The following is a 144179-nucleotide window of genomic DNA, read 5'->3' on the forward strand; positions in this document are numbered from 1 at the left end:
AAATTGGCGTGGGGTTCCCCGTAAATTTAGTCTCTAGCGGAGGTTAAGCAGACGGCTGGGGCAGATGTTTGAAGCCTGGGAAGGGGGTAATACCCACGGAGCTTCCCAGGCTACTAATATCAGCCCCCAGCTGAATACCTAGCCTTTACTAGCTATTAAAATGGGGGACCCCCCAAAAAAATGATGTGGGGTCCCCCCTATTTTAATAGCTAGCAAAGGCTAGGCAGACAGCTGGGGGCTGATATTAATAGCCCAGGAAGGGTGCCATGAATATTGGCCACCTCCCAGGGTAGAAACACCAGCCGCCAGCCTCCCCAGAAATGGCTCTTCCCACTGCCCTGTAGCGGTGGCAGTGGGGTAATAGGGCTGGGGTTGATGTCATCTTATAATACCAGCTGACATCAAGCCCAGGTTAGTAATGAAGAGGCATCTATAAGACATGCATGAGGTGAGCTGAGTTCATTGGACATGAACTCCGCTCATCTGGATGCCGTCACAGCCAGACACTGATCAGCGCAAGCATGCCTGCGCTTCTCAGTGTCTGGGGCATGGCAAGCTGGATGGCAGCGTTCTACTGCGATCCAGCCTGTCATGTCAATGTAGCAGAGCTGGAGCCGTCCTGGGAACCATGGAAAGGTAAGGATGATGTTGGTTTATTATTTTATTTTTAATGCAGGAGATCGTTGGCTTCAGCTGGAATGGGCGTGATGGTAAGTATGGTTTAATTTAGAACAATAAAGAATTGTGTGTTTATTTCAATTAAAGGACTTTATTCTGGGTGTTGTGTTTTTTTTTTAACTTTGACTATGGGGTTAGTAATGGGGGGTGTCTTATAGACGCCTCTCCATTACTAACCTGGGCTTGATGTCAGCTGGCATTATAAGCTGACATCAACCCCAGCCCTATTACCCCACTGCCACCGCACCAGGGCAGTGGGAAGAGCGAGGCTAAGTGCCAGAATTGGTGAATCCTATGGACGCGCCATTTCTGGGGCGGCTGATGGCTGGTGTTTCTAGCCTGGGAGGGGACCAATATTCATGGCACCCTTCCTGGGCTATTAATATCAGCCCCCAGATATGCATTTTAATTAATGTATCTTGGAATAATAATAAGTTCCACAATTGGATGTGTTAAAATAAATGTTCCTGTGCTGAGAAAATCTGTGTCTGACAGTCCAGGAACATGTTCTGATTGTACCACATGTGCTAGCCAGGGAAGGAAGCAAAAAAGAGTATACAGACAGGACAGCATGGGATCACAGCTGATTCTTTCTGAGGTAAAACATTTCCCTGCCTGTTTCACCCCTTCATGCTGCGGCCCTTTTCCATTTTTGCACTTTCATTTTTTACTCTTCTTCCCAGAGCCATAACTTTTTTTTATTTTTCAGTCAATATGGCAGTGTGTGGGCTTGATTTTTGCAGGACGAGTTGTACTTTTGAACGACACAATTGGTTTTACCATATCACGTACTGGAAAACAGGAAAGCAATTCCAAGTGCGGTAAAATTGCAAAAAAAGTGCAATTCTACAGTTTTTTATGATTCTTCAGGTCATTAAGAGTTCGTAGATACCAAACATACCAAATATATATAGGTTCTTTTTTATTTAAGTGGGGAAAAAAAAATCCAAAGTCTGTTAAAAAAAAAGTTGCCATTTTCCGAGACCCATAGCGTCTCCATTTTTCATGATCTGGGGCTGAGTGAGGGCTTATTTTTTGCGTGTCAAGCTGATGTTTTTATTGATACATTTTTTGCAATGTTGTGGCGACCAAAAAAAAAGTAATTCTGGCGTTCCGATTTTTTTACTCGTTACGCCGTTTACTGATCGGGTTAATTCTTTTTATTTATTGATAGATCGGACGATTCTGAACGTGGAGATACCAAATATGTGTATATTAGATTTTTTTTATTGTTTTATTTTGAATGAGGCAAAAGGGGGGTGATTTGAACTTTTATATTTTTTTAAAAACTTTTTTTTTCACTTTTCACATGCTTCAATAGTCTCCATGGGAGACTAGAAGCTGCGATCTTCCGATCACTTGTGCTACACACAGCAGAGCTTCAGCTCTGCTGTGTGTAGCAGAAATCCTCACTGGCTATGAGTGCCAACAGTTCGGCGACGCTCCAGTAGCACCCCGAGGGCTCGGCTGCTACAGGGGTATTGCACCTCAAACCAGAGGTGTGATATTCCACTCCCGGGTAAGGATGGAGTGTGGACCAGGACTCATTTAGCTGCATGCACCACACACACCCCATTTCCGAGGGACAGGTCAACGGTGCTCCCACGAGACAGGAGTGCAGGCACGACAGCATCTGTCCCTGTCTGGAGTGGGGAGGGGAAAGTACACCCAGTGGTGTAGGAGCAGATAGGGGTGGGTCTCTGGGCATAGGTAGGAGCCCATTAGTTGCTAGTCACCTGGGCTCACACATAAGGGAGGTATATAAGGTGGGCACCATCTTAGATCAGTGTGCAGTCTGAGGAGAAGTGACGGGGAGCAGAGCTGCTGCATGGGCTCTGCTCCACGGGCAGGCCTTGTCAGGAGGCCAGAACCTGAGAGAGAGAGAGAGAGAGAAGAAAGAACAGAAAGGAAAGTAAGAAAGGAACTGGAACAGAGGAGAAAGGAAGCAAGGAACACAGAGAAAGGCCCAGAGACGCGAGTAAAGAAGGAACCCCATATGCCCAGGAGATACAGGGTGAAGGGTTGGCAGAGCAGGGTACCGGAACCCAAATTGGTGGAGGCAACAGATTTCTCAGCCAAAGACCGGAGGTCGTCACCACATCTTGGTGCGACCCCCCACTACATCCACCAGGAAAGCATGCCGCATAGGGTCAGGGAAACCGGAGATAGGTTTCGCCAACAGAAGGCCCGAGGGAGCTGGACAAAGGTGGGTCACTGGTGGGGACGGCCAGAGAAAGGAAAGGAAGGGAGCCCTGTGCCACGCTCTGGAATTGCCTGGGAGTTGGTCGAGTCCCTTACCTGGTGGACGCAGCACAGCTTGGGCAGTCATCGTCTGCAGGATTGACCGAATAACAACTGTGAGTAAAGCATTGGAAACTGCAATTACAAGTCTCTGTGTTTCATCGCCACACCAGCACCATTAGGACTGGGACGCTCACACCATTACTCCCATCATCCACACTAGCTGCCCTGAGGCAATACTCCTCCCGTGGGGAGTTATCTCATACTCAGCTGCGCAAACAACATCAGCCTCAGCGGTCTGCAGCACAGCGGCGGTCCCCACTGACCACAATCCACGGGTGGCGTAGTCGGACATTTGTTATTACCTAAGACTGCCACTGGTTTGACCACCCTGGGCACGGACCGGGTCACCGCCACGGAAGACTACAACCCCCAGCGATCCGGTTCCGGGTATCCCCTGCACAACACAGGCCCAGGGGGCGCGTCACTCCTAGCATCCCGGCAATGAGAAATGCAGGGGTCATGCCAACCCATCGGGGAAACCGCGATCATGTGACGCGGGCGCCGATGGGCGGGATCAGTGATGCGCTTCTGGCACGGCCATGTTAAATGCTGCTGTCGGAGATTGACAGCGGCATTTAACATGTTAACAGCTGCGGGTGGATCGCGATTCCACCCGCGGCTGTTAGGGGCACATGACAGCTGATCAGGCTCAATGCTGGAGCCCGCATCAAAGGGTGAGACACCCATGTGCCGTACATATACGGTGCATATCGTGAAGGGGTTAAAACAGTGTTTTACCTTAGGAGAATCAGCTGTGATCCCCCGCTGCAATGTCTGTATAATCTTTTGCTTGCTCCCCTGCCCAGGAGCTGTGGTATGATCAGACCATGCCTCTGTACAGTCAGACACAGCCATTACACAGTACACAGCAGGGGACGTTTATAAGATTATCTCAGCACAGGTACATTTTTTGTAACACATCTAATTTTGTATCTGTATAGAGAGCAGCCACTGTAACCGTGCCCCTGGCAATGACTGACAGCTGGATCAACATTAGAGCTAACTGTCAGTCAGTTGCAGGGGCACGGTTACAGCCGCCACTCTCTATACACAATGAAAACTGTGCCGGCGCCACCCCATGAATGAAACCCGAACTCCACATCTGCAGGTTTATAGGGTTTTTCGCATGAAAGGTTCCTTTTAAGTTTTGACAATGTAATTGATAATGGACTTTTCTATAGAGATTAGTTATTAGTATCCACCTCAATATTATCACAGGCTGGAAAAGGAACAGATATATAGATAACACAGGATAACACCATTCACAGCAGGCAATTTTACAGCTCATCTCCTCCTCATCCCAGCACAGTGACCTCTGCACAGGTCACAGAGGATGCCCACAACACTCTCCCATAAAAGTCAGCTAACATCTCCAGTCTACAATTTCCTATGGTCCATTTGGCTACTGTAAAACATATCTCTCAATGCTGTTAATTGCAGCTCAGGCAGAACTGATGTCCTCATAATCATGTATAGAAAAATAGAATACAAAAATCTACAATCCAATTAGAAAAAAAAACACAAATATTTATACACATCTGGTTTTAATTAGTAAAAATATACACATTTGTATTAAAAACCATGACTTTAAAGTCTTTTTTTCAAGTTTTTTTATGCCTTTTTTTATTTTGTAACAATGAAAACGTCTGTGTGTAGACTGTGCAATAATTCAGGGGACTTTAAAGTAACACTTGGCCTAGTGGATTTGTCCTATAGAAATTTCAGTAAAAATACCAACAACATCATGCCAAAAAAGGTGCAAAATGCTGCATGTCAATCCAACCTAAAAAAAAGAAAAAATATGTTAAAGACTGGTCAAATTTTCAGTGTTTTTTGTATTGTTATCATTTTTTGATTTATTTTAACAATCTGCAGATTACAATACAGAAGGTCAAACCTTCATTATATAAGCATGAAAACTATCCTAAAAATAAACTATCAATATAGTCTAATCAGATTACAGCTTTCTTTTATTTAAAGCATGTTTGAAGATGAGGGTAATTGTCTTCTTGGTTAAAATATTTTATAGATGAGACCCAATGTGTTAATTTTTCCCCAATTATCATACTTACCATATTTTTCACCTATAAGATTTACATCCATATAGGGCAAACCCCATATTTACCCAAGAAAAAATAAGGAAAAAATATTTTGTGCTCATTAAAAATTCTCGAGTGGTCTAAGGAAGTGGAAGAGTTAATGCCACTAAGCATACTATACTATACTGAAGGAGGCCAGCTATATTACATACAACTCCAGCCGATGACCGAAAAGGCCTTTTATGCTTTCTACCTAATAAACTGCTTTTGCGCAGTTCAAGCTGCAACTGATGAAATGATTTGTACATTTAAAGGGAACCTGTCACCAGATTTTCCCAATATAAAGTACGGCCAGCACCTGTCAGGCCTCTTTTACAGCATTCTAGTAAGCTGTATTTATGTTCCCAATCACCTCTGCTAGGCACAAAGTGGATGTCTCTGGTCTTGATCTGGTGCCTCTTCTTTTACGATCGCCGTCCTCCTTCCCTGTTTAGTGTGGATGACACCCCAGGTTTCCCCCAATTGTGCTCCTGTGCAGGCGCACTTCTCTTTGCCGTGCTGAAGGCAGAGCAAAGAACTGTAGTGCGCATGCACAGGTTTTAACTCCGGGTCATCGGCGCACTTTGGCATTTCCCGGAGCATGCATACAACACTGCTTTGCCCTTGGTAGGGCAGAGAAGTTTGCCTGCGCAGAAGCATGATTGGGAGACACTGTGTGGATGACGGAGGATGCGTAATCCACACGAAACAGGGAAGGAGGATCACGATTGTAGGAAGAGAAGAGGCGCCAGATCAAGAGATGCCCATCAAACCGGACCACGCTGTCTTTTTGTGCTTTGCAGAGGGGATTGGAGACAAACATACAGCATACTAGAATGCTGTAAGAGAGGCCTGAAAGATGCTGGCCGTACTTTATATTGGGAAAACCTGGTGATATGTTTCTTTTAAATAGGGTCATCCTGACTGCACCTGTTCATATACTCTAGTATGGCAAATGGAAGTCATAGAAGGGAGTCCTCTGCTTAGTAAGCCCATTATGTAAGTCACTGCCAGTTTATGGAGAAATTGGCATACTATGGCTAAATCACCACCTATCCCTTGTGAAGCTGTCTGTGGCTATATTGTAAATTTTATGCACCACTTCAAAATACTTGATAAATAGGATGAGCCATTAGCACAAAAACATGTAGTGATTAGCACTGTTGCTTTGCAGCGCTGGGGTCCTGGATTCAAATTCCACTAGGGACAACATCTGCAAGGAGTTTGTATGTTCTCCCTCTGTTTGCGTGGGTTTCCTCCGGAGACTCCGGTTTCCTCCCACACTCCAAAGACTGATAGGGAATCTAGATTGTGAGCCCCAATGGGGACAGTGAGGTGATGGTAATCTCTGTAAAGTGCTGCGGAATATGATGGCACTATATAACCAAAGCATAATAAATAATGCATCATGGCTAGTCTGTTACTGAAATTAAAAGCAAATCACAGCAAAAGTACATAAATCCAGAAAAACATCACAGAAACAAAATAAATGGCTGTTTTTGGATTTAGGTCCTTTTGCTATGATTTGTTTTTAATTTTAGTGTAGAAACTCGCAAGACAATGAGGACACTTGATTTGGGTTGTGAGCTTACAGGGGTTGTCTGGTCCAAAATGATAACTCTGCAGTCACTCTGTGTGACTGCAGATTTATGAATCCCCCAAGCACACGCACTGTGAGGATTCGCGGGTTTATAAGCCGGGACTGGCGGGTATGTATGTGTTATGCATACTCCCAGCCAGAGCCCTACTAGTGGGTGCAGCCTCGCTCCATACACTTGTGTTGAGGAGGCTGCACCTCGTCTAGTGATGCAGACGTCCAGTGGGCGCAGTCTCGCTCAATACAAGTGTATGGAGCGAGGCTGCGCCCACTAGTCGTGCTCACACAGTGCGTGCGCCGAAGGGTTTCATAAGTCTGCAGTCACAGAGAGTGACTTATCATTTTGGACAGGACAACCCCTCTAAGTATTTTGGCCAAAATATCAGTTTGACCTCATGCTTTTTTTTTCATCTTTGGAGGTTTCAGCCAGACCTTGTAGTATGTGTGTGGGGAATTGGGTTGTCTGTCCTTGTGGGGTGATTGTACATAGTGCACGGCAACGCACCTGATCTAATAGTATGGACGTGACCGATAGGCTGTAAGATGGCATGGTGCACTACATGTATCTATGTGACTAGCGCCCTTTACAAGACTTGTACATGTGTAATACCAAGCAACTGCCTCCCTTTCCCCATTGTGTGAGCAGTTGATCATCAGTATTTTGCACTTATGCTACCTCCACCATTATCATGTTGCTCTATTGCATCCTGTAGTGCATTAGGATTGTGACCAGTTATAAGTAAATATGGCTGTTTTTGTGTGATATTTTTCTAATCTAGTAATACAACCTACAGAGGGATTTATCAGTATACAGTATATTTTAGACCCCCTCCCTGTCCTTCCTACAGTCAGCATACAACAAGCCAATAGGCATGCACCTGGGGTTCTCAAAGTTGCAGGAGGAGGTTCACATCCATAGCAGACCTATAGGCCAATGTTAGACTCCCGACTGCCTTGTCAATCCAATGGCACTGAACAATTAGTTCATATGGGTTCAAATGGGCTTAAATAGGGTAGCCCTACTGTAAACCACTTAGGTGCAACAGCTGCTTTTGACCACAGCATCTTAGAGGTTCAAGTGCTTAGATTTCTTCAATCCTGGAAGTTAAAGTAATAGCTTGACTGTTACTGAATATTTCAATAATAGGGCAAGGTTCACCTTTATAGACTGCATTCCGCTGGACGTATACACCTGAGTTGCTGAAAACTGTATTTAGACGTATATCAAGGTGTACCCATTTTCTGGCAAAATGTTCTTTTGACTACTTTTTGTTAGGTTTACATCATATTGTTTTGGATGTACATAAAAAAATGTGGATGACCATGTTTTTGGATGCATATTTTTTTTCTCTATTATTCTTAAAGGGTGACATATATTGGACAATTGTCTTAAAAGTTCTTTAATGGGCTGCATGGGCTATTCCCTTGTTAATCTATCATCCATTAAGCAGGTAAAAGGTCTGGAGCTGATTCCAGGTGGGGCATTTGCATTTGGAAGTTGTTGCTGTGAACCCACAATATGTGGTCAAAAGAGTTCTCAATGGAAGTGAAACAGACCATCATTAGGCTGAAAAAAAAGGAAATCTATCAGATAGATAGCATAAATGTTAGCAGTCAAAAAGACTTGTATGTCCACGGAAGACAACAGCGGTGGATGATCACAGAATCCTTTCCATGGTGAAGAAAAACCCCTTCACAACATCCACCCAAGTGAAGAACACTCTCCAGGAAGTAGGTGTTTCAGTATCTACTGTAAGTCTACCATAAAAAGAAGACTTCATGAGAGTAAATACAGAGGGTTCACCACAAGGTGCAAACAATTAATCAGCCTTAAACTTAGAAAGGTCAGGATAGACTTTGCCAAAAAAACATTTAAAGAAGGCAGCCTAGTTCTGGAAAAGTATTCTTTGGACAGATGAAACTAAAATCAACCTGTACCAGAATGATGGGAAGAAAAAAGTATTGAGGAGGCTTGGAACTGCTCATAATTCAAAGCACACCACATCCTCTGTACAACATGGTGGAGGCAGTGTGATGGCATGGGCATGCATGGCTTCCAATTGGCAGTGGGTGGCTAGTGTTTAGTGATGATGTGACTGAAGCAATTCTGAAGTGTACAGGGCGATACTTTCTGCTCCGATACCACCAAATGCAGCAAAGTTGATTGGACAGCGATTCACAGTAAAGATGGACAATGACCCAAATCATGCTGAAAAAGCAAGCCAGGAACTTTTTAAGGCAAATAAGTGGACTTTTTACAATGGCCAAGTCAATCACCAGATCTCAACCCCACCATGCATGCATTTCACATGCTTAAGACAGAAGATAAGGCACAAACAAGCAACAACTGAAGTCAGCTGCAGCAAAGCAGCACAAAGGAGGAAACCCAGCACTTGGTGACGTCCATGGCTTCCAGAATTCAGGCAGTCATTGCCTGCAAAGGATTCTATGTAAGTATTACATATGAACATTTTATTTATGGTACAGTTAATTTGTCCAAAGACTTTTGAGGCCCTGAAATGGGGTGGCTTTGTAAATAAATGGTTGCAGTTCCTAAATGTCTCACAGGATATTTTTGTTCAACCCCTTTAATTAACATGAAAGGCTACACTTCAATTGAGCCTCAGTTGTTTCATTTTAAATCCAAAATAGTGGCGTGCAGAGCCCAAATCACAAATATTCTGTCACTGTCTCTAAATTTTTCTGGACTTAACTGTGCATTCATTTTTAAGAAACTGATATTTTTTTCTTCCAATGATCCTGGTCTGATTAGTAGAAACTAACCTTCTTCATTAAATGGAAAAGGAGTCTCCTCCAATCTTTCAAGATTTTTTATGTCTCCCTGTCGAAACACTGTGGCATAAGAAGTTCTTATTTTTGCTGACCTTTTCCTGCAGGAGAATATATATTTCTGTATCAGTCACTTCCTTCTATACTGTAAGTTTTAATGCAGTCTTGTCTATTTTGTATCTTACTCACCTTTTTAGTCAATGGACGTTTTTCCTCTATCACTAGATACAGTTCTTGAATCAACTGCTGTATTAGTCTCTCAACTGTAGATTGGGAAAAATTGTCATCTTTAGTCCTTGAAGGCCCTTGAGGAGTTATGATCTTTGATTGTACAACTTCTATCACAGGTTCATCAACAGTCCAGTCCGACAAGAGAACCTGAAATGTTTGTAAAAGCTGAAGTGATCATACATATACTATACTGTTACTGTTGGGGCCATTTTTCCCATACTTGTAAAGTAATTTTCTCTTTTACACTCAAACAGTGATATCTTTGTTGACTTAGGACTCTGTTTTTTTTTTGTTTTTTTTTGAGCTCCCTAAAATAGTAGAAAGCATATAACAATTAAATATCTTCAAACAGGACCTGATTTACCAAAGTCTATGATCTATTTGTATGAAAAACTAACTTTAATGTGTCATGAGTCAATTACAAGTATTGAAAGTGTGGCACAACATTAAGCCCATTGCCATTGAAATGGAAGGCTGTTTGCTTAGACTGTGTATTCTGTCAAACAATACAATGAAATCATTTGGCAGTTTCCTTATTTCATGTTGACTATAGTGATGGTTGAGGAGGGGACTCCAGAAGAGCAGCAATACATCACTGTGAATAATGTTAGAAAGGGGGTTAAGTGCAATTAAATAATTTATCCACTAGACTAGTCTTTTTCTAATGTTAAAAATGTGCAAATAGTGGTCTTAAAATAAAAAAATATATTCAATGACATTTCTCCACACCACTGCTCCCGTCTTCTATTGGACTCCTCGTTCCTTCTTCCCGTGCGGAATGTCAAGTAACCATTGATGCAGTTATGTACCATCAGAGACCCGGAAAAGAGAGATACACTGTCTCACTGACTGGCTGCAACATTTACGCAACGTCTCTTGTTGGAAGAGGAAGGAAGGAGAATGACAGTAGTGCGGAAGATGGAGGTCTAACATGTGAATATCTTTCTTTGTTTTGTTTTTCACTTCAGACCACAATCAACCCAAAGATGTATTCTTAACTGTAAATTGACTTTGGATAAAATATTGAAAAAAGAAATAAGATGGTCCAGAGAGTTAGTAAAAGGGAAGTTTAGAGGATGGAGGGATTTTGTTTAAGGAACAAAAAGGCTCTATTTAGCAGAAAAATAAGGGGATGGATTTTTGGCTCTAAAGTAAAAGGGACACATAACCGGTAGTCAAGGGAGGGAGAATCAGCTGTAGTTTTTGTTTTACCTGGAACCCTTGCAGCCAAAATATGGGCCCATAAGCCAAAGCAACACCAGCACCAGGATTAGTGAAAGATCATCACAAAGAGACCACTGGCTAACTAGTTGAAAAGTTCAATTGTGTTGGTTATACGGCACTCCCGTTTTTTCACAGGTGCCTGAGTAGGGTTCTACTTGGAATATAGATTAAGGGTAAAGAACTCTGTATTATAATCAGGGCTGTGGAATCTGAGTCGTGGAGTCCGTGTCCATTTTGGAGTCGGAGTCGGTATAAAATGAACCAACTCCGAAAATATATAATAAATTGGATTCTGTAATTCAAAGCAGTATGAGCTGTAAATGTTTTCATAAGAATTTGTGAAAGTTATGAAATGTCCTATAAATGTCTGTTGTATTCCTGATCTAAGGATTTAGGCTTTTAGTTCAGATAAATCTGTGCTGCACTTTATGTACATGCTCAGTAGTGAGGCAGTGCTGTGGAGTTGGAGTCGGAGTTGGTAGTCAGGGAAATTGAGGAGTCGGAGTCGGTGGTTTTGCTTACTGACTCCGCAGCCCTGATTATAATATGGAAAGTATATGCAAGCTTTTATTCTTATGCAATCCAAAATTAGATATATGCTTGACGTTTTAGTCCACAATCCTAAACCTTCGTCTGACCAAACGGACTGCTGTTGGAGAGAAAAAAAGATATAGTTTAAAGTAGTACTATGATATAAGATCTCGCTAGTACCATCGGTTTGGTCAGACAATGATTGTAGTTGAAAGGTTTAAGCATTAGGAGATGGTGATATATAGGTTTGATTGCTGTCAATGACTAATTTCCACATGTCTTAAAGAGTCAGGGGAAGGGAAGTATAAAACTATACTAGATGGGTTAAGGGGTTCCTAGAAAACAATACTCCTGGCAATTCCATTTTATACTCTTTGTTTTGTCACCTGAGATGTACCATTGATAATATACCATATGGTGAGCTAGTTAAATTGTGTTGAAAATGTATTGATGATAAAGTTGAAGCAGATATACTTTGCATTAGACTGAGAGACAAAAATAATTCAAATTTGGCTGGGATTCATCAAGACTGGCGTTTTTCATGGCCATCTTGATGAGGGGTGTACTGGAGTAAGATGCACCAAATTCATTAAGAGGCATGTGCTGGCATGGGAAGGATATAGAGAAGGAATATTGGTATAATAATGCATTTTGGACAACTCTTATGAGCACTGGGCAGCAGGAAAGCCAAAGGGCATCCCTACAGCCTTGTTCTGAAGTTGGCAGTGGACAACTAAAGTGCTAAGTTTTGGAAGGTGAGGCCTGAGTTAGTGCATTGCTTGGTGAAGGAGGCAGCTGAGAGAAGTACTCTCACATCTATACAGATGGAAACAATTTGACAAACATGAAATTCTTCCAGCTGACTAGTGAAAACTTTATGGCTTGGTGATGGTGGAAAAGTAGGGTAATATCAGGGAACACTACTTTTTAGTGGTAGAAATCACTGCACTTCACCTAAGGCCAGGATGCATTTATGGGACTAAAGTTAGTGCAGTTAGGAAACTTTTGTTGCAGCAGGGCACCAGTCAGTGAGGAGGACACAATTGTCGGTCCTAAGTTACCGTATTTTTCGGACTATAAGACGCACTTTTTTCCTCCAAAATTTTGGAGGAAAATGGGGGGTGTGTCTTATAGTCCGAATGTTGGAGGGGGGGGTGTATATTTATGTGTGGTGTGGGGGGAGCGGTATCGGAGGAGGAGCGAGGCACGGGAGGCAGCAGCCGCCCGCTGCAGCCTACACTGTCCCCGCTGCTAAAGAAAATGAATATTCACTGCTTCCCAAGCCCACGCGTGGGGAGGGGGTGAATATTCATGCCCTTTAATGAGCGGTCGCAAGAGATAGCCGGCAGCAGCAGCAGCCGCAGCGCGGCTCCTCTGTGTGCCGGCTATGAAGGAGAGTGAAGTCACTGCTCCCCGCGCACACAGTCCCGGGGTGGGGAGCAGTGACTTCCGGCAGCTGATCTCTCCTTGTGAGCTGCGCATGGCAGTGACGTCATGCGTGGCTCACATGGAGAGATCAGTGCAGGCAGACAGGATGCAGCGCTGGAGGAGAGAAGAGAGGTGAGTAGGAGTGTTTATTTTTTTTTAATGTGCAGCATGATGGGGATTAGGGGGATCATGCATACCAGGACAGGGATTAGGGGTGCCATGCATACCAGGACAGGGATTAGGGGTGCCATGCATACCAGGACAGGGATTAGGGGTGCCATGCATACCAGGACAGGGATGAGGGGCGCCATGCATACCAGGACAGGGATGAGGGGTGCCATGCATACCAGGACAGGGATTAGGGGTGCCATGCATACCAGGACCGGTATTAGGGGTGCCATGCATACCACGACAGGGATTAGGGGTGCCATGCATACCAGGACAGGGATGAGGGGTGCCATGCATACCAGGACAGGGATGAGGGGTGCCATGCATACCAGGACAGGGATGAGGGGTGCCATGCATAGCAGTATAGGGATTAGGGGTGCCATGCATACCAGGACAGGGATGAGGGGTACCATGCATACTAGGACAGGGGTGAGGGGTGCCATGCATATCAGGATAGGTATGAGGGGTGCCATGCATACCAGGATAAGGATGAGGGGTGCCATGCATACCAGGATGGAGGGATGCCAGGCATACCAGGATGGGGATGGGGACCACGCATAAAAGGAAGGGGGGCGGCATATATACCAGGATGGGGGATATTGTCAGAATTGGGGAACATTACCCCTATACCAGTGTCAGCAGAAGACCCCCTCCCCCTTAAAAGTGCATCATGACCACATTTTTTGCTTAAATTTTTATTTTTTTATTTTCCTCCTCTAAAACCTAGGTGCGTCTTATGGTCCGGTGCATCTTATAGTCCGAAAAATACGGTACATCCTACTATGACCAATGAATCAACCAGTTGCAAGTGTGGGGTAGCTAGTATATGGGTGTCATTAGCAGACATAGCCCTGCCAGCCAAGCAGTGAAATGTAGCTATTTGATGTATGTTTAACATTGTGTAGTGTTTAATAAAATTAGGGTGCAGGCCACAAAAATGATTGCATATAAAGAAGTGTTTTGTAGTTACGGATTGTGGGACAATGGGAGTAACATGTTTGTTCCATATGGACAGTGGCCATGCATGCATTTCACAAATCGCGTATTGACATCCCCTTTTTTTGGATCAGATACATCAATCTTTCATTTATGGTATATCCAGGTGATATTTTATAAAAGTATTTTATAGGGCACTTTATGAAATAGCAAGAAAATATAAATTACATAGCAGACTATTACCTCCTTCATTTTTTGGCCTTCTCTTACAAGGCCAGGCACATGTGAAAAATCGGTAATTAGATCATGCATCTTTTCTCCAAAAGCTTTCAACCACGAAGATGAGACCTTCATATCAAAAGAGTGCATCAACTCATTTCGGCACTTTATTACCTCCAAGGAGAAATAATAAATACAAAATTATCCAAAAAAGTGTTTTTCAGTGTTCTTAAATTGGAAGTAATTAAAATGTGAGTGAATTGTGAAATCCATTGTGTAGCACTTCAGCAAGTAACACCAAACTACAGAGAAGCTGTGTGCTGCCATATACAAAAAAAAAGAATGAAGCAGCACTCTGTGGTTCCCAAAATATATGGACTTTATTCACCCATCATTCAGTGACAGGAATAATTCAGCTCCTCCAGTGAGCCATTTCCATTCATCAAGATACATAAACAACCACACATTTCAATTATTTGATCAATTGTTGAGGAAGACAAGTTTCTAATTGTGTTAATGTATAAAAATGGTGGTAAGCTCCATTGTAAGCCATGTTAGCAATAATTCAGTCGTCCGTGACTTATGTAAAAAAATGGCTTGAGTTTCATCAGTGTTTTGGATCTGAATTCCATCAGTGTTTGGTCTGAGAGTCCGTGTTTCATCAGTGTTTTTCACATATGGCGAAGTAAATAAATTACAAAGTTTCTCCTATCCATCCATTCCGATGTTACTCATGGACAACATACGGATTGCACATGGATGCCATGCATGTGCTGGCCATGACTTTCATGGACCCCTAGACTGGTATTAGTAATTTTGATCTGTGAATATGATCAAAAATAGACATATCTCTGTGATTTTTTAATGGACACAGAGACTGCAGAAAAACACGGACATATGAATAGTATGAATAGTACCATAGATTTTAATAGGCATGTGTTCTATCTGTGAAAATCATGGACACAACACGTACATGATTCAAAGACATCTAAATGAGGCCTTAAAGAGCTTTTACTGCCTCTAAAAGAGAGGAATATCTATATTGACTTCTTATACAGCTCCCGTAACCCGTTCACAACATTTGACGTAAGTTTACATCATGGTCGGGAAGGGGTTACTGCAAAATGAAGTAAACTTACGTCATTGCAATCATGGCACCGCCCTCGGCCATTTAAACCCGTAAATGCAGCAAAAAATAGCGATCGCAGCATTTATCGGGGCTCCCTCTTCCGCCCGATCGGCACCTCCATGACGTTATCATGGTAGTTGTGACAACTGTACAACCACAACGTGATCATGGTAGTCATGACAACCGGAGGTCACATGACGACCTCCAGGTCTGCCCGCTACGGTGGCCTGTTAACCATACCAGCAGCATGGTCTAAAAAGTGTTCTGTGAGTGTAGCACTGACAGGTATAATGCATTGCAATGCTGGTGTATTGCAATGCATTATATCGGTGACCAGAGTAATAAAAGTTAAAGTCCCATAGAGGGACTAAGTAAAAAAATGGAAAAAAAAGTTAAATTTTTTTAGCAGGCTCACAGACGATGTACATAATGCATTAAGTAGCAAATAATGTAAATTAGTGTCAGAAATCCTAAGCTTTAAAATGAATATCTTTATTATGTCATTATTAAAGTCACCCCATATATATAACTACAAAGTAAAAAGTAACTGATAACATTAATATAAAAAAGACGTTAAAGATGAAGTAAATAAAGTGCACAGTTAGGCTAAGTGCCCACGATGCAGAAATGCTGCAGATTTTTTCCGCATCTCCCTGGCAGGAAAAACACATGCGGATTTTATATGCATTTTTCCTGCCAGGTAGAAGCGTTTGTCAAGCGTTTTTGCATGCATTTCTGCATGCGGGTTATCAAGCGCTTTTCCAAGCGATTTTAGCATCACTTGGAAAAGTGCTTGACAACTTGGTCACACTATATTAATCCATGCAACCGGCATATATAGTGTGACCAAGTAATAGTTAAAAAAAAAGAATAAAAATGGTAAAAAATAAAGATTATACTTACCTTCCGATGGCCCCCGGTGTTTTTTCCGGGGGCCATCGGAAGGTAAGTATATGTTTATTTTTTATTTTAAATTCTTTTTTTACAGGTACTATGGTACCCGGGTCTGGATGAGAGTCTCCAGACCTGGGTGCCATCCGCACATTGAATCGCTTAATATCCGCATGGGCACATGCGGTTCAATGCAAGTCAGTCAATGGTGGCAATTACGCTGTGTGTCCGTAAAATTAATGGACATGCTGCGTATTTTTCTACAATGATAATCCGCAGCGGAAATTTCCGCAGCATGTCCACAGCAAATGCGGATTATCATTGGGGACCATGGGGCACATATTACAAAGCATTTTCGCTGCGGAAATTCCGCGGCAAAAACGCTTGAAAAACGCATAGTGGGCACGCAGCCTTATACTCCCTTATTTGATAAAAATCACTGAGGCCTCCTGATTATCCCCCAACAGATGATGTCAGCAGACAGGATGATCCAGCATGTCCAATTTCAGACTACTGATTGTTGTTTTATAAGAGATAACCCGCTACCAGAGATATCTTGCAGCGGCTCTCAGAGAACCCAGGAGCGCACTGCCATCTGAATGCTCCTGTGTATAGTAGAGTCGAGGGAGATAGCTGAACCATTGTTCAGCAGACAGCTATGTTGGGTTTTACACTCTTCCGCTATCCTTAAACCCCAACACCTTCCAAACAATCATTTATCTCTTTTAGTCATACACTTTTACCCTCTCATATGACCTCATCAAGCAAGCTATGCACTTTCCTTTTCACTGGTCGGCCAGTGGTTTCCTCCAGGCAGCAGCACCAATTTCACTAGTATGTTGTGTGTCTGTACAGCTTTCTGCAAGGGGCACCACTATTTTTTGTTTGCCGCAGTTCACATGTCACATGTGGCTCGTGAGCAGCATGTTGGGGACCCTGCCTTATACAGTGGGGAAAATAAGTATTTGATAAACTGCCGATTTTGCAAGTTTTCCCATCAACAAAGAATGGAAAGGTGTGTAATTTTTATTGTAGGTACACTTCACCTGTGAGAGAGAATCTAAAAATAAAAAAACAGAAAATCATATTTTATGATTTTTAAGTAATTAAATTGCATTTTATTCCATGAAATAAGTATTTGATCACCTATCAGCCAGCAAGAATTCTTATTACTTATTTCTCACTGCAAAATGCTAAAAAAACTATCTAATTTATACAATGTGATTTTCTTGATTTTTTTTGGATATTCTATCTCTCAATGTTAAAATTAACCTACCCTTAAAATTATAGACTGTTCATGTCTTTGTCAGTGGGCAAACTTACAAAAACAGCAAGGGATCAAATACTTATTTACCCCACTGTACATACTTACTGCCATGTAGTTCAGTCTCCTCTTTGCTTCTCTTCAGCATCTACCTTGATTCTCAGATTTCTGCTTCTTTCTTTTCTATGCAACGCTATAAATCCCTTTTTGTATCAGCACAGCATCACATGGGCAGCTAGAGCCTGTGCCATATATTCTCCTAAATAAACTAAAAATAGGCCCCCCGAGAACAAGTCTCCTCGACTCGTCAAAAATTGCTCCCACAGGAGGGCCAGGGTCCCCTCTCATGAACCCTTCATAGCATCTTCAGACTGCTCCCCAGCTAGAGTTACTATGGACAAGATTGTCTTTCCTACTGTCCAGTCCAAATCTTCAGGAGACTCCGCTAACTCACATATAGAGCAAGGAAAGAATGCTACCTCACCTGGGCAATATATGGTATCACCTGGTCAGTACAAGACACCCTATAAGTGTTGGACAAGGGCCATATTTGCCACTAAGCACTGGAGGTTCAGTGTCTAGGGCAGCATGTAGTGGGGGGGAGACGCTATCATGATAGAGAAAAATCTCTCTTTTTTATACCCCCCCCTTCCTTGTGCCAGACTAGCAAAATTGGTGTCTTTGCCAGGGGAGGAAACTGAGGATTTAGAGACAAATACAAATGAAGATGAGAGCGTTTTAGTACTGCAGGGGTAGAGGAGTACCAAACAGCCCTCGGCTCCACGTGCAACATTGCAATGAGCTCACCTTCTCATGCTGATGACATTGCTGCAAAGACGGTGAAGATGCAGGGGCTAGGAAATGGTAAGTGCTCCACAACAAGGGACTTTTCCGTGGGGAGTGGGAGTGTTTAATTAAACTGTAAAAGGCAGTATGCAGGCACAATAAGGGGTGGGGGTAGTATACACAAGGACTGATGTGAGGGCAAAATATGGAGAGGGCAGTAAACAGAAAGAGGGACTGTGAGGGCATAGTAAGGGGGGCAATATGCAAAAGGAGAGACAATGTGAGGTCACAGTATGCAAGGGGCAGCATGGGGAGACAGTGTGAAGAGGTGGCACAATATTAAAAAGGGCAGTGTGTTGGGTTGTAAAGTGTGAGGGAACAGTGTGAATAGGGGGTGCAATATGGAGAGGTGTCAGCATGGGAGGGACACTGAAGATAGGTACAGACTGGAAGGGGCAGTGTGGAGATAAGCATAACGTGAATTGGGGACACTGTTGCAACCACAGCTTATAAGGGAGGGCAATGTGGCATCATAGTTCATAAGGGATGATGGTGTGGTGGTTATAGTTAATAAGGTCAGACAGTATAGTGGTCATGGTTCATAAGGGGCGGCAGTGTGGTGGTCATACATTACAAGAGAGAACAGTTTGGACTGGTGTATCATAAGAATGACAGAATGGGGTTTATTTTTTGTGAAGAGAGCACAGGTACAGTCGGGCAATTATTTAACCAGGAGTACAGCACGGGGCTTAATTAGGGCACATCATGGGAGGATAGAGAGCAATATAATGACACTGTTTTTTTTAAGGGCACTGTGTCAGGATGTGCTTCAAAATAATGGAGAAGAGCGAAGTCTGCAGAGACAAGCTATAGATGAGAAAAGATACCCTGTCGCCTGGATCAGATGAAGAAAGGGATGAGGACAGTTCTCTAATTAGAGAAGATGTCACCTATAAGCTACCTGGATCTTAGGGTGCAATTACACTAGCCAATTGTTGCCTATATATGACGGCCATAGTCTATTTGAATATGGTTAACAGTCATTTAATAGCATGTTTAAAAAAGCTGTTTGCACTTTAATGTGCACAGAATTATTGTTAACATGATTATTCTGACCGCAAAGAATCATTGTTCCCAGCAGCACATTTTCTTTTTACACAGGACGATGTGCTAAGGAGAAAATGGCATTTAAGCAAACTTGAAAAAAAATTTCATCCAAAGAATGAACGTTTTGCTTGTTCATTAAGTGATCGGCAGCCTGTTTATATAGCCCAATTATTGGACCTCAAAGAGTAGCTAAACTTCAATCTCAAAAAATGTCTATAGCTCAGGAGCCCCGATTCATTAAGACCATGCTAGCGTCACACCTCTTAATGAATCGGGAGTGTCAGAAAATTGGAATGCCCCTCTGTGTACGCCTCGCCACAAACCTTATGCCAGCCAGGGACTGGAGAAATGTGTGAAGTTGCGAACACCGCCGCTCATCATGAATTTGACGAGCAGGGGTCGCAAGCCTGCGCCCACAGAAAATGGTGTGAGAATGCCAAAAGTCGCAACATTTTAGCACAGCCTCGTGTGGCGCCAGAACATTGCAACTTTTTGAAGCTTTTAACGACAGAATTCTGGCGTAAAAGCATAGATGAATTGGACTTATAGGCTTTCAATGTGGCAGCTGTCTCCTGGGCTCTGCACTTTTAAGAGGTCTTTTTAGCAATTGATGGGGGAATCAGGACCCAGATCCCACCAATCTGCTGAGAATAAAAGAGCCGAAAACATATAAAATATTTCCAAAAAATTCAGTTAATCATTAAATGTTTAACAGTGCTACTGACTAGATCTAATCCATACTGTGGTTCCTGCATGGTCTGAAGTCTGATGATGGCTGGTTACAACAACTCTCAGCATCTTCTTAGCATTGTTAAGGACATACTAGGAGTTGCAGTTTCATGCAATACAATTGCATATGGCAGGGGTTGACCAGACATTACAGTTGATTGCTGTACTAAGTTTGATTATGTATTCATATACCGAAGGTGCTGTTATTCTGCTATATTTATGTACTGATGACAGTTCTGGTGCAGTGCTGTATTCATGTACTGATGGTGGTTCTGATGATGTATTCATGTATCAATTAGAGAGTTCTAATGCTATATTTATTTACAGATGATGGTTCACTTGCTATATTTATGTCAGTCTATGACAGTTCTGATGCTGTATTCATGTAGCGATAATGGTTCTGGTGATATATTTATGTACTGATGGTGGTTCTGGTGCAGTATTCATGCAGTGATAGTGGTTTTGGTGCTGTATTCCTGTACTAATGATGGCTCTGATGCTTTATTCCTGTACTGGTGATGGTTTTGGCACTGTATTCATGTACTAATAGTGACTCCTGCAGTGACCTTTGATTGGCTGCAGGCCTTACGTGACACAACAATGTTACGTTACTTGTCAGGTATAGCAGCACTGACATCGCTGGAACGTGCCATTAAGAGAGGTGAGTATAGATTGTTTTTATTTATTATGAAGCCCTGAGGTGATTAAGCAGAGGTTGTCCAAAATGGTGGACAACCCCTTCAATTGTGTTGACCCAAAGATTATATTTAATGTCATTTATACCTTTTGATGACAGCATTAAAACCAAAAATGAAATGAGAAACTAAAAAAAATTGAAGAAGCGCTATTATTTTTTGCATTTCTCCCCAAAAATTCAAAAAGCTAAAAACTAAGTTATATGTATGCCAAAATTAAATAGTACAACTTGTGTTTTTAAAAAAAGCCCCCATATGGCTATATTGCTGGTAAAATTAAAGTGTAATAGCTGATGGAATATGTAGATGAAGAGAAAATGAAAAAAAATTGTCAGATCCTTAAATTGTACCCATTCATGCCCTAAAGGGAATATGTAATCAGAAAATGGAAAAGTATTCTCAGTACATTGCTAGCACCTGAAAGTAACTGCATCAGTTTAACCTGAAGATTCAAGATGGCGGCCGTGATTTTCTTACCCCGCATGGCTTGGCTTTATAGGAGATTGGGAATTTCACATTATATTATTTCACAATACACTGCAGTACTATAGTTTTGAAGTGTTTTGCCTAGGCAATCAAGAGATCACAGGTTCAATTCCCTTAAAACCTATCATATTTTTTTTCACCATTTCACAGCACTTGAAATTTTTTTTCCACTTTCCAGTACATTTAATTGTAAAACGAGTGGTGTCATTCAAGATTACAACATATGGATTACAGAACACTATGAGGATGACAACACTATGAGGATGACAAATCGATTTTTTTCTCAATGAAATAGAAAGTATGAAAATAGAGAGCACTTAGTAGTTGTAACATTTTAAAAAAATTCAGTTTTTTTCCGAGATTTTATGAGCATTGATAAATGTAAATGTTACCTCTTTAACTCTCAATGTGTCTGATACTTTGAAATGATCACAATTATTTATCAAGTTGAGAAGAGATGCTGCATCACATTGCTGGGGTCCATTCATTGCTTGTCTGCATGGCATATACACCTACAAAACAATCACAAATCACTGCAGAAACAGCATGTGAATTTAGCAGCTATAGTAGACTGATACTGCCACAGTTATCTTGACACATTTCCAGTGCAGATTATGCAAAAGATTTCAAAATTTCATTTAGAACGTGCTGTACATTATCAAATCCTTATTGTGCCCTATCCGTTCTGAATTTTCGAGATATTCAAATAAATTGTTCCACAAATTTTAGACATCGTTATTCATAGATTGGTAAATCTCTGACTATCTTTGCTTCTGAGAGACTCTGCCTCTCTAATATGCTCTTTTTAGACTCAGTCATGTTACTTAGATTAAAATTTATATTTTAGCTGTTGTTTTATTAGTAAGAGACTTCCAAATGATTTCATTCTTGTTTTCATTACATTTTACACAGTGTTGCAATTTTTTTGGGGGGGGTTGTAATCTATACAGCTGATTCTTCTCTTTTCTCTGCTCTATGTAGAAACAGGAAGTCTCTTGTCCCTGCATTTAACATTCTCCTCTTCAACTCCTGACCAAGCTGCTCCCTTTTCCCCTCTGCTAGGGACTTTTGCAGTGACTTAAGACTAATACAGGGAAAATGGACCTCCTGTTTCTACATAGACCTTAAAAGGATTCAGCTAGTCAGTTTTCAATCGGTTGATGGCATAGACCTAATGGAAAACAGAAGAATTAACTGGGTATAAAAGCAAAATGAGCAATTGTAAGTACACAGAGCTATATAATATGCTGATTGCAAAATATTAAGAGGATAACAATTTTGATGAGAGGAGGAGTGCTTCATTAATAGTTAGCGCTATATATGTATCACATTGTGTAAATTTGTTAACCTATTGTATACAGTATAGAGTTCACATTGCAATATTAGATGCAGGTTGTATGAGTTAAGCAGAATATGTTACCATTATATAACTTCACACTATCAGTATGTAATTTGCTCCTTGGTGACGGCAGACACATTACCTTAGCTACTTCCCAGTAATGCGTAGACCACAATGACGGATCGCTGTTTCCCCAGTATATATCTCCATTTTTGTTGTTATGATGAAACAGAATGAGTTCTTGTTATTCTGTACAAACAGGACATTTGGGCTCAAACTTGTAAGACAAAAAAAAAAACAAGAGTTTAGGTAAACTGCTGAAACAAAATAATGGTGCAGCTAAACCTTTTGCAGATTTAGCTGAATTATTGCGGCAAATTGGCAGCAAAATCTCCACTCGTTAAAACATTTTGATGTGGATTTGATGCAGACTTCACCATTTGCATAAGAAGAGTGAAAATCTGTAGACCGAAAGAGAGAGTAGACCCCTAAAATATAACCTTTAATGATAAAGTTAAAACAAACATATACTCTCAAGTAATACTAAAATATTAGAGGGTGTATACCCATATACACATATTATATCAAGGGAACAGATAATCTTAACCAAAAAGTTATCTATAGAGACATGATATAATGTGCAGACTAGCAAATCTCTAGTATTCCTTAAAGGAGTCCCTGCCTGTCAGGAGAGGTGGGAAACCTAATTTGAAATGGTACGGCGCCACTGCTCATCGGTGGCTGTCCCTTATGACCCTAAAACACAGTGCAGCACAGGTAGAAAATCATAATAGATGTAAACATAATATTGCTTACTATCTTATAATAAGGAAATGTGCATAATTTTAGACAAAATCCTTAATTCTCTTATTAAATAAATAATTGATCTAAATGACTCAAGGTTCAAAATAGAAAGATAGAGCAATAACAAATACTGTCCTGAGCAGAATTGATTCTTAGCTTGTAGCCAACTTCATTGGATGTATCTCAGGAATTCCTTTACAGAATTCCTATCTCAAACCTGACGCGTTTCCCCCCATAAAGAGTAGCTGGGATTCATCAGGGGATATAATGGTGTGCCATCAGTGCAGCATTGTCCTCTGGCCACAAAAATCATGCGTACAATTACTAACTGCGAGCGCCACTATTTCAACCGGCGTCTCACCTCACTTCTAGTATAGTAGCGTCACTTCCGGTTTCATTGCGAGGCATGGAACACAAATTGCAGTCCAAAGCTGTAAAAGCCTTGGAATCAGACCAGAAGTTGCCGCTGGTGGAACGCAGATGCGCTCCATCCAGAGAGTATTACGTGCACTATAGCCACATCCCTCTTCAATGATGGGGAGTGACAGGAGGTGGAACGCAAATGCGTTCCACCATCAAATTATGGTCATAAAATCTCTTTATTAAGATTCTATATCTGGAATATATCGGAATATACAAATCAGAGATGTACACATGATTTTTAGTAAAATGACAACAGTAGAAAAATCAGGTGAATCACATCCAATTTCCCATACAGTGTCTAAAAAGATTGGGGACACAGAAATCAGGAAAGCATAAGTTGTACTAATGTGCATAGTGAACAGCCAGATTTTTAGAAGAACCAATCATAAAGATTGGAAACCTACAAAACACTATCCCACACAGAAATTGAGAGTAAAACATAATTAGAAAAAAACATCAAATAAATGGCAAACATACACTGCTCAAAAAAATAAAGGGAACACTCAAATAACACATCCTAGATCTGAATGAATGAAATATTCTCATTGAATACAAACACATGTGCACAGATACACGTCACCCACTGTCCTGCAGTTAGCGGAACACTTCATGTTATATACTCTCTTTGTTACAGCACTCTTAAATTAATTTGATTGGGATATCTAACGGCAAAAGGTACAATGACCGCACCTAAAGGTGCCCAGAGCCCTTCTATCCAGCCAATTCCTTTCTTTGTTTGGCGGGACAAAATGACTATGTACAATCCTATGTCAGATGGATTTCCCTTTCCTGAACGTGACGGACAGGCCTGGAGACACAAGACCACTTATGTCCTGGTAAGCTCTCAAAATTTGCCAATGTTTTCTCAATATGTCCATAAGGCTGTGTGCCCACGATGCGTTTTTGAAGCGTTTCCGCAGCGGCAAAAACGCTGCAGAAACGCTTACAAAACGCATGGTAGAAGGCCTGCCATGTTCCCCAATGATAATCCGCATGTGCTGTGCACATGCTGCGGAAATTTCCGCTGCGGATTATCATTGCGGAAAAAAACGCAGCACTACCAATTATTTTGAGGAAGCGCTGCATTTTCGCCGCCATTGACTTGCATTAGAACGCATGTATTCCGCTTCACTAGATAAGCACATGCGGAATCCATGCGTTCAATGTGCGGATGGTACCCGGGTGTGGAGGACAGGAGACTCTCCTCCGGACCCGGGTACCATAGAAACTGTAAAAAAAAAAAGAATAAAATAAAAAATAAATATTATATTTACCTTCTGATGGCCCCCGCTGCGCTCGTCCTCCCTTGCCGGCAGATCGCGATGGACTGGAGGACCTGCGCTGACGTCATAGTCATGTGACGGGTCACGCGACGCTGACGTCGGCAGGTCTTTCAGTGTACCGCGATCTGCCGGCAGCAAGGACGGAGCGAAGCAAGACTGCGGGGGCCATCGGAAGGTAAGTATAGATTTATTTTTTATTTTTAAACATTCTTTCGGTCACAGTATATAAATCTGTGGCACCCCAGGGGTCTGGTTACCACACTAATAGAAATATTACGTCTGAGAGCAAGTGGGAGGTTTCCTGGTCAGGAGCCCTTAAACATGCAACACCTCCTGTCCCAGACCAGATAGGGGAGGAACCTGCCCTATATAAACTGGATCTGGGGCGGGGTTAGTTCAGTCGGAGCCTGGAGTTTGTTCCAGACACAGGGAAAGTAACAGCGAGGAGCTCTGTAGGAGCAGGAGCTGAAGACCAGGGACTTGAGCTAAGCGGAGTTCGTCCTGGCAGAAGACGCTAAGAACCGGACACAGGAGTCCGAGGCTGTGGGGACTTACATATACCCAGCAGCAGAAACCCGCCGGCAGGGGATTTCAGGTCCTCTGGCCATAGAAGCCCGGAGGCTCAGTCACGAGCAAGGGACCAGCACCGCCATCGAAGAGCGGGGGCTATCAGAAGGCCCCAAGTCACCAGCCATACAGGTGAGCACCACACGGTACACTCAGGGACGTGGGCTACTTCCACTCGCTTACAGCAAGGTAGCCAGGAAGAGTGCAGTCAGACGGGGAGGCCTACAACTCCACCTGGTCAGGGGAACTCCTGTTTGCTCACAGACTGACCAGGCCCCTTATGCTAGCCAGTACTCCTGGGAGGGTCTGCCTTATTATCACCAGTAAAGACCCTGAACTGCACTGCAAAGACTCTGAGTCGTTCCTGCTGCGACTGTGCACCATCACTCCCATCATCCACATTCCCTGCCCTGTGGCTATATTCTTCCCGTGGGGAGTTATCCCATCCTTTGCTGCGCACACCACACCAGCCTCAGCGGACTGCCTCGCAGCGGCGGTACACCTGACCGCAATCCACGGGTGGCGTAGTCGGACATTAAACCACAAAAACCCTATAAAGACTGCCATTGGTTTGACCACCCTGAGCCACGGGACCGGGTCGCCGCCACGGAGACTACAACCCCCAGAGACCCGGCTCCGGGTAACCCACACACGTGCACACACGGCCCAGGGGGCGCGTCAACTTTGGCGGAGTTGGCAGGATTCAAACCAACCCGCCACAAATGGGTATTGCGTGCCTGAAAAAGACTTTGCACTTACCTGAAAAAGAGTTTTCCCGCCATCCGGAGCCGTTTCCCGCCATCTTCAGTCGTCTCCCGCCATCTTCAGTCGTTTCCCGCCGTCTTCAGCCGTTTTCCCGCCATCGGACGCCATCTTCAGGACGCCGCGTGGGAAGAAGAGGGGCGTGGACGTCCAAACCGCGCGAGACCTGAAGCTCCGCCCCACGCACCAACGCTGCGCAAGGTCCTGGAAGGGAGAGAGAGTGACGCTGACGTCACCAGGACGCGACGCAAGGTCCTCGTCCGGAGCAGCACCAGTGGAGCCGCAGCCTACAGAAGAGGATCGTCGGAAGGTAGGCCACACTTAACTAGGGGGGAGGAAGATGACGGACACGGAGGGACCCTCTACCACCAGCGCGGCCACTGCCGCAGTAATGCCGTTCACAATGCCTTACATCCCCGGAGCGGCCTGGCTGCCCCAGTACTCAGGGGAGTCGCATACCCTAAGCGACTTTAAAGAGAGACTGTACAGCCTATTTAAAGTATACCCCCTGACGGAGGGACAGAAAGTGAGCATATTGATAGGCCAGTTAACCGGCGCAGCCCAGCGTGAAGTAAAGTCCTGGTCAGTCCGGGACAAGGAGACCGTAAAAGAGATCTTGGCCCGTCTGAAGGACACTTTTGACACCCGCACCTCAGCCGAGATCAAAATGAGATTTTATGGGTGCAAGCAGCGGGCCCAAGACAGTATAAGAGACTATGCTTTGAGTTTGCAAGAGGCCCTGGGAGCCATCAAACAGGCAGACCCTGACAGTGTGCAGAATGCAGATGAACTGTTAACTGAGCAATTCATTGAGGGTTTGCTGTCCAACGCCCACTGAACCCAGTTACGTGCAATGGCCTTGCAGAACCCTGGTTTAGACATTGCAAAGTTCAAAGACAGGGCCATCCGGGTGCTCCGAGAACCGGCACCGGGTAGCGCTGTAACCCACCGGCGCCCTGCTATTACCTATCATCAGGAGGCGGTGCCCTTGTCTACAGAGTCTGTAGGAGCTGGTGAACAGGCTTTGGACAACAACCCGGCTACAGACCTGCACTATCAGGTCCAAGAGCTGACTAAAAGCGTAGCCGCGCTAACCAGAACTGTGCAGTCTTTACAGGTCTCTCCTCCAGGAAAGATCCAGCTGGCATTCGGACCGGAGGACGTCCCGTGGCTCCGACAGAGGAGGATCCCATCGTCCAGAGGAAGACCCAGCGACAGATACAACGAGGACGGACAACCCATCTGCCGCCGCTGCAATCAACCCGGACATATGGCAAGGTACTGTCATTTAAACGGGCACAACCTGGGGCAGAGGGCCAACTCCCAGGTGTAAGATCATCAGGCCCCTCAAACTGGCCTGATAAATATTTAGGGGGACGTCCAGTCTTGCCTGTGGTACTGGATGGCATTCCAATGAGTGCCCTACTAGACACCGGGTCACAGGTAACTACCATCCCTTATGTGCTCTTTAAGCGGTACTGGAATGACTCGGACATAACCCGCTACCCAGATGACGACCTGAGTATCATCGCTTGCAATGGTCAGCCCGTGCCGCAGGTGGGATTCAAAGAGGTGACCATTAAAGTCGAACTGGCGGCACAAGGACTGATTATTGTGGACATTGACCGTCATGAGAGTCACCCTAAAATAACCTTGGGAACTAATGTGATTGAAAATTGTCTTGCAGAGATAATTCTCATTTTACAGCAGGTTGCCAAGAACGCCAGTTCCAGCAAGCAGCATGTTCTCCAAAAAGAGATCCGGGCACTGATGAAACGGCAACAAGTGGAACTATCTGGTGGTGAGATTGGTAGCGTGAGAATGTGTGACCCGTTCCCTATTGCCATGCCCCCGAAAAGTGAGATGATGATCTGGTGCCGGGCAGCTATTGGTCTAAGAGGTAGAGACTACCAAGCAATGGTGGAACCTGTTTACTCAGACAGTAGGCCCACCATTTTGACAGCACGGGGGGTGGTCGATGTACGCCATGGGAGGGTACCTGTCCGCATCACAAATATCGGGGAGAGAGAAGTATACCTGCCCCGGTATGCCACGCTAGCCAAATTGTTCACCATAAACCAAAATTCAGTAAGGGCCGTGGAACCCTTGCCTCCATCTCAACCAGAGGAAGGTAACGGCTCTAAGAAACAAATGGAGGACTGGAGTCATCAACTGCATTTGGGTACTGACTCCACTCCCTCACACCAAAAACAGGGAGTCTACCGGGTGGTTCAGGAGTACGAAAGAGTCTTTAGTAAACACCCGCTAGACTTCGGGCGAGTAAAGGGGGTAGAACATCACATCCCCACAGGAGACCATCCACCCATAAAGGAAAGATACCGACCTGTACCCCCTGCACACTATCAGCATGCAAAGGGGATGTTGCGGGATATGAAGGAGGCTGGGGTAATCAGGGACAGCTGTAGCCCCTGGGCAGCTCCACTAGTTCTAGTGAAAAAGAAGGACAACACAATGAGAATGTGTGTAGACTACAGAAAGGTCAACCGTATCACACACAAAGATGCGTACCCGTTACCTAGAATAGAAGAATCTTTAGCTGCATTAAAATCTGCTAACTTCTTCTCCACTTTGGATCTTACTAGCGGGTACTGGCAGGTTCCTGTAGCAGAGGCAGACAAGGAGAAGACCGCATTCACCACCCCGATGGGTCTCAACGAATTCAACTGTATGCCGTTTGGGCTCTGCAACGCACCAGGAACCTTCCAGCGGTTGATTGAATGCTGTCTGGGACACCGGAATTTCGAGACGGTCCTGTTATACCTGGACGATGTCATAGTTTATTCCAAAACCTACAAGCACCATCTGAAACACCTGGCAGAAGTGTTTGACGCCCTGGCAAGCTACGGCCTAAAGGTGTAACCCTCCAAGTGTCACCTGCTGAAACCAAAGGTGCAGTACCTGGGACACGTGGTGAGTGCTGACGGAGTGGCTCCCGACCCCGATAAGATCACCGTGATTAAAGACTGGCCAAGACCCTCCAGCATAAAGGAAGTGCGGCAGTTCCTCGGGTTGGTAGGCTACTACCGAAGATTCATTCCCGGTTTCACCAAAATGGCAGCTCCTATGCAGGACCTCCTGATAGGTCAATCCAGGAAGGCCAAAAACCAGAAGCCGCCCTTCAGGTGGGAAAAGCTGGAAGAGGAGTCCTTCCGCCAGCTGAAGATGGCCCTCACGGGGGATGAAATCCTGGGGTACCCTGACTACGGCCAGCCCTTTATCCTCCACACGGATGCGAGCAACATCGGGCTAGGAGCCGTACTGTCCCAGATCCAGCAGGGGAAAGAATTGGTAATCGCTTACGCCAGCCGAAAACTACGGCCCACGGAGAGAAACCCTGAGAATTATAGCTCATTCAAGCTAGAGTTCCTGGCAGTGGTGTGGGCAGTGACCGAACGTTTCAAGCATTACCTTGCCTCTTCCAAGTTCACCGTGTACACGGATAACAACCCGTTGACACACCTGGACACTGCATGACTTGGTGCCCTGGAGCAGAGATGGATGGCCCGCCTGACCAACTATGAATTCACCATCAAATACCGGGCGGCACGCTCAAATGCCAACGCGGATGCCCTGTCCAGAATGCCAAACTTGCCGGACGTAGGGGAAGATCCAGAAGAACTGGAAGAAGTCGAGCTCCTTGCGTTCCACCGTCATGGGATTACCCCTATTCCCACCGTGTAAGGGACAGGCGCTCTGCTACGTTCAATCACTTACCCCACTACAGCTGGGCGGAGACACAAGACAGTGATCCCGCAGTCCGTCTGGTGAAGGAAATGCTGACACATGCTGATGCCCGTCTTGACCCAGACGCTCCGGAGGAGACCAAGCAACTGTGGAAGGAGAAAAGTAAACTGTTTCTTTACAAGGAGAATCTGTGCCGGAGAATGGTCAACTCTAGGACACATGAGCTGACCTGGCAGGTAGTGGTCCCAAGACGAGACGCGGCTATGGTTCTGGAGGCATACCACGACGGAGCAGGACTCTTCGGATGGAAGAAGCTGGAGTTCTTGTTGCGTGGACGGTTCTACTGGGTAGGCATGAGAGGAGCCATCGAGAGGTGGTGCAGAGACTGTGGCCCGTGCAGCCTAAGAAGAAGAAACCGTGCCAGCCAGAAGACTCCCCTGCAGCCCATCATCACCAGGCAGCCACTGGAACTGGTAGCCCTGGACCATGTGAAACTGGCTCCAAGCAAATCTGGGTACGTCTACGCCCTCACCATTGTAGATCACTACTCCCGGTTTCTGGTGGTGGTCCCTGTCAAGGACGTAACGGCTCAAACAGCAGCTAGAGCCTTCCAGCAGTACTTCTGCCGTCCACACGGGTATCCGGAGCAAGTGTTGACTGACCAAGGGCCAGCCTTCGAAGCGGAGGTCTTCCAAGAGTTCTGCAATCTGTATGGCTGCAGGAAGATAAGAACAACGCCCTATCACCCTCAGACCAACGGACTATGTGAGAAAATGAACCAAGTGGTGATAGACTTGCTAAAAACGTTGCCCCTGGAAGAATGCAGTCTGTGGCCTGAAAAACTGCCTGATCTGGTGGACTTGTATAATCACATCCCCGTAGGTTCCACCAACTGTACCCCGGCTTACCTAATGAGAGCAAGACCTGGTAAGCTGCCTATTGACCTGGATATGGGAGTCCTGACACCTGAGGACACCTCGCCAGAAGCAGACTGGGATACAGAACGGCAGCAGCAGTATCGGAAAGTACAGGAGAGTGTCGAGCGAAGTCTGTCTCAAGCCAGAGAAAGGCAAGAGAAGACTTATAGCCAGCATGCTCCCGCTGTTCCCCTGGTACCTGGAGAGCAGGTCTTGAAGAGAAAGAGGCGGCTCCACAAGTTGGACGACCAGTGGGAGAAGGACCCGTACACAGTACTGCCCTCAAGCCATGATAATCCAAAAGTCTGCATAATCAGTAAGGATGGAGGAGAGACCACAGCCATTGTCTCCAGAGACCACCTGAAAAAGTGTCCCAAGCAGCTGCAAAGCCCTGACGAAGATCAAGAGAACCTTCAACCCGCAGAGGAAAGGGAAGAAATGATCAGTACCGTACTCGGAGACTTTCCCCGGTCCTGGACTCAAATCAACAACGCAGACGTGGTACCCGTCCTCACCTTTCTCCAGCCAGCCCCTCGAGGGCCTACAGAAGAACAGGGAGTGTCAGAAGAGCAGCCGGCCCAGGAGGCAGAAGAATCCATACAAGCAGCCCAGGAGAATCAACCCTCTGCTAGTAGTGAGCCTGCCGTGCCCCTAGTAAGCCAAAGAGTACGCAGAAAGCTGCCAGACCTACCCGCAACACCTCCTACACCCTGTAGTGCAGAGCCAGATAGTGGGTTACGTAGGTCCACCAGGAGCACTAGAGGACAGATGCCCGCTCGATGAAGAATTTAAACTATTATGTGAATTTACCTATAAACTGCAAATGTTGAAAATGGTTTATGTTTGTTGCCTGTTTATTAATTATGTTCCTATTGTTACCCTTCAGGTTTATTTGGACTGACAGGTTATGGAAGCTGAATAACCGGAACTACATTGTAAATAGTTGCACTTTGTTCCTCTTGCGAAGACGGCCACGGAAGAAAAACCTGTCTGGCGTGGTCCCGTGTGGTCCAAAGTAGTTCGCTTCGCCTTGCAGCCACGCCCAGGGCCAACGTTTGGGGTTTGCTTTGGACAGGTCCCCTACTCTGCTTAAAAACTTCACCTTGGGTGATATGGACACCCGGTTACGGAAGCGCCGTGACCTTAAAGACAAAATGTCCTTGTACATATGTTGTGCTATTGTTATACCATACCCTGTATTTGTGTTTTCTTAAAAATGTGCTTAGTCCCGGAGTACTAAAATTCACTAGGGGGGAATGTGGCACCCCAGGGGTCTGGCTACCACAGTAATAGAAATATTACGTCTGAGAGCAAGTGGGAGGTTTACTGGTCAGGAGCCCTTAAACATGCAACATCTCCTGTCCCAGACCAGATAGGGGAGGAACCTGCCCTATATAAACTGGATCTAGGGCAGGGTTAGTTCAGTCAGAGCCTGGAGTTTGTTCCAGACACAGGGAAAGTAACAGCGAGGAGCTCTGTAGGAGCAGGAGCTGAAGACCAGGGACTTGAGCTAAGCGGAGTTCTTCCTGGCAGAAGACGCTAAGAACTGGACACAGGAGTCCGAGGCTGTGGGGACTTATATATACCCAGCAGCAGAAACCCGCCGGCAGGGGATTTCAGGTCCTCTGGCCATAGAAGCCTGGAGTCTCAGTCACGAGCAAGGGACCAGCACTGCCATCGAGGAGCGGGGGCTATCAGAAGGCCCCAAGTCATCAGCCATACGGGTGGGTGAGCACCACACGGTACACTCAGGGACGTGGGCTACTTCCACTCGCTTACAGCAAGGTAGCCAGGAAGAGTGCAGTCAGACGGGGAGGCCTACAACTCCACCTGGTCAGGGGAACTCCTGTTTGCTCACAGACTGACCAGGCCCCTTATGCTAGCCAGTACTCCCGGGAGGGTCTGCCTTATTATCACCAGTAAAGACCCTGAACTGAACCGCAAAGACTCTGAGTCGTTCCTACTGCGCCTGTGCACCATCACTCCCATCATCCACATTCCCTGCCCTGAGGCTATACTCTTCCCGTGGGGAGTTATCCCATCCTTTGCTGCGCACACCACACCAGCCTCAGCGGACTGCCTCACGGGATCTGGTCGCCGCCACGGAGACTACAACCCCCAGAGACCCGGCTCCGGGTCACCCACACATATGCACACACGGCCCAGGGGGCGCGTCAAATCCATGCCGGTTACATGGATTTATATAGTGTGACCAAGTTGACAATCACTTTCCAAGTGATGCTAAAATCGCTTGGAAAGCGCTTGACAACCCGCATGCAGAAATGCATGTGAAGAACGCTTCACATCCGCATGTCCTTGACAGGAAAAACGCATGTACAATCCGCATGTACAATCCGCATGCGTTTTTTTTCTGCCAGGGAGATGCAGAAACGCTCAGGAAAAATTCAGAGCATTTCTGCATCGTGGGCACATAGCCTAACCGTATTGGATTGGTCATCATACTTTCCAATTAAACGTGTAATAGAGTCAGACTCCATTTTTGTTTTGGAATTAAAAGGGATGATCTATCGGCACCCAATGCATGCCTGTCCCCACCGGATATCCTTGGTTCAGGAATCTTCTTTTTAGGTCTGCCGACTGATTGTTAAATTCAGCCAGGGAGGAGCAGTTTCGCCTTAACCTCAAGAATTGCCCCTTTCGAATCCCCTTAGGGTGATGGCTCTCCCATTTCAGCAAGCTGTTAGTTGCCGTGGGCTTCCGAAATATGGAAGTCCTGAGAGAGCCATCATCCCCCTTAGATAAAAGGACATCCAAAAAGGCAATCTCCTCCTTCCCTATTTCAAATGTGAAAGACAGGCCTAGGCTGTTGGTATTTAGATGTTCCATAAAGGATTCAAATGACCCTCGGTTACCTGCCTACTGGACAAGGATGTCATCAAAATAGCGACCCCAGAAAATAATCCTAGGGCACCAGACGACATCCTCATCCCTGAACACCACAGTGTCCTCCAACCAGGAGCAAATTGACATATGTGGGAGCACAAGGGCTTTCCATCACCGTGCCCCTGAGCAGATGGTAATATTTGCAGTTAAAAATAAAGTGACTGTGCTGAAGAACAAACTTAAGTAATTCCTGGAGTTTGATTTTCTGCTCCCAAAATATCCTGTAATAGCCACGTTTTATGCACTTCCAAAGATTCATAAGGGCATCAATCCCCTAAAAGGATGACCACTCGTCTCAGGGGTTGATGCCCTGTGGACTTAGATAGGCTATTGAGATTCTTTGTTACGGCTCTCCCTTCATATCTCAGAGATACAACAGATCTCTTAAACAAATTGGAAGACATACCCATCAATGTTTTCTGGAAAGAAGGGTTTTTCTTGGCTTCTGTTGTCTAGAAGGATGTTTAATTTTTCCCAGTCTTATTTTTCTGGTTTGTAGTAAAATCTATGTACAGCTGTGCAGATAAGAAGCAGCATGAAGTACCTACAATTCACAGCTCTTCTCTCCAGGATCACTGTGACTCCTCACACGTTTACTAAGGTGGTGTCTTCAAAACTGTTACTCACCCCGCAAACTTCTCTGACATCATCACCCTAGGTCTTTTAAAGCCAGATGCTAAGGAATGAAGTAGCATGAGGGTCAGATCAAAATCGTCAATTCAAGTCTATGGTTTCGTGAAAAATCGGAATGCACTCATATGACATCCAAGTGTGATCCAATTTTCATGGACTCTCAGAAAGGAGAAAGTGGAGAAACTTTTTTTTTTTTTCTCTACATATGAGTAAAACTGATGACACTCAGACCACACTTTGATCAAAGTCTGATCAAAATAATTGGTCCGTATTTCTTGTATCTGAAAAAAGCAAACGACTGAATGAGGCCTTAAAGCAGGGATGTCAAACTCAAACACACAGAGGGTCCAAATGCAAAACTTGGAGAAAGTTGCGAGCCAACCATTATACAGTATAATGGGCCCCACATAGTCCTCCATACAGAATAATGGCTCCACATAGTCCTCCATACAGAATAATGGGCCCCACATAGTCCTCCATACAGTATAATGGGCCCACATAGTTCTCCATACAGAATAATAGGCCCCACATAGTCCTCCATACAGTATAATGGCCCCACATAGTCCTACATACAGTATAATGGGCCCACATAGTCCACCATATAGAATAATGGGCCCCACATAGTCCTCCATACAGAATAATGGGCCCTACATAATCCTCCATACAGTATAATCGGCCCCATATAATCCTCCATACAGTATTATGGGCCCCATATAGTCCTCTATACAGAATAAGGGGCCCCATGTAGGCCTCCATACAGTATTATGGGCCCCACATAGTCCTCCATACAGAATAATGGGCCCCACATAGGGGTGGTGATTCTGGTGTTGCGGGCCAAATAAAACCACCCTGAGGACCAGATTTGGCATGTGTGCCTTTGAGGGAACATGCCATGTAAAAAATGCTATTAACCTGCAGATATGGGGTTTATCTGCAGGTTAATAACATTCTTAAGCTTCCCGGCACCCGCACAGAGAGCCTCGCTGCTGGCAGAAAATTAACTTTATTCCTCCCAGCAGCCTCCGGCTTTTAGTCATAGGGGTAGTCCAACTCAGACCATAGTGAGTGATGGCTTTAACCATGTCTCTGGCAGTGACTGATAGCCATGGTTTCAGTTGCCGCTCACTATGTACTAAACAGTAACGGACCAGCGCCGGCCCACCCCTATAACTGAAAGCCAGAGGCTGCTGGGATTCTGATCCAGTCAGTTGATCAGGAAGAAAAAATGTCCTCTTTTTCAGCCCTGGGAGTTGACAAAGAGGAATGCGGTTACAACAATAAGTGACAACCGAAAACATGTTAAGTAGGTTATTAGGATGAGTGTAAGGGGAAAATAAGGTTGGTGGGAGGAATTTTAGACAATTTTTACATAGATTGATGAACACCCAGATCTTTAGAATTTCTCCTGTAACCTTTTCCAGCTTCATTCGTCACTGGACCACTTCTGAGTTGTTTCGTTGAGGCATGATTCACACTAATTTTCCTTTAGTAGATCAAATTTGTCAAAACACTTTTCCCCCCTGCACTATGGATGTTTACTCATTGTATCATTAATAGACAGGAAAGATAAAACTGTGTTAGGCTGGGTGCCCACGTAGCGTTTTTCAAGCGTTTATGCTGCGGAATTTCCGCAGCGGAAACGCTTGTGAAACGCTAGGTAATCCGCACCCCATGGTCCCCAAGGGGATTCCGCATGTTCTATGCACATGCTGCCGATTTTTCCGCAGCGTTTATGCAGCGTACAAAAATCCGCAGCATGTCATTTAATTTTGCGGAAGCGCAGCGGAACTCCCGCCATTGACTTGCATTGAAACGCATAGAAAAAGCGACTGTACATTTGTACAAGCGGCTTCTATGCGTCTCTATGTGCGGATGGTACCCAGTTCTGGAGGAGAGGAAACTCTCATCCAGACCTGGGTACCATTGTACCTGTAAAAAAAGAATAAAATAACAAATAAAGTTTATACTCACCTTTCCGAAGCCTTTACTCTGAATGTCGGCATCGCTTGAGGACCTGCGGTGACGTCACAGTCATGTGACCGCAGGCCCTTCACCGCTCTGTCTTGCAATATGCCGGCAGCCGGGAACCAGACAGGAACGAGCGCTGCTGCCACGCCGGGGCCTCGGGGGTGAGTATAGCTTTATTTGTTTTAATTTTTACGGTTCACACTGTATAAATCCATGCTGTTTGCATGGATTTATACAGTGTGACCTAGTTGTCAAGCACTTTCCAAGTGATGCTATCGCCTGGAAAGCGCTTGTCAAACTGCATGCGGAAACGCATGTGAATCTGCATGTGGATCCGCATGTATTCTGCAGGAAAAACGCATGCACAATCTGCATGCGTTTTTTCTGCCAGGGAGATGCAGAAATGCTGCAGAAATTTTCTGCTTCATTTCTGCATCGTGGGCACATAGCCTTATTAGCGGTTTTGCTGCGATTCAGTGCAAGTCAATGGGTGCAAATTTGCGGCAAAAACACCCGAACAATGGTCATGCCGCATTTTTTTCCGCAATGGTAGCGGAAATTTCCGCATCATGTGCACAGCACATCCGGATTACCATTGCTATACCTGGCAGACCTATTAACAAGCGTTTTCGCATCAAACACGCTTCGTGTGCACATAGTGTTTGTCTAGAACTTTGACTTAAATAATAATCAGATCACAATATTAGTAATCCATACAGAAATACAAGTATTTAAATGGGTTAACACACTCCTGCATGGGCAACGTAAGCTCTGCCCACATGAGCAGTGAACGCTTCTTTTTGGGGTGGCGCAGTGAGTATTCTCCTGGAGCTGCTTATGCAGAGTAGGTCATCAGCTATTGCATAAGGCAGTGATATAAATAACCAAGCTCAGCGTAATGAAGAGAGCTACGTCATTTCAGAAGCGGCCTTTGCAGAACGCAGCAGCTGATGACAAACTCGTCTGGACTGCTGCACTCTGCATAAGCATCAACCAAGATGACAGAAGATGAGGAGCCAATGAATGAAGACTGTATAGAATCAAGTGCTGTGGACATAATTCAGCACTGTCTTCATTCACTTTTAAGAGCTGCTTTTAAAATGTTACTCCTTTTCTAACCATATCTAGGGATTTCTTTAGGGTTAGGTTTAGGGCTATGGTTAGGTTTAGGGTTAGACTTACTTTTCAGGTTAGGCTTAGGGTAATAGAATTGATACATAAAGTATGTAATAAGAAAAAAACCTTAAAAGCAAGGTATAAAATAACGTAGAGCTTTTTATGTTTAAAATGTTAGCAAAAAGCAGAAGAAAATAGTAGATCAAGGATCAAACTATTATTAGAACAGTATTTTCCTCAAATTTTCATAAATGTCCTTGGGGGATAAGGGGCTCAAAATTGGACGAGTGCAAGGTATTCAGGCAGCGCTAACAGTTCTCGGGTGCAAAATACTTACCTTGCCCTGGCGCTGACAACACACGCTACGCCAAGACCAGAGCTTGTGTATTGTGGCAGGTGAAAGTGTGGGTCTGTGCTCCCCATTTGGTTTGCTGCGGCTACTAGGAGGCAAGAGATGTAGTCTTTACCTAACTGACATATGGAAGGCAATGAAGCGCCAACAGTGTCGCCCGAGGTTAGGGGTTCCCCTTTATCCCATACTGTACATAATTTGGGAGACCTGTACCACTTTGTATGATGTTATAGCTATATGTCTTTCTATGGGGTGGTTGAACATGTATAAACTACACAGTAAGAGTTTTGTACCCCACAAAGTTACATTGCGCCGCCTCTCTCGTAATTCGGCACCATAACCTGTGTAACTTTCTGTTCAGGTGAGAGCTGCTGGCATTACTATTTTCTAGGGTGCGCTGTGGCTGGCACCAGTACACCACTGACTTCCCCGCTGGCACCTTCCTCTTACCTGCTTCCCTTTCACCCTACAACGACATCTCCTCTGTTTGGGCACAGTGATGCTGTCTGCCAGCTGCTGGTGAAATGTCTCCATCTCCAAGGTGATGTATTCCTGCAAGGGGCTCTGCAGCAGCAGCAGGCAGTGCCCAGCCTTCATCCAGTTCTTGTACTCCCCGCAGTTGAGCCTGGCATGCAACCCGTACAGTGCCATGTTACCTGTGCACTCCTGTAATGATGAACTAACTGACTGACTCCAGAGTAGTGATGTGATGACTCCTCCCCAGAGAACTGGGTACAGTAGCAGAGCAGCCTCCATGTGTAATCTGAGAGGAATGTATACAATGTAATACTCCCGTCTGACCACCAGGTGGCAGCACTGGCACGTTCCATGTGATCTCAGTGTCCAGCTCTGCCGCACTCAGCAAAGGCTCCTCCTCCACAGAATGACAGCAGAAGCAGAATACAGGAAGCCTGGTGGGACACAGAGGAATGTACAGCTGCCTGTATACAGCAAAGGACCCCATCCACAGGCTGTACACCTGCACTAGTGCCTGAGCAACATGGAAGACCATCAGCACAAGGCAGAGGTAATGTACCCTGCACAGGATGCCTGGCATCAGCACAATAGGGCATCACATGGTGGCCCAGATATTACCAGAACATTACACTCCCTCTATTACTGCAATATATATATATATTATTGTTTTATCACACTTCCTAATGGCAGCTCGAAAGACTCTGTATAACAACTCTGGGCATCCAAGCTATTCCTGTATGAAGAGGGAGCTCTGATGTGTTGCGGGGGAGCTCTGATGTGTTATGGGGGGACTCTGATGTGTTATGGGGGACTGATGTGTTGTGGGGGAGCTGTGATGTGTTACGGGGGAGCTCTGATGTGTTTCGGGGGATCTCTGATGTATTACAGGGGAGCTCTGATGTGTTTCGGGGGAGCTCTGATGTATTACAGGGGAGCTCTAATGTGTTGTGGGGGAACTCTGATGTGTTACATGGGAGCTCTGATGTGTTACGGGGAGCTCTGATGTATTATGGGGGAGCTCTGATGTGTTTCGGGGGATCTCTGATGTATTACGGGGGAGCTCTGATGTGTTTCGGGAGAGCTCTGATGTGTTATGGGGGAGCTCTGATGTGTTACGGGGGAGCTCTGATTTATTATGGGGGAACTCTGATGTGTTTTGTTATCTTTGCTAAGAGGTTACTTTTAGCACTATATATACGGTCTGGATGATCCAAACCACTACTCACAATTCCTCCTGTATAAGCTTCTGTGTTCGTATTGTGTCGCCACGCTGTGCTGTCAGGGTGGGCAGAGTGAGGATGTCTATATGGGCTGATCCATATACAATAGCCCCCTGTCCTAGAGGAGCTGTCACATCTCCAGACATGTCCGCTGTAGTAAATACTTGCATTCCCCCAGCGATTAGTTTTGGAGCATATTTTTTTAGGAATGTGTATTGTGCTTGTGTAGTCATTTTAGCTTCAGATTAAGACCCTTGTCAGGGATTGGATAAATGCAGATATGTAACAAGGGTAGCGATCAATGCAGTCAGCTCTTCTTGAACCCGCACCATCTATAACTACATCCACTGGAGTTTTGCTTCCTAGCTTCGTTAAAGGATTAATCTAGTTTGGTGAAATTATCACCTGTCTATAGGATAAGTGATAACTTTTAAATAGGTGGAGGTTTGGATGCTGGGAACCCCACCAATGGCCAGAACTGGGCACTTCCCCATGCACTCGGCTTTCTCATGCACTTCCTTAGAGTATGAATGGAGCAGCAGTTGAGTATGGTCACCTCCGCTCCATTCTAATGGGGATAAAGTGCCCCGTCCTGGCGATCGGTGGGGTCACAGAAGTCGGCCGACCACTAATCTAAAGGGTATCACCTATCCGTTATGTATTGTTCATCTGTTATTTCTCTTGAATTTATGAATGAATTGTCAACTGGGTTTTACTATACCCGTTGTCAAAAGGAGTGTGTCCTTTTGAGCAGTGTCAGAGTGTATATGGACACGCCCCCAACTAGTCACACCCAGTTGTCAATTTATCTATTCGGAGGTATAACAAAGAATGGCACTATTCCGACTTCGAAAATTGTTAATTGATGACGAAAAGTATTTATGAAACTAGATGTCAGGAGAGCAAGAAGTTCCTCTTCAGATATTAGGGTGACGTTTATGATACAATAGTACAATCTCTTGTAAGAAAGTGTCCAAAGAGTCTTTACATGTAGTAACTTCAATATCATGACAGCGTAGAAAACGGAGTTGCAGTTATCATTGTGGACGTTGCATAACAACTCCCCTAATGATTCTAAGACTGTGATACATAGCAATTTGCTAGTTCTAGTCCTATTCCTCCCTGAAGAGGTAATTTGCATATTTAATTTCCCAGAGGAGCATTGCATGGCGAATAAGCCTTTTTATATTGGCATGCCAGGGCTGGTTTGTCACTCTCCACAAGGAGAAACGTTACCCCTTAGACCTCAGTCCAGAGCCTCTCACCTAGCCAGATCAGATCTCATACTTTGCACTGATGAGGAGCAATATCCTGAAACACTGTGTCTGCAAATTGAGATTCTGATTTGACTTTTATCCTAAGTCATATCACAAGGCTCTTAAAAGGGTCAGTAGTGACTTGTAGGATTGCTGCTTCCAATAGGTGGCGCTATAGGATTCAAGTCCTCTTCCTCTTTGAAGAGGTAATTTGCATATTTAATTTCCCAGAGGAGCATTGCATGGTGAATAAGCCTCCTTACATTGGCATGCCAGGGTTGGTATGTCACTCTCCATAAGAAGAAATGTTACCCGTTTGAGTTTTATAAAATACATAAGAAGTGTGTTAAGGAGCTATAATTATAATTTATTTTTCTGATTAAATAGCTCATTTTAACCAAGCAATCCTAAAATAAACATTTTGTTTGCTCCAGGGCTTTTGCATGACCATCATGTAAAAATACTTGCAAAGACTAAATGTCCCAGTCTTTTTATTTAGAAGATGTTTACTCATTAGAGCTCATTTACATTGGCACAGTACATTTGCATATTTTATTGTGAATTTATAAGTCCCGATTTATCAAGATCAGCATTGTTCATGCTGGTCTTGATGAGGGGATGTGCTTGAGTCAGACGCTCCTGATTCGTTAAAAGGTGCACGCCTCTTAAAGAATCAGGAGCGTCTGAAAACTGGTGTGCACCTCACCAATAACCTTACTTCACTTTGGGGCTGGAGTAAGATTTGTAGCATAACAAACCTCCTTCAATCATGAACTTAATCAAACGTGAGTCTCCACGCCACAGTCCTGCACCAGCGCCAACCACTTTGTAGGAGCTGGGCAAAAAAGTTGCGAGAACTCCAAAAGGTGCACAATTTTTGTGCAGTCCCACACTGCGCCAAAACATTGCAACTTTTCAAAGCTTTGTACGCCAGAAAGGAATCGGGCTCATAGTCTTAGTTTTATTCCATGAAGCCATACACACAACCATTTATTTACAATCAATATGGAATACTCATGGAACACTGGATCCTTATTTTTACTTCAATCAGAGTCTACTGAATCAGTAAGAAATATGAGGCTGTTACTGATGCACTGTGTTTCTCCGAAAATAAGTCCTACCTCGAAAATAAGTCCTAGCTTTATTTTACAGGATTTTTGAAGGAAGCTTGAAATATAAGCCCTTCTCCAAAAATAAGCCCTAATTACAGTCAGGGCCAGTGTTAGAGAAACTGAAGAGGAGACAGGCTGTGGTATGCAGGGTCAGAGTTAGGGTTAAGGGGGAGAAACCTGGGCAATTTCTCAGGGCCCCCATTCTCTTAGGGGACCCCAATATTTATTTTCTGAGGTTAAGGCACCAAAGGGCTTTTAACTGCAGGGGTCTAGAGGAACTGAAGAGGAGACGGGCCGGTATGTACTGTATGTGCAGTGTGTGTGTGTGTATGTGCAATGTGTGTGTATAAAAGTGTATGTGCAGTCTGTGTGTATACATGTGTATGTGCAGTGTGTGTGTGTATGTATGTGGAGTGTGTGATTAAATCATGATATTTTAATTAATATTGATTTTTTCTTTGTTCAAGAATAAATGTGTATTGTTGTTCATGGAAAAAAATAAGACGTCCCCTGAAAATAAGCCCTAACCCATCTTTCAGAGCAAAAATAGTATAAGACTCTGTCTTATTTTTTGGGAAAACACAGTAGGCATCATAGTTCGGCAGGCTAAGCAAACATAAGATCCTTTGCAATATATCTTGTTAGTGAAATAGGCTTCTTTCTCCACCTATGAGCCACTTCTCCTTTTGTCTTATGAAGCCATCATTTACTCAGAAAGGTAGCAAAAATCTATCTTGCTTGCTTAAGGCAAGATGGACTGCCGGCTCACTGAGGGGTCAATTTATAGCTCACATTTGAAGCATTTGGAGAGGTTGGTGAAAGAGGAGGGAGATTTGGAGAGAGGGAGGCAGAGACATGCTCTGATGGTACTGTTGCTTTCTAGTAATTGTGTCTGATGTATACCCATAATGGGGACTTATATATTCCCCCCCTGGTTTCCCTTAAACAAACATAGGTCTGCATGTTACACAATTTGTTATGTCACACATTACCGAACTACTGCGAATAGCAGTGACTGGCAGTGTGAACATATGGGAAACTCATTATGACATGTCATCTAACTTTTCCATTCCCCAAGTAAGCACTCCACTTTTTATTATTACAGATAACCTTCAACGGAGATGAAGCAAGCAGTATTGTCAAAGAGGTAAATCTGTTTTGCATGCATTGTAAGTGGTCATAATGTAGAATTCATAAATGCTTTACTTGAAAATTGCTTTCTACTATGCATGACATTTTTACTCCTTCCACTGAAGGACTTGGTGTGGAAGGTTTTAGAAACCTTAATGACTGCTGTCTGATGATCATTGGGTTTCATCCTGATGGAACAACCACCTCTACCTTTTACTCTGTTCATGGACTCTGCAGTAAAGAAGTCTCTATAGACATAAACTACAGTAATAACATAACTTTGGTGTTAAAATGAAATCAAGGGAGACATATGCGAGAGGATGGGTGGCAATTTCTAATATCTAATTTATCTGCAAAATTTTTTATTCCCTTTAGCTCCTAAATCTGCATAAATAAAATGAATAGGGTGGAATAGTTTGAGTAAAATGGCAAAATAAAATGATTTCTACACATAGAAAGGATCAAAAGGATCACCATATAATGAATATACAGTGCCTACAAGTAGTATTCAACCCCCTGCAGATTTAGCTGGTTTGATAAGATGCAAATAAGTTAGAGCCTTCAAGCTGCAAACGAGAGTAGGTTTTATGAACAGAAGCATAAATCTTACAAACCAAAAAGTTATGTTGCTCAGTTGAATTTTATTAAATTTTAAACATAAAAGTGTGGGTCAATTATTATACAACCCCTATGTTTAATATTTTGTGGAATAACCCTTGTTTGCAATTACAGCTAATAATCGTCTTTTATAAGACCTGATCAGGCCGGCACAGGTCTGTGGAGTTATCTTGGCCCACTCCTCCATGCAGATCTTCTCCAAGTTATCTAGGTTCTTTGGATGTCTCATGTGGACTTTCTTCTTGAGCTCCTTCCACAAGTTTTCAATTGGGTTAAGGTCAGGAGACTGACTAGGCCACTCCAACACCTTGACTTTTTCCCTCTTGAACCAGGCCTTGGTTTTCTTGGCTGTGTGCTTTGGGTCGTTGTCTTGTTGGAAGATGAAATTACGACCCATCTTAAGATCCTTGATGGAGGAGCGGAGGTTCTTGGCCAAAATCTCCAGGTAGGCCGTGCTATCCATCTTCCCATGGATGCGGACCAGATGGCCAGGCCCCTTGGCAGAGAAACAGCCCCACAGCATGATGCTGCCACCACCATGCTTGACTGTAGGGATGGTATTCTTGGGGTCGTATGCAGTGCCATCCAGTCTCCAAACGTCACGTGTGTGGTTGGCACCAAAGATCTCGATCTTGGTCTCATCAGACCATAGAACCTTGAACCAGTCTGTCTCAGAGTCCTCCAAGTGATCATGAGCAAACTGTAGACGAGCCTTGACATGACGCTTTGAAAGTAAAGGTACCTTACGGGCTCGTCTGGAACGGAGACCATTGCGGTGGAGTACGTTACTTATGGTATTGACTGAAACCAATGTCCCCACTGCCATGAGATCATCCCGGAGCGCCTTCCTTGTTGTCCTTGGGTTAGCCTTGACTCTTCGGACAAGCCTGGCCTCGGCACGGGAGGACACTTTCAAAGGCTGTCCAGGCCGTGGAAGGCTAACAGTAGTTCCATAAGCCTTCCACTTACGGATGATGCTCCCAACAGTGGAGACAGGTAGGCCCAACTCCTTGGAAAGGGTTTTGTACCCCTTGCCAGCCTTGTGACCCTCCACGATCTTGTCTCTGATGGCCTTGGAATGCTCCTTTGTCTTTCCCATGTTGACCATGTCTGAGTGCTGTTCACAAGTTTGGGGAGGGTCTTAAATAGTCAGAAAAGGCTGGCAAAAGAGATCTTTAATCCACACATGTGAAGCTCATTATTCTTGGTGCCTGAACTACTTCTTAATACTTTTGGGGGACCAAACAGAATTCTTGTGGTTTGAGGGGTTGAATAATAAATGACACTCTGAATTAACTTTTAACGTTTTTAAAAAAAAACAAAAAAAAAAACAAAAACAAAATTTGCTGCAGTGCATTTCCCTCTTCCAGGCTGATCTACAGTACAAATGTCACAATGCCAAGTTAATTCCGCATGTGTCAACCAGCTAAATCTGCAGGGGGTTGAATACTACTTGTAGGCACTGTATATACTCATAGCTTTTACGCCAGTGTTCTGGCGTAAAAAGCTTTGAAAAGTCAAATAACTTTGGTGCAACTGGAGGCTGCTCTAAAATTGTGCGACTTTTGGCGTTTTCATCCCATGAGGACAAGGCGTGGCAACCGCTGCTTGTCAAATTCATGACAAGCAGCGGTGGTCACTACTCCACAAATCTTACTCAGCATGGACTGGAGTAGGATTTATGGCAAGACACACACTGAGGTGCACGCCACTTATCCGGCGAATATGCCTTCTCATGAACCAGGAGTGTCTGACTCCAGCCCATCTTCTCATCAAGACCGGCATGAACAATAATGAATCAGGCCCATAGTCTTTCTCATCAGTCACTCAGAAATACGGCTAAAATCTGTCTTTTGCAAGAAAAGATGGGCTGTTTGCACACTAAGGGTCTGATTATGGCTGCCTATTAATGTCAATAGAAAGGGGCTGGAGGAGTAGAGTGTGAGAGAGAGAGAGACACATATAGACAGTGCTGCTGCTTTCTACTAAGTGTTTTATCTCACCTAGTGCTGGATTCACAGCTACACTGCTTAAAGATGTTGTATGTCCACCATACTGCTGCTTCTGAACATGTGCTACATATAGACAGAAGAGCAGGAATCTCTCCTGTCTCTGTTCACTGAGCTGTCGGAGACATCAGAGCTCCTTGTCTGAACTACTAGATGAGAAGCTACTGAAAATTAGAGATGGAGGCATCAGCGGAGAAAACTGGTGAAAAATGCAGGATACAAGTCATATAATGGCCAGAAATACTGTTATTCCTCAGGTAAATATGCACAACAGCCTAATTTAAAAAATCAACTTAAACAATAGATGGAGTTTTAAAAAACTTAACACAGTTTAAAAAAAATCAGCAGCAACTGCTGAAGACGTGTAACGGATTTTCACATCTGCAGCATGCCCTATGTATGGCGGAAATGCGGATTTTACTCCAGATTCCATTTATTGCAAAAATCAACAGTGAAGTTCTCAAGTTACACATGCGTATTTCATTATGTGTTTTGGTGCCGATTTTTAGGACCATTTCACTTCCTAATTTTTATGTGGGCACAAACCCTTAGAGTCAGTTAATGCCATTGGTTTGTTTTCTAAGTGGGGTGACAGAAGTTTGTTTTTGGGTGCAAGATGGATATTTTGCAAGCAGAATAGTATTGTGGTGCATTTTTTGTAATTATTTGGGTCGGTTATTGTGATTTTGAAAATTATGAAATAGATTTGCAAAGCAAAAAGCTGCAGAATTGCTGAACATCTTGTGCTAGAAATATGGGGTAGGTATACTGTATGGTGTGGACCTATTATTTTTTAAGACACTTTACTTGTCTCTTAACTATTTTGAAAAATGTCTAGAAATTGGCCATGGCTAAGAGTTGTAAAACTTGGCAGGTTTATGAAGGCCATCCCTCCTACGAGGTGGCACAGGGAAAAGTGTCAGTCATGTAAAGCAAGTTGTGCCACATTTATCATACATTGTTTGCATAGTGATAAATCTAGCACAGTTTCGACTAGTCTAAATCTGAATCAGTTTTAAATGGAATCGGTCAGAAGGTTTTTGCTTTGTAATCCAAGAGAAGCATGATGTAGGGAAAGAGTCTGATTCCAGAGATATATCACTTATTAGACTGCTTGGTGCAGTTTTGATTCACAGTTTTCTCCAAGGCTGTGGAGTCAGAGTTGTGGAGTCAGTGTCCAGGTGTCCATTTTGGTGGAGATGGAGTCGGTATAAAATGGACTGACTCCGACTCCTAAAATATATAATAATTTTGTACAGTAGTTGCAGTATGTGCTGAATATATTTTCATAAGAATTTGGGAAAGTTATGAAATGTCCTATAATTGTCTGTTCTGTTCCTGAGCTAAGGATCTCGGCTTTTAGTTGGGATGAATCTGTGCTGCACTTTATGTACATGCTCAGTAGTGAGGCCGGGCTGTGGAGTTGGAGTCTGAAGTCAGGGAAATTTAGGTGTCGGAGGTTTGGCTTACCGACTCCATAGCCCGGGTTTTCTCTGCTGCAGATCTACTATTTGTAACCCCGCCAACATCACTGATTTACTGCTTGCTGTGTACACTGTGCATATGCAGAAAGCTGCCAATCAGTGGTGGGGGTATGGTTATACAGAGCAGGAGGACTGGGAAGCACAAGATGCCTTTTCCTATAGTGATAATCTCCTGCTAATAAAACACTTATTTTATTTTATCGAAACAATAATATATAGCACAGTAAATGACACATCACTTTAACATCATCTACTTTCAGATTACATAGCAAAAACCTGCTGGCAGATTCCCTTTAATTAATCTAACAGCATAAGTGATTTGTGCATGTACATGCCTAAAATTCCCTCTGTATTAAGATTTAGCAGAAATACATCATTCATAAGCTACAATGAGTGTCACAAGAACAGCTTGCTAAAAGGTTGCAATATAGTGACCTCTGGTACACACCTACCAAGTTTATTGCATCTAACATGACTTGGGGAAATAGACATATGATGGAAGGTTTTACCATGTAGAATATTAATGGCAGTGGTACTAATAGTTGAACACTGTCCCGTGGGACTGAAAATGTACGGCTTACTTTACATTGCAGCAGCTACCTATATATAACACTTAATTTAAAGACAATCTTTTGGGAAATAAAACATAAACGAGGTTTAAATGGCTTAGAGTGGTTTCCCAGGTTACCCTTTTTTATGCCTATGGACTTCCTCTAAGTGAAAAATAACAAACTTCAGTGACGCCTCTGCTGCCGTTCATTTTTTTGCTGACAAGCTGCAGTGGTGACGTCAGTGGTTGTGCTCAAATCCTGAAGACATACATTTCTAGATAAATAGTAGTGGTAATCCAGCACTCAAGATTACCGTATATCCAATACTAATTCTTCTTTATTAGTAAAACATGGTTACACAAAAAAGGTTAAAAACAGAGGGAAACCCTGGAGTGGCGAGCTGACCAACTTTTCTCCTTTTCAGTATATTTTATTAGACATTCATTTTAGGGATATTTTTTATAATTCAACACCACATCTTTAGGCCAAAATGGGGAATTTTTTTTCTAGGTGATGTAAAATATCTAGTTTGAAAAAAATACATGCCCTGGAGAAATAGCAATACGTCTTATGAGGTCATTTTGACCATCGCAAACAGCTTGTCCCACGTAAGATTTCAAGAAATCACATATTTCTACATACATATATTTTTTAAAATTTATGGAAGATTTCAGTAAAAAACAGAAAAATCTAAAGCAAAAATAAATCTATACACATAGGATATTACCATGTGGGGTCTTCTTTCCAAGATGGGGTCATTCTGGAGATATTTTTTAGGATAGAACATCCCAAATCCTCAGCAAAGACAATATGGTGGTTGAAGTCTTTTGTTGGCTTTCAGCACGACACACAAGCATACATCACACAAGCACGGGACACAAGCATACATTACACAAGCACGGCACACAAGCATACATCACATAAGCACGGCACACAAGCATACATTACACAAGCACAGCACACAAGCATACATTACAGAAGCACGGGACACAAGCATACATTACAGAAGCACGGGACACAAGCATACATCACACAAGCACGGGACACAAGCATACATCACATAAGCACGGCACACAAGCATACATTACAGAAGCACGGCACACAAGCATACATCACACAAGCACGGGACACAAGCATACATTACACAAGCACGGCACACAAGCATACATTACACAAGCACGGCACACAAACATACATTACACAAGCACGGGACACAAGCATACATTACACAAGCACGGGACACAAGCATACATTACAGAAGCACGGCACACAAGCATACATCACATAAGCACGGCACACAAGCATACATCACACAAGCACGGCACACAAGCATACATTACACAAGCATGGCACACAAGCATACATTACACAAGCACGGCACACAAGCATACATTACACAAGCACGGGACACAAGCATACATTACAGAAGCACAGCACACAAGCATACATCACATAAGCACGGCACACAAGCATACATTACACAAGCACGGGACGCAAGCATATATTACACAAGCACGGGACACAAGCATACATTACAGAAGCACGGCACACAATCATACATCACATAAGCACGGCACACAAGCATACATTACACAAGCACAGCATACAAGCATACATCACATAAGCACGGCACACAAGCATACATTACACAAGCACGGGACACAAGCATACATCACACAAGCACGGGACACAAGCATACATTACACAAGCACGGCACACAAGCATACATTACACAAGCACGGGACACAAGCATACATTACACAAGCACGGGACACAAGCATACATTACAGAAGCACGGCACACAAGCATACATCACATAAGCACGGCACACAAGCATACATCACACAAGCACGGCACACAAGCATACATTACACAAGCATGGCACACAAGCATACATTACACAAGCACGGCACACAAGCATACATTACACAAGCACGGGACACAAGCATACATTACAGAAGCACAGCACACAAGCATACATCACATAAGCACGGCACACAAGCATACATTACACAAGCACGGGACGCAAGCATATATTACACAAGCACGGGACACAAGCATACATTACAGAAGCACGGCACACAAGCATAGATCACATAAGCACGGCACACAAGCATACATTACACAAGCACGGCACACAAGCATACATCACATAAGCACGGCACACAAGCATACATTACACAAGCACAGGACACAAGCATATATTACACAAGCACGGGACACAAGCATACATTACAGAAGCACGGCACACAAGCATACATTACACAAGCACAGCACACAAGCATACATCACATAAGCACGGCACACAAGCATGCATCACATAAGCACGGCACACAAGCTTACATTACACAAGCACAGCACACAAGCATACATCACATAAGCACGGCACACAAGCATACATTACACAAGCACAGCACACAAGCATACATCACATAAGCACGGCACACAAGCATGCATCACATAAGCACGGCACACAAGCTTACATTACACAAGCACAGCACACAAGCATACATCACATAAGCACGGCACACAAGCATACATTACACAAGCACGAGACACAAGCATACATCACACAAGCACGGCATACAAGCATACATTACACAAGCACGGGACACAAGCATACATTACACAAGCACAGCACACAAGCATACATCACATAAGCACGGCACACAAGCATGCATTACACAAGCACGGGACACAAGCATACATCACATAAGCACGGCACACAAGCATACATCACACAAGCACGGGACACAAGCATACATCACACAAGCACGGGACACAAGCATACATCACACAAGCACGGGACACAAGCATACATCACACAAGCACGGCACACAAGCATACATCACATAAGCACGGCACAAAAGCATACATTACACAAGCACGAGACACAAGCATACATCACATAAGCATGACACACAAGCATACATCGCATAAGCACGGCACACAAGCATACATCACACAAGCACGGCACACAAGCATACATTACACAAGCACGGGACACAAGCATATATCACATAAGCACGGCACACAAGCATACATCGCATAAGCACGGCACACAAGCATACATCACACAAGCACGGCACACAAGCATACATTACACAAGCACGGGACACAAGCATACATCACACAAGCACGGGACACAAGCATACATCACATAAGCATGGCACACAAGCATACATCACACAAGCACGGCACACAAGCGTACCTCACACAAGCACGACACACAAGCATACATCGCATAAGCACGGCACACAAGCATACATCACATAAGCACGGCACACAGGTATACATAGCATAAACACGGCACACAAGCATACATCACGTAACCACGCACACAAGCATACATCGCGTAAGCTCGGCACACAAGCATACATCACGTAAGCACTGCACACAAGCATACATCGCATAAGCACTGCACACAAGTATACATCGCATCAGCACGGCACACAAGTATACAACGCATAAGCACGGCACACAAGTATACATCGCATAAGCACGGCACACAAGCATACATAACAAAAGCACGACAATAAAGCATACATTACACAAGCACGGCATACAAGCATACATTACACAAGCACGGCACACAAGCATACATCACATAAGCACGGCACACAAGCATACATTACACAAGCACGGCACAAAAGCATACATCACATAAGCACGGCACACAAGCATACATCGCATAAGCACGGCACACAAGCATACATCACACAAGCACGGCACACAAGCATACATTACACAAGCATACATTACAAAAGCACGGGACACAAGCATACATCACATAAGCACGGCACACAAGCATAAATCGCATAAGCACGGCACACAAGCATACATCACACAAGCACGGCACACGAGCATACATTTCACAAGCACGGCACACAAGCATACATTACACAAGCACGGGACACAAGCATACATTACGCAAGCACGGCACACAAGCATACATCACATAAGCACGGCACACAAGCATACATTACACAAGCACGGGACACAATCATACGTCACATAAGCACTGCACACAAGCATACATCGCATAAGCACGGCACATAAACATACATCACATAAGCACGGCACACAAGCATAAATCGCATAAGCATGGCACACAAGCATACATCACACAAGCACGGCACACGAGCATACATTTCACAAGCACGGCACACAAGCATACATTACACAAGCACGGGACACAAGCATACATTACGCAAGCACGGCACAAAAGCGTACATCACACAAGCACGGCACACAAGCATACATTACACAAGCACGGGACACAAGCATACATCACATAAGCACGGCACACAAGTATACATCGCATAAGCACGGCACACAAACATACATCACAAAAGCACGGCACAAAAGCGTACATCACACAAGCACGGCACACAAGCATACATTACACAAGCACGGCACACAAGCATACATCACACAAGCACGGCACACAAGCATACATCACATAAGCATGGCACACAAGCATACATCGCATAAGCACGGCACACAAGCATACTTCACACAAGCACGGCACACAAGCATACATTACACAAGCACGGCACACAAGCATACATTACACAAGCACGGCACACAAGCATACATTACACAAGCACGGGACACAAGCGTACATCACATAAGCACGGCACACAAGCATACATCGCATAAGCACGGCACACAAGCATACATCACACAAGCATACATTTCACAAGCACGGCACACAAGCATACATTACACAAGCACGGGACACAAGCATACATTACACAAGCACGGGACACAAGCATACATCACATAAGCACGGCACACAAGCATACATTACACAAGCACGGGACACAAGCATACGTCACATAAACACGGCACACAAGCATACATCACACAAGCACGGCACACAAGCGTACCTCACACAAGCACGGCACACAAGCATACATCGCATAAGCACGGCACACAAGCATACATCGCATAAGCACGGCACACAAGCATACATCACATAAGCACGGCACAAAAGCGTACATCACACAAGCACGGGACACAATCATACGTCACATAAGCACGGCACACAAGCATACATCACACAAGCACGGCACACAAGTGTACATCACACAAGCACGGCACACAAGCATACATTACACAAGCACAGGACACAAGCATACATCACATAAGCACGGCACACAAGTATACATCGCATAAGCAGGACACACAAGCATACATCGCACAAGCAGGGCACACAAGCATATATCACACAAGCACGGCACACAAGCATACATTGCATAAGCACGGCACACAAGCATACGTCGCGTAAGCTCGGCACACAAGCATACATCGCATAAGCACAGCACACAAGCATACATTGCATATGCACGGCACACAAGTATACATCGCATAAGCACTGCATACAAGTATACATCGCATAAGCACGGCACACAAGTATACATCGCATAAGCACGGCACACAAGCATACATTACACAATCACGGCACACAAGCATACATCACATAAGCACGGCACACAAGCATATATCGCATAAGCACGGGACACAAGCATACATTACACAAGCACGGCACACAAGCATACATCACATAAGCACGGCACACAAGCATATGACGCGCCCTGGGCCTATGTGATGCAGCGTTGCGCACGCAGGGACTACCCGGAGCCGGATCTGATAGGGGTAGTAGTCTCGTGGCGGTGAAGCGGTCCGTGCCCAGGGAGTCAGACTAAGTGGCGGTATATTAGCAGTAGATGTAGAACGACTACACCACCCGTTGAATGCAGCTATGGAGCTGCCGCTGCAGGGCAAACCGCTGAGGCCGGTGGGAGGATGGTGCAGCGTGGATGGTATAACCCCCAACGGGAGGGGTATGGCGTCAGGGCAGCCGACGTGGATGATGGGGGTAGCAGGAATTACTCAGAGACGATACGGTGTAGTTCAGGGTCTTTACTGGTGACAAAGATAGACCCTCCCGGAGTACTGGCTAGCGGTCGGGGCCTGGTCAGTCCTTGAGCAGATGGGATCCCCCTTGGCCAGGCGGAGTTGTAGGCCTCCCCAACTAATTGTACTCTTCTGGCTACCTTGCTAGAGGCAGGTAAAGGTAGCCCACGTCCCTGAGTGTACCGTGTGGTGCTCACCCGTATGGCCGGTGACTCGGGGCCTTCTAGTAGCTTCCGCTCCACGACGGCGGTGCTGGTCCCACACGTGTGACCGAGCCTTCGGGTTTCTGGGCCAGAGGACCTGAAATCCCCTGCCGGTCGGTTTCTGCTGCTGGGTAGGAGTTAGTCCCCACAGCCTCGGACTCCGGGTCCGGTAAGAAATCTTCAAGCAGGGCGAGCTCTACAGCTTCCAGCCCTGATCTCCTCTTAGCACGACTCCCACAGAGCTCCTGATCTTTCTTTCCTATCACTGCTTCTCTTCTTCTCTCTACTCTTCTCCTCTAACCCTGCCTCAGCCCCAGGTTTATATAGGGGAAGTCCTTCCCCTCCCAGGACTGGGCAGGAGGTGTGGCATGCATAGGATTCCTGACCAAGAGACCTCCCACCTGCTCTCAGACATAACACTGCTGTTACTGTGGAAACCAGACCCCTGGGGTGCCACATTCCCCCCTAGTGAAATTTAGTACTCCGGGACTAAACATATTTTAGAAAAACATAACCAATACAAACAGAAACGGTACAATAGAAAAAAAAACATATTAGAATGGTCACGGCGTGTCCGCAACCGGGTGCAGTTTTTGAAGAAAAGCAAGGTGTCCATTTCACCAAAACAGGGAGACGTAACCAGGTAGGGGTCTGTCCTGCCCCGAGTCCTTAACAGTCTTTAGTCCATTCCTAAGTTACGCTCCAACCAATTGTACAAGGATTCCCGGTAAATCCACCAAGGACTCCTAAAAATAACTAGAAACACATAATTATTTACAAGTAACAGACAGGTGACCACAAATAAAACAATTTAAACACTTCAAATTCTCCAACGTGCGGGTAACTGGCCTTTAGTGGCCCTAGTGGACCTACGGAGCTGACCGTCTGGCCCTGAACTACAGGGTGTAGGAGCTGTCAAGGGTAAACTGGGCAGCTGTCTACAGGCTCTTTGGCTAACTAAGGGTATGGCAGGCTCACTATAAGCAGAGGGTTGATCCTCCTGATCTGCTTCTGTGGAGTCTTCTGCCTCCTGGACCGGCTGTTCTTCCAGCTCTACCGGTTGCTCCGTGAGTACTTGGGATGCTGGTTGGAGGAACGTGAGGACGGGTACCACAACTGCACCATTGACTTGAGTCCAGGACCGAGGGAAGTCTCCGAGCACAGTACTAACCACATCTTCCCTTTCCTCTACGGGTCGAGGGTCTTCTTGTTCCTCTTCAGGATTCCGTAGCTGTTCGGGACACTTCTTCAGGTGATCCCGGGATACAATGGTTGTGGTTTCCCCTCCGTCTTTACTGATGGTACAGACCTTCGGGTTGTCGTGGCTTGAGGGCAGTACGATGTACGGGTCCTTCTCCCACTGGTCGTCCAACTTGTGGAGCCGTCTTTTCCTCTTCAAGACCTGCTCTCCGGGTACCAAGGGAACAGCGGGAGCATACTGGTTGTAAGTTTTCTCTTGTCTTTCCCTAGCTAGACAGAGACTTCGCTCCACGCTCTCCTGTACTTTCTGGTACTGCTGCTGCCTCTCTGTGTCCCAGTCTGCTTCCGGTGAAGTGTCCTCGGGTGTCAGGACTCCCATCTCCAGGTCAACAGGTAGCTTACCGGGTCTTGCCCTCATTAGGTAAGCCGGGGTACAGTTGGTGGAACCTACAGGGATGTAGTTGTATAGGTCCACCAGGTCGGGCAGCTTCTCAGGCCACAGACTGCGTTCTTCCAGGGGCAATGTTTTCAGAAGATCTATCACCACCTGGTTCATTTTCTCACAAAGTCCATTAGTTTGCGGATGATAGGGTGTCGTCCTGATCTTCCGGCAGCCATACAGAGTACAGAACTCTTGGAAGAACTCCGCTTCAAAGGCAGGTCCCTGGTCCGTCAGCACCTGCTCTGGGTAGCCGTGTGGACGGCAGAAGTGCTGCTGGAAGGCTCTAGCTGCTGTTTGAGCCGTTAAGTCCTTGACGGGGACGACAACCAAGAACCGGGAGTAGTGATCCACGATGGTTAATGCGTAGACGTAGCCACTTCTGCTTGGGGTCAGTTTTACATGATCCAAGGCTACCAGTTCCAACGGCTGCCGGGTGACGATGGACTGAAGGGGGGTCTTCTGGCTGGCACGGTCCTTCCTTCTTAGGTTGCATGGGCCACAGTCTCTGCACCACCTCTCGATGGTTCCTCTCATGCCTACCCAATGGAACCGCCCGCGCACTAGGAACTCCAGCTTCTTCCATCCGAAGTGCCCAGCCCCGTCGTGGTATGCCTCCATCACCATAGCTGCGTCCCTTCTTGGCACCACTACTTGCCAGATCAGTTCATGCGTCCGGGAGTTAACCATTCTGCGGCACAACTTCCCCTTGTAAAGAAACAGTCGACTCTTCTCTGCCCACAGTTGCTTGGCCTCCTCCGGAGCGTCTGGGTCAAGGCGAGCTTCTGGCTGAGTCAGCATCTCCTTCACCAGCCAGACGGCAGGGTCACTGTCTTGCGTTTCCGCCCAGTTGTAGTGAGGTAAGGGGTTGAACGTAGCGGCTTGCTTACCCCTTACACGGTGGGAATACTGGATAGTCCCATGACGGTGGAACGCAGGGAGTTCGACCTCTTCCAAATCTTCTGAATCCTCACCCTCGTCCGGTAGGTTTGGCATCCTGGACAGGGCGTCCGCGTTGGTATTGGAGCATCCTGCCCGGTATTTGATTGTAAACTCATAGTTGGACAAGCGGGCCATCCATCTCTGCTCTAGGGCACCGAGTCTTGCAGTGTCCAGGTGTGTCAACGGGTTGTTATCCGTGTACACGGTGAACCGGGAAGAAGCGAGGTAGTGCTTAAAGCGTTCGGTGACTGCCCACACCACTGCCAGGAACTCTAGCTTAAATGAGCTGTAATTCTCAGGATTTCTTTCGGTGGGTCGCAGTTTTCGGCTGGCGTAAGCAATTACCCGTTCTTTCCCCTGCTGGATCTGGGATAGTACGGCTCCTAGCCCGATGTTACTGGCGTCGGTGTAGAGGATAAAGGGTTGGCTATAATCAGGGTACGCCAGGATTTCATCCCCCGTGAGGGCCATCTTCAGCTGGCGGAAGGACTCTTCTTCCAACTTCTCCCATCTGAAGGGCGGCTTCTGGTTCTTGGCCTTCCTGGACTGGCCTATCAGGAGGTCCTGCATAGGAGCTGCCTTTTTGGTGAAACCGGGTATGAACCTTCGGTAGTAGCCTACCAACCCGAGGAACTGCCTCACTTCCTTTACACTGGAGGGGCTTGGCCATTCCTTAATTGCGGTGATCTTATCAGGGTCGGGAGCCACTCCGTCAGCACTCACCACGTGTCCCAGGTACTGCACCTTTGGCTTCAGGAGGTGACACTTGGAGGGTTTCACCTTTAGGCCGTAACTTGCCAGAGCTTCAAACACTTCCGCCAGGTGCTTCAGGTGGTCCTCGTAGGTTTTGGAGTAGACGATGACATCGTCCAGGTATAACAGGACCGTCTCAAAGTTCTGGTGTCCCAGACAGCACTCCATCAATCGCTGGAAGGTTCCTGGTGCGTTGCAGAGTCCAAACGGCATGCAGGTAAACTCACTAAGTCCCATCGGGGTGGTGAATGCGGTCTTTTCCCGATCCGCCTCTGCTACAGGAACCTGCCAGTACCCGCTAGTGAGATCCAAGGTGGAGAAGAAGTTAGCAGATTTTAAAGCAGCCAAAGACTCCTCTATTCTTGGTAAGGGGTACGCATCTTTGTGTGTGATACGGTTTATTTTCCGGTAATCTACACACATTCTCATGGTGTTGTCTTTCTTTTTGACCAAGACTAGTGGAGCTGCCCAGGGGCTACAGCTTTCCCTAATTACCCCAGCCTCCTTCATGTCTCTAAACATCCCCTTGGCGTGTTGGTAGTGTGCAGGGGGTACGGGTCGATACCTCTCTTTTATGGGAGGATGGTCTCCCGTGGGGATGTGATGTTCTACCCCCTTGACTCGCCCGAAGTCTAACGGGTGTTTACTAAACACTCTCTCGTACTCTTGAACCACCCGGTAGACTCCCTGTTTCTGGTGGGAGGGAGTGGAGTCAGTACCCAAATGTAGTTGCTGACACCAATCCTCCATTTGTTGTTTAGAGCCGTTACCTTCCTCCAGAGAAGATGGAGGCAAGGGTTCTACGGACTGTATAGAATTCTGATTGATGGTATACAATTTGGCTAGCGTGGCATACCGGGGCAGGTACACTTCCCTCTTCCCGATATTTATTATGCGAACGGGCACCCTCCCATGGCGTACATTGACCACCCCCCGTGCTGTCAAAATGGTGGGCCTACTGTCTGAGTAAACTGGTTCTACCATTGCCTGGTAATCTCTACCTCTCAGACCAATAGCCGCCCGGCACCAAATCATCATTTCACTTTTTGAGGGCATGGCAATAGGGAAAGGGTCACACATTCTCACGCTACCAATCTCACCGCCGGAGAGTTCCACCTGTTGTCGTCGCATCAGTGCCCGGATCTCTTTTTGGAGCACTCGCTGCTGGCCGGAGCTGGCGTTCTTGGCAACCTGCTGTAAAATAAAAATCACCTCTGCAAGACAATTTTCAATTACATTAGTTCCTAGAGTTATCTTAGGGTGACTCTCGCGCTTATCAATGTCCACAATGATCAGTCCCTGGGCTGCCAGCTCGACTCTACCGATTTTAATGGTCACCTCTTTAAATCCGATCTGTGGCACGGGCTGACCATTGCTGGCGATGATACTCAAGTCGTCGTCAGGGTAGCGGGTTATATCCGAGTCATTCCAGTACTGCTTGAAGAGCACGTACGGGATGGTGGTGACCTGTGACCCAGTGTCCAGTAGGGCACTCATAGGAATGCCATCCAGTACCACAGGCAAGACTGGACGTCCTCCCACATATTTGTCACACCAGTTTGATGGGCCTGATGATCTTTTTCCTATGGGTTGGCCCTCTACCCTAGGTTGTGTCAGTTTAAAGGACAGTACCTTGCCATATGTCCGGGTTGATTGCAGCGGCGGCAGATAGGTTGTCCGTCCTCGTTGTATCGGTCGCTGGGTCTTCCTCTGGCCGGTGGGGTCCTCCTTGGTCGGCGCCACGGGATGTCCTCCGGTCCGGATGCCAGCTGGATCTTCCCTGGAGTAGAAACCTGTAAAGACTGCACAGTTCGGGTTAGCGCGGCAACGCTTTTAGCTAGCTCTTGGACCTGATGGTGCAGGTCGGGAGCCGGGTCATTGTTCAAAGCCTGCGCATCAGCTCCCACAGGCCCTGCCGACAAGGGCGCCGCCTCTTGGTGGTAAGTGGTAGTGGGGTGTCTGTGGGTCACAACGCCACCTGGTGCCGGTTCTCGGAGCACCCGGATGGCTCTGTCCTTGAACTGTGCAAATCCCAGATGAGGGTCCTGTAAGGCCATTGCCCGCAACTGGGTTCGGTGGGCATTGCAATATAAACCCTCTATAAATTGTTCAGTCAACAGCCGGTCCTCGTCTCCCACGCCGTCAGGGTCGGTCTGCTTAATGGCTCTCAGGGCCTCTTGTAGGTTTAGTGCATAGTCCCTTATACTCTCTTGTGCTCGCTGCTTGCACCCGTAGAATCTAAGCTTGATCTCGGCTGAGGTGCGGGTATCAAAGGTATCCTTCAGCCGGGTTAGTATCCCTGCGACAGTCCTTCCTCCAGGTGGCCAGGACTTTACCTCCCTTTGGGCTGCCCCAGTTAATTGGGCCACCAGGATGCTCACTTTTTGCTCTTCTGTGAGGGGGTACACCTGGAAGAGGCTATCCAGCTTTTCTCTAAAGTCATGCAGAGTATGTGACTCCCCTGAGTACTGGGGTAGCCAGGCCGCTCCCGGGATATAGGGCATGGTGAAAGGTATGACTGCAGCAGCGGTGGCGCTGGCGGGGGTTGAGGCAGTGAAGCTCTCCTCCGTATCCGACATCTTCCTCCCCCCTAGTGGACCGTGGCCTACCTTGCGATGATCCTCTTCCGTAGGCCGCGGCTCCGCAGTGGATCGTCAGGGTTGAGGACCTTCCTGTGACGTCGGCATCTGCTGGGCTCCTTCCAGGACCTTACGCAACGTCCGGACGTGAGGCGGGGCTTCAGTTCTCGCGCGCTTTCGGAGTCCACGCCCCTCTTCTTCCCGCGCGGCGTCTTCAAGATGGCGTCCAACGGCGGGAAAACTCCACGGATGGCGGGAAGAAGGCAGAAGATTGCGCCGGATGGCGGGAATCTTCACCACTGGTAAGTTTGAACAGTCTTTTTCAGGCACGCAGTACCCGGTGGTTGCGGGCACGAGATCCTGCCGACTACGCCAAAAGTTGACGCGCCCTGGGCCTATGTGATGCAGCGTTGCGCACGCAGGGACTACCCGGAGCCGGATCTGATAGGGGTAGTAGTCTCGTGGCGGTGACCCGGTCCGTGCCCAGGGAGTCAGACTAAGTGGCGGTATATTAGCAGTAGATGTAGAACGACTACGCCACCCGTTGAATGCAGCTATGGAGCTGCCGCTGCAGGGCAAACCGCTGAGGCCGGTGGGAGGATGGTGCAGCGTGGATGGTATAACCCCCAACGGGAGGGGTATGGCCTCAGGGCAGCCGACGTGGATGATGGGGGTAGCAGGAATCACTCAGAGACGATACGGTGTAGTTCAGGGTCTTTACTGGTGACAAAGATAGACCCTCCCGGAGTACTGGCTAGCGGTCGGGGCCTGGTCAGTCCTTGAGCAGATGGGATCCCCCTTGGCCAGGCGGAGTTGTAGGCCTCCCCAACTAATTGTACTCTTCTGGCTACCTTGCTAGAGGCGGGTAAAGGTAGCCCACGTCCCTGAGTGTACCGTGTGGTGCTCACCCGTATGGCCGGTGACTCGGGGCCTTCTAGTAGCTTCCGCTCCACGACGGCGGTGCTGGTCCCACACGTGTGACCGAGCCTTCGGGTTTCTGGGCCAGAGGACCTGAAATCCCCTGCCGGTCGGTTTCTGCTGCTGGGTAGGAGTTAGTCCCCACAGCCTCGGACTCCGGGTCCGGTAAGAAATCTTCAAGCAGGGCGAGCTCTACAGCTTCCAGCCCTGATCTCCTCTTAGCACGACTCCCACAGAGCTCCTGATCTTTCTTTCCTATCACTGCTTCTCTTCTTCTCTCTACTCTTCTCCTCTAACCCTGCCTCAGCCCCAGGTTTATATAGGGGAAGTCCTTCCCCTCCCAGGACTGGGCAGGAGGTGTGGCATGCATAGGATTCCTGACCAAGAGACCTCCCACCTGCTCTCAGACATAACACTGCTGTTACTGTGGAAACCAGACCCCTGGGGTGCCACACATACATTAAACAAGCACGGGACACAATCATACGTCACATAAGCACGGCACACAAGCATACATTACACAAGCACGGGACACAAGCATACATCACACAAGCACGGCACACAAGCATACATCACATAAGCACGGCACACAAGCATACATCACATAAGCACGGCACACAAGCATACTTCTTATAAGCACGGCACACAAGCATACATCGCATAAGCACGGCACACAAGCATACATCACACAAGCACGGCACACAAGCGTACCTCACACAAGCATGGCACACAAGCATACATTACAGAAGCACGGCACACAAGCATACATCACATAAGCACGGCACACAAGCATACATTACACAAGCACGGGACACAAGCATACATCACACAAGCACGACACACAAGTATACATTGCATAAACACGGCACACAAGTATACATCGCATTAGCACGGCACACAAGTATACATCACATAAACACGGCACACAAGCATACATCGCATAAGCATGGCACACAAGTATACATCACATCCCAAAACCTCAGTAAAGACAATATGGTGGTTGAAGTCTTTTGTTGGCTTTCAGCACGACACACAAGCATACATCACACAAGCACGGCACACAGGCATATATTACACAAGCACGGGACACAACCATACATCACACAAGCACGACACACAAGTATACATTGCATAAACACGGCACACAAGTATACATCACATAAGCATGGCACACAAGTATACATCACATAAACATGGCACACAAGTATACATTGCATAAACACGGCACACAAGCATGCATCGCATAAGCACGGCACACAAGTATACATCACATCCCAAAACCTCAGTAAAGACAATATGGTGGTTGAAGTCTTTTGTTGGCTTTCAGCACGACACACAAGTATACATCACACAAGCACGACACACAAGTATACATTGCATAAACACGGCACACAAGCATACATTGCATAAGCACGGCACACAAGTATACATCACATCCCAAAACCTCAGTAAAGACAATATGGTGGTTGAAGTCTTTTGTTGGCTTTCAGCACGACACACAAGTATACATCACACAAGCACGACACACAAGTATACATTGCATAAACACGGCACACAAGCATACATTGCATAAGCACGGCACACAAGTATACATCACATCCCAAAACCTCAGTAAAGACAATATGGTGGTTGAAGTCTTTTGTTGGCTTTCAGCACGACTCACAAGCATGGTACACAAGTATACATCGCATAAGCACGGCACACAAGCATACATTTCATAAGCACGGCACACAAGCATACATCGCATAAGCACGGCACACAAGCATACATCGCATAAGCACGGCACACAAGCATACATCGCATAAGCACGGCACACAAGCATACATCGCATAAGCACGGCACACAAGTATACATTGCATAAGCACGGCACATAAGCATACATCACACAAGCCCGGCACACAAATATACATTATAAGCACGGCACACAAGCATACATCACACAAGCAGGGCACACAAGCATACATCACGTAAGCACGGCACACAAGCACACATCGCTTAAGCATGGCACACAAGCATACATCGCGTAAGCACGGCACACAAGCATACATCGCATAAGCACGGCACACAAGTATACATCACATAAGCACGGCACACAAGCATACATTTCATAAGCACGGCACACAAGCATACATCGCATAAGCACGGCACACATCGCATAAGCACGGCACACAAGCATACATCACACAAGCCCGGCACACAAGCATACATTTCATAAGCACGGCACACAAGCATACATCGCATAAGCACGGCACACAAGTATACATCGCATAAGCACGGCACATAAGCATTCATCACACAAGCCCGGCACACAAGTATACATTATAAGCACGGCACACAAGCATACATCACACAAGCACGGCACACAAGCATACCTCACACAAGCACGACACACAAGCATACATCGCATAAGCACGGCACACAAGTATACATAGCGTAAGCACGGCACACAAGTATACATCGCACTGCCCACACAGCCCTCACAGCCCACACTGCCCTCACATCCCACACTGCCCTCACAGCCCACACAGCCCACACTGCACTCACATCCCACACAGCCCTCACATCCCACACAGCCCTCACAGCCCACACTGCTCACACTGTCCACACAGCCCACACTGCCCTCACATCCCACACTGCCCTCACATCCCACACTGCCCTCACAGCCCACACATCCCACACATCCCACACAGCCCTCACATCCCACACAGCCCTCACATCCCACACAGCCCTCACAGCCCACACAGCTCTCACAGCCCACACTGCCCTCACAGCCCATACAGGGCTCACAGCCCACACAGCCCTCACAGCCCACACTGCCCTCACAGCGCACACAGCCCTCACAGCCCACACAGCCCACACAGCCCTCACAGCCCACACTGCCCTCACATCCCACACAGCCCTCACAGCCCACACAGCCCACACAGCCCTCACCGCCCACACAGCCCTCACATCCCACACAGCCCTCACATCCCACACAGCCCTCACAGCCCACACAGCCCTCACATCCCACACTGCCCTCACAGCCCACACAGCCCTCACAGCCCACACAGCCCTCACAGCCCACACTGCCCTCACATCCCACACAGCCCTCACAGCCCACACAGCCCTCACATCCCACACTGCCCTCACATCCCACACAGCCCTCACAGCCCACACAGCCCTCACAGCCCACACAGCCCTCACATCCCACACTGCCCTCACATCCCACACTGCCCTCACTGCCCTCACAGCCCACACAGCCCTCACAGCCCACACAGCCCTCACATCCCACACTGCCCTCACTGCCCACACTGCCCTCACAGCCCACACAGCCCTCACAGCCCACACTGCCCTCACATCCCACACAGCCCTCACAGCCCACACAGCCCTCACAGCCCACACAGCCCTCACATCCCACACAGCCCTCACAGCCCACACAGCCCTCACATCCCACACTGCCCTCACTGCCCACACTGCCCTCACAGCCCACACTATCCTCACAGCCCACACTGCTCACACTGCCCTCACATCCCACACTGCCCTCACATCCCACACTGCCCTCACAGCCCACACAGCCCACACTATCCTCACAGCCCACACTGCTCACACTGCCCTCACATCCCACACTGCCCTCACATCCCACACTATCCTCACAGCCCACACTGCTCACACTGCCCTCACATCCCACACTGCCCTCACATCCCACACTGCCCTCACAGCCCACACAGCCCACACATCCCACACTGCCCACACTAGCCACACAGCCCTCACAGCCCACAAGCCCACACTGCCCACACAAAGAGCACAAAAATAGTGTAAATAAGTTATAAAAAAGCATAATTGTATCTGCCATGTGATCCATCACTAACAGCCAGTGCAGTTTTGTTTGTTTTTTTCTTTCAGGAAATGACATTTAGGCCACGGCCCCACTATAAGTATTTGGTCAGTATTTTTTCTCAGGAGTGGGCGACAAAACCAGGAGTGGGTGATAAATGCAGAATTGGTGACTTGTTTCTATTATACCTTTTCTCTGATTGTTCCTCACCTGGTTTTGGCTCTCACTCCTGAGAAAAAATACTGACCGAATACTGACCAAATACTGATAGTGGGGCCGTGGCCTTACACTTTATATTTAGAACACATCAATGTATTTTGGCTCATATACTATACTATAAATCTAGAGGCATGCAAACGTAAGAACTTTATTTTAAAATTGTTACATGTGAAATTGAAGTAAACTATTTCTCCAACATAGTTATTGCTGTATTCTAAGATTTATAAAAAATACACCAATAGAAAGCCCCGTTTGTCCTGAAAAGTCCTAAAAAAAAATAAACATAACATGTTTCTAAAGTTATAACCTGTTACATAAAGACAAAGCAAAATTGTATCATGTGCTTTGAGCCCAGAATACATGAAGGGAAGGGGTTAAGGACGTGCTGTAGTGTTTGCCATGTATCAGTGATAGACAGTGACAATTCTTCATCAGAACAACATCTCTATTCATTTTCTGCAACTTAGTAGGCGATTCATGGCAGCTGAAAAGACTGAGCACTAGAAAATGATTCCTTTTACAGATTTTCACTGCTGACTTTACTACAAATACAGCATCTTCATACTAGTGTGGATGGACATTTACTCTTTTACATACAAACAATAGTAACTATGACTAATTCCATGAGTTCTGCTATTTTTGACAAGAATAATCGGGCGACAGACTGGGTTTTTCTTACTGTAACAAAACAATTTAAAAAAACAAAGCAAAAAACAAGCAAAAGGGTAAAACCAAACCACCAATGTGAACATAACTTTGGCTGATCATGTTATTTAACTAACTTATTATGCAACAGTAGTGTTCTACCTGCAGATAGTCAACAGCTGCAGGCAAGGTTGAAATTTTAGGCTTAGTTTGTCCTGTAATTGGGACTATTATGCCAGTCCCAGTTACAGGGCAAAAAAGAATTAAATATTTAAAGAGTACCTGTCATGTAAAATAATGCTATTAACCTGTAGATATGGGGTTAATTGTGTTCTGACGACATGCGGTGCAGGCACGGAGAGCCCCGCTGCCGGAAATTAACTTTATTCAGCTTCCAGTCATAGGGGCGCCGCCGACGCGGCTTCAGTCACTGCTCTGTGTATAGAGAGTGGTGGCTGTAACCACACTCCAACACTGACTGACAGCCGGCTCTAATGATGAGTGAGCTTTCACACAGTGCCGGGCGCGCGGTTACAGCCGTCGCTCTATACACAGAGCGGTGACTGAAACCGTGATGGAGCCACCCCGTGACTGAAAGAGCGAGGCCTCCGGGGGAAATAAAGTTAATTCCCTCCCCGCATTGGGGCTCTCGGTGTGGGTGCCCCTCAATGTCAGAATGCTATTAACCTGCAGATTAACCCCATATCTGCAGGTTAATAGCATTATTTTACATGCCAGGTTCCCTTTTAAATGTTGAAATTTCCTCCAAAGGTCTTTTATGAGGACCACAATGTGTGAATTAAATGTTATAATAAATAAAGAAAATAAAGCAAAGCTAAAAATATATAAAGTTTCCACCAGTCCAAATCACTGGTTTTAGTCCCACCCCTAATGGAAAAAAAACATATATCAGATATATAAATCTAATTATGGGAAGGGGAACACTATTTAATATGTATTATAATCGTCCTTTGTGGTTGCGAAAAAAAACAAAACAACAAAATATGGAAGACAGATGTATTTCCTTTTGCGCTAAATTTAGTTATTCCCTAATACTGTAAAAAAAAATATGAATATAAAACTTGCATAAAAATTAGGCCCCTCGTATCACAAAAAAAGAAGAAAAAAAATATTTGAATAACTGAAGTAGGAAAAATGTTGCGTGTAAATGGCCGGGTGTTGAAGTGGTAAAAAAAGACCGCAGCATTTGTATACATGAATGTTAAAAATGTTTGTTCTTCATATATATATCTTGAAGCTAATATGTGTTTGTTTCCGTGATGCAGTGTGTAGACGTCATCCTTGGCGGAGTAGATTATGACGACAGTAGAGTCAATGAGTGGATGTCTGCCGTGGTTGAACAATCTTTAACCCATCTAGTAAAGATGGAAAAAGCCTTTAAATATATTGGTAAGTGACATCACACTGCTTATTCTGCACGGAGCCTGCACACAATGCGAGCTTCAGCATGTACTAACTACACTGGATACACACTTACATGTATGACACAAGTTGGGATGAGCTTGTCCCATACCCGGCAGGTAATGGCTGTGTATTACAGCCAGGACTTCTCTCTAACAGCCGCTAGTGGAGCTCCACTCGCAACTGTTTACCTGTTAAATGCCACTGTCAAACTTTTGACAGTGGCATTAACAGCACACCGGCATTGGTGCACTTCATTCTGTGCGCCCATTGACTCTTACATTACACTATCGCTTGGCGCCGATGGGTTGCTATGACAGTCTGCTCTCCTGTTTTACCATGTCTCACACTGGCAAAGACCATTTTCATTTTAAATAAGCTCTGGAGGCAGATTATCAGTGAGATCTGTGTCCGGCCCATAGATCTTAGCAACTCATTTACAAATAATAAAAATGTGTATTTCTCTGGAATAAGACATTGGTCAACAGAAATCAAGGTATCATTTTATTCAGCTTCCTATGACCTACACGCCCATATAGACAGACGGCTTAGGAGGGTTGATTCTACTGATAGGTCCCTTTTAAAACTGATGTGTATATGGCTCACTGAAAGTTTATGGGTCAGCGGTCTGTCCAAGAAAAAATGGACAGTACTAGGATGTATGATTGCAACCACAGGGTAAAGTAAGATGGTGCAATTGCAATATGGTTTTGATGTCTGCCAAAACTGCATGCAATTGGCTGTGTTTTTTCATAAGCAAATATGGATTGACAGTTCATGTTGTTTACTAGAGCTCTTACTACTGATAATCAACATTGCTTAAAATGACTTATAAAAATTGGGTCACTCAGTAAAAAAATTGCATTGTGAAAGCACGGAAAAACTGCAGTCAGCCACATACATTTATTATGAAATGATGGTATCTGCTTTGTAACCATTGTAAGTCATTTTTCTATTGTTCATTATTTTCTAACAACCTTTTTATACTTGAACCAAAGAATGTTGTTTTTTTCTGTTATTATTATTATGCTTTCCTCATATTCCGCAGCACTTTACAGACATTTTCATCGCAGTCCCCATTGGAGCTCACAATCTAGATTCCCTATCAGTATGATAAGGAAAAAAAGAAATGTATATCAAATGGAAAGAGGGGGCGTATCTAATAAAGAATATAATGCTGTCTGCAGGGAATGCAGGGCAAGCGTTAGAAGAGCTAAAACCAGTAATGAAGCGATGTTTGCAAGGGCAACCGAAAGCAATAAAAAAAGGTTTTGGGGGGATGTCAAAAGCAAAAGAAAAGTCAAAGATGCTATAGGATTTTTACAGGGTGAAAAGGTTGAAGTGGTCAAGAATGATGTTGGGAAGGCCAAACTTTTAAATTCCCATTTAGCTTCTGTGTTCTATAAGAAAGCAAATGTAACATCACTAATCTTCACTGTGCTATCGAAGGAATAAAATAATCCACGCTATGTATAAGCTGAGAGATGGTGGTGGAACAATTAGTCAATCTAAATGAATTTAAATCTCCTGGTCCAGATGAATTACACCCTAGGGTACTGAAAGAGATAGCAGAGGAAACTGCAGAATCACTAGCCAGAATCTTTGAAAATTCCTGGAGAACATGAGAAGTCCCAGAAGATTGGAGAATGGCAAATGTTGTCCTTATCTTCAAAAAAAGGTAAGAAGATGGAGCCAGGAAATTACAGGCCACTGATCCTTACTTATATACTAGGAAAGATCTTTGAACAAATTGTTAAACAGCATGTATGTAGGTAGTTGGATAAGAATACATTAATTAACCAGAGTCAGCATTGGTTTGTAGAAAACAAGTCATGCCAGACTAACCTAATTTCCTTCTATGATGGAATTACTGACTGGGTGGATCAGGGAAATGCGGTAGATATAGTATATCTCGACTTCAGCATGGCATTTGATAAAGTATTTCATACTATCCTTATTGAAAAAATCACCAAGTATGGGGTTGACAAGACTACGGTTAGGTGGATTCATAACTTGCTCAGTGATTGTACTCAAAGAGTGGTAATAAATGGTTGCACATCCAATCGGAAGAGTGTTTCAAGTGGGCTAACACAAACCTTTTTCTTGGCCCCAGTGTTGTTCAACAATTTTATAAATCTATAGATCTATATAAGGGTACTGAAGTTAAACTCATTAAATTTGCAGATGATACAAAGCTAGGAGGGGTAGCTAACACTAGAGAAGACAGAGTAAGGATTCAGAAAGATCTAGATAAGCTTGAACAATGGGCAATGACTAATAGAATGGTATTTAACGAGGAGAAACGCAAGATTCTACATCTGGGCAAGAAAAACGAAAATGACATCTACAGAATGGTAGAAATAGAGCTAAGCAACAGCACATGTGAAAAAGACTTGGTATACTAAGAAATCACAGATTGCACATGAGTCAACAGTGTGATGCAGTGGAAAAAAATGGAAACACAGTTCTGGAATGTATTAAGAGAAACATTGATTCTAGATCACATGAAGTAATTATCCCCCTCTACTCCTCCATGGCCAGCCCTCATCTGGAATACTGTGTTCAGTCCTGGGAACAACATTTGAAAAAAGACATCGAAAAACTGGAGCAAGTTTAGAGAAGAGCTATCAGGATGGTGAGCAGACTGCAAACTATGTCCTACGAGGAACGGTTAAAGGATCTGGGAATGTTTAGCTTGCAAAAAAGGCTTTGAGGGGACTTAAAAGCTGTCTACAAATATCTGAAGTGATGTCAAAATGTAGAGGGATCATCCTTATTCTCATTTGCACATGGAAACACGAGAAGAAATTGAAAGCAACTGAAAGGGAGAAGATACAGATTAGATATTAGGAAAAACTTTTTGACAGTGAGGGTAATCAATGAGTGGAACAGACTGCTATGACAGGTGGTGAGTTCTCCTTCAGTAGAAGTCTTCAAACAGAGGCTGGACAGACATCTGTCTGAGATGGTTTAGTGAATCCTACATTGAACAGGGGATAGGACACGATGGCCCTGGAGGCCCACTCCAACTCTAACATTCTATTATTCTATGAGCTAGATTCCCTATCAATATGTCTTTGCAGTGTGGGAGGAAACTGGATTAGAATCATAGAATGTTAGAGTTGGAAGGGACCTCCAGGGTCATTGTGTCCAACCCCCTGCTCAATGCAGGATTCACTATACCATATACAGATGTCTCCTTCTCGTCACTTTATCTCTGTGCATTCAAAATGGCATCAATGAAATGCACCTGTGTTCACTGTCCATAACAAATGCCTGCCCATACCATAACCCCACCACCACCATGGGCCATTCGATTCACAACGTTGATATCAGAAAACCGCTCACCCACACTATGCCATATACGGAGTCTGCCATCTGCCCTGTACAGTGAAAACCGGGATTTATCCATGAAGAGAACACCTCTCCAACATGCCAGATGCCATCGAATGTGAGCATTTGCCCACTCAAGTTGGTTACAACGACAAACTGCAGTCACATGCAGACCCCGATGAGGACGACGAGCATGCAGATGAGCTTCCCTGAGACGGGTTTCTGACAGATTGTGCAGAAATTCTTTGGTTATGATCTCCGAGTGGCTGGTCTCAGACGATCTTGGATATGAAGAAGCTGGATGATGAGGACCTGGGCTAGTGTGGTTACACGTTGTCTGCGGTTGTGAGGCCGGTTGGATGTAATAAACATGGGTCTAATCCGCATCCTGATATGCCACACCTGTGAGGTGGATGTATTATCTTGGCAAAGGAGAAGCGTTCACTAACAAAGATTTAGACAAATTTGTGAACAATATTTGAGAGAAAAAGACGTTTTGTGTACATAGAAAAGGTCTTGCGTGTTGCGTTTATATTTTTGTCCAGTGTAGAAAAGTGTGCCAAGTAAATAGAGACTGAGAGATTTTGTAACTGGCTCATGAAAAAAAATCATCTGCTGCCATCTGCTGATCAGAATGCTTAATGCTTAAAGGGGACTTGTTATATTGAAAACACAGTCATGGTCAAAAGTTTTGAGAATGACACAACATTTTGGTTTTCACAAGGTTTTTGCTGCTTCAGTGTTGCTAGATTGTTTTTATGGTTACTGAAGTCCTGACAATCAGGCTTCCAGAAGTCCCAAATAGTCTGAAGGTGCTTCATCAGAGAAAATAACTTTACCCCAGTCCTCTGCAGTTCTTTCTCCGTACATACTGCAGAATATCAATCAAAATATTCATATAGTACATACTATATTTCCAGGTAGGGAATATGGAATATAACAGTTTTTTGTATTCCTCCTATCAATAAAGATAGATTAGTAAAGGATGGAGTTCTCCTATAGAATTGTTGAATAGCCACAAACCACCAAAAAATCTCAAAAATAATTTTTATTGAAGCATGATTAAAAGAATTGGTGCATACATAATATAGTGGTTTAGTAAGGAGTAGAAAGTGATGGAGGAACATCAGTATTCCATAGCACACACTAGTAAAGCATAATTACATCTGATTCACATTGAAAAGAAATGATCAGCTAACCTATCCAGCGGGTGCAAAGGATCTCAATTCCATGGCAAAGGCAATCCAAAGTTAGTAGTAGATTCAGCACTTCCATAAAATATAAAACTTTTATTGGTATCCAGTTAAAATCATGTGACAAATTATGACATAATCAAAGGAAAAAGCCCCAAAAATTATCAAAGGGGTATTCCCATGTTCAAGATCTTGTCCTAATATGTAGTAGGTGTAATAATAATAATATTAGCAAATACTTTGGATTAGAAATGTAGTATAGTTCTTCAGATTCGCTTTGTCGCTTACCTCATGTAGAGCATTGCAGTAGCTGAGGTATCCATGGTTATGACCACTTATATAGTGACAGACAGCTCTTAGTGGTCATAACCATGGATATCTAAGCTACTGCAATGCCCTACATAAAGTAAGCGACATAACAAAGCAGAAGAACTATACTAAATTTCTAATATGAGGTATTTGCTAATATTATTATTATTACTACACCTTCTAAATATTGAGATAGGATCTTGGAAATGGGAATACCCCTTTAACAATCAGGGTTGATGCTTTTTCGAAGTGATACTTCTAAATCAAGAAGTATCACTTCGAAATGCATACACCTTGATCGTTAATCTTTTTGGGACTTTTTCCTCTGATTGATTATGCCATTTTAACTGGATGATTAACATGATTTTAACTGGATACAAATAAAAGTTTTATATTTTATGTAAGTGCTGGATCTACTATTAACTTTTGATCTGATTCACATTGTCGTAGTATAGTGGGCAAATACAAAAGGTCCACTTTATCATGTTGTATACTGGTATACTGTATATTATTATAACACATTGATGCCCATGTAAGTACTTCCTCCCTTGAGAAAGCAAACATGCAAAACGCGTGTTGAGGCAGCGTGGGGGGGTCCTTCATCCCTGATACACCATGTGTAAGCAGTGTATTTGGCTCATCTGCACATCTTTTTCTGTTATATGTATGTACATGGTGATCGCTGTGCTATAATAATATATTGTACATGACAGAGTAGACTTTTTTGTATATGCCCACTATACTATGACAATATGAATCAGATGCTTTACTTGTGTGTGCTATGGGATATTAATGTTCCTCCATCACGTTTTCCTTCTTACTAGACCACTATATTATGTATGCACCAATTCATTTAATCATGCTTCAATAAAAATAATTTTTAAGATTTTTTTGGTTTGTGGCTACTTCCTGCAGAATGAAGAAGTACAGTGATTGGACTGCAGAGAAATGATTGTCCGCAGAGAAAAAGGTGAGTGCTATCATGAGTCCTGTGTCATGCTTTTTGTCTTACTTTTCATCCAAGCAAGTGGGCTCACTCAGTTTTGCCAAAGAACTCTGCCATGAATAAAGAATACAATGCTCTTCCCCAAGTACTATGTCGGGCTTCTTTTGAAATGCCCCAAAAAACTGTATACTGACAGGAACTCCAATGGAGTCATTCTCTTAAATGAAGCTGGTGGAGTCACTGTGGACAGTTTGGCCTCAGTCTTAGCAGAATTCGTCTTTTTTAGACATGATTAAAAATGTGGCAAATAGGAGCCAAGAGCAAAACATGATTATAGCCAGTGCTAAAGAGTATTCCATTGGTTCCTCTTGTAAAAGTAGTGATTCAAAGATTAGAAATGTCTTTTAACCTTTGTTTGATGACAGTAGGACGTTATCACTAGTCATACCTTTCTAACACTTGACCATAGTCAAAATAAACGTAGAATGTAAATTAAACAAAAATCTCACCACTCCTCTGTCCTTCTGCTCTTTTGCCCCTCTTCTTTTTCCACTTTCCCTGTAGCATGTATCGTCTTGGGACTTATTCACTCTATGATGGGACTTTTGTTCTGAGTAAACCTCTGACGTTATTGCGACCTAGTCAGCACCTCGGTGCATGCACGGCGTGATGTCACGATATGCGCAGTGATGTCAGAGGTCTACTTGGCACTAGAATCCCTGCCATGGAGTGAATAAGTACTAAGAGGATATGCATAGCGGGGCAAAGTGGAAAAAAAGAGGCGTAGAGGACCGGACATCTGGGTGGTAGGACAGGTGACTGAGGAGGTGAGCCTCAGCTGGCTCCCATTTTGGTGAATTCCCACTGAGCATATTGTAAAAAAAAATAAAAAGGAACAATTTTTGTAAAATTCAAGGAGAATTAAATTCTACGCAAATAAATGTGCTCATCCCTGCCTGACAGCAAATTATAAAGGTGTCAATACACGTTCCCTTCCACAAATAACAGGGTGTGTCCCGCTTGTAGACGGTCATGTGTTCAGCAGTTTGCTCATCATTATTATTGTTGGACAGTATTTCATATCCACGTCACTGGTTTGGCTGCTTTGCCTTTTGTGCTTCTTACTGCTTATATGGAAGTTAAAGCTGCCATCACATCAATTCATGCAATATATGTATTATCGAATTAGATATTACTATGCCTCAACTCCCCTACAAGAAAACTCCATCAGGTACATGTATCACTAAGCACCACACTTAGTCAGTCTGGGTGACCGGCATGTAATGATGTGAACATATATGGGGCATGTTGACAGCGGGGCCCCATTATAGCTATTGATTGGCTGAGCAGCATTTCTTAGTATTTCCTTTTGTGTCAAGATGGGGCCATAAGGTAGAAACCATGATGGAATCCAGGGAGCGTCAACACGGACGTATGGGGAACTCAGTGAGGTGATTATTTCTTTCTTTTTTAACACATTCTGAGCCATTTGTAAAACTACTGGACAACTCCTTTAAAATGACAGAACTTAACTTGTCAACCCATCCCAACCCATGTGCCCAGGTCAAATGCCACCATTTTCCCTGACATAATAAAAAAATGTTTAACCTGTTCTGACATATTGGTAAAAAAAAAATTGTACCCGCTGGACAAGCTTTATAACAGACACCATTCCTGGGGTAACAACATAAAAGTTGTCCTGCGACATTGTTTCTGACACTTTATATGGAGGTAAGCTCAAGTAGTGTGTGCATTGTGTGGTCAGACAAGAAGCCTCTGATTGTTGGAATGGGGCACGGACTGAGCAGACAAGTGAAGCATTGGCCATGTGGGGGCAGAGATCTAAAGACGAGACATAGGGAGACCCCCATGGAGACTGTGCGGTGTGACACAGGTCCAGTGAGAGGTGCACGAGAACTATACTTGTCTAGAGGTGTAACAGAGGGTCACCTAATACTGTTAGAGACTGATGTTGTGTTGTGAGCTTGCAGACGCAGTGTGTAGGGGCTCAGCATCGCCCATGTGTCACCCACGGTCTTATAAGCCATCACTAGTAATATCCAACGTAATGGGTATTTGTTTTGCAGAATAAAACGAATTCAGTTGTTTGCTGTAACTAAGACTGAGCCTCCATCTGATTATGACCACTAAGCCTTGTATAAGCTGCAACCATTAATCTGTGCCTCCTCGCAAGATAATAGTTACCGTGAGAGACTTTTGTTTTAGCATTGAACTCCATCTATGTGCCACTTCTTTTTTTTACTGTGTCACTGCACACCTATCTTTCCTTCACTTTCCCTACTAAATACAGCTCACCTTTAAAAAAATAAGGCCTAATAACTTTTTACCAGTTTACTAGTACTTAATTGCAGGGAAAAATTTTGAGTATTGTGGGTAACATGCATTCTTTTTCTGTATATTGATGTTAGGAGTGATGAAAGCTTTCTATTATTTAGTGCGGGCTTAAAATGTTTTACCATAGGGTTGCAGCTCTAGAAAATGATAATCTCAGCTATATCCACGCTTCAGCACTGCCTTTCTGACATCGCTAGGGCCTTTGACAGGCTGCAGTGCTGAAGTCATGACTACAGCCCACATGACCACTGAAGCCAGTCACTGGGCACCGCAGTATGCAGTCTACATCGTCTGAGCCCAGTGATTGGCTGTGGCAGTCGTGTGAGCTGTAGTCGCAACATCAGCACTGCAGCCTTCAACACACATAGGGGTAGCAACATGAGAGGCAGTACTGGACCTGGGGATGGTGAGCTTTTTATTTTCTACAGCACTAATTTTACAATTCTTTTTAATTGTGATTGAACTTGACTAAGACTGATCATTGTATACTCTTTGGTTTGATATATTTCAGTAACCTGTACAGTGATGCAGAAAAGAGGAGGTGGTCTACACACTGCAAGTTCCTCATTTTGGGATAACTCCACTGACGGTAATTTGGAATACTAATCACTGAAAACATGTTTAAAAGTGACCTTCCAGCTAAAAACAATGCAGCCAGGTGTCACGAGTGTGCTGCACCCTGCTGGGACCTGTGGTGCACCTGGGATCAGAGATCAGCTGATCACAGGTCCTCTTTGGAGTCTAACCGACCATTCACATGAGTGGTGAAGGTGTATTATTTCTTTTGGTACGGAAGGAGTTAAGTGTTCTGGGTTTAAAAGAGTATTCCCATCTCCAAGATCCTATCCCAATATGTAGTAGGTGTAATAATAATAATATTAGCAAATACCTCCAATTAGAAATGTAGTATAGTTTTTCTGATTTGTTATGTCTCTTTCCTCATGTGCATACATTGCAGGACCTTAGGTATCCACGATTACGCCCACTGACAAAGTGACAGTTAGTTAGCTAGCTGCTAGTGGTCGTAACCGTGCAATGCCTGCACATGAGGAAAGAGACATAGCAAATCAGAAAAACAATACTACATTTCTAATTGGAGGAATTTGCTAATATTATTATTATTACACCTACTACATATTGGGATAGGATCTTGGAGATGGGAATACCCCTTTAAGTCTGCTGAGATTCCATTTGGCTTTTGTCTCAGCTGCGGCTTATTGGTAACACTCTACCTTCACTATTTAAAGGGGTTTTCCCATGAAGAAAAGTTTATTTTAATCAATAGTTCTTGGAATAATAATAAGTTCCAGAATTGAATGTATTTAAATAAAATGTTCCTGTGCTGAGAATTTTATAAATGACATGTAATGATTAAAGACACGTCTGAAACACATTAAGGCTATGTGCCCACGATGCAGAAATGCTCCAGATTTTTCCTGAGCGTTTCTGCATCTCCCTGGCAGAAAAAAACGCATGTGGATTGTACATGCGGATTGTACATGTGGATTGTACATGCGTGTTTCCTGCCAGGGAAAAGCGTTTGTCAAGCGTTTTTAGCATGCGATTTTGCCTGCTTTTGTCAAGCACTTTTCCAAGTGATTTTAGCATCACTTGGAAAAGTGCTTGAAAGTTGGTCACACAATATAAATCCATGCAACCGGCATGGATTTATATTGTGTGACCAACATAATGTTAAAAAAAAAAGAATTAGAATGTAAAAAATGAAAAATAACCTTATACTCACCTTTTTGGCGGCCTCGGTCTGCTCCCTGTGTCGCTGCTGGCTCCATGACGGGTACCGGTAATGTAAAAGGATCTTCCATGACGTCAGCGGTCATGTGACTGGTCACGCGACCGCCGACTTCAGCGGTCACGTGACCTGTCACATGACCGTTGATGTCATGGAAGGTCCTTTTACATTAGCGGTACCCTTCACGGAGCCAGCAGCGACCCCGGGAGCAGAGCGGCAGCCATCAGAAGGTGAGTATAAGGTTATTTTTTATTTTAAATCTTTTTTTATTTACAGGTACTATGGTACCCGTGTCCAGAGGAGAGTCTCCTCTTCTCCAGACCCGGGTACCATCCGCGCATTGAATCGCATAATATCCGCATGTGCATATGTAGTGATGCGGATATTATGCGGTCCAATGCAAGTCAATGGCGGAGATTCCACTGTGATTCCGCACAATTAATGGTAGTGTTTCGGATTTTTCCGCAATGATAATCCGCAGCGAAAATTTCTGTAGCATGTGCACAGCACATGCGGATTATCATTGGGAAACATGGGAGACCTATTAACAAGCAATTTTAATGCGTTTCAGCGGCGGAAATGCCGCCGTGGAAATGCATTAAATCCGCTTTGTGGGCACACAGCTTTACACTGTGTGCAGAATTATTAGGCAAGTTGTATTTTAGAGGATTATTTTTATTATTGATTAACAACTATGTTCTCAATCAACCCAAAAGACTCATAAATACCCAAGCTTGATATTTTTGGAAGTTGGAGTGGGATTTTTTTAGATTTGGCTATTTTAGGAGGATATCTGTTTGTGCGGGTAACTATTACTGTGCAGAATTATTAGGCAACTTAATAAAAACCAAATCTAATCCCATCTCACTTGTTTATTTTCACCAGGTAAACCAATATCAGTGCACAAATTTTAGAAATAAACATTTCTGACATGCAAAAACAAAAGCAAAAAAAATTAGTGATCAATATAGCCACCTTTCTTTATGATGACACTCAACAGCCTTCCATCCATAGATTCTGTCAGTTGCTTGATCTGTTTTCTATCAACATTGCATGCAGCAGCCACCACAGCCTCCCAGACACTGTTCCGAGAGGTGTACTGTTTTCCCACCCTGTAGATCTCACATTTTATGATGGACCACAGGTTCTCTATGGGGTTCAGATCAGGTGAACAAGGGGGCCATGTCATTATTTTTTCTTCTTTTAGACCTTTACTGGCCAGCCACGCTGTGGAGTAGTTGGATGCATGTGATGGAGCATTGTCCTGCATGAAAATCATCTTTCTTGAACGATACCGACTTCTTCCTGTACCACTGCTTGAAGAATTTGTCATCCAGAAACTGGCAGTAGGTCTGGGAGTTGAGCTTCACTCCACCCTCAACCCGAAAAGGTCCCACAAGTTCATCTTTGATGATACCAGCCCATACCAGTACCCCTTCTCCACCTTGCTGGCGTCTGAGTCGGAGTGGAGCTCTCTGCCCTTTATTGATCCAGCCTCTGGCCCATCCATCTGGCCCTTCAAGAGTCACTCTCATTTCATCAGTCCATAAAACCTTTGAAAACTCAGTCTTAAGATATTTCTTGGCCCATTCTTGATGCTTTATATTATGTTTCTTGTTCAAAGGTGGTCGTTTTTCAGCTTTCCTTCCCTTGGCCATGTCCCTGAGTATTGCACACCTTGTGCTTTTTGATACTCGAGTAACGTTGCAGCTCTGAAATATGGCAAAACTAGTGGCGAATGGCATCTTGGCAGCTTCACGCTTGATTTTCCTCAATTCATGGGCAGTTATTTATCGCCTTTTTTGGCCAACACGCTTCTTGCGACCATGTTGGCTATTTGCCATGAAGCGCTTGATTGTTCGGTGATCACGCTTCAAAAGTTTGGAAATTTCAGGACTGCTACATCGTTCTGCAAGACATCTCACAATTTTGGACTTTTCAGATCCTGTCAAATCTCTCTTGCCAAAGGAAAGGAAGTTGCCTAATAATTAAGCACACCTTATATAGGGTGTTAATGTCATTAGACAACACCCCTCCTCATTGCAGAGATGCACATCACCAGATTTACTTAATTGGTAGTTGACTCTCAAGCCTATTCAGCTTGGAGTAGGACAACATGTATAAAAAGTATCGAAGTGATCAAAATACGCATTTGCCTAATAATTCTGCACACGGTGTACTGTAAGATATAATCTGGTTGGTTGGTGACCTAAGGTGATATCTTTTATAATTTTTTTTTACAACAAACTACAAGTTTTTAATTGTATCCTGATGCTGGTATACTACTTTCTCTTAATATTATAATTGTGCACCTGCTGTGTACTGTCTAATGACTGTGTCTGACCGTACAGGGGTATGTTCTGATTATACCACATCTCCTGGGCAGGAGAGGAAGCAAACGAGTATACAGACAGGACAGCACAGGATCCCAGCTGATTCTTTCTTTGAAGTAAAACATTATTTAACCGCTTCCCGACCACCCACTGTATATAAACGTCGGCGCTGCCTGGGCTCTGTGCAGTGCCGACGTTTATAAACGGTCGGTGGTCCCGCAGCGATTAGGACCCACAGGGTCCTGCAGGCGCTGCGGTTGCGGTTCAGATCAGTAGCAGTGACAGGGGACATCATCGGGACCTGATTGGATCAGGTCGCAATGATGTTAACCCTTTGCTATCTACTAGATGCCGCGATCTATAGCGATCGCTTCATTTAGAAGATAGTGAGAGGAGAGGGGGTCGTCCACTTACCTCTCCGACGGCCCCCTGATGTCTGAGAGGACATGCCGTTGTCATGGCAGCCGGAGGTCACATGACCGCCTCCGGGTCTGCCATGTACGGTGTCCTGCTAGACTCAGCCTGCAGCTGAGTGTAGCAGGAGATAATAACAGTTTTACACTGTCAGCAGAGCTCTCATGCAATGCAATACATGTCTATTGCATTGCATGAGAACAGTGATTAGAAAAATAAAAATTAATGTCCCATACAGGGACTAAGTAAAAATGTAAAAAAAAGTCTAAAAAATGTTTTCAAACTGTTTAAAAAAAATCACAAAATAAATAAAAATAAATAAATAAAATATTAAACCAATAAATCCGTATATTTATGCAAAAACAAAAAAAGTACACATATTTGGTATCGCCGCGTCCAAAACAACCCGATCTATAAAACTGTCACACTAATTAACTCCTTCTGTGCACACCGTAATAAAAATAAATTAAAAACGGAGCAAAAAACTATGCTTTTTCATCATATCGCCAAGCAAAAAGTGGAAAAAAATGCGATCAAAAAGCAAAATGGAAATAAAATGGTACCGCTGAAAACGTCATCTTGTTCCGCAAAAAAAAAGCTACCACTATGGTAGTGTAAAAGTACTGACCCGAAGAATAATGCTGCCTTATCACTTTTACCACACGCAGAACGGCATAAAAAAAAAACTCAAAAAACAATTCCTGAATTGTTGGCTTTTGTTAATTTTACCTCCCAAAAAACTGAATAAAAAGCGATAAAAAAATGTCACATATCCAAAAATGGTACCAATAAAAATGTCAACTCGTCCCGCAAAAAACAAGCCATCACATGACTCTGTCGGCCGAAATATGGAAAAATTATAGCTCTCAAAATATGGCGATGCAAAAACTAGATTTTGAAAAAAAAGCTTCTTTTAGTGTGTGACAGCTGTCAGTCATAAAAACCCAATATAAATCTGGTATCTCTGTAATCGCACCAACCCGAAGAATAAAGTCATGTAATCACGTATACCGCACGAGGAACGGCGTAAAAAATAAATAAAACCAATTCTTCACCTGCTACTGATTTGTTTATTATGTCTCCCAAAGATTGCAGTAAGGCTCTGCTCACATTTATCCTGCGCTCTGCGCTGAGCACTTACACCAGAGTTTCCGTGTAAATCTCTGAAATACGTGATTCAAACGGAACCCTTGACGAAAGATTCCCTGTAATGAGGCAGATATAGCCCACTGTGGATGCCGTCTGGCCTGTGATCCCACGGTGTCAGTTTTTTTAGGCGTGCATAAAAGTGCGGTTGGCCACAGTTTTGTGCACTTCTGAAAAAAAGGACACCGCTAAACAGAGGCCAGACGGAGTCCTGAGTAACTCTACTGCCTCATTACAGTGAATGGATCCCGCAGGGGTTTCATCTGAATTACATCACTTGGAAATTTAGATGGAAACCCCGATGTAAGTGCTCAGCATAGAGTGCCGGATAAACAATATGTAAAATGTTCCCAATAAAAGCTTCAACTCAGTCCTCAAAAAAAGCTAGTCCCCACTCAGGTCCGTTATCTGTTAAAAATATAAGGGACTTCCAAGTTACTGGTAGCAGAAAGGCTCTGGAAAAGCAAAATGGCCCTTGCCCCCCAAAAGAAATTCAGAAAATGTTGTGCTCCCAAATCCAAATGCCTATTCTACAATAATTTGTTCTCCAATTGTCAAATAGCGCTCCGTCCCTCCCAGATCTCGCCGTATGGCTAAGCGGTACGATACAGCCACATATGGGGTATTGCCACTTTTAGAAGAAATTGTGTGACACATTTCGGCACCATTTTTACCCATTGCCCTGTGTGAAAATGTAACATCTGAGGGTAAAACATTTTTTTGTGGTAAAAATATAATTATATTTTCTTCACTGCCCAATGGTATAAATTTAAAAATTAAAAAATACTCACTACTTCCCTAGATGAATTCATTGAGAGGTGTAGTTTACAAAATGGGGTCACTTGTGGGGGTTTCTGCTGTTTCGGCATGTCAGCGACTCTTCAAATGTGACATGGTGTCTGCAACCTATCCCAGCCAACATAGCACTCCTTTCTCTTCCGAACCCTGCCGTACACCAAAGCAGTGGTTTTCCCTCACATATAGGGTATCGGCGTACTTAGGAGAAATTGCACAATAAATTTCATGGTGCAATGTTTCCTGTTACCCTTATGATAATGCAAAATTAGGGAATGAAAACATTTTTTTGTGGGAAAAATGTGAAAATTTTATTTTTACGGCTCAATATTATAAACTTCTGTGAAGCAACTGGGAGTGCAAGGTGCTCACCACACATCTAGATAAGTTCCCTAAGGGGTCTAGTTTCCAAAATGGTGTCACTTGTGGGGGGTTTCCACTGTTTAGGCACATCAGGGGCTCCCCAAATGCGACATGGCGTCCGCTAATTATTCAAACAAATTTTACATTCAAAAAGTCAAATGGCGCTCCTTCCCTTCCGAACCCTGCAGTGTACCCAAATAGTGGTTTTCCCCTACATATGGGGTATCGGCATACTCAGGAGAAATTGCACAGCAAATTTCATGGTGCAACTTCTCCTGTTACTCTTATGATAATGCAAAATTAGGGGATGAAAAAAAATTTTTGTGGGAAAAATGTGAAAATTTTATTTTTACGGCTCAATATTATAAACTTCTGTGAAGCACCTGGGGGTTTAAGGTGCTCATCACACATCTAGATAAGTTCCCTAAGGGGTCTAGTTTCCAAAATGGTGTCATTTGTGGGGGGTTTCCACTGTTTAGGCACATCAGGGGCTCCCCAAATGCAATATGGCGTCCGCTAATTATTCAAACAAATTTTACATTCAAAAAGTCTAATGGCGCTCCTTCCCTTCCGAACCCTGCAGTGCGCCCAAACAGTGGTTTTTCCCTCACATATGGGGTATCAGCGCGCTCATGAGAAATTGCACTACAAATTATGTAGTCCATTTTTTCCTGTTACCCTTGTGAAAATAAAAAAATTGGGTCTATTTGTAACATTTTTGTGAAAAAAAGTAAAATGTTCATTGTTTTCTTCCACATTCCAAAAATTCCCGTGAAACACCTGAAGGGTTAATAAACTTCTTGAATGTGGTTTTGAGCACCGTGATGGGTGCAGTTTTTAGAATGGTGTCACTTTTGGGTATTTTCTGTCATAAAGGCCCCTCAAAGTCACTTCAAATAAGATGTGGTCCCTAAAAAAATGTTTTTGTAAATTTTGTTGGAAAAATGAGAAATCGCTGGTCAACTTTTAACCCTTAGGCTATGTGCCCATGATGCAGAAATGCTCAGGATTTTTCCTGAGCGTTTCTGCATCTCCCTGGCAGAAAAAACGCATGCCGATTGTACATGCTTTTTTCCTGCCAGGGACATGCGGATGTGAAGCGTTCTTCACATGCATTTCCGCATGCGGGTTGACAAGCGCTTTCCAAGCGATTTAAGCATCACCAAGTGCTTGTCAACTTGGTCACACTATATAAATCCATGCAAACGGCATGGATTTATATAGTGTGACCTGAGAGGATGTAAAAAAATAAATCTATACTTACCTTCCGATGGCCCCCGGAGTCTTGCTTCGCTCGGTGCTGACTGCCGGCAGATCGCGGTACACTGCACTGAAGGACCTGCCGACGTCAGCGTCGCTTGACCCGTCACATGACTATGACGTCAGCGCAGGTCCTTCAGTCCATCGCGATTTGCCGGCAAGGGACGACGAGCGCACCGGGGGCCGTCAGAAGGTAAGTATAATATTTTTTTTTTATTTTATTCTTCTTTTTACAGTTTCTATGGTACCCGAGTCTGGAGGAGAGTCTCCTGTCCTCCACACCCGGGTACCATCCGCGTGGAATGCGCATCTACATATGCAGTGATGCGTAATCCATGCGTTCTAATGCAAGTCAATGGCGGCGAAAAACGCAGCGCTTCCGCAAAATAATTGGTAGTGATGCGTTTTTTTCCGCCATGATAATCCGCAGCGGAAATTTCCACAGCATGTGCACAGCACATGAGGATTATTATTGGGGAACATGGCAGGCCTTCTACCATGCGTTTTTTAATCGTTTCTGCAGCGTTTTTGCCGCTCTCAGAATCAGGGGGATCCGTTGAAGCGTTCCAGAGTTATTACCTCATAAAGTGACAGTGGTCAGAATTGAAAAAATTGGCCCGGTCACGAAGGCAAAAACAGGCTCTGGCGCGAAGTGGTTAAAAACAGGCAGTGAAATGTTTTACCTCACAAAAAGAATCAGCTGTGATCCCCTGCTGTAATGTCTGAATAATCTATTTTGCGTCCTCCCCTGCCCGGGAGCTGTGGTATGATCAGACCGTGTTCCTGTACGGTCAGACACAGCCATTACACAGTACACAGCAGGGGCACATTTATAAGATTATCTCAGCACAGGGCCATTTTATTTAAACACATCCAATTGTGGAACTTATTATTATTCCAAGATCTGTTGATTAAAATGAACTTTCGTTCGTGGGAAAACCCCTTTAATTAAGTTCACTTCTGGCTTCCTCCCATGCCAACAATAGGTTTTTCTATCCTGTGCCTTACTTAATTAGTAGCAGTGGTGTTTCTGGAGAAGTTGTAGAGTTCTTGCAGAAGCTGTTTATGTTCCTTTTCCTTATTCCTGTGGATTTCCATTTGTTTGTGTGTTTTCCCTGTCTGTCCATTTCCCTGTGTTTTCTTATTGTAGTAGTAAGACTAGTGTCTTGCTGCCCAGCTCACTAACTAGGGCTAAGACCCAGGGTCAGCCAGGGCTTAGGCACATGACAGCGCATGGGACGGGGGGGAAGGGGTCGGACCCGTCTAGGGTGATAGGGAGCGCAGGTGTCAGCATAAGGTGAGTGTTGAGGGGTCACCATCTTCTTATCATCAGAGTTCCTCTTAACCAGCTCCCTCACCCCTTCTCATTGCATCGCACGTCGGGCATCTCCATGCCCTGGCGTGACACCAGGTCTCTGTTGCTTCGTATTAGAGTCATAAGTACTCCCTGTGCTTCCGTGTGGGTCTGGTTACAGTAATATTACATCTTTATTATCTTCAAGAAGCAATGTTTCTTTCTTTAGAATCTGACAGCCAAAAGAATGTGTGCTTCCAAGTGTAATCGTAGGCTTAAGGAGGTACAATGGAAAGAAAGAATTTTATAAGTGCTTTATTACAGCTGCAAACAATTAATTCACGCGGAATGAAAGGGATTGTCCAGAAAATGAAAATTACTTTTTAAGGGACTCAGACTGGTATATAAAAATAAAAGAAATAATACTGACCCTCACTGATCCCCCCACTCCCCACAGCTCCCCTTCCTACATTTACCTGATCCCTGCTGGTCTGTAATTCTAGTTCTTGCCTTGCTCAGCCAATCCCAGGCGCAGGCGTGTCACAGCTGCAGGTAATGATTGGCTGAGTGGGAATTTCTAGACACTCTAAAACAAGCAGTAGAGACCGGCTGGGACTGGTAAGCATTGGAACTGGAACTACGGAGGGCAGGTAAAGGTGATTATTCTTTTTTTTTCATTCTTATGTACCAATTTTTTTTTTAAATAATTGTTATCTTCTGTACAACCCTTTCAAATATGAATGAGATAAGTTTGTCTAAATTTTTACCCAGGATTTATTTCAGTATTGCTCTTTATATTTCATGGTGTTTAAGTATTTTTCTTATATTGTCATCAAAAAGTTCTCATTTTGTACATACAAATATCTGTCCCTTGTAAGGATGTGCGAAATACTGATATATGTGAAATACTGATGTTTTGTATTGAGTGTTAAAATTACAATAACTTGGAGAATACGCAGAACTAACCTCCTTATAAGTCAGTTGTCAAAGGGGTGGCAATCAAATACAGTAGAGACAATAATGGAATGATCCCATCACATTAGTGATATACACTTAGCATATACAGTACACTGGGAAAAGCTCCCTAACTAAGAGTATCTGTAAGGCTATGTTCACACATGTTGTGTTTTTCAGCTGTTTTTGCTGCAGATTTTTATGCAAATTTTCAGCTGCTTTTTGCAGTACTAGCAAAGTCTATGAGAATCCAGAATTCTCTGTTTAAACATAATGGGTTTTTTTGTTGCGTATTTTGTGCCTTGGTTTGGTCTCTGGAAAATAGAGCGTGTGACTTCTTTCAGCGTTTTTCTCCCATAGGAAGTAATCAGTGGTGAAAAAAACGCTGAAAAAACGCACCAAAATTTGCATAAGCGTTTTTTCAGCGTTGTTGATTGCAAAATAGAATGTTTTTTTTTTTCACAGAACTTTATGTACATGCATAAATAGAGAAAGAAGGACAGTGAAAAAAACGCACAAAAACGCAGCAAAACCTGCATTTTTGACGCAGCTTATTTCCTGCCAGAGATCAGTTCTGCTGCAGATTTGTGACGTAAAAAAAAAAAACATGTTTGAACATAGTCTAATGCTCCTTATGCAAATTGCCTCTTCAGAGAGGAAGAGGACTTCAGCTCTAGTGCCTCCTATGGGAAGTTTGGAAGTAGCGATCCTAAAAGCCAATATCGACCCTTTAACGAGCCTTGCCACATGACATAGGGAAATGCCAAACCAGAATCTCCATTTGCAGACGCTTGTTTCGGGGTGTTGCTCCTCCTCAGAGCAAAACATGACATCCAATTTGGCTGTATAAGAGACCTCTGACTATGGTCTAAGGGGTAACGTTTCTCCTTTTTGAGAGTGACATACTCCATAAACTTGACAGAGGTCCAAAGGCTTTCCTTTCCGGAGTATCCACAGATCACCATTGCTAGGAACCTCACATTACTACCACCAATGTTCCCTTCCTACAGCAGTAGGTCAGAAGATAAATGTAGGTGAATTCTCTGTTAATTTTTGAGGTATATTGAGTAGGTGCAAAAGCTGAAATTGGGCACTACTGAAATTTTTATAGGCCTAACAGCACTTGCCTTTTAGAGAATTTGAGTCCTCTTAGACCCCAGCACTCAAGTGCTGACCATAACATTTGTTTATTTCTTTTATATAAACATTTTTCCTCCTGCCCTGCCAGGGCCTTTTACAGTGATAAGTTGACGCACCCCTGGGCCTGTGTCGCACAGCGTTGCGCATGCAGGAGCTTACCCAGAGCCGGATCTGTTGAGGGTTGTAGTCTCGTGGCGGTGACCCGGTCCGTGCCCAGGGAGTCAGACTAAGTGGCGTTGTATTAGCGGTAGATGTTGGACGACTACGCCACCCGTTGAATGCAGCGAAGGAGCTGCCGCTGCAGGGCAGACCGCTGAGGCCGGTGGTAGGATTGTGCAGCGTGATAGTATCACCCCCAACGGGAGGGGTATGGCCTCAGGGCAGCCGACGTGGATGATGGGGGTAGCAGGAATCACTCAGAGACGATGCGGTGTAGTTCAGGGTCTTTACTGGTGATAAAGATAGACCCTCCCGGAGTACTGGCTAGCGATCGGGGCCTGGTCAGTCCTTGAGCAGATGGGATCTCCCCTGGCCAGGCGGAGTTGTAGGCCTCCCAAACTGACTGTACTCTTCTGGCTACCTTGCTAGAGGCGGGTATAAGTAGCCCACGTCCCTGAGTGTACCGTGTGGTGCTCACCCGTATGGCCGGTGACTCGGGGCCTTCTAGTAGCTTCCGCTCCACGACGGCGGTGCTGGTCCCACGCATGTGATCGTGCCTTCGGGATTCTTGGCCGGAGGACCTGAAATCCCCTGCCGGTCGGTTTCTGCTGCTGGGTAGGAGTTAGTCCCCACAGCCTCGGACTCCGGGTCCGGTGATAGCTTCCCAGTCAGGGCGAGCTCTGCAGCTGCCAGCCCCTGACTCCTTATAGCACTGCTCCCACAGAGCTCCTGATGTTCTTTTCCTATATCTGCTTCTCTGTCTCTACTTCTTCTCTACACACTAACCCTGCCTCAGCCCTAGGTTTATATAGGGGAAGTTCTTCCCCTCCCAGGACTGGGCAGGAGGTGTGGCATGCATAGGATCCCTGACCAAGAGACCTCCCACCTGCTCTCAGACATAACATTGCTGTTACTGTGGAAACCAGACCCCTGGGGTGCCACATTCCCCCCTAGTGAAATTTAGTACTCCGGGACTAAACATAACAAGGTATAAACAATAATAATACAATAAGAAAAAACACAATAAGATGGTTACGGCGTGTCCGCAACCGGGTGCAGTTTTGAAGAAAAGCAAGGTGTCCATTTCACCAAAACAGGGAGACGTAACCAGGTAGGGGTCTGTCCTGCCCCGAGTCCTTAACAGTCTTTAGTCCATTCCTGGGTTACGCTCCAACCAATTGTACAAGGATTCCCGGTAAATCCACCAAGGACTCCTAAAAATAACTAGAAACACATAATTATTTACAAGTAACAGACAGGTGACCACAAATAAAACAATTTAAACACTTCAAATCCTCCAACGTGCGGGTAACTGGCCTCTAGTGGCCCTAGTGGACCTACGGAGTTGACTGTCTGGCCCTGAACTACAGGGTGTAGGAGCTGTCAAGGGTAAACTGGGCAGCTGTCTACGGGCTCTTTGGCTCACTAGGGGTACGGCAGGCTCACTATGAGCAGAGGGTTGATCCTCCTGTTCTGCTTGTGTGGAGTCTGCTGCCTCCTGGACCGGCTGCTCTTCCAGCTCTACCTGTTGCTTCGTAGGCACTTGGGATGCTGGTTGGAGGAACGTGAGGACGGGTACCACAACTGCACCATTGACTTGAGTCCAGGATCGAGGGAACTCTCCGAGCACAGTACTAACCATATCTTCCCTTTCCTCTACAGGTCGTGGGTCTTCTTGCTCTCCTTCTGGGTTCCGTAGCTGTTCGGGACACTTCTTCAGGTGATCCCGGGATACAATGGCTGTGGTTTCCCCTCCGTCTTTACTGATGGTACAAACCTTTGGGTTGTCGTGGCTTGAGGGCAGTACGGTGTACGGGTCCTTCTCCCACTGGTCGTCCAACTTGTGGAGCCGTCTCTTCCTCTTCAAGACCTGCTCTCCGGGTACCAGGGGAACAGCGGGAGCATACTGGTTGTAATTTTTCTCTTGTCTTTCCCTAGCGAGACAGAGACCGCTCCACGCTCTCCTGTACTTTCCGGTATTGCTGCTGCCTCTCTGTGTCCCAGTCTGCTTCCGGTGAAGTGTCCTCGGGTGTCAGGACTCCCATCTCCAGGTCAACAGGTAGCTTACCAGGCCTTGCCCTCATTAGGTAAGCCGGGGTACAGTTGGTGGAACCTACAGGGATGTAGTTATATAGGTCCACCAGGTCGGGCAGCTTCTCAGGCCACAGACTGCGTTCTTCCAGGGGCAACGTTTTCAGAAGATCCATTACCACCTGGTTCATTTTCTCACAAAGTCCATTAGTTTGCGGATGATAGGGTGTCGTCCTTATCTTCCGGCAGCCATACAGATTGCAGAATTCCTGGAAGACCTCCGCTTCAAAGGCAGGTCCCTGGTTCGTCAGCACTTGGTCCGGGTACCCGTGTGGACGGCAGAAGTGCTGCTGGAAGGCTCTGGCTGCCGTTTGAGCTGTTAAGTCCTTAACGGGGACGACAACCAAGAACCGGGAGTAATGATCCACAATGGTTAACGCGTAGACGTAGCCACTTCTGCTTGGGGTCAGTTTTACATGATCCAAGGCTACCAGTTCCAACGGCTGCTTGGTGACGATGGACTGAAGGGGGGTCTTCTGGCTGGCACGGTCCTTCCTTCTTAGGTTGCACGGGCCACAGTCTCTGCACCACCTCTCGATGGTTCCCCTCATGCCTACCCAGTGGAACCGCCCGCGCAGCAGGAACTCCAGCTTCTTCCATCCGAAGTGTCCAGCCCCGTCGTGGTATGCCTCCATCACCATGGCTGCGTCTCTTCGTGGCACCACTACTTGCCAGATTAGTTCATGCGTCCGGGAGTTAACCATTCTGCGGCACAACTTCCCCTTGTAAAGGAACAGTCGACTCTTCTCAGCCCACAGTTGTTTGGCTTCCTCCGGAGCGTCTGGGTCAAGGCGAGCCTCTGGCCGAGTCAGCATCTCCTTCACCAGTCGGACGGCAGGGTCACTGTCTTGCGTTTCCTCCCAGTTGTAGTGAGGCAAGGGGTTAAACGTAGCGGCTTGCTTACTCCTTACCCGATGGGAATACTGGATAGTCCCATGACGGTGGAACGCGGGGAGTTCGACTTCTTCCAGTCCCTCTGGATCTTCTCCTACGTCCGGTAGGTTTGGCATCCTGGACAGGGCGTCCGCGTTGGTATTGGAGCGTCCTGCCCGGTATTTGATTGTGAACTCGTAGTTGGACAGACGGGCCATCCATCTCTGCTCTAGGGCACCGAGTCTTGCCGTGTCCAGGTGTGTCAACGGGTTGTTATCCGTGTACACGGTGAACCGGGAAGAAGCGAGGTAGTGCTTAAAGCGTTCGGTGACTGCCCACACCACTGCCAGGAACTCTAGCTTAAATGAGCTGTAATTCTCAGGGTTTCTTTCGGTGGGTCGCAGTTTTCGACTGGCGTAAGCGATTACTCGTTCTTTCCCCTGCTGGATCTGGGACAGTACGGCTCCTAGCCCGATGTTACTTGCGTCAGTGTAGAGGATAAAGGGCTGGCTGTAATCAGGGTACGCCAGGATTTCATCCCCCGTGAGGGCCATCTTCAGCTGGCGGAAGGACTCTTCTTCTAACTTCTCCCATTTGAAGGGCGGCTTCTGGTTCTTGGCCTTCCGGGACTGGCCTATCAGGAGGTCCTGCATAGGAGCTGCCTTTTTGGTGAAACCGGGGATGAATCTGCGGTAATAGCCTACCAACCCGAGGAACTGCCGCACTTCCTTTACACTGGAGGGACTTGGCCATTCCTTAATTGCGGTGATCTTATCAGGGTCGGGAGCCACTCCGTCAGCGCTCACCACGTGTCCCAGGTACTGCACCTTTGGTTTTAGGAGGTGACACTTGGAGGGTTTTACCTTTAGGCCGTAGTTTGCCAGAGCTTCGAACACTTCCGCCAGGTGTTTCAGGTGGTCCTCATAAGTCTTGGAATATACGATGACATCGTCCAGGTACAACAGGACCGTCTCGAAGTTTTTGTGGCCCAGACAGCACTCCATTAATCGTTGAAAGGTTCCTGGTGCGTTACAGAGTCCGAACGGCATGCAGGTAAACTCGCTAAGTCCCATCGGGGTGGTGAATGCGGTCTTCTCCCGGTCCGCCTCTGCTACAGGAACCTGCCAGTACCCGCTAGTGAGATCCAAGGTAGAGAAGAAGTTAGCAGATCTTAAAGCAGCCAAAGACTCCTCTATCCTTGGTAAGGGGTACGCATCCTTGTGTGTGATACGGTTGATTTTCCGGTAATCTATACACATCCTCATGGTGTTGTCTTTCTTTTTGACTAAGACTAGTGGAGCTGCCCAGGGGCTACAGCTATCCCTGATCACCCCAGCCTCCTTCATGTCCCTAAGCATCCCCTTGGCGTGTTGGTAGTGTGCAGGGGGTACGGGTCGATACCTCTCTTTTATGGGAAGATGGTCTCCCGTGGGGATGTGGTGTTCTACCCCCTTGACTCGCCCGAAGTCTAACGGGTGTTTACTAAACACTCTCTCGTACTCTTGAACCACCCGATAGACTCCCTGTCTCTGGTGTGAGGGAGTGGAGTCAGTACCCAAATGTAGTTGCTGACACCAGTCCTCCATTGTTTCCTTAGAGCCGTTACCTTCCTCCGGGGAAGATGGAGGCAAGGGTTCTACGGACTGTATGGAATTTTGATTGATGGTATACAATTTGGCTAGCGTGGCATACCGGGGCAGGTACACTTCCCTCTTCCCGATATTTATTATGCGAACGGGCACCCTCCCATGGCGTACATTGACCACCCCCCGTGCTGTCAAAATGGTGGGCCTACTGTCTGAGTAAACTGGTTCTACCATTGCCTGGTAATCTCTACCTCTCAGACCAATAGCTGCCCGGCACCAAATCATCATTTCACTTTTTGGGGGCATGGCAATAGGAAAAGGGTCACACATTCTTACGCTACCAATCTCACCACCGGAGAGTTCTATCTGTTGCCGTCGCATCAGTGCCCGGATCTCTTTCTGGAGCACTCGCTGCTGGCCGGAGCTGGCGTTCTTGGCAACCTGCTGTAAAAGGAAAATCACCTCTGCAAGACAATTTTCAATTACATTAGTTCCTAGAGTTATGTTAGGGTGACTCTCGCGCTTGTCAATGTCCACAATGATCAGTCCCTGTGCCGCCAATTCGACTCTACCGATTTTAATGGTCACCTCTTTAAATCCAATCTGTGGCACGGGCTGACCATTGCTGGCGATGATACTCAAGTCGTCGTCAGGGTAGCGGGTGATATCCGAGTCATTCCAGTACTGCTTGAAGAGCACGTACGGGATAGTGGTAACCTGTGACCCGGTGTCCAGTACGGCACTCATGGGGATGCCATCCAGTACCACAGGCAAGACTGGACGTCCTCCCACATATTTGTCGCGCCAGTTCGATGGGCCTGATGATCTTTTTCCTGGGGTTTGGCCCTCTACCCCAGGTTGTGCCAGTTTAAAGGACAGTACCTTGCCATATGTCCGGGTTGATTGCAGCGGCGGCAGATGGGTTGTCCGTCCTCGTTGTATCGGTCGCTGGGTCTTCCTCTGGCCGGTGGGGTCCTCCTTGGTCGACGCCACGGGATGTCCTCTGGTCCGGATGCCAGCTGGATCTTCCCTGGAGTGGAAACCTGTAAAGACTGCACAGTTCGGGTTAGCGCGGCAACGCTTTTAGCTAGCTCTTGGACCTGATGGTGCAGGTCTGGAGCCGGGTCATTGTTCAAAGCCTGCGCATCAGCTCCCACAGGCCCTGCCGACAAGGGTGCCGCCTCCTGGTGGTAAGTGGTAGTGGGGCGTCTGTGGGTCACAACGCCACCTGGTGCCGGTTCTCGGAGCACCCGGATGGCTCTGTCCTTGAACTGTGCAAATCCCAGATGAGGGTCCTGTAAGGCCATTGCCCGCAACTGGGTTCGGTGGGCATTGCAATATAAACCCTCTATAAATTGTTCAGTCAACAGCCTGTCCTCGTCTCCCACGCCGTCAGGGTCGGTCTGCTTAATGGCTCTCAGGGCCTCTTGTAGGTTCAGGGCATAGTCCCTTATACTCTCGTGTGCTCGCTGCTTGCACCCGTAGAATCTAAGCTTGATCTCGGCTGAGGTGCGGGTATCAAAGGTGTCCCTCAGCCGGGTTAGTATCCCTGCAACAGTCCTTCCCCCAGGTGGCCAGGACTTTACCTCCCTTTGGGCTGCCCCGGTTAATTGGGCCACCAGGATGCTCACTTTTTGCTCTTCTGTGAGGGGATACACCTGGAAGAGGCTATCCAGCTTTTCTCTAAAGTCATGCAGGGTATGTGACTCCCCTGAGTACTGGGGTAGCCAGGCCGCTCCCGGGATATAGGGCATGGTGAAAGGCATGACCGCAGCAGCGGTGGCGCTGGCGGGGGTTGAGGCAGTGAAGCTCTCCTCCGTATCCGACATCTTCCTCCCCCCTAGTGGACCGTGGCCTACCTTGCGATGATCCTCTTCCGTAGGCCGCGGCTCCGCAGTGGATCGTCAGGGTTGAGGACCTTCCGTCGCGCTCCTGTGACGTCGGCGTTTGCTGGGCTCCTTCCAGGACCTTACGCAACGTCCGGACGTGAGGCGGGGCTTCAGTGCTCGCGCGCTTTCGGAGTCCACGCCCCTCTTCTTCCCGCGCGGCGTCTTCAAGATGGCGTCCAACGGCGGGAAAACTCCACGGATGGCGGGAAGAAGGCAGAAGATGGCGCCGGATGGAGGGAAAACTTCGCGGATGGCGGGAAGAAGGCAGAAGATGGCGCCGGATGGCGGGAATCTTCACCACTGGTAAGTTTGAACAGTCTTTTTCAGGCACGCAGTACCCGGTGGTTGCGGGCACGAAATCCTGCCGACTACGCCAAAAGTTGACGCACCCCTGGGCCTGTGTCGCACAGCGTTGCGCATGCAGGAGCTTACCTGGAGCCGGATCTGTTGAGGGTTGTAGTCTCGTGGCGGTGACCCGGTCCGTGCCCAGGGAGTCAGACTAAGTGGCGTTGTATTAGCGGTAGATGTTGGACGACTACGCCACCCGTTGAATGCAGCGAAGGAGCTGCCGCTGCAGGGCAGACCGCTGAGGCCGGTGGTAGGATTGTGCAGCGTGATAGTATCACCCCCAACGGGAGGGGTATGGCCTCAGGGCAGCCGACGTGGATGATGGGGGTAGCAGGAATCACTCAGAGACGATGCGGTGTAGTTCAGGGTCTTTACTGGTGATAAAGATAGACCCTCCCGGAGTACTGGCTAATGATCGGGGCCTGGTCAGTCCTTGAGCAGATGGGATCTCCCCTGGCCAGGCGGAGTTGTAGGCCTCCCAAACTGACTGTACTCTTCTGGCTACCTTGCTAGAGGCGGGTATAAGTAGCCCACGTCCCTGAGTGTACCGTGTGGTGCTCACCCGTATGGCCGGTGACTCGGGGCCTTCTAGTAGCTTCCGCTCCACGACGGCGGTGCTGGTCCCACGCGTGTGACCGTGCCTTCGGGTTTCTTGGCCGGAGGACCTGAAATCCCCTGCCGGTCGGTTTCTGCTGCTGGGTAGGAGTTAGTCCCCACAGCCTCGGACTCCGGGTCCGGTGATAGCTTCCCAGTCAGGGCGAGCTCTGCAGCTGCCAGCCCCTGACTCCTTATAGCACTGCTCCCACAGAGCTCCTGATGTTCTTTTCCTATATCTGCTTCTCTGTCTCTACTTCTTCTCTACACACTAACCCTGCCTCAGCCCTAGGTTTATATAGGGGAAGTTCTTCCCCTCCCAGGACTGGGCAGGAGGTGTGGCATGCATAGGATCCCTGACCAAGAGACCTCCCACCTGCTCTCAGACATAACATTGCTGTTACTGTGGAAACCAGACCCCTGGGGTGCCACAGACTCATGCAGTGAAAAGAGACCTCCTGTTTCTACATTGAGCTTAGAAGGATTCAGCTAGTCTGTTTTTAATCACATGATGTCATAGACCTAATGGAAAAGAGAAGAATTAACTGGGTAGAAAGGCAAAATGAGCAATTGTAAGTACACAGTGCTATATAATGTGATGACTGCAATATATTAAGAGGATAAAAAGTGCTTCTATAAGTTAATAATAGGGATCTGAATTAATCTGAGCTCTGCAAAGATATCCAGTAGTTCCACAATTTGAGGAGCTTGTCATCTGTGCTTTTAAGTGAAGCAGTAAGGTCCGCCGTCCTCATGTTGGGGATTGGTTTGTTTCAAGAGTGCTGAAATACAGGCCTCTTTGCACTGACCAATTGGTAACCCATAGATTGCTTGTCCATGGAGAGAGTTATGTCACATAGATGCAACACAATGGAGAGACAGTAGGCAGTGCAGCTTAGAGGGTATCCTGAACCATCTTGAGGTCATTTTATATTTTATACTTTGACTTCTTGTATCTTGCTAGCAATAGACCATCAAACTTAACTGAACTGGAATTGTTTTGTAAAGAGGAATGGTCAAAAATACCTTCATCCAGGATCCAGGAACTCATTAAAAGCTACAGGAAGCAACTAGAGGCTGTTATTTTTGCAAAAGGAGGATCTACTAAATATTAATGTCACTTTTCTGGTGAGGTGCCCATACTTATGCACCTGTCAAATTTTGTTTGAATGCAGATTGCACATTTTCTGTTAGTACAATAAACCTCATTTCAAGGCAGAAACATTACTGTGTCCAACAGTTATTACATATATCAAACTGAAATAGTTGTTGCAAAAACACCAATTTTTATAAAACATTAAGCTTAAGATTAATAGGGGTGCCCAAACTTTTTCATATAACTGTAGCTAAGGTATATCTGTTCAGATTAAAGGTTGATAATTAGGTCTTTCTCCCTACTGAGAATGTATATGGGTGTAGGGGTCGTGAATGAAGCAATCAGTACATTGTATAACCCAGTAGGAGCATGATATATTACTCACATTCCTAAACAGAGGTACTCAAGCAGAGCATTATCAAAAGGACAGGCTGTTAAGGACAGGAAGTGCCTAAGTTGAGTAATTTGCCAACCTGTGATTGGGTAAGGAATGACTATGGAGTGTAGACGTATTGCTGACCTGTAGTCGCTATTCTGCAAAAAATGTGAAAAAAGGGAAAAGAGGTGTGCTATGAAGCAGTGATCACCCAGCAATACTTCAATAAATTATCAAACGTTATAATAAGTGACAATAAATTTTATTCATTACAAATATAAATACATACAAACAACGTCAAAAAACCCAAATAGCTAAAACACAAGTAAAATCAATATAGTGGGGTTACCCACTAATTTGAAGCCCACCTGCTCCAAAAAAAACATCCCTAGTTACAACAGAACAAGCAGTACCATAATACAACAAGTGCCAGTATTATCCCTGGTGATCAATATCGTACACATGCAAATTAGTTATGACTGCCTGACATTAGTATTCAAGGAGGTGTACTATAGTCCAGAAAGATGAAGAGGGAAATATGTGCCTACTACAGCAGAGTATATATTGAAAAATACAAAGAGTCCCAAACATAAATGAAGCCCATATAGAATATCTGAGCTGACAAATACTATATACTCACATACCACAAAAAGTACTATTCAGGGTATAAATAAATACAAAACCCTTTCATGCTGTAAGTATCCCTCCTGCACATAATAGCGCTACGATCAATCACCTCCCTGAGCACAAAATCCTATGCTGGGATGAAGCAGGCGGGCATTCAGTGCCCAACGCGTGTCGCCACTACACGTGGCTTCATCAGGGGTCTATAGGGCACAGGTAAGATGACGCTGTTATATATAATCAAGAACCTAATTACCATTTCAGCAGCTGATATGCGGCCACTCCAAACCATACATTGCAGGAACATGGCGTGACCCCCAACCTGGAAGTGCTATGCATTGCACATGTGCTGGAGAGCATACAGGAAGTGAGGGGGAGGATCGCATCCTCCCCATGGTAACCCAGACGATGCAGCTGGTAACCCAAACGCTGCAGCTTGTGCATAGATGCACATTGCACAAAGCAGACAAAGCCATGATGAGCAGGGTGATGCCCGCATCCCAAAGGCTAAAGGTCTGCAAAAAATGTTCAGCTTTGAATTTAATAGAGAGGAACCATTGTCTGAATGGGCTTTTACCCATACAAGGCGGAAAGAAGGGATTGCATAGAAGAGGGTATAAAGGAGATGGAGAATCCTGAGCATAATACTATTAGGGTTGGTCCTATAATTGGATGGAGGAAGGCCTCCATATACCTCCAATCATGGTGTATCTGAGACTGTTGTGGATAAAAAAGACTGTCTCATAGTGACCCACTGCACCAATCCATGATCTATAACAGATGGGCGGCATATGATATCAGCCAAGACAAAAAGGCCAATGCCCCCGCCTTTCTTGGGGTGAAAGTGGATTATGTGAGTTATTTGAACTGGCTTCTGTTCCCTGCCCTGGTAAAGATTGTGAGCATCTTGAGTAATGTTTTGAAGAAGGTACAAGGAATATGAATGTGTAGTGCTTGGAAGCCATATCATATTTTAGAAAAGATGTACATTATAAATACGGAACATCTTCCGAACCAAGTGAATTAGGCCACTGTCCAAGACTCCAAGTCATGTCTGATATTCTGGGGAAACAAGGCATAGTTCACCTGATACAGTGTAGGTAGTAAGCAGGATACCAAAGAATTGAATAGAGTTTTTGGACCACCAAAACATCTAACATCTCCAAAAATGTGCATTGACTACCACTTTTGTATGTGAGTTTTGCCTCAACTTGTCCCTGGGCACGACATCTACTTTGCATTTCATTATCCAATATATCTGAAAAAGATGAGGAATTCAACCAAATTTCTGTGTGATGATGGGTGGTTAGATGATGGTTTCTAGATGCTTTTTGGAAACTTTCTTCATAAGTTGAAATGTCTTACCCAATGCTAGAAACATCACTAGTGAAATAGAATAGTGACAAGCATCTTGCATGTGACAAACGTGTCAACCAGAGTTTGGTATTGATACTAGCTGGTTGTGAAGTATCTTGCCATTTCTACCTTCTAATACCTGTTCTATCTATTTCAGGCAGCTGCACAGTGCGATGGGAAAACCGGACGATGTACTGCGTTGTCAATGTCTTTGCTGTGGCCATACACCTATAACTGAATGTCAGGAAAATATTTGCTTTTTGCACGCTTAAGTAAAAAAAAAAAAAGTCAAGAAAAAAAGACACTTGTGGGGAAATCTGATCATCTATATTACCAAACTATAGCAGCTTAGACGTCTAATCTAAAGGCAGGATAAGCACAATTTACTTGTACCACTGAGATTCCACCTAGGAATAACACGCTACTGCCATAGCCTGCCACATTATGTATTACTGACGTATAGTATATACTAGAAAATGTAATGAACAATCAATATGCAAACTCTCAGGAATAGAACTATATACACTATTAATAAAAGAAAGCACCAAGAAAACACAATAAACAGGATATATTAGAACTGTTTTCTATTTTGTTCATTCAGTTATATCAGTTAATGATTCTATAACTTGTGGTATATCTGCAAATGATAAATTATGTTTAACCTTATATAAAACATCTCAGCCTGGATTGCTAATTATGTTCGGAGGGTAATATTTTCCATTCTTTTAACTTTTGTTATTGCTTTACATTAATCATATATTGCCTTGAGCGCCTTACGGCCTGGTACCATTTACTTGCTGTTTGACGTTTGCACTGCTCTATAACTTGAAAATGTGGTAATTATATTAATTCATATATATTATAATTTAAAACAATTTTATATTGATGAAAGTGAATAAAAATGGTATCATGAATGTTGCGACATTTGTATGGATCTTAAGTTAAACCATTAAATATAACTAAGTGTGAAAGTTGAATTTGTTTTTCTAAAGAACACATAAAATATTTTGATATGGTAATATTTATTTTCCTCATTTATGTAGTGCCATTAATTCAACAGTGCTTTACAGACATTGTCATCACTGTCCCCACAATCGAAGTTTCTTTGAAGTGTTGGAGGAAACCAGAGTACCCAGGGGAAAACCCACACAAACACGGGGAGAACATACAAACTCCAGATGATGTCCTAGGTGGGATTTGAACCTAGGACCCCAGTACTACAAAGCAACAGTGCTAACCACTGAGCCACATGCTGCCCGATATCTGTAATATGTGATGTCATCTAGCAAGTGTTCGAAGGTCCCTTTACAAATCCTACATACTGTTATCAGTTCTCTGTATGCACCGAACACCAAGATCACATGTTCTCTGCTACTATGAGCCTCCACACTCATTTACACATGCAGATTTTGGCGCATAATGAGTGCTAATTGACAACCCTGTAAAAGGTTTTTAACCTCTTAATGACCGCTGATACGCTTTTTAACGGCATTCATTAAAGAAGCAATCCCATCAAAGTTTTTATCCTCTTAATATATTGTAATCATCATATTATATAGCACTGTGTTCTTACAGTTGGTCATTTTGCCTTTCTACCCAGCTAATTCTTCTCTTTTCTCTGCTCTATGTAGAAACAGGAAGTCTCTAATCCCTGCATTTATCATTCCCCTCTTCAACTCCTGATCCAGCTGCTCCGATCCTCCTTGCCAGGGACTTTTGCAATGACTTATGACTCATACAGGGAAAATTTACCTCCTGTTTCTACATAGAGCATAGAAGGATTCAGCTAGTCAGCTTTTAATCATGTGATGTCATAGACCTAATGGAAAAGAGAAGAATTACCGTAACTGGGTAGAAAGGCAAAATGAGCAATTGTAAATATACAGTGCTATATAATATGATGATTGCAATATATTAAGAGGATAAAAATTTTAATGGGAGGAGTGCTTCTTTAAGGGGCCTTAATCCTCAGCGCCGCATTTTAACACTGCTGAGAAATAAGTGGATAGTGGGCGTAATTCCCGCTGGTGACAGCTGTACATGAAAGCTGACACCGTGCACCATCGGCCCCGAACTGTAATGGAGCCGATTAACCCCTTAAATACCGCTGTCAATCGAGATAGCGGTATCTAAGTTTAAGAGACCCATTTTGGCCGGATCAACCCCCGCGATCGTAATCGTTGTCATAGTACCCTGAGGACATCTGATGACCACAGGTTATGGTAGCCTAAAGATCCTGCTATAAGCCGAGTCTAACAGATACAGTCAGGGAGACACTGACAGGTCTCATGCATTACTGCAATGCATGAGACCAACGATCAAAGTAAAAAAAATATATATCAAAGTGGGACTAAGTGAAAAAGTAACATAAAATATGTAAAAAAAACTCACAAAAAAAGCACATACAAATCACGAAAAGCTGTTTTGCCACGAAAAACTATAATTAGTATATACTATGAACTCATGTTATTTGTACTGTAAAAAAATAATAAACACTCCAAAAGTGGTGCTTTTTCATCACACTAACACACAAAAAATTTATTAAAAAGCGATCAAAAAGTCATATGTAAAGAAAAATGGTGCAAAAGAAAGCACCAAACAGTTCAGCAAAAATCAAGCTCTAATATGGCTCATTCAGCAAAATATAAAAAAGTTACAGCTCTGAGAATATGGCGATGCAAAAACAAATAGATTTTTGTAAAATATTGTTTTTAGTCTGTAAAAGTATAAAAAAAAATATATAAATCTGAAATTGCTGTAATCGTACCGACCCAACGAACAAACTGGTCTTACCACTTTTACAGCACGGGGAACAGCGCAAAAAATATAAAATAAAAACTGAATTGCTTTTTTTTTCATTTTGCGTCTGAAAATTTTGGTTAAAAAGCGATCAAAAAACGTTATGTACCCCAAAATGGTACCAAACAAATCTCCATTTCGTCGCACCAAAAAGTAAAAAAGTTACAGCTCTCAGAATATGGCGACAAAAAAATGATTTTTTTAAATAAAAAAGCATTTTTACTGTGTGATAGCAAAACATAAAAAACCTGACAGAAATCTGGTATCGCTGTAATCGCACCGACCAGAGGAGTAAATCCATCTTATCCCTTATACCGCACAGTGAAACGCGCAAAAATAAAAATAAGAACTATTCATGTACTGCTATTTGTTCTTTCTGCCTCCTAAAAACCGGAACAAGGCTCGGCTCACATTTATCCTGCGCTCGCCACTGAGCTCTTATGTCGGGGTTTCAGTGTAAATAACAAAAACCGTCAATTCAGAGGAAACCCCCGACTAAACCACTCACTTATGAGGCATATGGAGCCTTTTTGGACTCTGTCTGGTCTCTGTTCCGGCAGTGTCCCATCATTTTAGGCGTCTTTTTAGCGCACAAGTGTGGTTAACCACAGTTCTGGATACCACCGGAGCAGACGCCAAACGGATTCTAAAGTGTCTCCATCTGCCTCATTATGGTGGGTGGTTCCATTGAGGATTTCTGCTGAATCACATTTTTGTGGGATTTACACGGAAACCCTGTCGTAAGAGCTCAGCGTAGAACACAAGAATGTGATCCCAGACTTATGCTGAAAGCGATCGAAAAATGTTACTATATAAGTGCACCCCACAAGGACAGACACCCCAATTCACTCAACCAACATATATTTTATCTATATTATTTTTCATCTTTTTATTGCACATTTTTCCAGTTTCATGCAGGACGATCGCAGCTTCAAGTCTCCTAAAGGGGGATTATTAAATACAGTAAAATGTAAAAAAAAAGTTTAAAAAAATATAAAAAAACAGAAAAGTTCAAATGACCCCTCTTTTAACCTATTAAAAATAAAACAATAATAAAAAAAATACACATATTTGGTATCGCCTCGTTCAGAATCTATCAAAATATAAAATAAATTAATCAGATCGGTAAATGGCGTAATGAGAAAAAAATCAAAACGCCAGAATTACGTAAGCCCTCACTCAGTCCCAGATGGCAAAAAATTACAACGTTATGGGTCTCGGAAAATGGCGACAAAAGCAAAAAAAAATTTGGGGTCAAATTTCTGAATTTTTTTTCACCACTGAAATAAAAAAAAACTATACATGCTTGGTATCTGCGTATTCATATTGACCTGGGGAATCATATTGCCACGTCAGTTTTACCATATATTGAACATGGTAAATAAAAAAATCCAAAAAAACATTATGGAATTGCACTTTTTTTGCAATTTCACTGCACTTGGAATTTTTTTCCCGTTTTTCAGTACACTATGTGGCAGAACAAATAGTGTCGTTCAAAAGTATAACTCGTCCCGCAAAAATCAAGCCCTCATATGGCTGCAAATATAAAAAAGTTATGGCTCTTGGAAGAAGGGGGGGGGGGGGAAAGAGAAAATCGTCCAGGGGTGAAGGGATTAAACTGCCCACATCATGGAATCGTGTCTGCAGAGCTGAGTAAAACATAGTTTTTATTTTTTAATTTCTCATTTCTGTTGTGGGGATAATAGCCTGTCAAATTTAGATTTTAATTTATAATGAGTACAAGGGGGCATTACCAAAACTTTGTGGAGCGTGTACTTCTTCCGCATGTAAAGCACACATGTCAAACTCTGGCCCACAGGCCAAATCTGGCCCCCAGGGTCGGTATATTTGGCACATGAAGCCATGCGGGGCCATTATTCTGTATGGAGGAGTATGTGGGGCCCATTATACTATATAGAGCACTATGTGGGGCCATTATACTGTATGGAAGGCAATTCAGGGCCCATTATACTGTATGGAGGACTATGTGGGGCTATTATACTGTATGGAGGACTATGTGGAGCCATTATACTGTATGGAGCACTACGTGGGGCCCATTATACTGTATGGAGCACTATGTGGGGCCCATTATACTGTATGGAGGACTCTTTGTGGCCATTATACTGTGTAGAGGGCTGTGTGGGGATTACAGTTGAAGAATCATACTGTGATGGGGTCACCATACTTTGCCAGGTGGGTTGATGGGGGTAGAGTACACTAGGGTCATCACACCGGTCATGTGGAGGGTACTGTGGGGAAATTCACTGTGGGGATGTCTTACTGTGTTTGGTGGGGGGGACTTTTTTTGGCATCATACTTTATTATCAGCATTACTCAAGGTTTTTTATCCTTTGTTATTACTTATTTAAATTAGTCCATTGGGCCATATGCTTTTTACCGCTCTTACATAACACATATTATATTATTCTAATATGCCAAGATCTATTAACCCCTTTAAAGCCCAAGACGTATTAATACGTATCTGCGCCCTGGGCTTTAAGAGCCCGATACGTATTAATACGTCTTTGCAATCGCGCCCGCACATAGGCTGTGCGGGCGCGTTCGCCACCGGGTGTCAGCTGATTGTCACAGCTGACACCCGGTGCTATGTGCTGGGCACGGTCCCGCACCGCTCCCGGCACATTAACCTCCGCAATGCTGCAATCGAAGTTGATCACAGCATTGCGGTGGCAACGGGGGGGGGGGTGATCGCTATACTCACCTCTCCTGCCGGCCCCCAGTCTGCCGCAGCTTCCCGGATGTTGCCATGACGACCCGATGTCGTCATGACAACATCCGGGTCACCAGACAGCAGGAAGATATTTTGGTCATGCGCAGTGCATGACCAAAATATCTTCGGCATCTGCAGCGCTGACAGCCTGTATAGCACAGGGATGGTGCTCCATCAAATTTTACCACACGCGGAACAGCATAAAAAAAAAAGCAATTCCTGAATTGTTGGTTTTTGTTTATTCTGCCTCCCAAAAATCGGAATAGAAAGCGATAAAAAAAAGTCAAGTGCCCGATATGATTCTGGTATCGCTGTAATAACACCGAACCGAAAAATAAAGTCGTCTAATTGCTTATATCGCACGAGGAACGGAGTAAAAAATAAACTCTCGGGTTAGGGTTGTGCGGGGTTAGGGTTAGGGTTGGGCTACGGTTAGGGTTGGGCTAGGGTTAGGGTTGGGGTTGGGCTAGGGTTAGGGTTGGGCTGGGGTTGGGTTAGGGTTGGGGTTAGGGTTGGGGTTGGTCTATGGTTAGGGTTGGGCTAGGGTTGGGGTTAGGGTTGGGCTAGGGTTAGGGTTGGGCTAGGGTTAGAGTTGGGCTAGGGTTAGGGTTGGGCTTGGGTTAGGGTTGGGATTTTTTTCAAAAGTAAAAAAAAAAAGATGACGATATGGCGACTAGTGTTGAGCGCAAGTGCTCGCAACTTGAGTTTGCATCGGGTGCTCGGGTATGCACTAAGTATCGCGGGTGCTCGAGTGACATGCTCGAGTCTCCGCCCCACATGCTTCGCGGACAAAAAAACCTTGCGGGGATTGCCTGCCATGCACGAGCGATCCCCGCATGTTTTCTTTTGGGTGCCTAATAACCGTGAAACATGCGGGCAGGGACTCGAGCATGTCACTCGTGCACCCTTGATACATGGTGCATACCTGAGTACCCGATGATGCAAATTCAAGTAGCGAGTACTTGCACTCAAGACTAATGACAACTTATTCAATATGATGAACTAATGTTATCAAATTCTGTGTCGTACCTCTGGGTTCAAAATGTTCACTATACCCCTTGATAAAATCCTTGAGGGGTGTAGATTCCAAAATGGTGTCACTTGTGGGGGTTTCCACTGTTTAGGCACATCAGGGGCTCTCCAAACGCAACATGGTGTCCGCTAATTATCCAAGCAAATTTTACAATCAAAAAGTCAAATGGCGCTCCTTCCATTCCGAACCCTGCCGTGCGCCTAAACAATGGTTTTCCCCCACATATGGGGTATCTGCTTACTCAGAAGAAATCGCACAACAAACTGCATGGTGCAATTCTCCTGTTACCTTTATAAAAATGCAAAATTGGGGGCTGAAAAACATTTTTGTGGGAAAAATGTGAAAATTATATTTTTACGGCTCAATGTTATAAACTTTTATGAAGCACCTGGGGGTTCAAGGTGCTCACCACACATCTAGATAAGTTCCCTGAGGGGTCTAGTTTCCAAGATGGTGTCAGTTGTGGGGGGTTTCCACTGTTTAGGCACATCAGGGGCTCCCCAAACGCAACATGGCGTCTGCTAATTATTCAAGCAAATTTTACATTCAAAAAGTCAAATGGCGCTCCTTCCCTTCCGAACCCTGCCGTGCACCAAAACAGTGCTTTTTCCCCACATATGGGGTATCTGCGTGCTCAGGGGAAATTGCACAACAAATTTTCAGGTCCATTTTTTCCTGTTACCCCTGCAAAAATAAAAAAAATTGGGTCTAAAGTAACATATTTGTGAAAAAAGTTAAATGTTAATTTTTTTCTTCCACATTCCAAAAATTCCTGTGAAGCACCTGAAGGGTTAATAAAGTTCTTGAATGTGGTTTTGAGCACCTTGAGGGGTGCAGTTTTTAGAATGGTGTCACTTTTGGGTATTTTCTGTCATAAAGACCCCTCAAAGTAACTTCAAATGTGATGTGGTCCCTAAAAAAATGGTTTTGTAAATTTTGGTGGAAAAATGAGAAATCGCTGGTCAACTTTTAACCCTTATAGCTCCCTAATAAAAAAAAATTGTTCCAAAATTGTGCTGATGTAATGTAGACATGTGGGAAATGTTATTTATAAACTATTTTGTGTGACATATCTCTCTGATTTAAGGGCATAAAAATTCAAAGTTTGAAAATTGCAAAATTTTCTAAATTTTCGCCAAATTTCCATTTTTTTCACAAATAAACACAAGTGATATCGAAGAAATTTTACCACAATCATGAAGTACAATATGTCACAAAAAACAGTCTCAGAATGAGAGAGATCCGTTGAAGCGTTCAAGAGTAATTACCTCATAAAGTGACAGTGGTCAGAATTGTAAAAACTGGCCTAGTCATTAACGTGCAAACCACCTTGGGTCTTAAAGGGGTTAATTAAAGTGTACTTTGTTCTTGGGAAAACCCCTTTAAGTTAGATTCCATATGAAAAGGTTCATCATATTCATCATATTTGATGGTAAAGAAAAATTCCTCAATCACAGACTTTTTTTTAATAAATATCAAGGTTAGCCTGTGTCCAAGCTTTTAATTTTGGCCCTCTGTGTATTTGAGTTTGTCGTCCCTGATGTAGAGGAAAAAAAGAGGGAAAAAATGACATGCTCCTAGAACAGGTCTGCACAACATGCGGCCCCATGAAGATGTTGTGTGGCCCACGGAGCTTTCCAGGAGTGGTCCTACCCATACTCAAATGTATTTACGTCTTTCAGAAGTGAATACATTTGAACTCTGCGGCGCTGGGACAGGGGTAATAGAGCGCTCGTCATCCCCCACCCCAATGTGAACCAGCTTGATGACGTCATCACACAGCTGCCGGGGACACAGACAGAGGAGCCGTCGGACACTGGTAAGCACTCCATGGAGTCAAAGATTAAATGTGTTATTTTAGATGACGGGCCGGGGGGAGGAAAGGGTAGTGTTACTACATAGGCACATAATGTGGAAATTTGGGAAATTATGTAGGACATTATGAAGCAAATTGGGACATTATAGGGCAATTTGGAACATTAAGGGGGACATTATGGAGTAATTAGTGGAGATTGTGAAAGGGGCCATAGAATAACGAGGGGTGGAGGGGACTTGGAAAGGGGCAGTTTGGGGGAGATATGGAAAAGGGCAGTATGTGGGAGGACATTATGGAGAGGGGCTGTGGGGTACATGGGGAGATATACAGTATAGAGGGGCAGTGTGGGAGATACTTTGGAGAGGGGCAGTGTGGGGGTATTATACAGAGGGTCAGTGTAGGGGGATATTTTGGAGAGGTACAATGCGGGGGGAGTATTTTAAAAAGGGGCAATGTGGGTGGTATTTTGAAGAGTGCCTGTGGGGGTATTAAGAGGGGGCAGTATGGGTGGGATATTTTAGAAAGGGGCAGTGTGGAGGCGGATATTTTGGAGAAGAGCAGTGTGTGAGGGGGTATGTTGTGCAGGAAACAGGGGAAATTATTTACTCAGGGGCAGAGCATGGGAGATATTTTTATTTATGGAGCAGTATAATGATGCTTTTATTTTTAAGGGCACCATGTGAGGATGTGCTGCTGAAGACGGAGAAGTCTGGAGAGAGAAACTCTGGACATGAAATCTCATCATAGCATCTGTGCTACATGGAGACAAAAAGGATGGGAATTACTTAAAACTGAGAAGATATCACTTATAAGGTACCCGAATGAACAGTAAAGGTTTTTTGTGATACTGGCTATGTCTCATCAATGCTGTGGTTCGTGTATGGTCCACAGTCTGATGATGGCTGGTAACAACTCCACACATCTCTTTGCCATTGTTAAGGACATACTGGGAATTGTAGGTTCATGTGATACAAATATATATGGGTCTGACCTGACATTACAATTGATCACTGTACTAAGCTTGGCGCTGCATTCATGTACTGATGGGGGTTCTTTCGCTGCATTCATGTACTGATGATATTTCTGGCGCTGCATTCATGCTCTGATGGTGTTTCTGGCACTGCATTCATGTACTGACGGTGTTTCTAGCTCTGCATTCATGTACTGATGGTGTTTATTTTGCTGCATTCATGTACCGACAGTGGTTCTGGTGCTGCATTTATGTACTGATGGTTTTTCTGGCACTGCATTCATGTACTGATGGTGTTTCTGGCGCTGCATTCATGTACTGACGGTGGTTCTGATGCTGCATTCATGTACTGATGGTGGTTCTGGTGCTGCATTCATGTACTGATGATGATTCTGGTGCTGCACTCATGTGCTAACAGTGGTTCTGATCTTGTACACATGTAGCAATCCATAACATTTCATGGCTATGTTAAAAGTTTCAAAACTTACAGATTTGAGATTATGAGGAGGATTTGGTGAGTTTCTGATCCAAAAATTTCATTTTCCCAATGGCCTGTTGTGCCGCGAACTACCACAACAATAAGTAATATGGAGTGGTCATTTTTTTTGGTGAAATATTTTCAACAGCTTATGATGAATCATGATTGTCATTACATCTTTGTTTACTTATGTTTTCCTTGCATTGCAGTTTGTCCTATATATGATGACTCCTCTCTCCTGGGTCCTCTCCTCGTCTTTCCCACACCTGAATTCATGTACTATACCATCACTTTATCCCTCTTCCTGTCTGTGAAACGCAAGTGTAGCAACCTAGAACGCAAACTTCCTGCCTGTGAACCGCATACAACCTCCTTGTGACACGCAGGGCTTCCAGTCACGGACCGCCGCATATGCTTCCGGTGATGTCATCGGCATCCCCTACTGCTCCCACATCATTCTCAGCCCTCGATTGGCCATTCGCCAAGCCTACTCCTGCCCACTTGCTACATAGGATGCCACCCCCCCAATCCCAGCACATCCATTACAAGCGGTGGATACCACATTTTGGCACCCGTACAGACAATTTTGAGCCACAAGGTGAGCACACTTTCTCCCTCAAACAGGCACATAAGTGCCTTTACATCAGTTTACCTCTATGACTAACAGTGCTTGTATGCATATGTACCTTACAGCCTCTGACAAGCGGTGGATACCGCGTTGTGACAGACACACAGTTCATTCTGAGTCTTCAGATGAGCACACTCTCTACCTCATACAGGCACATATGTGCATTATTGTATGACTATCGCTCTGACTAATCAGCGCATGTACACATATATACTTTACAGCCTCTGACAAGCGGCGGAGACCGCGTCCCTGCTACCTAATCTGCTTACCCAGGCTTACAAGTGGGCGTCCTCATTTATTCACACAGTTTAGACCAGGGGTCTCAAACTCGGCTGGGTATATGGGCCGCACATGGAAAAAATTTTAATTTGGGGGGCCGCATTCTTTGTTCAATGTGACATTTTTAGTGATACCATTTTTTTTTGTGTACACCTTTTGAACATTTTTGCCGTGTTTATTTTTTTATGGCTTGGGTCGTTATGGATGTGGCGATAATAAACGTGCACTTTTTTGTGTTTACTTTAGTTTACATATAAAACAGCATTTTTAGTGCCCAATATTTTTTCATGCTTTATTTTATTTTTTATTTTTTTTACAATTTTATTTCCCCCAATTGGCCACATACAGTAATATTGTCTTACAATTAGCATCATATAGTAATAATGGAAAACATCTTGTAGTAATGTTCCCCATCCAAGTCCCCATCTTGTACTAATGTGCCCCATCCAGGTCCCCATCCTGTGGCTATGTGCCCCATCCAGGTCCCCATCCTGTGGCAACGTTCCCCATCCTGGCGCCCATCTTGTACTAATGTGCCTCATCCAGGTCCCCATCTTGGGGCTATGTGCCCCATCCAGGTCCCCATCCTGTGGCAATGTTCCCCATCCAGGTCCCCATCTTGTGGCTCTGGTCCCCATCTTGTGGCTCTGGTCCCCATCTTGTGGCTCTGTGCCCCATCCAGGTCCCCATTATGTGCCCCATCCAGGTCCACATCTTGAGGCTATGTGCCCCATCCAGGTCCACATCTTGAGGCTCTGTGCCCCATCCAGGTCCACATCCTGTGGCTATGTGCCCCATCCAGGTCCCCATCTTGTGGCTCTGGTCCCCATCTTGTGGCTCTGTGCCCCATCCAGGTCCCCATTATGTGCCCCATCCAGGTCCACATCTTGAGGCTCTGTGCCCCATCCAGGTCCCCATCCTGTGGCTATGTGCCCCATCCAGGTCCCCTCTTGTGGCTATGTGCCCCATCCAGGTCCCCATCCTGTGGCTATGTGCCCCATCCAGGTCCCCTCTTGTGGCTATGTGCCCCATCCTGGTCCCCATGTTGTGGCTCTGTGCCCCATCCAGGTCCCCTCTTGTGGCTCTGTGCCCCATCCAGGTCCCCTCTTGTGGCTATGTGCCCCCTGTGCTGTTCTTCACACACATAAAATAGAAAAAAAAAAAAGATGATTCTCACCTGTCCTCCGTTCCCTCGGCGGCCTTCCTGCAGATGTGGCCCGCAGGCACCACAGAGTCCGACCCCTTGACGATCCCGACCTGGTCCAGGAGGAGCCGCCGACAGCAGCGCTGCATTGCCACACAGAGACTGTCTCCCAGCACTGCATTTCCAATGTCAGCCGCCGGCCAATCAGAGGCCAGCAGCTGACATCTGCATATGGCAATGACGTCATACTCGCTGCGCCGACACGCAGATATCAGCTGCTGGCCTCTGATTGGCCAGCGGCTGGCATTGGAAATACAATGCTGGGAAACAGTCTCTGTGCGGCAATTCAGCGCTGCTGGCGGCGGCTCCTCCTGGACCAGGTCGGGATCGTCAAGGGGTCGGACTCTGTGGTGCCTGCGGGCCGCATAAAGCAGCCTCAGGGGCCGCATGCGGCCCGCGGGCCGCGTGTTTGAGACCCCTGGTTTAGACCATTATTGTATCTTATAGCCCTCACTTATCCATGTGTTTTACAGCTTATCAGCAAGTTTATATTAGTGGTGGATACCGCATTTTGACCACTACTCCAACATATCCTGACCTACAGTAGGTCTCCCTCACAGGTACTGATATACCCATGTTAACCCATGTAGAAACACTTACATGCCTATGTATTCTCCAGCCTTCTTACTTTAATACCAACGGTGGATACCGCATCCTAGCTACCGCGCTCAGTCATTCCATAGACACTGACATATCAACCCTATAGGAAATTGATACATAAGTATTGTATTTGCTTCTACACCTGCAGAAACCACACTGCCGAGACACTGCGTTCTTCTCCATCCGGTACTATTCCCAGAAATTGGGTAGGTCCTTCTTTTTATTTCTCTATCCTCCATTTGCGTCATAGTCAAGTAATATTTATGAATTTAACACTGAGACCGTACCTTTCATGTTTTCGTGTATTTTGTATATATATATGTATTGCAAATGTTTATGTCGTCCACTTTTACCTTGTATATTGCAGTACACTGATGAAGGTCGTGTTGACCGAAACGTTTTTTTTGCTGTGGACTGCTATTAAATCACATTTACTTTTTGCCTTTGAGTGCTGAGGTTTCTCTATAATTACTCTGTCAAACAGATCAAGATCATGTGAATTGTGACCTATGAGACCCATTATGGGAAACAATAAAATATTGAAAACATATTCATATGTACATAAAATAAATTATCCAACTCTTTTAATCTTGATAATTTTCACTACAAACATTCATCCTTGAATACAGTTATACTTTTCATCTGAGAAATGCAGTGACAGAAAAAAACAATGTGCTCTATAGTAGTATTACTGTGTTGCCACCAGATGGCAGCAGTAATCTGTAAATATATGACTTTCATCAGTACATCACAGGACCTTCACTATAGCTAAACCTAAAATCATTTCCATTCCTTTATGGATCAGTACATTAGAGGATAGGAATAATTGTAGATACATTCTTCTCAGCCAGATATTACATTGTTGTGTTTTATGCTGAAAGAAGCTGATTAGATTTGGCTGTATGTATTTACAGGACTCCAGACTATATTTAAAAAGCAACAAATACTGAATGGTCATTATGAATTTCTATTATTAGTGTTCTTCTCAACCTTCCAACAGTCAGTGTGACAGCTTATTCATGAAAGCACAGATGGAAATTTCCCACCTTCTGTTTTTCTCACAATCATTTGTCCAGTGTGAGCCGAGCTGAATTTTAGCATGGGCTAATTGGCTAATAAATCATACTAGAAAAGGTGAGTTATTTGTTCCACCGGGGAAGAAATGGTGGAAAGAAAGATGAGAAAAAGAGAAAAAAAAAGAAAATGAGGAAGGGGGTGTGTGGAAGTAGGGGGATATTTGTTATGGGAGAGGAGCAAACTCAACACCATGACCATTAAAGAAGGAGTCCCATAATTTCACCATCACGTGAAATGTATCACATTGCGTGATTAAAAACAGACTAGCCGAATCCTTCTAAGCTCTATGTAGAAACAGCAAGTCTCTTTTCCCTGCATAAGTCATCATTAGAATTACAATTCTACTTCACTGAAAAGTCCCTAGCAGCCTGGCTCTGCCTCTTCAACTGCTCTCTTCCCCCTTGCTTTTATCTTTCTTTACTATTTCCTTTTGTCAGAGAAGTAGGATTGTAGTTCTAATGCTGATACATGCAGGAAAGAGAGATTTCCTATTTCTGCAGGAGGATTTAGCTAGTCTGCTTTTAATCACGTGATGTCATAGACATAATGGAAAATAGAAGAATTAGCTGGTTAGAAAGGCAAAACGAAAAATTGTAAGTATACAGGGCTATATAATATGATGATTGCAATATATTAAGAGGATACAATCTTTGATGGTAGTGCTTAATAAACTCAATAAAAGGGATCTGAATCTATCTTTTGGATCTCATTTCAGATCATAGTGCCCTGATTTGACCCAATTTGAGCAGGTTGTCATCCATACCTTTAAGCGAAGTAGTGAGGTCCTCCATCCTCATGATCTACTTTTTTTGGCTGAGCTATAAAGAAATCAATGGGGTTTTGGGATGTTTTTAGAGTCTTGTTTCCTAGAACGAGTCTCATAGGTGATCACAATTTATATAATAATCTTGACCTTTCTGACCAGAAGGGTACCAGAGAGCTATAGTTTGATAGAGGGTACAACGTTTGCTGTCTCAAATATGTTCCTGATCTACAGGGGCCGCAGACACTCAACCATATACAAGAACTACAGTTCTACAGCTACAGAATTGAAATTCAAAAGACCAAGGTTTGGTATATGTGTGGGTATGTGTATGTCTTTGAGCCCCTTGTAAAAAAATTGGTTCTGGTACTATGTGAGTATAAAAAGGCGTGCAAATCTGTTTGTAAAGCTTATGCTCAGATTCCACTGAACGATAGTGACAGGTATTTTCTTATGAACTTTATTAAAGGGAACCTGAAAGGTCCCCCATGCCCTTCAACCCACCAGCATTAGACTGTTTGTTGCTAAATACCCTGCTTAACCAGCAATCTAACACCTAGACCCATGTTGAAAAAAAGGCTTTATAAACTTAGCGTTTCATATGCTACTTAGACGAAAGTGTGCCTGGACATGCGCAGTTCACCTCTGAAGTCGGGAAGCATACACCCAGCTTCAGAGGAGCAATGGTGTGGGCGAACAAAGCTGCGCATGCGCGAGTTTTGCAGAGCACTAGCTATGATGCCGGCTCTTGCAAATCATTTTAACATGCCCTCAGGGGCATGATAACATGGTGTGAGGGCCGATTAGTCTGGGGAAAACAAACGACTAGTCAAAGGGTTAGTTAGCATATGGAACACAAAGTTTATGAAGCCTTTTCTTAAACATGGGTGTAGGGGTTAAACACTAAAGAGGGCACTGGAGGGCATGGAGGACCTGTCAGGTTCCCTTTATGCAACATCCACAGGTCTCTTACCTGAACTCTTGTCAGTGTTCATGACGATAAAGATCCTCATACACATTAGATTATAATCAGCTGAATCCCATATTTTAGTGAAATCTGACGACCATCTCATGTGTATGGGGAGGTTTTGAATCTCCACTAAGAGATGATTTCAGAGGAAAGGAGAATAGGGCAGTTTATATCTAAGGATTTTTCCTGGTGCGGCTTAAAATTCTGCAGTCACTGTAGTTTACTGCAGCTTGCTAACAACCCCGCTGACACCACTGATTGACAGCTTTCTGTGTACACTGTGCATAGGCAGAAAGCTGCCAATCAGTGGTGGGAGCGGGATTATACAGAGCTCATGAATAAGGAGGATTTCATGGAAACAGGTTTACTAGTCCTTTTGTGATAATCTCCTGCTGATAACACAGTGAGTTTCATCAAAACGATACCAAGCTGCTCAGTAAGTGATACATGTCTGGATTCAGGGTCTCTTTCCCTATATTATGCTGCTTTTAGATTAGGTAGCAAAAACCTGCTGACCCACTCCCTTTCAGGCCCTATTGAGATATACTGTAAGTGTTTTGCTCCACTGTCCATTTTTCCAGTTCAGTCCTACTTTGGTCCTATATGCAGACAGAACCCACTTATTAAAGTTAATGCGTCAGTAAAAAACATAGCACAGACAGGCTTTCAGGAGATTCTTGGGATACTTTCTTCCAATTGTTTAAAAACAGATGGTAAAAACTGGACATGCAGTAAGCAAATCTTTGACTAACAGACCATCTCACGGATGAAAAAAAGGTAATGCGCAAAACAGACCCGCACAACTGAATATGACCCTAGTTGCACTTAATTATGAGCAGTGGGAACATCACTGATATAAAGTATATTCCACTATCTGTTGACATGACATTTTTGGAAAAATAAAAATAGTAATGCAATGACTGGTTCAGGCATGCTTATATCAGTTATCAGAATAACATTGAGATTTGCTGTAGTAAAATACAATCAGAAATGGAAAATAAAAATGACAGCCAACTCTAGTGTTACAGCTAAGTGGCAGGCAGTTCTCCAAGCTATGAAGAACAACATCTGGATTGAGGGTTTAGAAAATTAAAACAATTCCACTTGTTGGAATGAAATGATTCAAGAAGTCAAGTGATGAAAGTCAATGTCTTAGCTGACAAGTGCAAAGATTGAAAAGACTTTGGCTCGAAACAAAACCTTGTGGAACACCCAGCATGATGTAAAGAGCAGTCCTTCCCAGAAGCCCGAAAAAATAACAGGGAGTTAGGGAGCTACTGTACCCAACAAAATCAAGGTGTTGACGGGTCCAAAATGAGAAGGTGTTAGAAAAATTAAATGTGCAAAATAGATTAATACTTCCGCATATGAAGACAATTATCAGTACATGAAAATGTGCTTGCATGAGTAATACATTGTGGATTCCTCAAGAGTATGGAGATCCATTGAAATCCAATACCTTGTAGGTAACTCCTTCACTGACGGGAAGATCACAGGAGGCTGGCGAACATTCACAGTTTATACTTGAAAGAGAACACATGGTAAAAAAGTTTGATGTTCAGTAAGAAAAACTAATAGATTTCAGCTAGAAGTATTTTGTGTGGATAAAAGGAAGCCAATGGACATAATCCAGGCAAGGAAAAACATCATGAAATGTAGGATTTATTGCACTATTGTCTTATGTTATTTGTGAAGCTTCAGTCTTGTAAACACTGATGTGAGAGAATCGAGCCGATAGTGCTAATGTCACTCGAATCGTCGGAGTTTGATCAGAGTGTCACCTTAGTGTGACCCGATTCTCTCACGTGAAAGAATCGCAGCACAGGTGTGAAAAAGACTGAGAACTTAATTTTTCCATCTTCTCCATTGTCTGAGTCGGCGGTAAATGGACTGCACTTGGATAACATCTGAGTGAAGTCTGATGTTTCACACGCACCCATAGACTTGTATGGGTGCACGTCATCTTATCGTATACTGCAATTGTTTTCTCATGCTGAACCGGAATGAGAAAATTGCAGATCTGCACTTCCCCATAGTAAAGTACTATGCAATAAAACATGAGATCGCACTTTGCCGGGTTATACGGTTGTGTGAGCGAGCCCTAAAGAGGTATTTACACTGCAAGATAATCGTGAACAAGGGTTGTTAGAAATGCTTGTTTCACCACTGTCCACCCGTGTAAACAGGCTGCCGATCACCCGATGGACAACCAAAACACTCCTCCATTGGGTGATATGATCTTTTGTGCAGCACAAAAGATCATCGTTCTTGGCAGTGTATCATCCTATGTAATCAGGACCTGTGCTGCTGAGAACAATGGTGCATTAAGCAATCTACTTTAGATCATACAGTGTGCATTGTTTATTTGTTGTAAACAGGCAATTAAACGACTGCCAATCGGTGAAAGTTTATCGAATTATTATCCAGCTGCTGAATTTCTGCTGCCGGTCCTCCTCGCACCAGCACCCATAAGATAAACCGCTGCCAGACTCCGGCTCTCTCATGGACAGCACAAGGCCACTTGGTTGAGCCGAACTTTCCTGTGTTTAGGGGAATTGAAAGAAATAGCCAAACCATCGGGGGCCTTTTGGTATACATATGCATATGGCCAGGCGGTATGAATCTTTCCAGGGACTTGTCAAGCTTATACCCCAAAAATATACATTTAATTATACATTTCCTTGCAATTAAAATGAATTAGCTTTTTTAAAGGGCTCATCCAGTTTGGTTAACCCTTTTTCCAGTTTATGGAGACGCAAACATTTTTTATGGAGTCGAAATCCCTTTACTCTGAAGTGAAAATAAAAGTATTAAATAAAAATCAGCTTATTACAACTGCAGCGGTGCTGTGACTGAAAAAGTAATGTATTGACTTTAGTCCAGGGACCTTTTTGAACTTAAAGGAAATCTTTCAGGACAATGTTACAAAATTAAATATATGTTTCTAGTAATACAATTTTGCCAATGATTAAGAAGTCAAGCTTCAAAGCCAAATACAAATTAGCCTGAAACTTTGCATAAATAATGACTTATCAGAGAACTCTGCTGCTTTCTCCCATAAAGAAGACAAACCACTCAAATCCATCACCTCCGATTATAATCTATGGAGAGGAAAGGGGACAGAGTAGAGAGGAGCACTTGTCACAAGGAGAGCCAGGCAGACACAGGCACATCACGCTGTAGCTGTAAGCAGCATCTTTACCTCATTCCAATGCTGTAATCACAGCCACACAGCTCAGTACTGCAGTTCACTGTCTTCCATGCAGCTGATTCTGTCTCTGTCTGCACGTTACAGAGAAAGTAGGGCTGGAATCCACTATCTCTGCACTGTGCATAGGACACGTTATAGTAGCTAATGTCCACCCACTAGGTCAGAGAGAACTAAAAAATAGAGATAGGGCCAACAAATGGGAAAACATGTGAAAAATACAGGATGCTATTTCATGGCCAGAAATTATTGTATGTGTTATTCACAAACATTATTATGCCTCTATTTTTGTTTTTGTGTGTGCATATGAAGTGACCGCGGGCAAGGCCGTGCGCTGGTATCTATGATCTGGCCCAGCAAGATCCCCACACACAGACTCTATCTTGATAACCGTATCTTTACTTGTATACATTTTTAACTCAGCCAAAAAAAAAACAATAAATGACAACCGTAAATGTTCACAGTAATAACGTGTACTGATAAGCTGACCCTCACTGTCCCTACTCACACGTTACCAGTCCTTTACTCCATAAGGATGTGTCCCCCGTCGCAGGCCTGTCTGTCTCTGCAGGAAGGCGTCCCAGCCGAAGAAAAAAAAAACAGGAACAACAAATTTCGCTGAAAGGAGGGAATACTTCGGCCTCTCGCCAGAGGTCCCGCTTACAGTCTCTCTGATCCAGATAGCAGCTCCTGTGGATTCCCTTGTGTAGTCCACACTCCAGTAGTGGGGACTGTAACAGCTGAATCCTTCAGCAGTGCGGAAGCTGGGGAAAGCTCTGAGGAAAAGATGTCAGATAACAGCAGCCAAGTTGAGAGTATCCTCTAAGGCACACACGAGGACCTGCACACTGTCCTGGTTCTTTTCACAGACTCTCTCAGACTCTCCGCATGCTTTTTCCTGCTTCTCACTCTGGTCACGTGACTCTCTAGGGTGGGACACAGGAGACTCAGTCTTTTTCTCTGTCATCACACCCTGCGCAGGTGCAACCTCTGGCCACAAGGTGGCAACACCATCCTGCGTAATCATTTCTGTCACAGGCTCTATGTCAATTATCACAGAACAGCCAGAGCCGGCCAGCTCACTACACGACCCCCCACTCAAAGGTTGGCAGTCCCTGCCAACGACCGACTCCAGGACGGCGATGGCTGTGGATGTGACAGGGGGCGGCTGGGAAGAGGGCCACACATATTGGTCTCTGTAGGACTGTCCTGGACGTACCCCTGCAGTGGTCCTCGTTGTCCGCCTAACGGGTTGGATCCCCTCTCTGCTATCAGACACCCCACTCTCTTTCCCAGTCGACATGTCAGTAGAGGAGGTAATCGGTTCAAGTGCGTCAGTCGGACGGACAGGGGTAGGCATGCATTCAATCTCTACATCCCCGGGGTCAGTGTCTCCGACAGTATTAGTGATATCCATCTCTCTAGGTATAGCAGTAGGGGTGTCAGGCTGGGAACGGCAGGGGCGCAACATATTACGGTGCAAAGTTCGGATGCTGCCGCTGTCTTCGCCCTGCACTCGATAGACGGGGCCACCGGGATACGGCTGTCCAATTACTCGCTAGACTTCGGTCTCCCACTTGGGCCGGAGTTTCCCTTGCGGTTTCTTTATACGGACTAGGACCAGTTGACCTACATTCAGTGGGTCCTCTTGTACCGGAAGTGGGTCAGCGTGCACTTGATCCTGAATTTGTCGGCCTACTAGCCGGTAGACAGTCTCCATTCTCTGGCGGTGTGTTTGTAGCCAGGAAGGATAGGTACCACAGGTATTTTCTTCGGAGCTAGACAGTTGCAACTCATGGATGTCCTTGCCTGGACGGCCAAAGAGAAGGGTGTATGGGGTGTATCCGGTGACGGAATGGACTTGATTATTATAGGCCCACAGCAGTTCCGGGAGGAATCGAGGCCAGTCGGGCTTTTTGTCTTCAGCCAAAGTCCGGATCAGTTGTAAGAGGGTCCGGTTAAAGCGTTCACATGCGCCATTCCCTTGTGGATGGTAAGGGGTGGTCCTGGACTTCTTGATTCCATACATCCGTTGGAGCTCTTCAATGACTCGCCCTTCGAAACAAGCCCCTTGATCAGAGTGCAGCCGCTCCGGACACCCGTAGATCCGAACGAACTGCTGACAGATGGCCTGTGCAGCTGATTCGGCAGTCTGATCTTTGGTAGCAACAGCGACGGCAAATTTCGTGAAGTAGTCCACCATCACCAGACAGTACTGGTAGCCACTATTCGCCGTTCCGATCAACAGATAGTCCACCATCAACAGCTTGAGGGGCCTCGACGTCTTAATAGTCTGGACGGGGGCACGCTGCTCCGCGGACTTGTGGAATTCACAGGTACGGCATTCTTGACAGATGTTTTCAACCAGCTTACGGAGCCCCGGACAAAAAATGAACTGCTGGGTCCACCGGAGGGTCTTGTCTATGCCGAAGTGGCCGTTCCTCCTGTGAGCTTCGCCCACCATCTCATGGGCCAACTGCACCGGGACGACAATCTGCAAACACTCCTCCAGCATATGGGATAAAAGGGCCCTGCGATACAGGACTCCATCTTTCATGATCAGCCGATCCCATTGGGCAAGCAGAGCCAAGGCTCCGGTCGATAGTCGGGCTCTCACTTCGGAGGGCGGTTTCTCTTGTTTATTCACATACTGTTTCAGTAAGACGTGCTCGGGATCTCGATCTTGAAGCTTGGCCCATTCTTGCTGGGACAGGGGAGATCCCACTACGGCTTCAATCCCTCCTACCGCATACTGGCGGCTATCTTCTATTTGCTTTGCGAGCCGGGCAAAGTCAGGCATCTCATCTTCCTCCAACTCTTCATCCCTGTCCCCCACTGGCGGGGATGATGTCACTCTAGACAGGCTGTCAGCATTCTGATTCTCGTTCCCCGCTCTGTATTTAATTTTGTACTGCAATCTAGAGAGCCTGGCCATCCAGCGCTGTTCCATTGCCCCTAGTTTGGCATTCTCTAGGTGGGCAAGAGGATTGTTGTCCGTCATGACCAGCACCTCCGCTCCTGTCAGATAGCCGGCAAATTTCTCCGTCATAGCCCAAGTCAGAGCCAAGAGTTCCAAGCGGAAGGAGCTGTAGTTGACGGGATTCTTTTCGGTATCACGGAGAGACCTACTGGCATAGGCTATCACGCGTTCTTTATTATCTTGAACTTGAGAGAGGACCGCCCCTAGACCTTGAAGGGTGGCGTCGGTGTGCAACTGAAACGGTAATGTGTAATCTGCATACGCCAGAACAGGGGGTGATGTTAGAGCAGCCTTAAGTGCCTGAAAGGATTTTTCTCGGTCAGGCCCCCAACTGATGCGTCGTCCTCTGGGACTGTTCGCGGTCCCTCGGAGAACCTCATGCAGTGGTTCAGCAAGCCGAGCAAAGTCCTTGACAAACCGACGGTAGTAGCCTGCCAGCCCCAGAAAAGCCCTGACTTCTTTGATGGTAGTTGGCTGCGGCCACTCTTGAACGGCTGCTATCTTCTCCGGAGAGGGCTGGACGCCTTCGGCCGAGATCCGGTGACCCAAGTAGTCGATTTCCTGCTGGAACAGACGGCACTTGCTGGGCTTCAACTTCAAGCCGTGTCCCCTCAAGCACTGGAACACTTGGCCAAGCTTGTGAAGATGATCCTCGAAGGTGGCGGAGTATACCACGATGTCGTCAAGGTATATCAGCGTAAACTCAAAGTTAAAGTCTCCCAGACAGCGTTCCATCAGTCTCTGAAAGGTCCCCGGTGCGTTATTCAAGCCGAACGGCATCCGGTCGAACTCATACAGGCTCATGGGAAGGATGAAGGCGGTCTATTCCCTGTCCTTCTCACTCATTGGAACCTGCCAATATCCACTGGCCAGGTCTAGGGACGAAAAATATTTGGCCTTCTTCAGGGCGGTCAGTGACTCTTTGATCCGGGGAAGTGGATATGAGTCCCGGATAGTGCAAGCGTTCAGCCTACGGTAGTCCACGCAAAATCTCAGGGAACCATCTTTCTTTTTGACTATCACCACGGGTGCAGCCCACGGGCTCTGGCTTTCACGTACCACTCCGGCGTGTAGCATGGACACTAATAGGCTTTTCACCTCCTGGTATTGTTGAGGTGGTATCTGCCGGTACCTCTCGCGGATAGGGGGGGTATCGCCCGTGGGTATCTCGTGCTGGATACTGGTGGTACACCCAAAATCTGTGTCATGCTTCGCAAAGGAGTCTTGGTGTTCCCGCAGGAGTTCCTCCACTTGAGACACTTCTTGTTTGGTGTATTGAGACGTGTCTAGCTGTACTTTTTCCCGTAGTTTTCGCCCAATATCTTCATCGTCTACTTGAGCGTTTATGGCTGAGATGGTTACCGTCCAGTCGCCTTCTGTAGACGAGGTGAATTCTATGGGTCCAATGGGATTCACTTCCATGGGTAGAGCATATACCCGGGCAAGTTGACTACCGGCTTCAAGGGCTAGGCCTACGTCTGCGGTGTTGTTTAGCCTGACAGGGACTCTCCCGTTCCTCACGATGGCCAGAGTGCGAGCAACTAGTGGGTTTAGCTTACCCCCACTTGGGGTCCTCGGCTCGATCAACACTTCAACCCCCTCAAGTTGTTGGTGGGTGTTAATGGGTAAGGAAATGACTGTCTCTTTTTCAGCGGGCAAAGTAATCCAGATACGGCGTGGCACCGTAATGGCGGCTAGGGGTAGTTGTTCCTCTGCCATCTGTTGAAGTCCAACGGTCCGGATTACGTGCTGGAATACCAGACGAGTTGGCTTATGTTTGGTGACTTTCTGCCAGTATTTGGGTCCCTTTCTTGTCAACAGCATAAGATCCAGGTCCTTCAAGATGTTCATTCCTACTATCACTGGGGTCTCGGAGCCGAAACCTTCCTTGACGATGACGATCCCTCGTTTCTCTAAGTTCTGCCCGCAGGCCTTTGTGTCCATCCAAGCAACTCCGGTCACTGGAATGGGTAGATTATTAGCCGCAATAATCTTAATGGCGGTGTCTGGGTCACGAGCAGTTCTTGGTTTGAGGTAATTTTCGTAAAACTGTTCAGAGATCGTGGTCACTTGTGACCCGGTGTCCATCAGTCCCTGTACGGCAATTCCTTCCAGGACAACTTCAAGTATCGGGCTATTCGAGGCAAGAGCACTCCGCCGTCGGCTCTGTTTTTCCACACCCCTCTCTTTGGCCTCCCCTGCTGCGCGAGCCTCAGCTGCAGGGGTGTCTAGTTTAACGGCGGCCATTGTGGTGAGGCCCGGCGTGGTAGCTCTGCTTGTGGATATGGCTGGGGTTCCATTCGCTGGTCTGATCGAAATTCCCTTCGCTGGGGTGACTGAGGGTTTGTTCGTTGGTGTGACGGAGGTTTTTGCGGAGGGAAGTGTTGAGGACAACGATTTGCCCTATGGCGAGGATCACCGCATGACCAACACTGTCCCACGGGACGACTAGGCTGTCTTCGCTGGTCTCCCTGTCGGTCTAATGTTAACTGTAATACCTGTTTCTGTAAGTCTGCTACCATCTGTTTCAGGTCTTCCGTGTCACTGTTCGGATTTTTAATGTCAGATATGGATCTGCACGCAGCACCTGGAATCCCCACATCCATGACGGGTCCCCTTGAACGTTCTATGGCTTCCTGTTTGACTTCAGCAAAAGTAAGAGTCGGCATCATCCGGATCAAGTCCTGTAACGTGCGGTTAAGATACTGGTCTCTCAGTCCTATTACAAATTGGTCTCTCAGTACCAGGTCACGAGGAGCCATACCAGCTAGTTGTTCCCCTTTTCCACAGTCTTGTTCAAGGAGTACCTGAAGGGCGTTCGCATATTGGGGAATATCCTCCCATTCAAGCTGCGTCCGTCTAAAGAACATGTGTCGCAGTATTCCCTGGTATGTGGTCGGCCCATAGGTGTTCTCCAGCACCCTCACCAAATCATCCACTGTACGCTGGCCCCTGACCGTCTCCAGTCTGACTGTCGTCCATGCCTCCCCCTCTAGCGTCAGTACCGCCATTTCTGCCAAGGTCTTAGGGTCAATATTATACATTTCCCCCAGTATCCGGACTTGTTCCGCCCACTCTGGTACAGGGTAGTTTCGTCCGCCAAATTTCCTGACCTGATTCACAATAGACTCCGGCGGGGCTTTCTGACTGTACACGTGGCCTGGGTGGGAATCCTGTTGGTCACAGATCCTGCCGACTACACCAGATGAAGTGACCGCGGGCAAGGCCGCGCGTTGGTATCTATGATCTGGCCCAGCAAGATCCCCACACACAGACTCTATCTTGATAACCGTATCTTTACTTGTATACATTTTTAACACAGCAAAAAAAAAAAAACAATAAATGACAACCGTAAATGTTCACAGTAATAACGTGTACTTATAAGCTGACCCTCACTGTCCCTACTCACACGTTACCAGTCCTTTACTCCAGAAGGATGTGTCCCCCGTCGCAGGCCTGTCTGTCTCTGCAGGAAGGCGTCCCAGCCGAAGAAAAAAACAGGAACAACAAATTTCGCTGAAAGGAGGGGATACTTCGGCCTCTCGCCAGAGGTCCCGCTTACAGTCTCTCTGATCCAGATAGCAGCTCCTGTGGATTCCCTTGTGTAGTCCACACTCCAGTAGTGGGGAGTGTAACAGCTGAATCCTTCAGCAGTGCGGAAGCTGGGGAAAGCTCTGAGGAAAAGATGTCAGATAACAGCAGCCAAGTTGAGAGTATCCTCTAAGGCACACACGAGGACCTGCACACTGTCCTGGTTCTTTTCACAGACTCTCTCAGACTCTCCGCGCGCTTTTTCCTGCTTCTCACTCTGGTCACGTGACTCTCTAGGGCGGGACACAAGAGACTCAGTCTTTTTCTCTGTCATCACACCCTGCGCAGGTGCAACCTCTGGCCACAAGGTGGCAACACCATCCTGCGTAATCATTTCTGTCACAGGCTCTCTGTCAATTATCACAGAACAGCCAGAGCCGGCCAGCTCACTACACATATATTTGTGTTTCTTGAGATACTTTGTTATACCATGCTTGAGGAAGAGACCTAAGAAGTCTCGAAAGCTAGCTTTGTAACATCACGTATTTTATTTTAGTTAACTATTAAAAGGTATCATAACTACAAGATTATCTTGTCTTTCTCGCTGAGAGCTATCTTTTTTCAGCTGGCTAACATGGTACCAAACCCCTTGTTTTCTTTTAGGCCACAGCTCCAGTATCAGTATTTGGTCAGTATTCGGACAGTATTTTTTCTTTGGAGTGGGAGCCAAAACCAGGTGAGGAACAATCAGAGAAAAGGTATAATAGAAACAAGTCACCAATTCTGCATTTATCACCCACTCCTGGTTTTGCCTCCCACTCCTGAGAAAAAATACTGACCGAATACTGACCAAATACTGATAGTGGGGCCGTGGCCTTATCCACAAACACATATTCCTTTTGTCTGATATGCTACCTGAGCCGTACATGTTCACACTATTAGAAGTTTGACAGCCTTTTTCCTGACCATGCATCCCTCCCATTAATTCCTTCTATTCATTCACAGGTGGTTTTAACTAGCTCTACCAGCCCATACATTGTAGGTTTAAAGCCCAAGCAGAGACATATTGTCCATACAGGCTTACAGCCCAAGACTGGCATATCCAGTGGTACCATAGCGTAGTTACCCATCATACGAAGGTGACCTTGTCATGGTTGATGGGCACACATAAATTGGCCAAATTATGCGCAAAAAAACTTCATTTTTCAAAGTGACATCAGTCTAGATACAATATTTCTTATATATTCATGTATGGAGTGGCGAAGTTCTTTTTGCAATTTAGATTACTTTTTTCTTCAGAGCACCCGAATAGACCAGTGAGCGACCCCCCTCTTTTTTTTATTAATCATTTTTGGGATCCCGCTCCTGGGACATTGCAGCAGGTACGTGTTCACACTATTAGAAGTTTGACAGCCTTTTTTCTGACCATACGTCCCTCCCACTAATTCCTTCTATTCATTCACAGTTAGTTTTAACTAGCTCTACCAGCCCATACATTGTAGGTTTAAAGCCCAAGCAGAGACATATTGTCCATACAGGCTTACAGCCCAAGAGTGGCATATCCAGTGGTAGCGTAGCGTAGTTACCCATCATACGAAGGTGACCTTGTCGTGGTTGATGGGCACACATAAATTGGGCAAATTATGCCCAAAAAAACCTTCATTTTTCAAAGTGACATGAGTCTAGATACAATATTTCTTATATATTTATGTATGGAGTGCCGAAGTTCTTTTTGCAATTTATGCTACCTGAGCCGACAGATATGCTTTAAAGACAATTAACTAGCCCTGGGCATGTCTATTATCTCTGCTACCTGGTTTTTATAGCCTTGGTATGCAGTAAAGTTTATTACATTACAATGAGATGTAAACATTGCCACCAAAGCCCAACCATACACATTAGACTAATGTTATCCAACCCTCTATCGTAAATGGGGGTGTCAGCCAGCTGATTGTTATGGGAGATGTCAATTGGGTATGTTCAATTATGGACTGCCGATCGCTTTATTCTCGCAGAGACAAACTGCCGAAACAGATATCGAGCAAGCGATCCTGTGTATGGGAGAGGTGGCTGAGATGGTTGTTGCCCGAATGATTGTTAGAAGCACGTGTTTGGAGTCCTTGAAGGGAGTCTGTCCGCTGTTTTTTGCTATGTAAACTGACAACAGCAGCGTGATGTAGGGACAGCGACCCTGATTCCAGCTTTTTATGTATACTGTACTTTGACTGTAATGAGTGGTGGGGATGTAGTCGACAAGGAGGCACAAGACAGGTTATCCTATAATGATAATCTCTTGCTGATAAACCACTGATTGTATTGAAACAGCAAAACACAGCTCAGTAAGTGACACATCACTGGAATCATGGTCTCTGTCCCTACATCATGCTATTCTCAGATTGCATTGCAAAAACCTGCTGACAGACTCCCTATACGTTTAGCTATAAAATGTATTTACATGCTCTTTATATTGTGCAAGATTCATTCTTAATCTGAGAATATTTGTAAACATCAGGTACTCTATAACCACGGGTCTTGTAGTAAATGATTGTTATTACAGTGTTTACAGCTTTAAATAAAACCAAATGATGGAAGTAAAATGTGCTAAAACTATACATAACATAAACATAAGCCTGTCATATTCATTGTAAAATATCTTCCAACAAACCAAGGCCGTTCATTATCCAGGCAAATATGTTCATAATTTAAGCAACAAATTTCCACATTTACACATAAACATATTATATAATAAGCTGCTTGTTTAAATCGAGAAATTAAAAAGCCTTGATCTCACTGTCAGAACATTGTATAGGCATTGTAAGAGGAATTTAATAAAAAACCAACATATTGATGCATATGTATAGCATTGGAAATGGGCATGTTCAGCTGATAGAGTGGGGGACTTTAAAGAGATTGTCTCACTTTTAGGCCACGTTCACATGTTCAGTATTTGGTCAGTGTTTTACATCAGTATTTATAAGTAGTGTTGAGCATTCCGATACTGAAATATCGGGTATCGGCCGATATTCACTGTATCGGAATTCCGATACTTAATTCCGATACTTTTATAATATCGAATACCGGAATCGGAAGTTCCCATAATGCCTGCGCTCTGCAGTGTCTGTGAAGGATGACAAGTTGGATGGCAGCGCGATCCAGCTTGTCATCAGAATGCCATCCCAGCGTGGGAGAATTCTCCTGATTGTTTAAAAGCCGGCGCGCGGTAAAAAGCCGCCGGCTTTTAAACAATCACGCAGCCCCATACTGCTTCCCCGCAGCCTCCCACCCCGATCCTCCGCTCCCCTCGCCACCTCCCATCCCGATCGTAAATTAGGACCGGGCGGGGAGCGCAGCACCAAGGAGCGAAGGACCCGGGCGGGGAAGCCGGCAGTGAAAAGACTTCACCGCCGGCTTTCCCGTTCTGTGCTGCGCTTTCCCGCCGGTTATTTCAAATGAACAGCTGAGGTATCAGGTGATGCCGATCAGCTGTTCATTTGAAGTCGCCGCGGTGCCCTCAGAGGGTTCATGTGAGTTCATGCTTGACTGCATGAACTCACATCAACTTTCCCACGGCCGCACAGGTCAGCCTCACCTCCCGGACCCGTCATGATTAGTGTGTGCGGGGTGTGTGTGTGTGCGGGGTGTGTGTGCGGGTGTGTGTGCGGGGTGTGTGTGTGCGGGTGTGTGTGCGGGTGTGTGTGCGGGCAGACATAGGCCGATGTGACACTACTACTCCCATCGGCCTATGTCTGTCCCCCGTCCACTCCTGCCAGCAGGATCAGCTCGATGGGAGCAGTAGTTCCCATCAGCCTGATCCTGCTATTTAAATTGCCCTACTGTGTCCCCAATAAATGTTAAATACATGTCATTGGTGGCCAGTGGTTACCTAAAAGAAATTAGTTCATACATTACCTGTCCCCGCCGATCGCCACCTAAAATAAAGTAAAAAATAAAAAACTACACCTATACTCACCAAGACACCTAATTCCCCGAAGCCATCGATCTCCTGTAATAAAATATAAAATAATAAACCACAACCTTATCCTTACCCCTCCGTAGTAGTCCACGAGTGTCCCACGAAGATCTCCAGTTCAGAGCAGCCACATAGAATGTGACCGCTCTGAACCGCTGCCGCCGCTAGAATGACGGGGCCGTAAGGGTTCACCGGAGTTCAGGCAGCGCTGCTCCGGTTAGCTCCTTTACGGCACTGCTGTATCGTGAGAAATTCCCACGGTACAGCACTGCCGTAAAGGAGGTCTCCGGAGCTGCGCTGCCTGAATGCACTCCGGTGACCTCAGTCAGTGGCTCCCGCTGCCGGGAGCGGACGTGTTCCCGGCAGCGTGAGCTTACAGCAGCCATGCACAGCTGTCACCATCTCCAGATGTGACAGCTGTGCATGGGAGATCAGCGCAGGAACGTGGACAGGTAACTATTTTTTTTTTAGTAAACTAAGAATTAAATAAAATGGTGTTTTATTTCAAATAAATTATTTTTTTCTGGGTGTAGTGTGTTTTTTCTTTTTAACACTTTGTAGGTTAGTAATGGGGGTGTCATATAGACGGCCATCATTACTAACCTGGGCTTCATGGCAGCTGGCGCTGACATGAACCCCACCACTATTACCCCCTGCCACCGCACCAGGGCAGCGTGGAAGAGCGAGGCTAAGTGCCAGAATTGGCGCATCCTATGGATGCGCCATTTCTGGGGCGGCTGACGGCTGGTGTTTCTAGCCTGGGAGGGGGCCAATATTCATGGCACCCTTCCTGAGCTATTAATATCAGCCCCCAGCTGTCTGCCTAGCCTTTGCTAGCTATTAAAATAGAGGGGACCCCACGTCATTTTTTTTTGGGGGGTCCCCCATTTTAATAGCTAGTAAAGGCTAGGTATTCAGCTGGGGGCTGATATTAGTAGCCTGGGAAGCTCCGTGGGTTTTACCCCCTTCCCAGGCTTCAAACATTTGCCCCAGCTGTCTGCTTAACCTCCGCTAGAGCCTAAAATTAAGGGGAACCCCACGCCAATTTTTTTTTAAATAAATCCTTTATTTTAACACTAAATGACAAGTACAGTAATCAACACTGTCACTGTACTTCATATATATGTGACTGACATGTTTCTATCTATCTAATCTATGTGTGATTCTCTATTCCTTCTATTCTAAATTGTCGGGTACAGATGCTGAATTGCCGGCCGGCTTTCTTAAAGAGACGGTGCATGAAAACACTATTATTTTTTTAAATAAATCCTTTACACTAAATGACAAGTTCTGTAAGCAACACTGTCACTGTACTTCTTATATATGTGACTGACATGTTTCTATCTATCTAATCTATGTGTGAAGCTCTATTCTGTCTGTTATAAATTGTCGGGTACAGATGCTGAATTGCCGGCCGGCTTTTTTAAAGAGACGGTGCACGAAAACACTAATATTTTTTTTAATAAATCCTTTACACTAAATGACAAGTACAGTAAGCAACACTGTCACTGTACTTCATATATATGTGACTGACATGTTTCTATCTATCTAATCTATGTGTGAAGCTCTATTCTTTCTGTTGTAAATTGTCGGGTACCGGTGAATGCCGCTGATGAATTGCCGGCTTTTCATGTCATTCTACATTATTCTTAGTTGTTTTACTTCATGTAGAATTAACCTACAAGGAAAGAAAGGGTTTATTTTCATTCCGATATTTGTGTCCCATTGACTTGCATTGGTTTCCGGTATCGGAATCGGCGATATCCGATACTTTTTGGGTATCGGCCCGATCCAATCCGATACGATATTTCCTGATATCGGAAGGTATCGCTCAACACTATTTATAAGCCAAAACCAGGAGTGGGTGATAAATACAGAAAGGACGTGTTTCTATTATACTTTTCCTCTGATTTTTCCACTCCTGATTTTGGCTTACAAATAAACAGATCAATCCGACAATTGAAAAGAATGGATGACTGTATGTTCACCAAAACTACACAAACCTATAAATATGACACCCAGTCAGATATAATAATTTTGTTCATTTATTAAATATATAATAAAGTGCATAGTGCAATAAATATTAGCCCACTTGGTATAAAGGCACTCACAGATAGAAGTTATAGTCCATAGCTGTCTATATAAAACACATGATTTATATACACATAATAATGTGTTTTATATAGACAGCTATGAACTGTAACTTCTATCTGTGAGTGCCTTTATACCCAAGTGGGCTAATATTTATTGCACTATGCACTTTATTATATGCACTTTTATATTGAAGTTGAGCAATGTATGATTGGTGAGCCCAATGGTTTATTTTGTAATCATGATCAGTGTCCCTTGTGAATTTACCTGCTGACCCTGGATGTCCATTATATCTGGGCATTTCTTTTCCTCTATAAAAAAATTTTTTAGTGTTTTAATTTTCTTTAATAAATGAATAAAATTATTATATCTGACTGGGTGTCATATTTATAGGTTTGTGTTACAAATAAACAGGTAAAATACTGACCAAATACTGAACTTGTGAACTTGGCCTATCCGTAAAAATCGGATGCTATTGTGGCTCCATATGGCATCTGAATTTTTTTCTTGCACCCATAGTTTTGAATGGGTGAATCTCATCTGATTTTAGAGTCAAATCGCAGCATACTGCAATTTTTTTCACAGATCAATTCTGTCAGTGAAAAAAATTGGCCATTTGCATTGCCTCATTGAACAACATGGGTCAGTGTACTATCCGATAAAAAATCAGATAGCACTCTTCTGATGTATATGGTGCTTTGAAATAGCCCTTAATTCTCCTCCTACTTTCCTACTTGCCGGAGGTCAGATTGACAGTTTGGGCTAGCAGCATGGCTTGCTGGTATGTCTGAGTCGCTGGCCCAAATTAGGTGCTGCCAGCCGAGACAACTTTTCCGCTGCAGAGTCAGAGGACCAGAGGAGCACTGACACTTACTGGACCGTGTGATCTAGACAGCTTCTGAGCTGCGTTTGCCGGATCTATAGCAAACAGCTTCCAAGTGTGCGCTCTTTGCATAGGAAACCGGCTACCTCTGAGGTGACTGGTAACCATGGCAAAAAATTGTAAACTGTAGAATTAAAAATCCATCTGTTCTTAAGAAACTGCAAAACGATATAGTGCAAAATTGCTTGTGTTTACAAGCACATTGCAAATTTACTAATCTAATAAGATGAGATTCCCTTTTTTGTTACCATTTCTGTTAGGACGCAGTCAGACGGCCATATAAACTGGACGGAGATCAGAGCGCAATGCTCTGACTGGCCGGCGGCTCTCCCAACCTGAGCGTGAGAGATTCCTGCAGTCAGAGCATTGTGTTCCAATATCTATCCGATTTATACGGTCGTCTGACTGTGCTCTTATGGACAATAATATATTCCCAAGAAATGACAGTCCTATAATTATTGCATTTCCAGAGCTTTAAACTGACAGAAGAGGTACCACGGTGAAAGAAAAAGTATTTGAGTTACCAATTGATAATCATAACATACTCTTTTATGTTTTTCTAACAAAATTTGTGTAATCTATGAAATCCATTAACTCAGGACACTTCATGTAATCAAAAGACAGTACATTTTGGGCACAGATGCCCAGGTTACACTAAGGTTACATTCACACATCTATGTCAATTTTTAGATCTATGAGGAACGGACTGTTTTTCCTCATGTGTCTTCCGCGTTGCTTTCATGTTGCATCCATTTATTTTCTCATCCGTTTTTAAAACCTGAAAGAGGTAGACTTGACTCTTAAGTAGTGTTGAGCCACCCCCGTAGTGTTCGAGTTCGGTTCGGTTCGTCGAACACCCGTGTGTTCGCCGAACTGTTCGTCGAACACCTTCGAACACCGTTAAAACCAATGGCAGGCAAACAAAAACACATAGAAACACATAGAAAACACCTTCAAAGGTGTCCAAAAGCTGACAAACTGCTCAGAAGACACAACTAACACATGGAAAAGTGACAAGTACATATAGTCATGCGAAAAGAAAAGAGGTGGAGGAGTAAAAGGAGGGGGAGACACAGATATAGGCATGTCATGCCCTTCTAAAATCCAAAAAGTGAGAAGCCGAGACGGCCAGTCCGCTCCTGCCCGTGCCACCTCCGTGTCGCCGGGTTTGTGCCAGAGCCGCGGTGAACCCTGACGGCCAGCCCCCCTCTCCCAATACTGGTGCCTGTCCGCTGGTGGGTCGAGAGAGCCCCCCTGTGGTGGAGGCAGCTCTAAGCTTTTTAATTTAAATTGTCCCTCTAATTTGAATGAATACACTTTAAATCCATTTACAAGGATCTATTGGAGGGCAAGTCTCATGCCAGCAGCCGCGTAATTCCAGCTCCAGTAGCGTCCACTAAAGCTGCTGCAGTTAAAAAGCTTTTATAAGGATCGAGCTCGGCTGTCCACCGCAAGGCATCCTAGTGCCAGTCCCAGCCCCTATGCCTTGGGGTGCCTCCTGATGCTCTTCACTAAGTATCCCGTGGTCCCGAAGCATTTCCTTTGAAAAAATTAAGTGTCCAAACTACAGGTGGTGTAGCTTGCTTAACAGCCGGGATAATCCGCTGACTAGCAGACACTGCTACTAGGCACAAAGTATTTCCTGGGCTAGATGCAGTTAAAAATTTGTAAGTAGATACTCTCGTTGGATGCTGAGAAAGCATTCCATAGAGTCTCCTGGCACGCCATATATGATTCTCTTAAAAAGCTTGGGGTAGGGGTCTAGGGGACCCTTTTATAGCCAAAATCACGGCCCTGTATCACAATACGTCACCTAGGCTGAAGATAAATGGAACTGTAGCACCGAGGGCTCGGTTGCTACAGACGTATTACACCTCACCCAGAGGTGTGATATCTCACTCTCAGATAAGGATGGAGTGTGGATCAGGACCCGACACCTGCATGCATTACACCACATTGCCGTGGGGCAGGGCGACCAATATGCCCCTGAGATGGGCACGACAGTCCCTGTCCCTGGCTGGAGTGGGGGGAGGGAACACTGAGGAAGGGGAACCCTGCAGTGCAGGAGCAGGGAGGAAGCAGTTCCTGGGTGCATTGAGAAGGGAGTATAAAAGGTGGGCACCATCTTAGTTCAGTGCAGAGAAGTCTGAGCAGAAGTGGCAGGGAGCAGGGGCTCTGCATGAGCTCTGCTCCGGAGGCGGGCCTAGTAACAGAGGCCCAGGCCTGCAAGAGGGAGAAGGAAGGAAGAGGAGCGGAGAAGGCTCCAGGAACGAGGAATGAAGGGATCCCAGGGGTGCGGACGGGCGAGTCGCAACCGCACGCCCGAATCCACCTGCGTGGAGGGGTCAGGCCAAAGGGGGAGACCGGTCCCCGAACTAGTGGAGGCAGGAAACGACCCTCAGCTAGAAACCGGAGGCTCTGACATTTTATGTGGCGCAGCCCCTTGCTCCACCCGCTAGGAAGGCACCACATAGGGTCAGGGAAACTGGCGCCAAGTTTACCAAGAGGAGGCCCGAGGCAGCCGGACAGAAGTGTTGGTAAGAAAGGCCAGACAAAGGACACACAAAGGGGGTCCTGTGAAGCGCTCCAAAGTTATCTGGGAGTTGTCTGAGCCCCTCACCTGGTGAGCACAGTACGACGTGGGCAGCCGTTACCTGCAGACGTGGTCTGGATAATAAGAACTGTGAGTAAAGGCCCTGAACTGCATCACTGACTCCGTGTCGTTACTGCTGCTGCCCTGCACCATCACCCCCATCCTCCGCATACACTGCCCTGAGGCTATACTCCTCCCGTGGGGAGTTATGCTACGCTCTGCTGCACCCACAACACCAGCCTTAGCGGTCTGCCCTGTAGCGGCGGTTCACTCTGACCGCAATCCACGGGTGGCGTAGTCGGACATTTAAACATCAAAACCACATAAATAGTTCCGCCACTGGTTTGACCGCCCTGAGCCACGGAACCGGATCGCCGCCACGAAGACTACAACCACCAGCATCCACCAAAAAGGGTCCGGCTCCGGGTGTCCCAAGGCCCAGGGGGTGCGTCAGAACATTTTCATCACCTTTCACAATCACCAATGGGACAAGGCAGGGATGTCCTCTGTCCCCTCTCTTATACATCCTAGTGACGGAGCACCTGCTCTCATCAATTCGCCATAACCCCAATATTAGGTGGATTGAGGTGGGAGGCACCGAGTACAAGTGCTCTCTATTTGCTGATGATGTCCTAGTATATATCACTCAATCACATATATCCATCCCTGCTGTTATGGCTGAAATAGATCACTTTGTTACATGGTAAAATTTTAAAATCAATGCAGCGAAGTCTGAGGCCCTCGATGTCTCCCTCCCTAAATCCATATAGGATTCCATCCAGTCCAACTTTCCCTTTGCCTGGCCCTCACAGGGTATCAAATACTTAGGAATTCCTATTCATAGAGACCTCTCCCATCTATGTTATCTTAATTTTGGGCCCTTTATTGAACAATTCCATACAGACCACGGTTGGCAAGTTAGAACTGTAAGATTCACTACGTGAACCACTGGTGTTTTGTGGAAAAGCACATGTACACCGCGTTCCAAATTATTATGCAAAAAGTGTTTAGGAGTGATAAGGGAAGAATTTGTTTGTTTGTCAGTTAAACTCATTGATGGTGATGTGTGTCAGGGCTCTTTATATCACTGTAAGCAATTGCAGACACCTGTGCTAATTAGTTTGGCAGGTGTGTCCAATGAAAGGCAAGACTACTTAAGAAGGCTCTCTCACATTATTAAGCAGCCTACATTTTCTGCCAAAATGGGAAAGAAAAAGGATGTGTCGGCTGCTGAGAAGCAACAAATTGTGGAGTGTTTAGGTCAAGGCATGACTACAATCAACATTGTGCGATGATCAGGATGAAGTGTCTTGGCAATCAAGAAGTATGTAGCTGATTCACAGTACACACGTGTGCGTGCTGATAAGGGCAAATTGAGGACTCTTTCCTACAGGCAATTACGTCAGGTTGAAAGAGCAGCGGCAAAAAAGCCTTGTCATAGCAGCAGACAAGTTTTTGAAGCTGCTTGTGCCTCCAACGTCCCCCGAACAACAAGATGCAGGGTCCTTCAGAGGTTTGCAGCTGTGCATACGCCATCCTGTCGACCTCCTCTATCCACTTCACACAAGCAGAAACGGCTCCAGTGGGCCAAACATTACATGAAGACTGATTTCAAAACTGTTTTGTTCACGGATGAGTGCCGTGCAGCGCTCGATGGTCCAGATGAATGGAGTGGAGGATGGCTGGTTGATGGACACCCCACGCAAACACGGCTACAGCGCCAACAAGGAGGAGGTGGAGTAATGTTTTGGGCTGGAATCATGGGGAGAGAGATTGTCGGCCCCTTTAGGATCCCTGAAGGCGCTAAAGATGAACTCCATAATGTATGTGGATTTTCTCAAACAGCACTTCCTGCCATGGTTCAAGAAGAAGAACCGTGTATTTCACAGCAAGATCATTTTTCTGCATGATAATGCACCATCTCATGCTGCACATAAAACATCTGCATCTCTGGCTGATATGGGCATAAAAGGGGACAAACTTATGGTGTGACCCCCATGCTCCCCTGACCTCTACCCCATTCAGAACCTTTGGAGCATCATTAAAAGGAGTGTCTATGATGGCGGGAGGCAGTTCACATCTAAGCAACAGCTCTGGGAGGGTATTCTGTCCTCATGCAAAACAATTGAAGCAGAAACCATCCAAAACCTGACAAATTCAATGGACGAGAGAGTTCAGAAGCTCCTTTCGAACAAGGGGTCCTATGTGAAAATGTAACATCACCTAGAATAAAGTTTTGAGTTGAAAACTGTTTGATTTCAGTTTCTAACAACCTGCTAATGCTTATAATTTCAAAAATGACCATTTTTTTGGTCTTTATTAAAATGAAAAGGTTGATCGAAAAGTTTGGGGGATCTAAGAGTGTGGCAACCCAGTAGTCATGATTACTTCGAATTCTGACAATATGAGGGTCATGCTGCAGGTAGTGCAGCAAGAAGGCACTTATGTGTCTTGCGCATCTCGGAACCCCAAAATTATTTTCCGGGCTAGATGCAGCTAAAAATTATTTTTAATTTTAAATCTGGTGAAGCTTATTATAGATGGCCTAATAGGATCAGTGCTGCACACTGCTACAAAGCCCAAATTATTTTCCAGTCAAGATACAGATAAACATGATTAGTAATTTGAAAGCTTAAAACGGTTGGTAGGGTGATTTTAACCAATCATCAAGCTTTTACTCTCCCCAGGATGACACAGGGGTAGAAAAGTCGTTTCGGATCCATGATTTGTTCATCTTTATGAACGTGAGTCTGTCTACATTATCAGTGGAGAGCCGCGTGCGCTTATCTGTCAGCACACCACCAGCAGCGCTGAACACACGTTCAGACAGAACGCTGGCTGCGGGGCATGACAAGATCTCCAAGGCGTAAGTGGCTAGCTCCGGCCATTTATCCAGATTGGAAGCCCAAAAAGAGCAAGGGTCCAGTGACACAGTCGTGGCTTCAATGTTTACTTGGAGATACTCCTGTACCATCGTCTCTAGGCGTTGACTATGTGTCAGACTTCTTGTCTCCTGTGGCCTTGCAAAGGATGGGCTAAAAAAGTGGTGAAATGATTCCGCAAAATTGATGTTACCAGCAGATACTGTGGTTCTGTTACGGTTTGAGTGCTGAACACTTGACGGTCCCACGGTTGGCAAGTTGGAACTGTGAGATTCACTACGTGCACCACTGGTATTTTGTGGAAAAGCACATGTAAGATTCTGCAACAGTCTCTGCTGATACTCCTGCATGCGTGCATCCCTTTCTATGGCAGGAATAATTTCTGCAAATTTACTTTTGTACCGGGGATCTAACAGTGTGGCAACCCAGTAGTCAGGATTATTTCTAATTCTCACAATTCGAGGGTCATGTTGCAGGTAGTGCAGCAAGAAGGCACTCATGTGTGTTGCGCATCCAGGAGCACCAAGTCCCTGTTGTGTTGGTGGCGAGGTAACAATCATGCTTCCTTCCTCTGTCCTCTCCCCCCAACCTCGCACAACAGAAATGTGATCAAGGTCTCCCTCATCTGATGAGTCTTCCATCAGTTCGTCCTCCACTTCTTCCTGGGCTCCTGCACCTTCCTCACTAGTTTGGCTGCTACCATGCGCCCTGGTAAAATCATCTCCCCCACCCTCACATGCCTGCCGCCCTGGTGCTGCCGACCGTCTGGACCTTGCAGATGTTAGCCCTTCCGCATACAACTCCTCCTCCTCTACTTCCTCCACCTCCTCTTGTGCCACCACCTGACTCCGAATTCTGTTTAACATGTGCTCCAGCATGTAAATCACCGGAATAGTCATGCTGATAATGGCATCGTCAGCACTAAACATCTTCGTCGCCATTTCAAAACTGTGCAGAAGGGTGCATAGGTCCCTGATCTGAGACCACTCCTCCAGCGTGATTTGCCCCACCTCTGAATCTCGTTGGCCCAGGCTATACGTCAGAACGTATTGCACCAGGGCTTGTCGGTGCTGCCACAGTCGCTGCAACATGTGCAGAGTTGAATTCCACCGGGTAGGCACATCGCATTTTAGCCGGTGAAGTGGCAGGCCCAACGACTTCTGTAGAGATGTAAGTCGCTGAGCTGCGGGATGCGAACGGCGGAAGTGAGCACACAGCGACCGTGCCCTCTGCAGAAGGCCATCTAGTCTGGGATAGTGGGCTAAAAATTGCTGGACAACCAGGTTCAACACGTGAGCCATACAAGGCACGTGTGTGACATTGCCCCGGCGAAGGGCCGCACCCAGGTTTGCAGCATTGTCGCACACGGCCTTCCCTGGTTTCAGGTCCAGTGGAGACAACCATTCATGAAATTGGTTCTCCAGAGCTGACCACAACTCCTCAGCTGTGTGACTCACATTTCCCAGACATTTCAAAGAAAAAACCGCCTGATGACGTTGAGCCCTACTGCCAGCATAGTAAGGAGGTGTGCAGGATCCCTTCTGCGCAGTTAGAAAGCTTGTGGCATGACCAGACAGGCTTTGGGTGCAGGTGGAAGACCGAGAGGAGGTTGAGGAGGCAGAAGCAGTGGAGGAAAAATGACATAAAGAGGATTGACGCACAACTCGTGGGGACGGCAAGACTTGGACAGCAGCCCCTTGTCCTGCTGTCACCATAGTTACCCAGTGCCCAGTCAGCGACATGTAACGCCCCTGTCCATGCCTACTCGTCCAAGTGTCTGTGGTGAAATGCACCCTGTCACACACAGAGTTTCTCAAAGAAGCGGTGATGTTGTGTGCGACATGCTGGTGGAGCGCAGGCACACCTTTCTTTGAGAAGTAGTGCCGACTGGGCATCTGGTACTGGGGCACTGCGACGGACATAAGGTCTCGAAAATCCTCTGTGTCCACCAGGCGGAAAGGCAGCATTTCTGTAGCCAAGAGCTTGCAGATGGTGAAATTCAACCTCTTAGCTTTCTCATGGCTAGGAGGAAATGGTCTTTTACTTGTCCACATCTGAGGGACCGAGGGCTGGCTATTGTGCTTAGACGGGGTTGATAAGGGTGTCCCCGGCAAACTGCCGGTCTGTGAGGAAGATGCAGGCGGACATGTTAGGTTGCCTTGATCCAAAGGTGGTGCTATCGATGTCGGACAGCGCTCAAGACCAGCTGGTGTTACCACCTCCAAAGAAAATGATGACCTGCCAATCACGCTGGCTGTTGCGGGTAAAGAGGTGGCAGGTCTGCACCCCAAAACAGGTGTGACTGCTGTCCCCCCAGTCACAGAGGATGAAGAGGCCGCGGATGCACAAGATATGGCAGACGGTGGTTGGCCCGGCCGGCTAGACCGCATTGTAGCACACTGAGCTTCCCACTGCAACTTATGCTTCATGTCCATGTGCCGGTTCATGCATGAAGTACTCAAACTATGTATTTTTTGGCCTCTACTTAGCTTTTGCTGACAAATGTTACAGATAACACGAGTTGGGTCATCTTTATCGATCTGAAAAAATGCCCAGGCTATGCAAGGCTTAGCACCCATGCGACCTGAAGAGCCACCACGACTTGTGGTGAGAGGCAGAGTTGTGTTTGAGGATGCAGTTGTTGACGTGCTTCCAGTACTACGCCTCTGTCCAGGAAGGCGCAACCTGACCTCGTCGTCACTAGCATCTTCCTCCACCTCCTCTGCTGACCTCATCTCTTGGCTGACTGTGGGTTGACAGTAAGTGGGATCTCCGACCTCATCATCATCACCCTGTGCGTTATCACACCCGTCGTCCTCAGAGCCAACCTGTTCCTGCCCTGACAAAAAACTAAAGTTGTCGCTCCAATCAGGTATTTGAGTCTTATCATCGTCTTCCTCATTGTCTCCACCAACAGGAGTTACAGTTTGGGAATGAGGGTCTACATTATGGTCAGAACCTTCTGCGTCTGGTCCTGGATCCGACTCATAAAGATTCTGGGCATCAGTGCAGATCATTTCCTCGTCTGGATTCACAGAAGCGCTGGAGTCGACCTCTGATTCCCAGGCTATAGTATGAGTAAACAGCTCTGCAGACTCAACCATCTGTTCTACCTCATACTCAGACGGGCAGCTGGAGATTTGGGAGCTGTGAGGAAGCAAGTGCGATTTGGGTGACACCTTTGAGGACTGGAGTATTTGTGATGTTGAAGTTGATGTGGAGGAGAGCCCACTTAAAGGAGCACTTGATATCCGTTGAAGCACCTGCTGTTTTTGTGCCTCATCTGGAATTTGTAGCGATTGGCGTGGCCGTAAGAAAGGGATCTTATCACATTGTCCGCTAAAAGAAGTAGACATTTTAGTTTGGCTGGAAGATGGTCTTTCTTCTGCACCTACCACACGGACACAACCTTTTTTCCCCTTCCCAACACGCCTATTCCCCTTTCCACCAGCAGCAGGCCTTTTTCCACTCATTTTGGTGGTTAACTAATTCACAACTCTGGAGTTGTTTGCACAAAAAAACAATGGATGGTAACCGAGCAGAGCTGAGTGGCCAAACTGTGGTATTAGGCCAAAACTATTGGCTGGGTTAGATGCAGAAAAAAATTATTTTTAATTTGCAACCTGATGGAGGTCAGTATAGATGGACTAATAGACCAAGTCCCACACACCGCTAGAAGCCCAAATATTTTTTCAGAGCTAGATGCAGAAAAAAATTATTTTTAATTTGCAACCTGATGGAGGTCAGTATAGATGGACTAATAGACCAAGTCCCACACACCGCTAGAAGCCCAAATATTTTTTCAGAGCTAGATGCAGAAAAAAATTATATTCAATTTGCAACCTGCTGGACTTCAGTATAGAAGGACTAATAGAACAAGTCCCACACACTGCTAGAAGCCCAAATATTTTTTCAGAGCTAAATGAAGAAAAAAATTATTTTTAATTTGCAACCTGATGGAGGTCAGTATAGATGGACTAATAGACCAAGTCCCACACACTGCTAGAAGCCCAAATATTTTTTCAGAGCTAGATGCAGAAAAAAATTATTTTTAATTTGCAACCTGATGGAGGTCAGTATAGATGGACTAATAGACCAAGTCCCACACACCGCTAGAAGCCCAAATATTTTTTCAGAGCTAGATGCAGAAATTTTTTTTATTCAATTTGCAACCTGATGGAGGTCAGTATAGATGGACTAATAGACCAAGTCCCACACACTGCTAGAAGCCCAAATATTTTTTCAGAGCTAGATGCAGAAAAAAATTATTTTTAATTTGCAACCTGATGGAGGTCAGTATAGATGGACTAATAGACCAAGTCCCACACACTGCTAGAAGCCCAAATATTTTTTCAGAGCTAGATGCAGAAAAAAATTATTTTTAATTTGCAACCTGATGGAGGTCAGTATAGATGGACTAATAGAACAAGTCCCACACGCTGCTAGAAGCCCAAATATTTTTTCAGAGATAAATGAAGAAAAAAATTATTTTTAATTTGCAACCTGATGGAGGTCAGTATAGATGGACTAATAGACCAAGTCCCACACACTGCTAGAAGCCCAAATATTTTTTCAGAGCTAGATGCAGAAAAAAATTATTTTTAATTTGCAACCTGATGGAGGTCAGTATAGATGGACTAATAGACCAAGTCCCACACACCGCTAGAAGCCCAAATATTTTTTCAGAGCTAGATGCAGAAAAAAATTATATTCAATTTGCAACCTGCTGGAGGTCAGTATAGAAGGACTAATAGAACAAGTCCCACACACTGCTAGAAGCCCAAATATTTTTTCAGAGCTAAATGAAGAAAAAAATTATTTTTAATTTGCAACCTGATGGAGGTCAGTATAGATGGACTAATAGACCAAGTCCCACACACTGCTAGAAGCCCAAATATTTTTTCAGAGCTAGATGCAGAAAAAAAATATATTCAGTTTGCAACCTGATGGAGGTCAGTATAGATGGACTAATAGAATGATGCCATGCCCAAAAGATTTTACTTCACTAGATGCAGTAAAAAAATTGGTATTCTATACACAGGTGGTATATCTTGCAACACAGATAGGCTACTCCACTGACTAACACACTCTGCAATAGGCCAAAAAGGATTAGCTTTGCTAGATTCAGCCAAATGCTGTGAAAAAAACTTGCACAGCACTGGCACAGACCTGCCTGGCAAAAACTGATAGGAACTGATGTAACCTAGTCCTGAAAAGGACTCCAATTACAATTAGTCTTTACTCCCACAATCTATCTATTTAAGAGCACAGACCTGCCTGATAAAAGTCGTAGGAAATGCTGTAACCTAGTCCTTAAAAGGACTGCAATCACAACTATTCCCTACTCCCAAGCTATCTGTATATTTGTGCGAAAATTGGCTTGAAATTAACAAGGTATAGCGCACACAGCAACAGCGGTGCCGTCTAACACGCAGCTGCAGCAGTGAGAAAATGGTGGCGACGGGGAAAATGGCTTGGTCTTATAGGGCAAGGACATGTGACATACACTGCCAATCACACATGCCCTTGCTTGTGTGAAAAAAAGCACTTCGCTCCGTGTGTGCGCTGCTGATAGGCTGACAGATTGCACCTCCCCACTGCAAATGCGGGAAAGAGAAAAAAAAATGGAGATCTTCATTGTTCCTGCAGAGATCCATCCCCTGCCCCTCCCCCCGCCCCGCTGTACACTCAAACTGCGTATTAACATTAATTTTCATCATTACTGAGAAAAAATCCAGTTATGATTTTGGTGCACGAACAGTTATCGAACATAACCTCAAACAGCCGAATTTTTCTCAAATTGTTCGTGTTCGCCGACCGGCTCGAACACCGCCCAAAACAGCTTGAATTTGAGATTGGCGAACAGTTCGAGTAGAACAACGCTCATCTCTACTCTTAAGGCTCATTCAGACATCAGTGGTTTTCGCGTATGAGAAAATCAGTCTGGGTTTCTTTAGTTTTTCTCTGATGAAAAAAAAGGAGGTTTATTCACATTATCATGTCAAACAGTCTGTGAAAAATGAACAGCACATGGATGGCATCTGAGTGCTGTCCGACTATTCACGGATCTTTAGCCTTTCATTGACGAGATTGATCTGAGACTCGGATCTTTGACAAGTCTCCGAAATTTTGGGGAGAAAACTCAGTCTACGAGAATACATGGATATGGGAGCAACACAATATACTATAATTGGTATGAGTTCTATATGTGAAAAACACAAATACAACCCGTACGTGAAAAACTGATGTCGGAATGATCCATTATCAATAAATCGGTGAACAAATGGATGAAACATGAATGAAACTCATAATTGCAAAGTATGTCTTCCGTTTTATATGGATCCTCTTAGACTTAAGTGGCCAAGTCTGATCATCAAAACAGATGAGAATATGAATATTCTGAGCCTCACGGACTGGCGACACAGATCCGTTTTTAAAATTGATGTGTTTATGAATCATTGTGCTGTCAGAGAGAATAACAGCATAGTGACAATTGACACAGATGTGTGAATGTAGCCTAATGGTGAGTCCACCCCTGTACATAATCGCTGCATGCCCGAATTTGTTCTGATATTTGGATCGCACTTGGCCATGCAAGTCAATAAGTCTGTGGAAACAATCAGACTGCACTCCGATGACATCTCACTGCAGTCTGATTTCCATGGACTCACAGAATGGAGATTTTTTTTTTCCATCTTCTCCTCATCCAAGAGAATCAGACCACATTATGCTCACACTCTAATGAAACTCTGATCAGAGTATGATTTGCATAATTGACCTGATTCTATCGGATGACAGAAAATTACAGTGTTCTGCACCTGACCATAGCCAAAGAGATCAAGAAAATGTGATTTGAGTTCTGACATGTATCCTTCTTTTCATTAGCTTGTAACCAAATCGCCCTAAGTGTATATTCACACTGAGCTTCTTCCAGGGTCGGACTGGAACTGAAACTCAGCCCTGGTATGTGAGAGCACACCGGCCCACTCGGTGCTTGGTGAATGTGAAATATTGTCGTGCACTTGTGGGTTATGGCACATTTGGGTATATGTCACATTTTTTAAATAAAAATTGCTGTAAACTGCACTTTATCAGACAAACTGAATTGACATAATGTAGAATATAAATTTCCTCCTGGAAAATGTTTATATGGTTCCTTACAGATTTGAAGCAGTTTCATGTCTGCAGCGTCTATTCTTTCAGCATTTTTGCAGCGTTTTTCACCAATTCTAAAGAACGGGAAAAAATCTCATAAAAAACGCAGCAATATCAAGGCGATTTTCCTGCCAAGCGACTTTCCTGCCAAGACAAAGGTTTTTGGTGCAGTAATGTCTAGAGATGAGCGTTGTTCGACTCGAACTGTTCGCCAATCTCAAATTCGAGCTGTTTTGGGCGGTGTTCGAGCCGTTTGGCGAACACGAACAATTTGAAAAAAATTCGGCTGTTCGACGTTATGTTCGATAACTGTTCGTGCACCAAAATCATAACTGGATTTTTTCTCAGTAATAATGAAAATTTATGTTAATACGCAGTTTGAGTGTTCAGTGGGGCGGGGGGAGGGGCAGGGGATGGATCTCTGCAGGAATAATGAAGATCTCCATTTTTTTTTCTCTTTCCCGCATTTACAGTGGGGAGGTGCAATCTGTCAGCCTATCAGCAGCGCACACACGGAGCGAACTGCTTTTTTTCACACAAGCAAGGGCATGTGTCATTGGCAGTGTATGTCACATGTCCTTGCCCTATAAGACCAAGCCATTTTCCCCGTCGCCACCATTTTCTCACTGCTGCAGCTGCGTGTTAGACGGCACCGCTGTTGCTGTGTGCGCTATACCTTGTTAATTTAAAGCCAATTTTCGCACAAATCTACAGATAGCTTGGGAGTAGGGAATAGTTGTGATTGCAGTCCTTTTAAGGACTAGGTTACAGCATTTCCTACGACTTTTATCAGGCAGGTCTGTGCTCTTAAATAGATAGGTTGGGAGTAAAGACTAATTGTAATAGCAGTCCTTTTCAGGACTAAGTTACATCAGTTCCTATCAGTTTTTGCCAGGCAGGTCTGTGCCAGTGCTGTGCAAGTTTTTTTCACAGCATTTGGCTAAATCTAGCAAAGCTAATCCTTTTTGGCCTATTGCAGAGTGTGTTAGTCAGTGGAGTAGCCTATCTGTGTTGCAAGCTACACCACCTGTGTATAGAATACCAATTTTTTTACTGCACCTAGTGAAGTAAAACCTTTTGGGCATAGCATCATTCTATTAGTCCATCTATACTGACCTCCATAAGGTTGCAAATTAAAAATATTTTTTTTCTGCATCTAGCTCTGACAAAATATTTGGGCTTCTAGCAGTGTGTGGGACTTGGTCTATTAGTCCATCTATACTGACCTCCATCAGGTTGCAAATTAAAATATTTTTTTTCTGCATCTAGCTCTGAAAAAATATTTGGGCTTCTAGCAGTGTGTGGGACTTGGTCTATTAGTCCATCTATACTGACCTCCATCAGGTTGCAAATTGAATATAATTTTGTTCTGCATCTAGCTCTGAAAAAATATTTGGGCTTCTAGCAGTGTGTGGGACTTGTTCTATTAGTCCATCTATACTGACCTCCATCAGGTTGCAAATTGAATATAATTTTTTTCTGCATCTAGCCCTGAAAAAATATTTGGGCTTCTAGCAGTGTGTGGGACTTGTTCTATTAGTCCATCTATACTGACCTCCATCAGGTTGCAAATGAAAGATAATTTTTTTCTGCATCTAGCTCTGAAAAAATATTTGGGCTTCTAGCAGTGTGCGACTAGTTCTATTAGTCCATCTATACTGACCTCCATCAGGTTGCAAATTGAATATAATTTCTTTCTGCATCTAGCTCTGAAAAAATATTTGGCTTCTAGCAGTGTGTGGGACTTGGTCTATTAGTCCATCTATACTGACCTCCATCAGGTTGCAAATTGAATATAATTTTTTTCTGCATCTAGCTCTGAAAAAATATTTGGGCTTCTAGCAGTTTGTGGGACTTGGTCTATTAGTCCATCTATACTGACCTCCATCAGGTTGCAAATTAAAAATATTTTTTTTCTGCATCTAGCTCTGAAAAAATATTTGGGCTTCTAGCAGTGTGTGGGACTTGGTCTATTAGTCTATCTATACTGACCTCCATCAGGT

The 144179-nt window shown here is 45.0% G+C and overlaps 1 protein-coding gene and 1 pseudogene across 1 annotated transcript; one reads left to right on the forward strand and one right to left on the reverse strand.

The window, feature by feature from the left end:
* Positions 1 to 4724: 4724 nt before the first annotated feature.
* Positions 4725 to 38807, reverse strand: LOC141247717 (uncharacterized protein CXorf38 homolog; annotated as a pseudogene).
* A 74-nt stretch (positions 38808 to 38881) lies between these two features.
* DYNLT3 (dynein light chain Tctex-type 3) lies at positions 38882 to 98449 on the forward strand. The gene is made up of 5 exons (XM_073667305.1): positions 38882 to 39071; positions 43215 to 43256; positions 66823 to 66946; positions 75606 to 75683; positions 97693 to 98449. The coding sequence occupies exons 1-5, from the start codon at positions 39045 to 39047 to the stop codon at positions 97767 to 97769; spliced, it is 348 nt and encodes a 115-aa protein (XP_073523406.1). The 5' UTR covers positions 38882 to 39044; the 3' UTR covers positions 97770 to 98449.
* Positions 98450 to 144179: the final 45730 nt, after the last annotated feature.

Source organism: Phyllobates terribilis, unplaced genomic scaffold, assembly GCF_046119375.1.
Source record: "Phyllobates terribilis strain yellow unplaced genomic scaffold, ASM4611937v1 Scaffold_2__4_contigs__length_985480577, whole genome shotgun sequence".
In the NCBI taxonomy this organism is placed as follows: Eukaryota; Metazoa; Chordata; class Amphibia; order Anura; family Dendrobatidae; genus Phyllobates; species Phyllobates terribilis.

Excerpts from the sequence above, each read along its gene's own strand:
- DYNLT3 (XM_073667305.1), top strand. The coding sequence starts at position 39,045 with ATGGAAGACCATCAGCACAAGGCAGAG. Across the intron at positions 39,072-43,214 it reads ACCATCAGCACAAGGCAGAG|ATAACCTTCAACGGAGATGA; the intron begins GTAATGTACCCT and ends TTATTATTACAG. Across the intron at positions 43,257-66,822 it reads CAAGCAGTATTGTCAAAGAG|TGTGTAGACGTCATCCTTGG; the intron begins GTAAATCTGTTT and ends TCCGTGATGCAG.